The sequence below is a fragment of the Muntiacus reevesi genome, chromosome 3 (assembly GCF_963930625.1).
Source record: "Muntiacus reevesi chromosome 3, mMunRee1.1, whole genome shotgun sequence".
NCBI classification, from domain to species: Eukaryota; Metazoa; Chordata; class Mammalia; order Artiodactyla; family Cervidae; genus Muntiacus; species Muntiacus reevesi.
Genome location: NC_089251.1, coordinates 141,336,083 through 141,480,261, shown reverse-complemented (window position 1 = coordinate 141,480,261; position 144,179 = coordinate 141,336,083). Strand labels below are relative to the sequence as shown.

Sequence of the window (144,179 nt, the reverse complement as noted above, 5' to 3'; positions counted from 1 at the left end):
CAACCCAGTACTTTGCTTTACAGTTTACAGGTGCCTCCAGATGGAATTAAGTTTCCAAATATCTAAAGGCTAGCTTTATTAGTTTCCTAGGGCTGCTGTAACAAACTGCTCTATGTTGAGTAGCTTAAAATTACAAATTTTTTATTTCAAAGTCTGGAGAAAACTGTTATCTAGGTGTGGGCAGAGTCATTTCCTTCCGAGGGCTATCAGTGACAATCTGTTCCATGTTTCTTGCTTGGATTCTGGTGATCTGTTGGCAAACTTTGGAAATCCTTGGCTTATATATACAATAAGATGTTTAGACCTCTTGATTCAATGCCGGTGTCAGGCCTTCCCCTACCCTCTTTCTCTTCTTATTGGCTGAGTGAGGATGCAGTGATGAGCCATTATGTACCAGGTGGATGAGGGAAACATGATGGTTCACAAGATAGAGGCCTGGGTGCCTGGATGATCTCATGGAGCAGTTTTTGCCATTGACTATGACGGGCTGGTGAAACTTGTTTTATAAAGAAATGAGGAGCAGATCTAGAGTTGTAATAGACCTGTGTGACTTGGGCAGAGCTAAATGACCTCTGCCCTTTAACTCATAATTTAAATGTCACAAGGGCAGGTAACTTTAATGGGTACAATAGTCCAAATTGGGGAGATAATGGGATTTGGGTGAGTCAAAAAACAGTGGACTTCCTTTCAGAGGAAAGCAGCTACTCAATTCCAGCCGACTGTTTCCACGTGGGAAATGAGGGCTTAGTGTTGCCAGAGTTTTGGATGAATGGATGAAAATTTATACATATATACATACACACACACATATATATTTTAAGGTATTTCTTTTATTTATTTTTTTGGCCATGCCTTGCAGCATGCTGGATCTTAGTTCCCCCCCCAGGGATTGAACCTGTGCTTCCTGCAGTGGAAGTAGAGTCTTAACCACTGGACCTCCAGGGAAGTCCCTGAATATCTGTATTTTTAATGTGAAAAGTTCCCAACTCCTAAACTACTGTTTCAAAACAAAATAGTTGTGGGCCATATTCAGCCCAGCTATAAATCTGTGACCTCTGCGGGAGGCAAACTCTTTGAAGACTCTGAGCTTTTCAACAGTGAAGGAGAGGAGGCTATATGTTAAATGGAGATAGAAACTCTGAGTTGGCCTGAGAATGACTTGCCCCTTGGGACCCGAGAGGCAACCATAAGGTTTAATGCTACTCAGGGTCTCTCCACAGACCCTCATTTTAACCTTCTCCAAACTGATATAAGAGTTGAGATAACTCTTATTTTCTCTAGGAAAAAAGATGCTATGGACAAGTTCCTGACTTTACTGGGTTTCTGTTAGAGTTACTAAGGAGGACCCTGATAAGAAAGGCAAAACAATGGCTCATTACCTAGAACCAGAGCCCTTCCTTGGAGCTGTAACAAAGCTCCTGGTTCTCAAAAGGGAATGATGAGTAAATTCCCTGATAAATGACCCTCATCCTGCTTTCTGCCATCTCTGGGCAGACCACTATTTCCCTGCCTCATCACTGTTCTCATTCTCATAGCTTAGGCCTTTCAACTTCCACCTGTAAGCTCTGCTCTGCCCCAGACTTGGACTCAGCTATATTTCTTGTTTGAAGTGTAACTTGGCAGCCATCCTGATCCATGGTTCTATTTCTACTTCATTCTCTGGTTTGAATAACTGGGTTATTGCCTTGTTCCTAGTCCTTACTCCAGGTTCCAGCTTTGGACTGCTATACCTTTGGTCCTCCAGAGAACACTGTTACCACATTTCCATCAGGCTATTCCTCTCCTCTCTAGGAAGATCCACGCTTCTCTCCCAACCTTGGTTAGACTATCCACTTACCATCCCAGGTGTCAGTGCTCTGATACCAATTCCCATTCTCCATCACTTCCGCAATCTATACCTGTGGATCCCAAACTGGGGATAACTTTGCCTCCCAGGGGATATTTGACAATATCTAGAGACACTGTTGATTGTCACAACAAAGGATGGAGGATGAAGGGGAAAATGCAGCTGCTATCTAGTGGGTAGGGACCAGGGATACTGTTAAGCATCCCAGAACATACAGCCCCCCACAACAATCATGCTGCCCCAAAAGTCAAGGACGCCAAAGTTAAGAAACCCTCATCTACACACACTGGGCTCAGTCTGAACTCCTTTCTTCTATCTCCTGCTGCTGAATCTGCCCTTTATCCATGGGCACTCTCACCTTGGAGTCCTGGCTTGGCCTGGTCCACTCTACCCCACTAAACCAACTGCGCTTTGTAGAGACTGCAAATGTATTTCATTTGGTTGAAAAAGTGTTAAAAAAATGTATGCTTGATGTCAATGCTAATATTAAACATTAATAGACTTCACAAAAATAATTGCAATTTCTAGCTTCTTTGGAAAATGTAGATCATCTGGTAATAACGGACCTGTACTTCCTATAGCAGCAGTTGCATTCCTCTTCAGACAAGGGATGCATTCTCTCATTTGCCATGGTCACCACTTCTAAATTGCTCATTTATGACACTTTCCAAGACGCTGTCAACACTTGAATATGCAATCTTTGCTAACACTATGCTTTGTATATAGTAAGAAATAAAATTATTGAAAAAATAAAATCTATACACATGTGAGAATGCAAATGAACTGTATGATAATGAAATCTCAAGAAAACACCTGCAATCTCAAAGTAAAAATGTACTCTACAGAGAAAGGATATTACCTTGGGCATTTCTGCCAATTTAAATTTAAGGCCCTATATTTAAGAACAAGTATTTTTAAACTTTTAAAAAACTGATATTCAAGCAACTACACTCCAATAAAAATTCTAAAAAAAAGCCCCTCAAAAAAAAAAAAAAAAAGCCCCTGACATTCTGCTGTATCATCAAACATACTGTGTTATACTTACCTATTTATTCTTGATAAGAGAGAAAGAGCAAAAAGAGATACAGAAAGAAAATATGGGGAAATTTTTCTTCAGTTTCATCATGTATATACACACATATAGGGCTTCCCAGGTGAGGCAGTGATAAAGAAACTGCTTGCCAATGCAGGATATACAAGAGATGTGGGTTTGATCCCTGTGTTGGGTAGATCTCCTGGAGGAGGAAATGGCAACCCACTTCAGTATTCTTGCTTGGAAAATTCCACAGAGGAGCCTGGTGGGCTACAGTCTATGGGGTTGCAAAGAGCTGGACATGACTGAGCACATATACATGCTACATACCATACACACACATATGTGCATATTTAGGCACATAAAACTTTTTCTGTTTTTGAGAAGAGGCGATGTGAATGAAGACTCAGATGAAACTGGAGGGATGTCTGAACAATAGAAGAAAACGCTGGCTAGGTAGTAACCAGAAATGAAGATGCATAGCAGGCCAACTTAGGTCTTTAAATCCAGATTTATGCAGGCAGATTCTTTATGCCTGAGCCACCAGGGAAGTCCTGTATATATGTACATGCGTTTAATTAATATTATTAACATGATGATATTATACTTATTAAACTTTTTTAGATCATAAAAAATAAATAAATAAACAAGATTTAAAGCAAACATTCACATTCATTAAACAGGAAAAATGAAACTCTCTTGGCTGGCCGTGGCTTTCCATTGAGACGTCAAATATTTTTCTCCATTTGGAAGTGTACAAAACATCGCTAAGATGAGTCCTTTTGACTTGACTGAAAAAGAGGAAATAGCTACTGTATTTGTCTTAAACCATATGTGCTGCTGAAAGGCGAATAAATAATTCTGACTGAAATAAAGACTTATACAGATCTCCATGATCTTAAATCTTTTGAGTAACCACTGAAGTGAGTGCCAAGTTGTATTGTGGACATGAATATAGAAAACGTCCACCTGAGTCCATTAGAAATGTGTGAAAAATGCTTGGTGTGGAGCAAAGTTCAGAGAAACACCCCCTGAAGTCTGTGGTTTGGTTTCCAAAGAACGTGGAGTGGCATGTTTACTGCAAGAACTCAGCTGCTGTGGGGAACCAAGTTGTCACATTCCTGGGTGACAGTTACATTGACACTCAAGTGACAAATATCTACTTCTGGAGCACAGAGCAGTTTATTGAATTAAGCAAATTGGTTTCTGATCTATGCAGACTTAATAGATGGTAAAGCTGAAACTCTGTCCTGAATAAACAGATTTCACTGCAAGAGTTCTAGCAGAAAAAATAGTGATAAACATTCTATAAAATTCAGATGATTTGGGGAAAGAACATCTGGTAGAAATGTGTATCTTTAAACATTTAAGTGTGGTTTTAAATGAGATTTGACTGTAGAGGGAAACATTTAGTTTATTTACCTTGACAAAACACAAAGATTCCTTCTGGCAGAACATTTGGTGAATGCAAAGGGGTTTAATTTAGTTTCATATTGTTGAGTTAGATGGGTTGTCATGGATCACTGCAAAAATGTATACCTAACAGAATTTTAAGAAAATTTGGAGTCTAATCTGCTTCAACCATATAGAAGGTTTTGACGTTGCTGACCATTGTCTGCCTGTGTAGAATTTCCCATGTTGTTCTTATTGTTTAGTCACTAACTCGTATCTGACTCTTTTGCAAACCCATAGACTGTGGCCCACCAGGCTCCTCATGTCCATGGGATTTACCAGGCAAAAATACTAGAGTGCATTGCCATTTCTTTCTCCAGGGAATCTTCCCCATCCAGGGATTGAACCCATTGGCAGGTGGGTTCTTTACCACTGAGACACCAGTGAAGCCCCAGAATTATCCATTTACCCTGATAAAGAGCTCAAGAATGCATCTCCTGTGAAATGTATCTCCCATTAAAACTATAGGGAACCTTGAGGGTATCTATACCCTGCTTCTGATTGAATGACAACAATAAGCAGAAAGAACCAATGGACATGAGAGAGAAACTCTTTGGTGTAAACCAAAAATCCATCAATCAGCAAACATATGTGATCAGCAAACTTTATCTCTCAAGAGCTGTCTACTTAGGGAAGAGACTTTGTTCAAAAGTGTGTGTGTGCATGTGTGTGAGAGAGAGAAAGAGTGAGAGAGTGGGGGAGAGTTATTTGAGGTCATTGCTCAATATTTTTCACTCACTATCAAATATAAACAGTATACCACACCCCAGTTTGTGCTCAAGATGTTTGGCACCAGCAGAATATTTTGTTGCCCTTTGGAAAAATGATCTCCACTTGGAAGGTGCTGGGACAGAGCAGTATTTTATAAAGATTCCCTGTTTATTAACCCAAGAGAAGCAAGGGAGTTTTAAATGGAAATTGAAGGTGGACTGTTATATTGATGGTTAAATGGTTATTGTTGGATTTCTCCTTCCCACCCCAAGTCCTGGCAGAGCCTATCCTTGAATAAGAGGCATTTAGCCTATTTGTTGGAGAAGGCGATGGCAACCCACTCCAGAACTCTTGCCTGGAGAATCCCATGGATGGAGGAGCCTGGTAGGCTGCAGTCCATGGGGTCGCTACGAGTTGGACACGACTGAGCGACTTCACTTTCACTTTTCACATTCATGCATTGGAGAAGGAAATGGCACCCCACTCCAATGTTCTTGCTGGATAATCCCAGGGACGGGGGAGCCTGGCGGCCTGGCGTCTATAGGGTCACACAGAGTCGGACACGACTGAAGCAACTTAGCAGCAGCAGCAGCCTATCTGTAGCTCCCATGTCATTTATTCCTTCGTGCCACACATTAAGACAAATGCTAATATTCCTTATTAGGAAAATGGGCATATTAGGATAAATGGAAGTGTTTTGGTTTGACTGGAAAAGACACAACAAATCAAGGGAATGTTTTGGTAATGAAGGCCTTTGAAAGTCATGCCTAAGTAGTTAAGATTTTGTTCCATTGTGAGTTGGGAGCAAATAAAACTTTTTGTAGTAGTGAGTGTCATCACTGAATTTTTGTAAAGATCATCTGGAGGCAGCTTGGGACATATTGACACACTTGAGGTCAAAGATGGAAGGGCCCCTTGGCAGTGAGAGTTAGAATGGAGATGAGGGAGATATATTTGAAAGACATTCATTTAGGGAAAAAATAGAATCTTTTAGGAAGCTTAGCTAAGCTAGGGTAACACTCACAATAACTTTTTATTGACTTGGCATTGAAACTCAATCCTGGATTTAAACACTAGCCGATTTCAAGGATTTCCCTGGTGATCCAGTGGTTAAGACTGTGCTTTCACTGCAGGGGGCATAGTTTGATCCCTGATAGGGGAATTAAAAGGCTTCCTAGGTGGCGCTAGTGGTAAAGAACCTGCCTGCCAATGCGGGAGATGGAAGGGATGTGAGTTCGATCCCTGGGTCAGGAAGATCCCCTGGAGAAGTGCATGGCAACCCACTCTAGTATTCTTGCCTGAAGAATCCCATGGACAGAGGAGCCTGTGATCCCATGGGGTCATAAAGAGCCAGATATAACTAAAGTGACTTAGTATATAGGGGAACTAAAAACCCACAGATCATAAAGAAATGAGGGTAGGAACCCTCTTATGCTGTTGGTGGGAATGCAAATTAACACAGCCACTATGGAGAACAGTATAGAGATTCCTTAAGAAACTAGGAATAAAACTGCTATACAACCCAGCAATTCCATTACCGGGCATATACTCTGAGGAGACCACAACTGAAAAAGACACATGTACCCCAATATTCGCTGCAGCGCTATTTACAATACTGGGACATGGAAGCAACCTGGATGTCCACTGACAGATGAATGGATAAGGAAGTTTTGGTGCATGTACATGATGGAATATTACTCAGCTATAAAAAGGAACACATTTGAGTCAGTTTAATGAGGTAGATGAATCTAGGGCCTATTATACAGAGTGAAGTCAGTCAGAAAGAGAAAGACAAATATTGTATATTAACACATGTAAATGAAATCTAGAAAGATGGTACCAAAGATAGTGTAGGGCAACAAAGGAGACAGACATAAAGCGTAGACTTTTGGAGTCAGTGGGAGAAGGAAAGGGTGGGATGATTTTAGAGAGACTAGGACTGAAGCATATGTATTACCATATGTAAAATAGCCAGCCACTGGGAGTTTGCAGTATGATGCAGGGAACAAAAACCAGTGCTCTGTGACAGCCTGGAGGGATGGGATGGAGAGGAGGTGTGAACGGGGTTCAAGAAGGAGGGGACATAAGTATACCTCTTACTGATTCATGTTGATATATGGCAAAAGACAGCATGACATTGTAAAGTAGTTATCCTCTAATTAAAAATAAAATTAATAATAATAAGAAATGGAGTGAGGGAAGAGAAAATTTTTTCTTTAGTTAAAAAAAAAACGAACCAAATGGACATGAAGTGATACCTATTTTCACTCTGTTGGGATCAAGGTCTTTTCATAAAAGGCACCTGCTGACTGATTTACCTGTCTAACCCTCATGCTTCATTAGGACAGTTCAAGAGAACATAGCACATACTTGATAGGTCAGTGCCTACTCACATAACAGTTGACTTGATGTTCCACCCAGAGGTTTATGTTCTGATTTGCACAATCTGTTAAGCTCTGTGGATTTGGGGGAGGAAAACAGAGTGACTGATTAACCTTAGGTTAGGGAGTAATTTTCAGGCTTAATTCTTTTTGCAAGACTTCAAGATAATTAACACGTGGGTGTAATTTAAATATCAGACCACAAAGGGGTCTATTGCCTCTGGAATCAGAATGTCTGACTTCAAATCCCAGTCCTATCTCTTCTGGCTGTGGATTTTTGGACAAATCACCTACTACCTTGAAACATCAGTTTCCTCATTTGTAAAATGAGAGCAGTAATAGTTCCAAGTCATAGTGTTGCTATGATTGCATAAGGAAGTCCTCAAAAAATGGTTAGCTCAGTGCCTGGCACACAGAGCATGCTCAGTAATTATAGCTATTGATCACTACCATTTTTAAAATGTTTCCCTGTGATAAAGAAAGCAGAGTGCTGAAAAATTGATGCTTTTGAGCTGTTGTGCTGGAGAAAACTCTTGAGAGTCCCTCGGACAGCAAGGAGATTCAACCAGTCAATCCTAAAGAAATCAGTCCTGAATATTCACTGGAAGGACTGATGCTGAAGCTGAAGCTCCAGTACTTTGGCCACCTGATGCAAAGAACTGGAAAAGACCCTGATGCTGGGAAAGATTGAAGGCAGGAGAAGGAGACGACAGAAGATGAGATGGTTGGATGGCATCACTAATTTGCTGGACATGAGTTTGAGCAAACTCCAGGAGTTGGTGATAGACAGGGAAGCCTGGTGTGCTGCGGTTCATGGTGTCACAAAGGGTCAGACACAACTGAGCAACTGAACTGAACTGGGATGAGAATTCTTAGGGTTTATTTATTTTTAATACTTATTTATTTAGCTGTGCCCAGTCTTAATTGCAGCACTTGAGATCTTCCAACTTTGTTGCAGCATGCGGGATCTTTAATTGAAGGATGTGGGATATAGTTCTCTGGCCAGGACTGAACCCGGACCCCCTGCTTTGGGAGTCTTACCCGTTAGATTACCAGGGAAATTCCAATTACTACCAGTTTAAGACTAAAAGCAGTACACAACAGAGGGTTAGCAGGAGAGTAGAACGATAATGGGATTTCTTTATGTCACTTTAGGAGGAGAATGAGAAGACTTAAGGAGAGATTTTAAAACTTGTTTTGTGTGCTTTATATTATGAAAAATACTGAATCTGGGCTAAGACCACACATTGCCAGATGTCTGTCCTCCAAAGGCAGTTGGGGAACCCTTGTGTCTAGCCCCAAATGCCCGTACTATCCCTATATCTGACCAAGAGTGATGAGAAAACAGAACACTATAAAGCATTATATTTCTCTTATTCTTTAAAAAAGCTATTTTTCACCTTTTATTAAAGCCCTAGGTCTCTATCTTGCTTTGCTCCAATTTTTTTTCTTTTCTTTTCTTCTTTTGCTGTGCCACATAGCACACTGGATCTTAGTTCCTCAACCAGGGATTGAACTTGCACCCCCTGCAGTATAAGAGCAGAGTCTTAACCACTGGACCACCAGGGAAGTCCCACTTTTCTCCAAATTTTGTCTGGAATCTGGGAAAGAATCACCACAATTAACAATGTAATGTTTCAAAGCCTTGGTCAGAGCAAATTTTAAAAATTTTCTTCAAAAAGGATTTCTGTATATGCAAATAATTTTTGAGCAGGAAGAAGTGGGCACTTAATTTGGAAACCTTGATGCTAGAGGACTTCTGTAACTTTATTTTTGTAAGGCATATGGTTAGCTAGCTATTGGAGATCTGAATTGTTCAATTTATGTCATGGATAAATCCATCCAAATAAGCAATCAAAACTAGAGCTTTAACCCTTTTTAGTGTCTTCTGGGCAATGTTGTGATTACTGAAGAACTGATTTTGGAAGCAAAAATCACAACAAGGTACCTACCAGATTACAAACCTTCTCATAGATACCATCCATGGTTTAGACAGTAAAAAAAAAAAAAAAGTCAAACACAACTATGTTGGTGTGCATCAGAAATCTTTAACCTTGACCTGACATCTCTGCAGACAAACATATGCTTCAGAAAAGTCGGGGACACACAGTAGAAGTGTGTGCTGCTACTATAAGACACTTCTGTTTTCTGAAGCCTTGGCACTAAAGATGTTTTTATCTTAATCACATGTTGTTGTAACATTGACAGAAATCTAGGAGAAACATCCAGTTTAGGATGGAAACTGAATTGGCCAGCTACTACATGCTTATTTCAATTTTTATCAAGATATTTCATTTCTTTAAAAAAGAAAGGTGGTGGTGCAGTGGCTGAGACTCCAAGTTCCCAATGCAGAGGGTCCAAGTTCAATTCCTGGTTGGGGAACTAGATCCCACATACCCAACTGAGTATGCCACAATTAAGATCCCACATGCCACAACTGAGATCTGGAGCAGCCAAATAAGTAAGTAAATAGTTTTTAAAACAAATAAATATCTAATAAAATTAAAAAAAAGAGAGAAGGTTAGTCTCCAAAAGGAGAAAAAAACAGTACTCAAGTAATTCACAAAATATATTGAAATTTCAGCCACTTCACAAAACAATACTATTCATCATACAGAGAGGTGGTTAGTGAACTTGGTAAAGTAGAGGGAAGGGAAACTTGTGTTGGTAGCAAAAGTAATGTTTTTTCAAGATAGCAGCAAAACGTAGGAGGAGGAGAGAGGGACAGCAGTTCTAGAATTTCCTCCCATTCATACAAGATTATGCCTGAAAATATTTCTGCTGTTTTTTTCACTTAGAGGAGATAGAAATGAGTATAGGATCAAATGCAGTAATGGAAGGTAAAATAAAGCACCAGTTGAAAGATTTGCCCATTGGTAAAAACCAAACAGTTGGATACCAAAGTTATCATTGCAATGGTTAAGAAACATTCTTCATGAACACTTTTAATTATTTGACGGTAGTGAAAGTAAGCTAGTAGGCTCAGCACTCCACTTTATCACTGTCAGTCCACATGAGGTGTAGTTGGTGAAAGTCTGCAAAAACAGATTTTGAGAAGACCATTTGAAAAAGAAGCAATGCAAAAGCAAGGACTCGAGACTAAATTACATTTGTTGGAATGGTTGAAGGAATCAGTGAGAAAGGAAGGCTGTTTACAATAGTCAAATCATGGAACCAATGTAAGAGTCTATCAACAGTTGAATGGATAAAGAAGAGGTGGTATATACGTACAATCAATATTATTTAGTCATTTAAAAGAATAAAAAATAGATAAATAAATAAATAAAGAAAAAAAAATAATGTTGTTTGTAACAAAATGGATGCAACTGGAGTCTATCAGACTAAGTGAAGTCAGACAGAGAAAGACAAATACCACATGATATTGCTTACATGTGGAATTAAAAAAAAAATGATACAAATTAACTTATTTACCAAACACAGACTCACAGATTTAGAGAATGGATTTATGATTGCCAGCTAGGACAGGTTGGGAGGAGACATAGATTGGGAGTTTGGGACTGACAAGGGCACACTGCTATGTTTGAAATAGATAACCAACAAGGACCTACTGTATAGCACAGGAAATACTACTCAATATTCTATAATAATGTAAAAGGGGAAAGAATTTTTAAAAAAATATACTTGTGTATATATATAACTGAATCACTTTTCTGTACACTGGAAACTAACACAACACTGTTAATCAACTCTACTCCAATATAAAAAAGTTAAAAATAAAGGAGATCTGAGAGCTGTTTTCACATACCTGAAGATGAGGAAAAAAACATTTATTCTGTCTGGTTCCAGTGTTGAAGCTAGGGCAAAAAAGTTACTTGGCACAATAGCTAGGAAAAGTTTGGCTTAGTAGAACCCAAAACTTACAGCTGTTCAAAATCTGTCAGCCAACAAACCAAACAAAGAGATCCATGGCACAGGGTGGGCACTAAGGGGGCTGAATGGCTGCTGATGGGGACATTTTAGAAGGCATTGACATCTGTATTTAGAGGGTCTTTAGCATCATCCATCAAGGACAGTAATCTATCATAACAGATATTACTTTTGAGCTTTTATTCTCTACTTACTGATTAGGAAACTGAAGGTGAGGAAACTTAAGGAAATTGCAAAAATCATTCAGTTGGCAAGTTGGCATGGTTAGATTCTTACTAAAATGTGTAAGTGTCCAATTTCTTACCCTCTAGGCACCCAAGGTATCAGAGTCCTTTCTCCAGAGTGTTTAAAGCAATAGTTTCTAAGAACAACACTGAGATTAGAGAATAATTCTACTTTCCTTTTCTAGAGCCATGATTGGCTGAATAAAAAGCAAAATAATTAAACCCCTCTTCCTTGCAAGTGAGGAGGATTAGACAGGAGGAAGCTCAGAATGATGTAAGAAAAGAAAGGTGCTTTGGGGGCTTCCCTAGCCATCCAGTGGTTAAGACTCTGATCTTCTATTGCAGGGGGCACAGGTTCAATCTCTGGTCATCCCTGGTCAAGGACCTAAAATCTTGCTTGCCATAAAGCAAAAAAAAAAAGTAGCTACACTGTTTTTTAGTTAGACCCTTTCTCACCATTCCTCACCCCACAGCCCCACCTCCAGGCTGGGTGGACCCAGCTTATAAGAAGTTTTTGTCTTTGAGCTTCTGTTGTGGATACACATTTGAGCTGTGCCAGAGATCCCATATTTATCCAGAATCTGTTTTATTCCTTGGTGTGGTTCTAACTCTGCTGTTAAAGTTACTGCAAATGTAGAAACGTGAAGAACAAAATTACCAGACCAGGAACCTAAACCAATGCTCATCCAGCCATGGCAGCTGTGTTCTGAGGCCATCCAGGCAAATGCACGTTCTTTACTGCTCCACAGCAGGTGAAGTCTCAAGTCCCCTGTGGCCTGGACCACATAGGTACTGCATTTGCCCCAGAGCCTCTTCTTCCCCCCAGGACTCCACTGTGATTTCTTCTTGTGCTACAAAGGGCAAGAGTATTTTCAAATGGTGTATATCCAGGCCCTGGACTATCACCTCAAGCACAGGACATTGGTGAGAGAGAGAAGAAAATCAGAAAGAGGAAGAAAAATTTAACCCAGTTTCTAGTTCTGATCAAAGCCCTCCAACCAAACCCCATTGTGAGACTCTCAGGACTCTACTTTGTCGTCACCTTGCAGAGCCCTTGAGGAAAACGGGGTTCTTGTCCCCTAGAAGTTAGCATGACCCACCATCGCATCTCGAGTTTTCCCTCTTGTCTTTGATATGTGAATTATTAAAACAAACGAGAGCTATTTCATCTCAACACACTACTACGTGGATCATGTGTGATCCATCTCTGAACATCTGGACATGTTACTCTATTTACTCCAGGATTCCTTTAGTGTTATCCCAGTCCCAGAATATTTTCATATTGGCTTTCCCCATTGGCCCACCCACAAATTCAGATTACATGACATAGGGCCAAGACTTGGGTGAGGCAAGTGAAGTTGGGTCATGCAAGAACAGGGGGAGATCCTGACTCCACTTAAAATTTTGATATTTTGTTTAGCATGGACTTCTTGTATTCATTTTGTTTACTGAGATTTTTGGTGCCATGACACTTGACCCCACTGATATTTATTGGTATTAGGTAGCCTGGTGTGTTGAAAGAACACTGGAACTCAGGAGAGATGGTTCTAAGTTTTTGTCATACGTGTCATTAGTTTCAAGACTTTGTATGAGTTACCTTCCTACTTAGGATCCCAGGTGCCAAATCTGAAAAATACAGGTGACATTAAGTTTAAGTTTTTATGAGAAGATCAAATGTGGCAGTGAAAAGTATTCTAGCCCTGTAATTTTCTGTGCCTCCAAGTAGCATCAAATCCAGTGCTTTGCCTAGAGTGAAGATTCAAAAAATGTCTACTACTAAGTGGTTTTTTGAACACTAGAACACAAATATGGACCAAAGCCCAAAACAAAAAGCCTACACAAATTAAAAACACTTTCCAAATGAAAACAAAACCTCCCCAGACAATGAAGAGGCTGTCCCTCCCTCATTCTCTTCAGAGAAAAAAATGGATTTGAATTCATTTAAGTGTGGCAAAATCTTGTTGCCTTCCCCCTCCCCGCCCAGGAAATATTCTATTTGAATATCTCGGGTTCTGAGTGAACCAGACTTGTGTAATCTTTCATCCCTCAGAGATTTCTTTCCATCTAAAGACACCAGTACCACCCTTGGTGAGTCACAGTTCATAAAATGTAACATCTGCAAGAAAAGTTTATAAACACACAGCCGTGCCTGAAATTGTCATAGAACCGCAGAAGACATGAGACTTCCCCTTCCCAACTAGATCTTCATACGGTATTTAAGTTTACATAATTAGAAAGTAGGGAGAGACAGTATTCGTTCACATAGCCCATATTCCTTTTTATTTCCTCCTCTTTTTTCCTTGACAAATGAAGGAAGGGAGGGACGGAGGGAGAAAGGCAAGAGGGGAAAGACAAGGGAGGTAGGAAGATACTGATAAAACATATGATTTTATTTTGAGAGCTGTTTTCCTTATTCTTAGCTCATGTTAAGTTATGGCCATTTTTTACATTTACTTACTCTCTGACCAGTGGTAGAAAATCGAGGCAAGAACCACTTTAAATATATATACATACATACATATGTATATATATATATATATATATATATATTTTTTTTTTTTTTGCCTGCACTGAGTCTTATTTGCAGCATGTGGGATCTTTAGTCTGGCATTTGAACTCTTCATTGCAGCATGTGGGATCTAGTTGCCTGACCAGGGGTCAAACCTGGGCTCGCTGCATTGGAAGCATGAAGTCTTAGCCACGGGACCACCAGGGAAGTCCCAAGAACCACTTCTGAGACCTCAGCTATGTTATTTTGCAAACTGGTTCTGAACACAGTAAAAATATTCAGTAGATAATTTTAATATATCTAATTCATTTCTTTTATATTTAGTATTACTCATCTTGCCTCAGAAACACCTTGCCTCTGGTACTTCAGGAAAATAAAAGTGACCTTCTCAAGGTCATTAGTATGGTGGTTCATGAGAAAGACATAGGCATATATCTGGTATATGCAGGCATATATGATCTCAGTATAGATCTTCCTTGATCAGGTTTATATCCTGATGGTGACAAAGTGAAAGTGTTAGTCGTTCAGTCGTGTCCAACTCTTTGCAACCCCATGGGCTGTAGCCCACCAGGCTCCTCTGTCCATGGAATTCTCCAGGCAAGAATACTGGAGTGGGTAGCCATTCCCTTCTCCAGGGGATCTTTCCCATCCAGGGATTGAACCCGGGTCTCCGACATTGCAGGCAGATTCCTAACTGTCTGAGCCACCAGGGAAACCCATCGTAACTTGAAAAAACTATAAGTAAAAAATGCATATGATACACGTATCCTTAGGAACATCACCGCTCAGCCAGCTGACCTTAAAAACATGCTCAGAACACTTAGCCTCCAGCTGGGCAAAATCATCTGACGCAAGCCCATTTTATAATAAAGTGTTGAATGGCTCATGTAATGTCCTAAATATTACGCTGAGAGTGAAAAACAGATGGTTGTCTGGGCACAGAGTGGCCGTATCAGCTATTTACCCTGGAGATCACTTGGCTGCCTGGGAGCTGAGGCTGCTGCCGCTGCCCAGCATCACAACAGAGTATAGCAGTATATCATACACTGTACACCGCTAGCTGGGAAAAGATCAAAATTCAAAATTCAAAGTACAGGGACGTCGCTAGTGGTCCAGTGGCTAAGACATAGTCCAGCACGGGGCGCCTGGTCGGGGAACTGGGTCCCATATGCTGCAACTAGGAACTTCTATGCTCCAACTAAAGGACCCCACAGGCCACAGCAAAGATCGAAGATCCTGGATGCTGCAACAGAGACCTGGCAGAGCCCAATTAAAAAATAAAAATAAACATTAAAAGAAATCTTTAAAAAAAATTGGAAGTAGAATTTCTACTGAATGTGTATCACTTTCACGCAATTGTAAAGTCAAAAAATCATAAGTTGAATCATTGTAAGTTGGGGATGGTCTGTACTTTGGATAATTCAAAAGCAAAGTACTTCTCCAAGTACTCAAGCACAAGGAAGCAGTCAGAAAATATCTGGGCACCTATACAAATACAAACACAATATATGTATTAAATGAACAAAATGTAGGCATTATATTTCTAGACAAGGAACTTGGATGAAACTCAGTAGCAAACCACTTGATACCCTTGATGCAATAAAATCTCTTTTTAAAAACTCTAGTTTTAGAACAAGTTCCTCTCTCTTCTCTGCAAATCACAGATTTTCTCTAACAAGATAAAGTCAGACAAGCTACTTCAAGTCTAAAGTCTGATTCCCTGAAACTATGTTTAATAACTCATGTGACTATTTATTAAAAGAAAAAACCTTGGCATTTCTAAGTTCCACTTCAGTGACACTTAAGAACAATCATATTAATAGTAACCATAGATACCTTGAGTCTAAAACACTTTAGTGTTGCTTGTATTCAACATAAAGTTTTTAAGGTTCTAGAGAGATAGAATGGTTATTCTACTGCTTCTAAAAAAGTCTAATTCCACCATACTGACCTGGAAAATGGGGCTGAAAGGCAGTGTCCAGAAAGTCCTTGTTAAGCAGAACTCGCTTGTTAAGCAATACCTGCACTGAACTTTATGCCAGTTACAGCACAAAGCAAATCATCTTCTCAGACAGGTTTTCCCAGCTGTGATGAGCTTAGACAGCAGTCACAGGACCTGAATTACTTCCCTAAAATGGATTTGGTAAGCCTACATTAAAGAGATACATACCTATGAACTAATGGCTTATTCCGTGCCTTTTCGCCATCCATGAGCACGGGGTAGATGTGATGCACCCAGAAGGTTTCCTTCCCCTCAACCCCCTTCACCTGCATTTCCATGGGATAGGCACCATTCACCAAATATACTGAGATCAGTGCCCTTGGGTGACCTCTTCTGACCTCTGGACATGCTAAATTTCTACCTAACACAAACTTTCTCCTTGACCATGAGCTTAATGAAAGTCAAGGAAGGGATGCTTTGCAGTTTAGAAAAACAGAAGGGGGAGTGAATTTGCCCTAGGCTATTTTGATTGAATTGAGGGAGTATTTGTCCAACTCTGCTTGAGTTGTCAGCATGCACCTGGAGGTACTGTGTTCTTTCCTGGAAATTAAATTTATGAAGAAGGATACACTGGAACATATCCAGAAGAGAGGGAACAGGATGAAGGGAAAGCTTAAAATGACATCATGGGAGGAGTGTTGGATGACCTGGTTCTAGCTATTTATTCTGGAAAAGAAAGAGCAGAGTAACATTTTTTTCATGCAGAGGCGGGAAATATTTTATCTGGTCAGAGGGTAAAGCTAAGACTATGAGAGAAAGAGATATTTTAACTCAGTATAAGGCAAAACTTTCTTAAGATTATAAATAGCTGTTAAAAGTGGCATTTGTTCATTTACTAGGTATTTTCTGAGTACCTCCCATGTGTTCAAGGCCCCGGTGAAACTGTGGTAAATAGTAATGAAATGAAGCCAGTGAGCTTTCAGTCTAGTACAAATTTTTGTCAGATGATGTTGCAGATCTCATTCTTAAGAGATGTTTAATGAGACAACAATAACCTGAAGGTTTTTCTGACATCAAACGTGACTGGACTTAACGTCTAAAGTTCTGCCAATCCTGAAACTTTTTTGGTTACTCTAATGTTATACTTGGTACAGTTTGATGGCTCTCCTGGCTATGGGTCAGGATGTACAGCTGATTCTGTGGCTTAGCCATGGTCTTCTATCCATCAATGTATATATGTGGTGCTGTCTCTAAGTGTTTTATGTGTTTTTTTATTTACTTTTTCCTGCTAAGATGGATAGGGTAGCATGGAGAGTAAAAAGAAAAGACTATACAGTTCTTTCATATGTGATGTACAACGAAGGGAAACAATTTTCTTATATCCCATATTCACCCCCAAATATCTGGTTGTTATTTCTGTTACTTTTCTTTTTCCATTATTGTTTGTGGAATGAGAGTTCTCTTCCCTAACAGATCAGTTTCAATTCTTTGATTTCTTTGAAAGTGGTTGGAGTCATGGTGACTAAAAACCATAGAATCATAGTCCTTGAAGTGAGATAAGATAATAGAGGTAATCTACTCTAGTCCTTCCATCTCATACACAAGAAAACAGAAATTTACAAGAACACTTTAAAACACCGAATACAAAGGACAGAAGCACCCATCACCACTCGAATTTTATGCAGAATATTGACTTTTGGGAAAAAAAGTTTTACAGAGAATCAAATAGATGGACTTCCCTGGTGGTCCTGTGGTTAAGACTCGGAGCTCCCAATGCAGAGGCATGGGTTCCAACCTTGGTTGGGGAGCTAAGAACCCACACGGCATGGCCAAAAAATAAATAAATCAAGTAGAACTTTTAGAAATTACAGAGTTAACCTTGAAATTTAATTTAATGGATGCACAAAATTGTAGTTTATACCCAGTTGAAGGGAGAATGTAAACTAGAAGACACATCTGAAGAAGTTATTCAAAATGTAGCATAGAAAGATGATGATATGCAAGATATGAAAGGCTAAAAATGAGGACTGAAGAAGATCTAATATATATCAACTCAGAGTTTCAGGACCTGGAAATTTCCTTAAATGCCTAGAATCAACAAGCATCCCAGCTTTTGGTGAGAGGTTCTATGTGCGTGTTGGGAGCGGGGTGCATTTTTCAGCTCTGCCTTAGCCTTCACCTCCCTTACACAGAATCTTAAGTTCATCAAGAGGTGAGAGCTTAGAGCCTTTTCAAGTCTTTCTTGGCAGTGGACAGAGTCTTGGGCATGAGCACAATCCATACATGCATGTGGCCTTCTTGATTCAGAAGCTTCAAAAAGACCCTCTGTATATCTCATTCCCAGTTTTTATTTTCGGTTAGTCTAATGTTTTCACCCAACTGGTATCCATCACCTCAGGCAGCTGCAAAGTTAAGTAACTGCCTGTAATTTTTTTTGAAAAATGTCTATGGGGAAAAAAATTTTCACGCTGAATGAACTCTGAGTTAAGTCAAATAAATCACCAAGCAAGTGGAATTTTCCAGGGAAAATTCCTATCCAACAGACAGACCATACAATAATTCTCTGGGGATGAAGTTTTGAAAGAGCTCTACCCCTTTCTGTTCCTTCCCTTGGCTCTCAGGCTGCTGTTCTTCACCCTGAATGCAGGCTGCTGGTTTTCAAGAATATCATAAAGCAGGAGAGTATGAGATGGGACTAGGGAAAGTTAAAAATGCCATAGAGGGACTTCCCTGTTGGTCCAGTGGTTAAGAAACCATGCTTCAAATGCTGGGAGAATGGGTTTGATTCCTGATTACGGAACTAGGATCTTACCTGCTGAGTGGTGTGGCCAAAAAATTAAAAAAAAATTTTTTTGTAAAGACACAAAACTCATTTCTTTTACTGAGATTGAGCTGTTTTTCCTCCTCTCCTTTTTCCTCCTCCTTCTCTTTGACAAACACTCCCCAGATTGTTGCAAGTCTTTGGGTAACTTCCAGAGTTCTGAAAAATTTGATTCTGACCATTTTGCCAGTTTATTACTGCTTCTGTGAAAGACAGAATTTCCTGAGATCCTTGCTCCACGATTCTGTTCATGTCACCTGGATAGGGAGTTTGAATTGGCATATTTTGTGAGTCTGGAAACCATTTGACTGAAACAGCATGGTGTTCTTTTAAAAATTCAGCTTATGAAATCGAAGAAGAGGAATAACCACTTAGTAAATCTCTATGAAAAAACATATATATTTCCCACCATCTCCTTCTCTTTCCTAAACTTGCTTTAGTGCTAGAGACTATAAAAATGGAATGAATAAATAAATGAATAAATAAAATTTGTGACTCACACAGTGCAGGGACTGTACAGTCCAGTCCAGGAACCTAAACATAATAGGACTCAAAGAATGGTGCTGAACCAAAATAGATTAGCTCAAAATAGGCAAAATTGACCTGTTGTCTATTATATCTTATCCTTATTCATAACATTAAATATTTAGTTTTATATTTAGGTTTCCCACTTCTTTTAGTTTTTATGGGATATATCTTAATTTGGGTAAAAATATAGGTTTAACAGTAAATTCTTTCTGTTAAAAATAGAAGGAGAAAAGAAGGAGGAGACAGGAAAGTATTCTTGTTAGCTGCCAAGATGGTGGCACTGACAAATTTTGCAAGTATTCTGACAAACACCTAGCAGAAATAGACTTATTTTCCATCAGAAAATTCATAACTAGCTCAATTGAATGACATTAGGTAAAAAATCTGTTTGGAAATAATCTGAAAACATTCTTCTGTCTCATATCTTTCTTAATATGTTATAATGAATGAATCATAATATTTTAAGAGGATAAGAGCTGTTTATAATGACTCCTAAGATGAAAGGACTAAAAAGCTTTAGTAATATGATTATGAAACAATATAATATGATAGGGTGAGATAATGAGTCATTTCCTATTTTAAAAAATTACAGAAATACTAAGTGGTTTTTTATTTTGCTTTACTATTTTTAGAGAAGATGTGAAAGTTAAATAGACTCTAGTTATGCTTTCACACGCAAACACACCTGTGCACAAATATTGACTAAATTTTGTAAAAATGTAATAAAAATGGTATAAAAACCATTTTATCTCTTTACTTCTCTTTGACTCTCCTTAATTAATAATGGATATAAAAGTAGGCCTTCAATTATTATTCTAAAAAAGATTATTGTTGTTCAGTCACTCAGTCGTGTCTGACTGTTTGTGACCCCATGGACTGAAAGGAGTACGTCGTCAACGCTGTATATTGTCACCCTGGTTATTTAGCTTATATGCGGAGTACATCATGTGAAATGCCAGGCTGGATGAAGCACAAGCTGGAATCAAGATTGTTGGGAGAAATATCAATAACCTCAGATATACAGATGATACCGCCCTTATGGCAGAAAGCAAAGAAGAAATAAAGAGCCTCTTGATGAAAGTGAAAGAGAGTGAAAAAGCTGGCTTAAAACTCGCTCAACATTAAAAAAACTAAGATCATGGCATCTGGTCCCATCACTTCATGGCAAACAGATGGGGAAACAATGGAAACAGTGAGAGACTATTTTTTGGGGGCTCCAAAATCACTGCCGATGGTGATTACAGCCATGAAATTAAAAGATGCTTGCTCCTTGGAAGAAAAGCTATGACCAACCTAGACAGCATATTAAAAAACAGAGACATTACTTTGCCAACAAAGGTCCATCTAGTCAAAGCTATGGTTTTTCCAGTAGTCATGTATGGATGTGAGAGTTGAACTATAACAAAAGCTGAGTGCCGAAGAATTGATGCTTTTGAACTGGAGTGTTGGAGAAGACTCTTGAGAGTCCCTTGGACAACAAGGAGATCCAACCAGTCAACTAAAGGAAATCAGTTCTGAATATTCATTGGAAGGACTGATGCTGAAGCTGAAGGTCCAACACTTTGGTCACCTGATGGGAAGAACTGACTCATTGGAAAAGACCCTGATGCTGGGAAAGATTGAAGGCGGGAGGAGAAGGGGATGACAGAAGATGAGATGGTTGGATGGCATCACTGATTTGATGGATATGAGCTTGAGCAAGTTCCGGGAGTTGGTGATGGACAGGGAAGCCTGGAGTACTACAGTCCATGGGGTCGCAAAGAGTTGGACATGACTGAGCAACTTAACTGAACTGGACTGCAGCATGCTAGGCTTACCTGTCCTTCACCAACAAAGATAGTCCACATCTTTAAAAATTATTTCATCTGTATTAATACTTAAAATCATCTAAGAAAAAGCAACATCCTCAGTTCTTGCAACATTAAGTCTTATGACTTCCAAATTTGAAAAAAAAACCAAAATACACTCAAAAATAGGAAGTTTCTTCAAGACATCAGACCCAGTCTCCTTAGAATGGCTTTGTCACAGAAAAAGAAAGATTATTCTAGTTAAAAAGAGAAAAGGGGGAAAGGGAGTTTAGTATGATTAGAGATTTAATATGATTGATTAGATACTGATTTTAAAAAGCTATAAAAGATATTTTGAGAATAATGGGGGGAATTTTAATATGAATTGAATATCATTAAGATATTTTATTCATTTTCTTAGGTGTGTTAATGATAATGCTTTGTAGGACAATCTTCTTTATTCTAGGTAAATGCTGACGTTTTTAGGGCTGAAGTCTACAATCTAACTTCCAAAAGATTCAGAAAAATATATATATAGCACTAGGATAAACCATAATGGAAAAGAATGTTAAAAAGTGTATGTATAACTGGGTCATTTTGCTGTATAGCAGAAATTATTGTAACTCAACCTTGTAAATCAACTAAGTGCATGCATGCGTGCTAAGTCACTTCATTTATGTCTGATTCTTTGTGACACTATGGATCATAGTCCATTCCAATAAAAAAGAAAATGTACGTATATATGTATACACATACATAGCAGTCATCCAGATAGGAGTGAAAAAATCCTATTTTAATCATGAAATTTGGTGAATGGAAATGCATTCTCCAGATCCCTCTATAAGGACAAATTTGTTGCCCTCACTCCTGGAAGAGCTGCCAAAAGAGTGCCCCCATCTATAAAAAAAACAGCCCTTCAGAGACTGCTGCTACTATGTACAGGCCCTTGGCCCAAGGCCCTACCCTCCTAGAGTAGCCAGTTGCCAACAATGATTAAGGTGGAAGTAGGAAGGCCTGGTCACCTTGGACCAGTGAAGGGTGAATCTGATGAGTCCATTCTAGCTTCAGAGGTCCAGCGAGAGTCCAGTCGGTTGTCAGTTCTACCTTACAGCTTGATCTCTCCCTCTGCCTGGTTGTGTTGTTCCCCATGCCCCCCCCACCTCCCATTCCACACACAGATGTTGATCCTAAGGGGACAGCCTAGTAAACGTCTGAGCGCTAAACTCCATCTTAAACTAGAAGACCATTCAGATTTTCTTCCAGGAGAACTGAATCTGCAGCGCAACATGGGTATCAGACAAACTCCAAATGAAGAACTTTTTTTTTTTTCAAGTTCTGTTTTCGTTAAAAATGCCCATGTCATCAAAGTCAAAAAAGGCTGTGTAAATGTTCTGGATTAAAACAGATTTTCATTAAAACATGACAATTTTAATGAGATATGTGATGCTGGCAAGCATCTTATACTGCAGGAAAATAAAAAGCCAGAAATAACACTGCTAGATCAATTGACAAAGCTAGAATATGGATTATAGATTAGAGTTTAAAAAGGACTGCCTCAAAACTATTACACATAGAATGGATAAACAACAAGGTCCTACTGTATAGCACAGAGAACTATATTCAATACCCTGTGATAAACCATAATGGAAAATATATAAAAAAGAATGCATATATATGTATAACTGAATCACTTTGCTGTATACCAGGAACTAACACATAAATCAACTATGTGTGTGTGTACACTCAGTCACCCAGTCGAGTCCGACTCTTTGCTACCCCCTGAACTATAGACCACCAGACTCCTCTGTCCATGGAATTTTCCAGGCAAGAATACTGGAGCAGGTTGCCATTTCTTTCTCCAGGGAATCTTCCCAACCCAGGGATCAAACCTGTATCTCTTGCACCTCCTGCATTGGCAGGTGTATTCTTTACCATTGTACCAAAAATACAGCATCAATTTTAAATTTACTGTAATTGGTAAATGTACAGTGGGTATGTAGCAGAATGTCCTTGTTCTTAAGAAATAGGCACTGAAAAGTATAGGGGAAAGGGGACGTAATGTATGCAACTTCCTTTCAAGTGATTCAGAAAAACAACATATACACATACATAGAGTATAGTAAAAGCAAATGGGGCAGGGAGGGGTCAGTAGTTAGGACTCTGTGTTCTCACTGCCCAGGGCTGTGGTTGATCCTTGGTTGGGGAACTAAAACCTCAGAGCCCAAGCAGAGTGACCGAAAAAAAAAAAGGCAAATGGACCAAAAGTTTAAAAGTTAGTAAATCTAGGTAAAGGGAATATGAGAAGATTCTTTTTATTTTTCTTGCAACTTTGTATGCTTGAAATTAATTTCAAATAAGAAATCATACATAATGACAGATCAACCAGCTACAGCAAAACGTTATGCAACTAACATAGGTTACAAGCATATGGTTTGTTTTCTGTCCTGTTCTTTCAACTCTGAATGTTAAAATTTTTCATAATGAAAATTGAGAAAGGAAATACAGGTCAAGATGTTTGCTATGGCTTACCTCTTTAAGGCTTGCAAGATTATGCTTTTATTTCAGGTTGCTGTCGTGAGTTTTCTGGTCACTCTATCTGTGATTAATTTAGAGAACACGGATTAGCATACCAATGAGACACAAATTTTCTCCCCTCTGTAAAGCAGAACTCTGTAAATCATTAATTATTTACATCCTCACTCTAAGAAACCCTATTAGTAACCTCTGAGTACCAAAACTTTGTCTTTTTAAATTTTCTACTATACCCTTACTTGCTAGATAAATTCCTAGAACATGGACTATGCTCAGTGAATATTGGTTAAGGTAACAACTGAGGAAGATCTAAAATAAATATAATTTTGGTGCGTGTTTGCTAAGTCGCATCAGTCATGTCCGACTCTGCGACTGTGTGGACTATAGCCCACCAGGCTCCTCTGTCCATGGGATTCTCCAGGCAAGAATACTGGACTAGGTTGCCATTCCCTTCTCCAGGGGATTTTCCCAACCCAGGGATTGAACCCCCAACTCTTATGTCTCCTTCATTGGCAGGAGGGTTCTTCACCACTAGCGTCACCTGGGAATTTTGGTATAGATGAATAATTCTACTTACTACACATCCGCTCCTATCATTATGGCCAAAAAAATAACCTCGCTTTACTGTTTTTGCTTCCTTTTTCTTTCTTACTGTAAATTGAGAGAATCTGAATTCTGTGATTGTTTCAACAGCCAAGTAGTTAATCCGGGTGAAGCTAAAGTGGGAAGTAGTTTGAGGTAGTGCTTCTGGATTCCTGCAGGGGGCAGCAAAGAGCCTTTTGAATGCAAACCTGTTGGGGAACTCAGGTACAGGGTGACCTTGAGGGAAAAAGGACAATGCAACTAAGGGCTTAGGAGGGGAGGACCCACCACCACACAATTTCGAGCTGACTTGAAGCTAGGAAAACCAACGCTCCACTACATGAGGAGGAGCGAAGTCAGGCGGCTATAGAAGCCAACACTTCGAAGCATGTAGCTTGTTTATTAACAAATGGTCAACACTCCACAAGACCAGAAATGAATAAAGATGCAGGAGGAATCAGAATGCAGAAATCAGGACTGGAGCCAGGAATCAGAATGCAGAAATCAGGACTGGAGCCAGGAATCAGGACTGGAGCCAGAAATCAGGACTGGAGCCAGGAATCAGAATGCAGAAATCAGGACTGGAGCAAGATCCAAGAGGAAGCTAAACAGATGTGGGAGAGGGCACAGCAGCCGGGGGGATCCGTTTTGTCCCATTTGGATGTTTCCCCACCTGGGCCTGGGGGGAAGCGTTAAACATGAGACAAACGCTTTCTCATGATCGCCACTTCCTTGCAGACCACGGGGGCTGATGGTGCTGGTGGCTAACAGGGGCTAAAGTGTCCCCCAGAGGCATACACTGCTGGTGTCTCAGGGCACGCTTTATATTCTGCTCTGCTAGCCTTACTGTTCCTACTTCCAGTTTAGAAACAGAGAATGTCAAGCGAAGTATCACTAAGAGACTTCAATTTTTCATCTTTAACTTCCTGTCCAACACCCTCCTTCTCATTTTCAAATCTAAAAAGCTGCTTGCTCCCTAGGCAACTTTTATCCAAAATAATTTGTTTAAATTTGTAATTAGTTATTTTACATGGAGTAACCTAAAAATGGCAACCCACTCCAGTATTCTTGCCTGGAGAATCCCATGCACAGAGGAGCCTGGCGGGCTACAGTCCATGGGGTCGCAAGAGTTGGACACAACTTTGCGACTAAAACCACCAACCTAAAATTATCCTTTTAAATGAGATCAGCAAACTATCTAAAGTGTTTTCAAAGTGATATTTTATCATACTGCTCAAAAAGGACCATACTCCTCAACTTCTTGACATACGGAGGTGGAACACTGGAGATAAAATCAGTAAGTACAAGTGGTCTTAATACAGAGGTACACTGTCAGACACGATTTATGATATTTAGACATCTTGAAAAATATGATTTATGGTGGGGTTTTATTTCAGGTTTTCTCCACTTGTCATTATCTTTTGTGTATTTTACAATCATGAAAGTTTTTATGAAAGTTATAGACAACTTTTCATAATGCAAATAATCTCCTCCAGAGAAATACAAATAAATTGTGTCTAGTGAAATGCAATTGATTATTTTCCTATAAATATTGACCAGTTTTGCAACTGTTTATAAATCCATTTCAACAGTCCTAATGGTCTATACTATACATGTGTGAGACTTTGAATTCACCTTTTAACCCATTATAACGTACGTGGAACAACAGACTTGTTCCAAATAGGAAAAGGAGTACGTCAAGGTGGTATATTGTCACCCTGCTTATTTAACTTATATGCAGAGTAGATCATGAGAAATGCTGGGCTGGAAGAAGCACTAGCTGGAATCAAGATTGCCGGGAGAAATATGCAGATGACACCACTCATATGGGAGAAAGTGAAGATGAACTAAAAAGCCTCTTGATGAAAGTGAAAGCGGAGAGTGAAAAAGTTGGCTTAAAGCTTAACATTCAGAAATCTAAGATCATGGAATCATGGGAAATAGATGGGGAGACAGTGGAAAGAGTGTCAGACTTTATTTTTGGGGGCTCCAAAATCACTGCAGATGGTGATTGCAGCCATGAAATTAAGAGACACTTACTCCTTGGAAGGAAAGTTATGACCAACCTAGATAGCATATTTAAAAGCAGAGACATTACTTTGCCAACAAAGGTCCGTCTAGTCAAGGCTATGGTTTTTCCAGTGGTCATATATGGATATGAGAGTTGGACTGTGAAGAAAGCTGAGCACCGAAAAACTGATGCTATTGAACTGTGGTGTTAGAGAAGACTCTTGAGAGTCCCTTGGACTGAAAGGAGATCCACCCAGTCCATCCTAAAGGAGATCAGTCCTGGGTGTTCATTGGAAGGACTGATGCTGAAGCTGAAACTCCAGTACTTTGGCCACCTGATGCAAAGAGTTGACTCGTTGGAAAAGACCCTAATGCTGGGAAGGATTGGGGGCAGGAGGAGAAGGGGATGACAGAGGATGAGATGGTTGGATGGTATCACCGACTCGATGGACATGGGTTTGAGTAAACTCCAGGAGTTGGTGATGGACAGGGAGGCCTGGCGTGCTTTGATTCATGGGGTCACAAAGAGTTGGACACGACTGAGTGACTGAACTGATCTGAACTGAATGTCTTAACTGATTGTATCATTAATTAATGAGTTAAGTAAAAGTTTTTGAAACATGTTAACTTTATATCTGTATGTGAGTCATGATTTACCTGTTTTTTTAAAAAAAAGTCAGGTCTTTTAATAGGTCTTTATTCAAACAATATCAGTCTAACCTTGGGAGGACAAATGAAAGTAGGAAGAGGGAGGTAGGGATGTGGTAAGGTGTTTTATTTTATTTTATTTTTTTTGGTAAGGTGTTTTAAAAAGTGTCTATAAAGTTTCTTTCTGGCCATGAATTTCCAAAATCTAAATTTACCTTCCACTCCTAGGGTAATGATACCACTAAACATTAGGACAGGGGGACATATTTAGAGGAAGGAAACATTAGGACTCATTTAGAGGAAGGGGTGAGGTGGGGTCAAGGGCTTGGTTGAAGTCTAATACCAGGCAAGCAGGGAAGGGCTGAAGGAGAGAAAATCCTGATACCACCACTTTTGTACTGCTGAAGCAAATTCTTCCTAAATTTAGGGATCTCAGACTCTTTTCCCTTCACCCTTCATTCCTATCTGCTCTCTTTAAGAACGGTATGTTAAAGCCAGGCCCTTGATATGACTGTTGGAAGCTTAGTACAATTGTTTTACACAGCCAGGACATTAACACAGCATTCAAGTATGTACAGCTTTCGTTTTATCTCTCTTGCTTTCTCTTTTTTTGCCGTCAGACTGAGGCCTCTTAATCCCTTCAGCCCCTACTCAGAGAAAGGGAACCAAACCAATGTTCTAGCCACCCCCAAACTTCAAAATAATTGGCTAGACATGGCACTTTGCCTGGTCAGCGCTGCAGCTGGAGATCACAGGATGCCTTCCTCATCCTGAGGATACACCATTTGCCTCACCAAAGCAGGATGAAGAGAAGTCCCAGCGGCCACCCAAGAAATTTCAGTTCTATGAGATCAGCCCAGAGACCTGCCCTGTCCTGCCCTATTCCCTGAGATAACTAAACCCATTCGGGTGTTTATGTAGAGTTGACTTTTCCTTCTACATCCCCTTGTCCAGTCTTCCCTGCCTGTCTTCTTTCTGTCTTGTTACCCTGGGTAAACTACCTTCTTCCCTACCAGTCCCTCCTCACCATGTGCTTTGATGTAATCCAGAAACAATCAGAATCCTGTCTGGGCCACATTTTATGGTGGGTAGGAAGGAAAGCCCTGGGGTCAGGCAGACCTTGGCTTCTTTTTATTTTATTTTATTTTATTTTATTAGTTGGAGGCTAATCACTTCACAACATTTCAGTGGGTTTTGTCATATATTGACATGAATCAGCCATAGAGTTACACATATTCCCCATCCCGATCCCCCCTCCCACCTCCCTCTCCACCCGACTTCTCTGGGTCCTCCCAGTGCACCAGGCCCGAGCACTTGTCTCATGCATCCCACCTGGGCTGGTGATCTGTTTCACTATAGATAATATATATGCTGTTCTTTCGAAACATCCCACCCTCACCTTCTCCCACAGATGGAAGCAACCTAGATGCCCATTAGCAGATGAATGGATAAGGAAGCTGTGGTACATATACACCATGGAATATTACTCAGCTGTTAAAAAGAATTCATTTGAATCAGTTCTAATGAGATGGATGAAACTGGACCCCATTATACAGAGTGAAATAAGCCAGAAAGATAAAGAACATTACAGCATACTAACACATATATATATGGAATTCAGACCTTGGCTTCTAACTGCAGCGTCACTTTGGAGGCAGGAGATGGATGGGGTCCAGGCTGGGCATTTACAACTAGCCTACATTTTACATGAGCAAGGAGGCAGGTGGGCTCTGGGCTAGATATTTACTTCCATCTTGGAATGCAAATAACAGCTGGACTTTGCCTCCTATGGACACTTTAAGATAATGGTTATGGCAGGGACAGAGAGAGGCTAAACCCTGTTAGGATAAAAGATCAAGACATCACGTATTTCCCATTCTTGGGCCAAGGGAGACAGACACTGCACATGTGTAGAAAGTCTCCTTAGGGGTCAAAAAGGAGGTGGCACCACCCCAGCGTAGGTGATGCCAAGGTCCCTCCATAGGCCCCTGGGCTGGAATCCATCTTGGAAAAAAGTTGCACATGCATGTTGGGGAGGGTCCTAGGACAGATACAGGGTGGGAGAAGACAGATAATTGGCCAAAGGTAAACAAAGACCCAGAACTGCCTATGTAAATGATTTAACCACCTGTTTACTACACTCCTCCTCATCGGCCAGGATGCTCACACCCTTTCTCTCCGGGTGTGTCTCTCTGTCTTGCTTCTGTCTTAATGAAACAAACGATTTCTCTGTGTCCTCTCCCACCTGCTGTGCTGTATTTCTAAAAATAAACGTTGTACCTGTTTCTACAGTTTTTGCCTCCTTGAGAAATGCACTTTTCAATGGGGGCAAGGGCCAGGGGTATTTTGCTTCTAGCCTCTAGCCCCTGGTGAACTAGCGGCTGGGATTCCTGATTTTCATCCCAGGTCCAGTTCCTGGGCAGAGAACTAAGATCTGGATTCTTGCTACCACCCACTGCTATCTCTCTGTCTCTCACCTGTGTGGCCTTGGGAAGTCAGTCAAAAGCTCTAAGCGGCAATTTCTCCATCTGTAAAAGTAGGGATAACATAATAATAATATTTATTGATTCAAGGAGCTGTGAGAAGGAAACTTTGTAATGGAGTGAAGCTCTGTGTCAGACACACAGCCATCTATTACTTCTGTCTCCAGTCTTCTCTCTGTTAATAGTGCACGTCTATTTCCTATTTTGTATTTGTAGGTACTACTTCACGTTTCCCCCTTCAATCCAACATAGATACTGATGAGGTTCTACTGCTAACCCCAAATAATGGCACCGTGGTATATGCAAGAGTTTAAGCTGAAGAAGTATGAGGAACAACAGGTGCAAGAAGGATTTCTGACCCTCCCCTGAGTCAGGACATGAGATCCTCAAGTGAAATGTGCCCTCCTTATGCCCTAAGGAAAGGAACATCTTTATCTCCAAAGAAGGAAGGATGCTGAGTAGAATCTGAATGAAGAGCCTTGCTAAGTTTCCCCCAAATTGCCACTCTTAGTTCACATTCATTTTGTCCTATCACATTCCTCGATGACTCTTCATTTTTCATCAAACCTAGTATGCTTAAAAACACTCAAACTTAACTATTTGCTCAGGTCTTCATTTCCTTATGAAGGCTCTTATGTCATGTGAAACTTATATTTAAAAATCTGAATGCTTTCCTCCTATTAACCTGTGTTTTTTTATAGCTGCTCCAGCCGAGAATCTAGAAGAAGAGGAAGAAAGATGTTTTCCTTTTTTCCTCCTCTACATCAGCAAATCAATAACAGTGGTCACATGTACCATTTTTTTTTATTATAAACATCTACTTCTGCTTCATTGACTAGCTAAAGCCTTTGATTGTGAGGATCACAACAAACTGTGTAAAATTATTAAAGAGATGGGAATACCAGACCACCTGACCTGCCCCCATGAGAAATCTGTATGCAGGCCAAGAAGCAACAGTTAGAGCCAGATGTGGAACAACAGACTGGTTCCAAATCAGGAAAGGAGTACGTCAAGGCTGTATACTGTCACCCTGCTTATCTAACTTATATGCAGAGTACATCATGTGAAATGCCAGGCTGGATGAAGCACAAGCTGGAATCAAGATTGCTGGAAGAAATATCAATAACCTCAGATACACAGATGATACCACCCTTATGGCAGAAAGTGAAGAGGAACTAAAGAGCCTCTTGTTGAAAGTGAAAGAGAGTGAAAAAGCTGGCTTACAGCTCAACATTCGAAAAACGAAGATCATGGCATATGTTCCCATCACTTCATGGCAAATAGATGGGGAAACAATGGAAATAGCAACAGACTTTATTTTTTTTTGGGGGGGGGGGCTTCAAAATCACTGCTGATGGTGACTGCAGTCATGAACTTAAAAGATACTTGCTCCTTGGAAGAAAAGCTATGACCACACTAGACAGCATATTAAAAAGCAGAGACATTACTTTGCCAACAAAGGTCCATCTAGTCAAAGCTATGGTTTTTCCAGTAGTCATGTATGGATGTGAGAGTTGGGCCATAAAGAAAGATGAGTGCCGAAGAACTGATGCTTTCAAACTGTGGTGTTGGAGAAGGCTCTTGAGTCCCTTGGACTACAGGGAGATCAAACCAGTCCATCCTAAAGGAAATCAGTTCTGAATATTCATTGGAAGTACTGATGCTGAAACTGAAGCTCCAATACTTTGGCCACCTTATGAAGACTGACTCATTGGAAAAGACCCTGATGCTGGGAAAGTTTGAAGGCAGGAGAAGGGGATGACAGAGGATGAGATGGTTAGATGGCATCACTGACTCAATGGACATGAGTTTGAGCAAGTTCTGGGTATTGGAAATGGACAGGGAAGGCTGGTGTGCTGCAATCCATGGGGTTGCAAAGAGCCAGACATGACTGAACCACTGAACTGAACTAAATTTTAGTTTTCTTCATCTGTGATCTCCCATCTGTGATGGGAGAAATACCATCAGCAAATCACTCTGGGTTGTTGTAAGAATTACACAAGATAATGTATAAAAGTGCCTAGCACAGAGCCTAGATCATAGTAAAAGCTCAGGAAATATGCAATATCATTTTTATATCTTACTTCATTAATACTTTTTTTATTAGGGTGTACTATGAAATAATTCACATAACTAACATATGGTTTTGTGGAAAGGTAGCAAATTCTTGGTCTTCCAGCTAGTTTAATGATCACTGGTTCTAATCAGAGAGCTCATTTGATGATATTATTTGTAATTAGTTTAGATAACATTCTGGATTTGTGCTTCATCCTGAAAGAAAACATTAGTTGAAAGATAACCATGGGAGCAACAAAATAATGGTTTCCTGCTGGGACAGTAAAGCTACATTACACTCATTTTCTCCTTTCCAAAGGGGAACATTTTGATCCTGTGATAATATTCTATTTAAAGGAGTTTATTTATTTTATGTCAAATGATTTATGTAGATTGAGTTCATTTCTTGTGATAAAGATGGGAATGAAGTAAACTGAGCTTCTTGCTGAAATCTCTGACTTGCTGTGATCCAACTGGTTAGAAAATACATCAATTGTCTGGCTAAGCAAAAATAAAAAAAGCCCCATAAAAAAGAAAAAAATGAGCTTTTCCAAAGAAATCCTGTTTGGGTGCTCTCTTAAGTTTGATGAATGACTGCTTGAGAAAAGTGTAAAAAGGAAGAAGTTGTCTTTTTTAGAAAATTATTGAAGTGTACTCAGTACAAATTCCATTTGACAATGTTTGAAAATAGACCTAGTTTTTAACAAATCAAGCTTTTGCTTAATTAAGACTGAAATAAATGAGTGTGCATATTCTTATAAATAATCTAATAGAAAGTTAAAATGAAGAGATACTCTTCACAATCATCTCCTCTACCCCCTCCTGTGTTTTGGGGGATAGAATACATTTGTAAGGAGATATGAAAATACACTTTTAAATAGTGTTTGGTATATTATGATCCCTCCTAAGAGATAAATAGTGTTAGGCATGTACTGAAGTTCCTCCTTCCCTATTCAATCTCTTAGAAATGAAAAAGCAAACCAAAGAGAAATCCTTATACCATCCCAGAGCAAGGCACCTCTCCCAAACAAGGAAGAATTTAGTCATTTTACTATCTTCAAAGTTTTCCATATTCTTGTTTGTTCAATGTAAAAAACTGAATTAAATATACCTTTTGTGTCTGAGTGTGTTGATAATGATAGAATTACCCTAGAGGAGAATGGTCTTATTTTGAATAGTTAATGAAATGAAAGCCCGTATGGGACAGAATGACAATCAAATAGCAGAGTCACATTTAGTATTATCTATACATTTGAGTAATACAATAAACAATTTCTATAGCCTTAGTATTTCCCATAAAGTAACCAAACAATTTATTTGACTAAACTCATTTCCTGAACTTGCTGGTGGTTTGGAATTGGGAGAAAATCATCAGTTCTTCTAAAGGGTAAGCTATGTTTTTAGATATTACTTTCCCAAGTGAATTTTTTCCTGATCTCCACAAGTCTATCCCCCAACCTAAATCAGGGTCCCTGCTCTACACTCTTCCTTTAGAATTTTTATATATTTGAATGTTTATTTGATGAATCTCTCCTCCCCCAGACTGTTGTTTCACGTCCCTTCATATTCCCAGATACTTTCTTCATACTCCCTTTGCTCCCCAGGTGGCGCCAGTGGGAAAGAATCCACCTGCCGATCCAGGACACACAATAGACGCGGGTTTGATCCCTGGGTCGGGAAGATCCCCTGGAGTTGGAAAATGGCAACTCACCCCTGTATCCTTGCCTGAAAAATTCCATGGGCAGAGGAACCTGGAGGGCTACAAAGAGTCGAACATAATTGAGCGCCCATGCACAAATATTTATTGGCTGGCAGTAAAACTATTCAGTGGGGTTTAAAATATATATATATTTATTTACTTGGCTGCCTTGGGTCTTTTTGCAGCACTTGGGATCTTTTGTTGCAGCATGCGGGCTCAGTAGTTGTGCCACACTGGTTTAGTTGCCCTGCGGCATGTGGAGTCTGAGTTTCCCAATCAGGGATGGAACCCACCCCCCATGCGTTGCGAGGTGGATTCTTAACCACTGGGCCACCAAGGTAGTCCCATATTTGGTGGGTTTTGAGAAAAGGCATTCACAGTCATGGGCATTTTGGCAACAACTAATACTTATATTTGCCTGAAAGGCAAAGGTGAGTTTGAGAAGGAAATTTCAGCTCTTAATTACCATCAAATCCATTAGTTCTTGTTCTCGGGTCCTCTTTCTTTTTAAAGGTGTTAAAAGAATGATGAATCTCACTCCTTAGAGATGTTTTAAATCTGTCCAGCCACTTCATTAGATCAGGGTTTTTGAATGAAAACAAGTCCCACTTACAGGGAAAGGTGATGAGATTTTTCTCTAAACTATTTTCAGGAGCAAATTACATACAGTAACGTATGGCTTATAATTAAGAACAGTTTACCTAACTACATTCAAAAGGAAGCAAATGAAGCATACCAAATGAAATGACACCACTTAACACATCACAGTAATATGGTAACCTCTCCTGACCACTTGTTACATGTACTACAGCACTTAGCAACTGCATTTTCATTCATTCTCACAACAACCCTGTGAGGTACTGCTGTTATCTCTATGAGGCTAAGGGAGGTTGGGCAATTAGCAAAAGTGTGAAGTGCCGGGAGCCAGCACACGAGATCCCACCCATGACAAGGTCGCACCCTGACAAGCAAGGCAGATCAGGGCTTCAGGGATTTCGAAAAGCTGCCCCGGCACTCACCTTAAAAATGATCTCTGTCTTTCTGATGCTTGCTATATTAGACTACTCCCTAATTTCTGTGACACGGGTAGAAGGCCTTCCCCAATCTCTTTCCAAACAGAATCAACTTAGAACTTTAATTAATATGTCCGTTGGACGGTGGTATCCTATAAGATTATCCAGGATGAAAGGAGCGTTTCAGTTTAGACCCCTTTGCTGGCATTCTAGCCTGCTTGGCAAATGCGTACTAATGCACATGACAACACCTTAATCATAAACAGCATAAAGAACCTGATCACACAAAAGGCCCTAATAGGCACAGAGCCCTTCAGGAGTGAGGAAGCCCTATTAGAGAACATAAAATATTATTCTAAACGTGGTTATAGTTAAAGATTTAGAAAAGTAAGAGTTTAGAATTGTTCATTTTAACCAGGAATGCTAAACAGGGGCTGCCTCACTGGAGCTGCAGAGTCTTTGTGTGGTAAACCTTTTAGATAAATTTAACTGATAAGTTCTGCAAAAGGACTGAGCTTTGTGTTCATTAAAGAATAGATTAGGGAAAACAGCTTTGCATTCACCTAGGTCATAAAATGTCAATAGGCCCCAAGGCCAGAAGATAATGTACGAGACCCTCATAAACAAAGAAGCATGCAGAAAATACCCTGGTTTCGTGAAGAACAAGCTGATGTAATGTTAAACTATCTTCTCCTTAGAAATGTACTAATTTAGGGTATAAAAGCCACGGTAAAAAATAAAGCATTGCCAGACTCTGCCAGACCCTGCTGCACCCCCGTCTGGTGTCTCTCTCTCTCTCTCTTTCTCTCTCTCTCCCCCGCAGACTCGGCCCTATCAAGGCGGGTCTCACGTCTTTCTCTCACAGACGCCGTTCATCCTGAGGGTATCCCCTGGATCCTGCCAAGGCTGGACCCCAGCAGTGAAGTCCAGACAAGACTTCTAGGTCTGACTTCGGGGACTTCCTTCTTAATCCTTGTACACATGCTCTCTGTAGTAACCATCTGTGTGTTTATCTCCCTTGCTAAATGTTGAAAGTCTCAAGAGTAAGGTGATAAAGATAAAGCTTTACTCCTTTGTGTTTCTCAAATACAGAACAGAGAGTGCAGGAAACATAGTAGGTACTCAATAAAAGTTTAGTGAATGAAGGAGGAAGTGCTTTTTCCATCCTCAAAACTATGGTATGTGGAGTATAGTTTTAGTGTTAGACATAGTTAACTATATCGTGTGTATGAATAAAATATACAAATTAAACAAATATTTATGCAATAAAATAAATAATATAGATATATCTTTCTATTTTATTAAATTCATAATCCATATTTTATGTTGAAGCATATGACACTGCCATTTTATTAGGTCAAAAATCGTCCAGGACAAATAACAGCCCTTTCAAATAGTACAACCTCATTAAAAAAAATCCGTGTCAACTCTTTAGTTACACAATAAGCAGAATGCTCCATGACCATATGTTTTCCACTGAAATAGAGGTTTATCATTAACTGCCGAAGAGAAAGATTTATGAAAATTAAGGATGTTATATTATAAGTGCTTTCTACTAGGTCTAGTAATCTAATTTCACATACAAATTATATTTCATGCCCTTAGGTCCGAATGAAAATTCAGCCCAGCACATATTATTAGACTTGACTTGGATTCTCTCTTTTCTGGGCTGCCAGGTTGCATAGTCCATGCAAAAGTCCTTCTTCATAAAGCCCTCTCCTTTTAGTATTAACTCTGCCTTTATCCCAAGCCCTCATGCACCCCCTAGTGTTCCTCAAACACTTCAGTAATTATTCTGTTTATAATGATGACTTTTTGTTGAATGTTGGAGTCTGTTATATGCAACTGTATAAAGCATTTAAAAATGGAGGAACTGTACTGAAGGGGGGCAGAATATGCCACCCTCAAATATGCCACTTTGGCATATAGGTTATTCTGAGTTAAAGTTATGTGAGAAACAGCTGGTACAAGGATACTCTGACCGTTCTTTGTCCCCAAAGCAGGAAATAACCCTCCTATGTGAAAGGTAGCCCCCCCCGCCCCCTTATCAGGAGGGTAGAAAGCATCTTTATTCCCAGAAATAGGGAATTTGGGGCCAAGAAGACTGTAGAAACAAAACTTGTTACTTCACTAATTCACTACTCCAAATCCAAACTTCTTTGTCCTATCAATTCTTCACAAATTTATTCTTCGTCTAAAAGGTATACAAGCTGCCTGCCTTGGTTACTGCTTTGAATTTCATATTATATGGACTCCCGTACACATGAAATTAGTTTTTCTCTTGTTAATCAGTTTTATTTAATTATTACACCAGGGGGGAGGTGGGAGGGGGGATCGGGATGGGGAATACATGTAACTCCATGGCTGATTCATGTCAATGTATGACAAAACCCACTGCAATGTTGCGAGGTAATTAGCCTCCAACTAATACAAATAATTGAAAAAAAAAAAATTATTACACCAGCCAAACAACTCTGGAAATAAGAAGGGAAGTTTTCTACCTCTCTAACACCCAGATGATATGGTTATTATACTGAATGATGGCCTGGGTGACCATGGACACTTCTTAAATTTTCCTTTTGTTTCTTACATAAGAAGAAATGCCAAAGTAAAGCTTCAGAGAGTAACCCTTGAGGCCTTTTAAAGAACACAGGATAAGCTTTGCTTCTTCATGATTCCTGAGAGAAGATTATGACCTCTTTATTTAACTCTTTATATGCTAAACTTCATTAAATAGATTACTTTCTCGAATGTTGTCATCTATGGTTGCATTCTTGCCAGCAATACCAGTAAGGTCTCTCATTTTTGGTGTTCTAAAAGTCCTCTGAAACCACTGAGGGGTCTGAATTCTTTTTCTACTCTACTTCCGTCTTCAATTTAAACACCATACCTCAGTGAGTGAAGGTCGCTCAGTTGTGTCTGACTCTTTGCGACCCCATGGACTATACAGTCCATGGAATTCTCCAGGCCAGAATACTGGAGTGGGTAGCCTTTTCTTTCTCCAGGGGATCTTCCCAACCCAGGGATTGAACCCAGGTCTCCCGCATTGCAGGTGGATTCTTTACCAGCTGAGCCACCAGGGAAGCCCCAGGAATACTGGAGTGGGTAGCCTATCCCTTCTCCATTGTTATCTTCCTGACCCAGGAATCGAACCAGGGTCTCCTGCATTGCAGGCAGATTCTTTACCAGCTGAGCTACCAGGGAAGCCCAGGCTGAAGGAAGGACTGCACAATTCTTAGCAAAAAGTGTGTGCCTGACTCATGTTTACTTTTTTTCTACTGACACTATTTTCTTCAACAATGAAGAGCATTTTTCATCTTATTTGAGTATCATGGAATAATCAGAACATACTATGATAATTGAAGAATATGAAAACATAGAATCTGAATTAAAAATTTGTTTCACTGAATATTTATTAGGTATCCACTGTTTGTATAAGGACCCTATTATATATATCACATTGAACAATGACTTAATAAGCAGAGGTTGGAAAAAGGGTAAGAGGTGAGACTGGAGGGCTCGAAGGAACCTAGACCATCAGGTTTATTTAAGACCAAAGGAAACTGAGTTCCAGGAAGTTTGCTCAGCCTCAAGTCACAAAATAAGCCAGAAACAGAGCTGGGATTAAAGTCTGGGGTGACAGACAATTTCAAAAGTGCAAGTTTAACAATGCTATGCAGCCAAAGATTTGGGGAATGTTTAGAAATTGTCCAATTTAAGAGGATGCTGTGTTATTTATTTGCATTTAGCTAGTTTTGCTTTTTTTCTATCTTAAAAATTTTATATGTATAATATACATATTATATAGTATATATTATATAGTATAAAACTATATTTTATACTATAAAAATTTTTATACTATTGTGGCCTTGGCTTTTACTACTTTCATTAGAAGATTTGTGAGGCAGTAGGAGAGGGGGAAGGAAGGAGTGGGGGAAGGAAGGGTTGGGAATTTGGGATTAGTAGATGCAAACTACTACACATAGGACAAATAAACACAAGGTCTTACTTGTTCTATGGCACAGGGAACTGTATTCAATATGCTGTGATAAAACATGGTGGAAAAGAGTATGGAAAAAAAAAAATATATATGTATAACTGAGTCACTGTGCTATAGAGCAGAAATTAAACACAATGTTGGTAGTCATCTATGCTTCAGTACATTTTTAAAAAGGTGGCTCAAAATAAATAAATAAATAAATAAAGAGACGTCTCATGGGCAGAAACCTTTGCTCAAGTTAACGTCTCCAAAGAAACTGGATGAATTAGAATGGAAGAGCCTCCACCAGACTGAAGGGTTTCACTTTCAGATCTTCAGGTTAAAGACCTGAAGAAAAAAAAAAATAGATGGGAATTTTCAATATTATAAAGTTTTAAAATTATACAAATAATGGACTATTAGAGAGAAAGTTTGGGGAAAAAGAAAGGATATATCACCTGAAGAGGTCCAGCATGTGCCACTGTGGCATAAAAATTATCTTGAGCAGAAGGCATGTGAGGTCCCAAAAGAACTCAGTTGTCATAAACCCCCTCCCCAGGAGCAGCCAGGAAAGGTTGACTCTTAACCTCCATGGAGAAGTCTCCACAACAGATCCAAACAGATAATATCACGCAAACTACCCTGTTGCCCATCTATTCTCCTAAAGGTTCATTTATGTTTCTCAAAATCATTTGTTTTCCCGCAAGTGCCCTTTCTCCACCTCCTTCCTTATTTAGATATTTAAGAAGCCACTTGTATTCCTTTAAGTGTCCTTCTTTCTCTTCCCTTCCCTTTAAGACGGTGTACCAGCCCCCAATTCCAGCCATCCCTTTGAATGACATTTTTCTGTGAAGTCCATCATCTGTCATTTATTAGTTTAATTCATAAGCCTTCAGAAACTGAATTTAAGAGGGTAGAGGAAAAGTTTTTCTTCCCTGATAAATCATCAGTTCACCATTAGCTTAACAGCTGTTTTCAATTTTCTGTATTTTCTTCAATTTTTTCATCTCCATTTACTTTTTACATAATTACAGTCATTGTCAGTATTAAAATATGAGCACTCGTCCATAATGCAACATATTCCTCCAAATTATTATTATTGCCTAATAACTTAAACATTTCACTGAAATAATATATAAGCTTAAGTAGCTTTATTTTCTTAATGATTGGAGTATAATTGCTTTACAATATTGTGTTAGTTTCTGCTGAATAGCAATGTGAATCAGATATATATATATACATACACACACATACATATAATCCCCTCCCTCCCACCCACCTCTTAAGCAGCTATCTACTGCTGGATATTTAGATTGCTTTTAATTTTTTTAAATTGTAAACAATTCAGAAAAAAAGTCTTTGAGCACAAGACTTTTCTTATTTCAGAATTACTTCTGTGAGTTAGCTTCAACTGCTGTAGCCTTTGAGAGGGGAATGTTGGGTTAAATAACTGTCTCTCAGGGAGATGACAGTTAGTGGTAAAGTAACACAGAAAAGGTATGGCATTCTTTATAAACTAAAGAACTTAAATTTTAGATAAAATCATGAATAATATTTGTGAAAAAAGTTAAAAATCGTTCAGTGTCTGGAAAAAGTGCCAACATGATGAGTATTATACAAAAAGAATAATTACTCGAACTAGGTAATTTGAGATGTCTGTTGACTTTTTCACAAAACAAAACACACTAGTGGCTTAATTTAGCAACAAGTTGGTGGAAGGTTGGGCAAATGAGTTCGTTTGAAGGAAGGATGGCCAACTTAAGAGAGTAACTGATGGTCAAAGTTCTATCATCAAATTTTCATTAGTTTTCATTTGGAGGAAAAGAATAAACTATTGACAAAGAGCAATGGGTGCACAGTTATCTGACTCCCCAGGGTTAGCCCAACCTTTTCTCCTACATACATCCCTTCAGTGAACCATCGTCCTGCATTAGATGAGCCCAGATACCAATTCCTACAACAGGCAATTGATAATGAGATTTCAAAAACGCAGAAGCAACAAAGAAACGTTTGTATTGAAGAACCACAAGCTATTCATTTTAAAAAGGAGAAAACCAAGCCACATTACAACTCAATTTAGAACTTTTCTCCTACCATGTAATCCAAAGCGGGCAAAATCAGTTTTCACTTCAGAGCACCGTTTCCTCCTACTCGATTTCACTACAGTGAGCTTTCCACTAATGATGTTAGACATTTCTGAGTCATAACTGCATTTATGAGCTGTAATTTTCTAGGTAAAAGCTGATGAAATGACTGAAAGTTCTTCTTTGTGCCTTCCCAACTCCCCCATCCCACCCCAGCAACCTTGTCCTGTTCTCTGAGTTTCAGATTTAATCACAGCTGTTCCACTCTTCCTAAACACTTTTGACAGGGCCAAAAATTTTCACGGAGAGCGCTTCATAAGCTATCAGGAGTCGTTTTCCTTTTTCTTTTTTGCCAGCTGGTAGTTAGTCCAAATACTGCTTTGTAAATAAATCATCTGCAGTCATCCTCATCAGGTCAGCTGCAAACGTGTCAGTGTGAGGAAAACAAGAGAGCACTTACCAGTTAATTTTCTGTGAGGAGAGAAGCTTTTGTGATGTCTGGGTGTAACTTCCCTGCTCCAGAATGAAATGGAGGGTGGTTTTCAGAACAGCTACGTTGGACAATTTCCCCAGCCGCCTCATTCGGCTTTTATCTGGCTTTTGAAATGACACTGTAGAGGAGAATGATGTAGGGTTTCACTTGAATGTGGTTTTCCCTTCCTCCTCTACCCTCCATAAAAATTCATCATGTATTCCAGGAGAAAAGTAAGCAGCGAACACACTGCACAGATTAATTCTTCTGCCCAGCAAATACACGTGTGTATCAGAGGTTTGTTCCCTGAAAGGAGATCATTGCTGTTGGCTGCAGCGCCTCAGGCTGGAAACCAGTGATGGGGGAGGCACCAATCCCTCCTTTGTTTGGATGGGCTTTTGCTTACTAAAAGTCAATTTAAAGTTCATGCCAACGTTGGCAGGAAAAGAACCATAGAACCTCTAAGCAGAGCTCTTCAAATGTACCCAGGACTCATTAGGAAAGAGATTTTTATTTCCTGGGTTTCAGTGGGAGGAATCAGAATCACACAATAGTTAAGTATGAATTAATATTTTAATTTTTTTATTTCTTTATTGAGGTGGGTTGAGAGAGAATTTTCCAGGCCTCGGGGAGTTAAAGATCTGATTCTTATCTCTCATTTCATCTGTGTACCTGAAGCAGGACTCAGAGAATAAATGTGGAGGCTGATACTTCACACTAGGAAGCCAGCCTTGATGCAATTAGCGTCTCCATCTGTAGCGCTAACTCGATTTTCTTAAGGTCAAACATCAGCTTGTCCATGTGAACATTACTAGGTTTTAAAACGTTAGCCAATCTAATTGAACACTGTGAGATGTGAGAGGCCAGAAAACACAATTTCTATCTGATTGCTGTGAGTTTTGAGGGCTTAGCAGAATGGGTCACCCTGAAAGGTGCCTTGTTGAAGACTAAGAATTATTTTGAGATTTTTATTTTAAGAAACTTCAAGCTCAGGAAAAGCTCCAAAAACTGAGTAGAAGTTACCCATTTGTAAGGGAAATCTTACATTTGTAAAGGAAATTTACATTAGAAAGGGGGCCGGTATCAGGAAGACAGTGATTCCTCTTTTTCATTTGAGACTTAACTTCTGGACCCAGCCACCTCAGTTTACCAAACAATTCCTGTTTTCACCAGTCCATGAACTGCCTTCCCACACCTTTAAGCCGCAGACCCCATCCTTTTCCTTAGTTCAGGATGTAATATTATTTTCAATCTTCTCTTAAGTGGGGTTTCTGTATGTACATAATTAAAAAATTTCCCCCTGTTAATCTCTCTTTTATTTGCAGTGGCAGATTTAGCCAAGTATATTGAAAGGTTGAAGGAAAATTATTTCCCCCCCTCTACAAGATGAAGTCCAAAAAATAAAAAAATACAATCCTCTGTTGGGGGGAGGTTGGTGAGAGTGGGGTGGGTGCAGACTGGGATAACACTGGGGGATGGAGTGGGTATGATTTCTCAAACTACAAATGTCCCTCAGCCCCCTAGGTATGTACACTCTCCCATGTTTGCCCCCAGTCCTTGATTCTAGAGAAATATTAATAGTCTTGGCATATTACTTGTCAATGTTATCTGAGTCATTGAAGGAGGTGATACCTGATGGAGGTGATATCCACTCACTAATTCCTACCCCTTGGCATCAGCTATATTCGTATTTACTGAGTTATTTGTTGTCTTCTATAATCACACAAAAGCACAATTTCATCCATAAAAGACACTTTTATAGAAGAAGCTTTTTCAGGAAGTTTTGGTTCCTTTATATGGCTTTAGATTTATTTTCTAGTAGTGGAATGTGAAGCATCAGGTAGCAAAAAAGACAAAAGAAATGACATTTCACAAGCATTTACTGTGCTCCAAGCACAGTAATCACACTGAAACCCAGGAAAGGATCAGCCTTTTTAGTTTTCTGTTTTAGTTACCACCTAAAACAACAAAGTTGTGACAGATGCTTACTTAGCTTTGAAATTGGTCCTCCCAAATCAAGGATAGTAAATAAAATCTCTCTCTTAATCAGCCCTAATCTGTATGCGCTGTGTCTGAGGAGCTCCGCTTCAAAGTCCTAAGGCTTGCCTTATACTTGATCTTTTATTCAAAAGTAGTTAAAACTGAAGTGCTCAGGTATACTAGACATTAACTCACCTGCATTGGTTAAGCTGCTGAGTCAGGTCATTGGGGATCTGTTAAGAGAGCCTCTCCTGTGAGTTGCAGAGTTGGAGTTCAGTCCTAGGCATTCTGATTCCAAATGCCAAGCTCTTAATGTAACTAGGAAGGGTTAATTTTTGGCTCCCTGCGGGAACTGTTTCTCTGACTTTAACCCTGTTTTTGCCGTTACTGTTATTATAATCAATCATAGCGGGCCTGCCTCAGAGAACCCTGCCCCCTCTGCCTGACCCTTAAATTAAAGTGCCTTTGTTTAGCTCACTGGGAGATAATCTGACCCGACCCACCAATGAATGACTGTAAGTAAAAGAAACTAATGTATCTCCCTGCCTGAGGCTTGCCATTCTAGGAGATAATTGCAAGAATCAAATGGTCTTTTTGCTTTGTTTCCTGACCTCCCCCCATCTCTGATCCATAATGGAACCTGGCATCCAGGCCCCAACAAGATAGTTATTTTGAGACATCAGTCAGCCATTTTCTCAGTCAGCCTCAACACTTCGTCCCTCAGATTTATTGGCCTCTGTTCAGTGAGGAGAGCGAGCTTGGACTCGGTAACATTAAGACACGTAGCTCTATAAGGAGAGATGCTTCCAGAATCAAATGACTAGGAGGAAGGGGCAGGAATAACTTCTGCCAAATAGAAGACTTTCAGGACAGTTCCAGCATTTCCTAAATCAGTGCAAGTTCTCTGAAGCCTGCTGTGGTCAGGGTTTCAAGGGGTCTTTCTAGAGGGGTGGGTGTGTATAAGCAAGTCTAAATAGGGCCAGCTGGGCTCAGAGGGCAGATACACGGTGCCTCTATCATTCTGTTTTTGGGGAATGGGATCATTCTTTAAAAATAGTTTTTCTCCACTGATACTTGAAATTTCACTCTTAGAAAATCAGTCTTTTGAAGAGAGTACCTTTTAAAAGAGGCACTTTGTATTAAGTGAGGTTCTAGTGGTTAGAATGGACTGGGTGCTTTTAAGATGACTGTCCCTCCTCCTTACTCCAACCCCTCCAGAAAAAATTGGGATTAGTAACTTGGTCTCCACAGAGGATGAGATGGTTGGATGGCATCACCAACTCAATGGACATAAATTTGAGTAGACTTTGGGAGTTGGTGATGGACAGGGAGGCCTGGCATGCTGCAGTCCATGGGGTCGCAAAGAGTCAGATACGACTGAGTGACTGAACTGAACTGAACTTGGTCTCCCATATCTTGAGATGATCAACAATATCTTTATTCTTTTCCTTTCTTGTGTGATGATAAAATAGCAAATTTACCTCAAAGACCTAAATACTCTGATAATAGAAATTTCATAAATAGACATTTGAGAGAACACAACAGGTCACATTAGTTTTTGTTACTGACCATTTCTAATATTTTTGTTGTTGTTTGTAAACAGAAAAAAAAAAAAATTGGTCCAGAACATAACCACTGGAAAAGAGACAATATGATGCAGATGGACATTTTCTTTTAAAAGAAACTATTTGTGAAAAAGGCAAAAATCTCACTTCTTTTGAGTTTTTTCCTCTTGTCATACAGGGAGATGACTATCTCCTTGTGTAAATGCCCTTCTTAGGCCTGTTTCTTTGGGGTAGGCAGAGTCAGAGATTATACCTGGAGGCCTTTATTGGGTTAACAGTGAGATTTTCCTTGGGACTTAAGTGGCAGACTCAGTTCTTCGGGAGGTCACAGTGAGGAGCCATGCCCACATGGCCATACAGGGCCGCTTCCATGCACTTAAACCAGACAGTTCTTAAAAGTCACAGCAGACAAAACCAGCTTCAAATTCTTGCTTTAAATTTTATATGGCCCCTGCAGGAACCTAGCCTGAGGATACTTAATAAATCTGTCAAAGGAATTAAAATAAAGCTTTTTAATTAAGATACACAAAGCTCTAATTACCTGTGGAAATGAGGGGAACAACTTCTACTGTTGTCTTTTACTTGAAAAAAACCTCTTTTAATATGCCAAATACCAGCTCAAATGAAATCTACATACTGAGACTTAGAATGCTGTTCTTAACTACCTATCTCAGAGGTCAGGGCCTGAAACCTTTGAAGGGCCAAGCCAACACTCACCCCTCAGAAGATGGCCATGCCGTGTGGCGGCAAGGAGTCGGGTGGGCCACGGCTTCCAGGCTCCGTGCTCTGAATCTTTGAGGTAAATAATTTCTCTGAGAGAACTGGCCGCAGCTACCCAGTCTTGGAAGAAATATTTCTTCTTTTTGTAACCAAGGGAGGTAAATAATCTTTTAACTCATTGCCCTATGAAGAAAAAAGAAAGTGGTTGGCAGTAGTTAAATAAATCTGGTGTATATCACTTAGTTCGCAGGCATCTGGGTGACACCATCTTTGGCCCTGACTCAAGAGAAAGGAGGGCTCTGGGAGTTCAGGCCACTCCCAACTATTTACTGTAATTATGCTTCTTTTCTCGTTAAACTGCAGATTATGGATGTGATGTAAGTGTAGCTGGATTTTTCTAAAATGTCACATTTGGGGAAAGGAAAAGATCAGAAAATAAATTGTATTTTCTCAACCTCGGTAACTGATTCGGTCACTACTTGCATTTTTATTAGGAATTTCATAGCCTGTGGGCGAACTGCAGCTGCGGACCTATTTTGTTTGCGTCGCAATGTTTTTCTAGAGTTTGAATTAATTTCCATCATTTAAAAATCAGGGGATATTACAGACATCAGATTGTCAGCTCCTCATGAAAAAAAATTGCCAGAGCTGGGTAACTATGGGCCTGTGTCCCACAAGGATACAGTTGGGGAAGGCTGAATAGGAGCTGCTCCTAGCGTCACCTGCCACTTCCAGCCAGGCATTTCTCTTCATTTTGATACCTTTCTCCCCTGCCTTCTCACTCACTGACCATGTTCATGTGGACCTTCTAGGAGTTTGGGCTTGCAACCCTCATGTTCCTTTCCAATTCTTTTCCTGTTGAGTTTCTTCAATTTAGGACAATTGCGTACACAGAAAGATAAGTCATTGGGCAATCGTTATTATTGCACAAGGAATTTTAGGTTTGGTCATTTAAAAAATATGAATCCCCAAAGCGTCCCTCATAAAACTAGACTGCATTATAAAATATGATTAAATCAATGAAACCAGCTTTAACTAGCTTAACTAGTGGCAGGTACAAAGGAAGAGCAGTGGGAGCCGCCTGCCCTATGTAGGCAATAATGGAGTGCTGTCTTTAGGGAATTTCAACCCAATAATAAAACCAACTGAAGCCCTTCGGCTTTGTGTGATCACTGTGTGCTGGAAATTCTAAACAGGTGATGAAACACTCCTCCCCCTCAAAAAATCTTTAAGTTCTAGAAAATTGCTGAGATTACATTAGTGGAACCACTGACAGAAATTGTCTGCCCTGGCCAGGAACAATAGTAATGACTTGCATGAGTTATCTTACAACAAGAATTCCTGGTAAGGAACACAGAACTAACAAGCAACCACGGATCAGAAGAATTTGGCAAAGGTCAGAAGGAGAGAGGGGAGGCCAGTCCATATGTCCTACCAACCCCAGAATCCTTCTCGTTGGAATCCATCTTGGCTGAGCAATGCACAAGCCACGAAGCACCCTGAGTCAGAATGATTGGCCAGAGACAACCCGGAAATTAACCCCCACCACCATGAAACCCAAGACTGCAAGTCAGGTGGCAGAGCAGTTCTCCCGGGTGTCTTTACCCTGCTGCTCTCTGCCCAGGCACCCCTTCCCGTTAAAGTCGCTTCGTCAGCACGTGTACCTCCTCGGACAATTCATTCGAGTGCTAGACGTGAGCCCACTCTTGGGCTCTGGAAGCTGTCCTCTTTTCAATGACAATTACTCTGAGTTTTAATTACATATACATATATGCTTTATATGAAAACTACTTCTTATTTTAAGTTCTGTTACTTATTCTTTAATAGACAATGTGTTTATATATATGTGCTTATATGTCATCAAAGGGGGATACACAAAGGGCAGTCTATTTCACATTCTTTTTATTCCATGAAACCACTTGGAATTTTTAGTTGTATTTAAAATGTACATTGGTAAAACCAAGGGGGAACAGCAAGCTGTGCTATTTTTTGTTTTCAGCAAATGTAAATTTTAGTCCAGAGATAATTTTTTTTTGTGCTGAATTTGAATAATTTTTTAAAAATTGAAAATCATTCAAGAAAATCGTTTGTTTCAAAATGACTGATTTGGGCTTCCCTGGTGGCTCAGTGGTAAAGACGCCACCTGCCCGTGCAGGAGACGTGAGTATGATCCCTGGTCTGGGAAGAACCCACACGCTGAGGGTCAGCTAAGCCCGTGGGCCGCAACTACCAAGCCCATGTGCTGCAAGTACTGAAGCCATTGTACCCTAGGGGCCCATGCCCCGCAATAAGAGAACCCACTGCAATGAGAAGCCTAAGAACCGCAACCAGGGAAGAGACCCACTCTCCGCAGCTACGGAAAGCCTGCACACAGCAATGAACAACCAGCATGGCCAAGACAAACTAACTAATAAATCTTAAAAAAAAAAAAAAGACTGATTCAAGAAATAAAAGCATGGATAGCAGTGATGTGACTGAATAGTTGCCTAGGACTTCCCTGCTGGTTGAGTGGTTAAGAGTCTGCCTCGCAATGCAGGCGACCCCTGTTGGGTCCCTGGTCCAGGAGGAGTCCTGGAGGGACAGCTAAGCTGTGTGCCACAACTACTGAGCCCACATGCCCTGGAGCCCGGGCTTTGAGACAAGCCACCGCAGTGAGAAGCCGGAACACTGCAACCAAGGGTAGCTCCCACGGGCCATCACTAAAGAAAGTACTTGTGCAGCAACACAGACCCAGCACAGCCAAAAATGAAGTAAATAAATAAACTCATTAAGAAAAAAGTTGCCTAAATTGTATCTTCAGCAGACATATCAGTTTTACTAAAATTAAGCGATTAATTGTTGATGTAGGGTGGGAAAAGAATCTCTCACCCCATCCATCAAAAGAGGTCCCTCTAACAAAAGACAGACTAACAACAAAAAACATACAAATTTACATAATTCTAGCTTTACATGACTTGAGAGACTTCATAAGAAAATGAAGGCCTGAGGAAGCAGTTGAACCTGAGTGTTTTTATGCTTGGTTTGATGAACAGCGCAGTCTTGAGAAAATTAGATGGGACAGAAAAAGTATGAACTAAGTACAGTAAATTTGGGGAAACAGCAAGTCCCATCTGTTCAGACTCCCCTGGTGTCTTAGAGATGAGGATGCCCCTTTCATCAGTATAGGAAGAGGACCACGCACATGATGGTTTCATGCCTCAGGAGCAGCTCAGAAGAACAACCTGTTCCTTAACTTCCTTCAGCTCAAAATATTCAATATGGCAAGGTGCCACACTTTGGGGTGATGTATCCTGAGCCCTGTCTCTGGACAATTATTTGCAGAAAATACTACATTGGGAGTTCCCTGATAGCTCAGTTGGTAAAGAATCTGCCTGCAATGCAAGAGACCCCAGTTTATGCCCGGAAGATCCCCTGGAGAAGGGATAGGCTACCCACTCCAATATTCTCGGGTTTCCCTTGTGGCTCAGCTGGTAAAGAATCCGCCTGCAGTGTGGGAGACCTGGGTTCTATCCCTGGGTTGGGAAGATCCCCTGGGGAAGGGAAAGACTCCAGTATCCACTCCAGTATCTACTCCAGTATTCTGCCCTGGAGAATTCCATGACTGTATAGTCTGTGGGGTCACAAAGAGTCAGATAGGACTGAGCAACTTTCACTTTCATTATTACATCAGATTGTAAACAAACGATCTACAGTCAAATTGTTAGATATAAAAACTGTTGAAGAAACAGTTCAATTTTTCTCCTTTTGTGTTATAACTATGTATTTATTTCTCACTTTGTTTCCTGGCATAATTATATAGCCAAAGTTGAGTAAATAAAAATTCTCACTACCTAGATTTCTTTTTGTTTCATTTCATGACATTGCTGGAAATAATTTGGTCATATTGAAGGGTGTGTGTGTGTGTTAGTTGCTCAGTTATGTATGACTCTATGTGACCCTATGGACTGTAGCTGCCAGGTTACTCTGTCTATGGAATTCACCAGGCAAGAATATTGGAGTGGGTTGACATTCCCTGCTCCAGGGGATCTTTCCAACCTGGAGATCGAACCCACGTCGCATGTCTCCTGCATTGTCAAGTAGGTTCTTTACCACTAGTGGTACCTGGGAAAGTGAAGTGAAAGCGAAAGTTACTCAGTCATGTCCAACTCTTTTCAACCCCATGGACTATACAGTCATGGAATTCTCCAGGCCAGAATACTGGAGTGGGGTAGCCTTTCCCTTCCCCAGGTGATCTTCCCAACCCAGGGATAGAACCCAGGTCTCCCACACTGCAGGCAGATTCTTTACGAGCTGAGCCACAAGGGAAGCCCAAGAATGCTGGAGTGGGTAGCTTATCCTTTCTCCAGGGGATCTTCCCGACTCAGGAATTGAACAGGGGTCTCTTGCATTGCAGGCAGATTCTTTACCAATTGAGCTTTCAGGGAAGCTCCATTTTAAAACTTGTTAAAGACTAAGTTAAATAAAAATCTTCTTAGCTGTGTAAGGATAAACAAGAGACAGAGACAGGGAGAGACTCTCCACTTGTCCCAAGAGATATTGAGGAGGAGATTACTAAAAATCAGTCTGTTCCAGGTGTCAATGTACGAATACACCATTGCCATCCACACAGGGACCACCAAGATACTGTTGGAGAGGAAAAACTTTTCTCTACCCTCTTAGGTTTCTTAGTTAGGCCTGTGAATTAAACTGACAAAAGATATAGGAAGAAAGATTATTTCTCATGCACACAAGGACTTCACAGAAAAGAAATGAAAGCCTAAAGTAGTTAGGCCTGGAAGTTATATATCATTTTAACAAAGGGCAATAAGTTAAGGAGAAGTGACTAGGCCAAAAAAGGTAAGTGACTGTGCTTTTTAAAAAAATATTTATTTATTTATTTGACTGTGCTGAGTCTTGGCTGCAGCGTGTGGGATCTAGTTCTCTGACCAGGGATTGAACCCAGGGTCCCTGCATTGGGAGCACGGAGTCTTAGGCACGGACCCCAGGGAAGTCCCAGTGATTGTGCTTTTGGAGATAATATATTGAGGAAATTTAAGTAGAAAATGTGTGGTAGATAAGAATTGTCTAGTAAGTGCTATGGTCTGAACGTGTCCCCCCCACATTCATACACTAAGATAGTATTAGGAGAGGGGGCCTTTAGGGGGTGGTTAGGTAAGGAAGCAGAGCCCTCACGGGTAGGATTAGTGCTCTTATAAGAGAGGTAGAGAGAAATGCCTTCCTTGCCCTTTCTGCCTTTGAGGACACAGCAAGGTGCTAGGTATGAACCAGGAAAAGGGCCCTCAGAATACCACCATGCTGCCAGCTTAATCTTGGGTTTCCCAGTCTCCAGAAATGTGAGAAACACTTGTCTGCCGTTTGTCAGCTGCACAGTCCGTGGTTTGTTACAGCAGCATGAATGGACCAAGAAGAGAGTCAGGTTTATTACGCAGACTCAAGTCAGTCCATCTCCAGCACTAAGAGTCATTCTCTTCCTGGTGCAGGAACGGGAGGCCTGTACAAGTGGAAAGATTCACGCCTTGCTTTTAGGCATAAAGAGGGAGGGCAGAGAGTTTCTCCTGTGTCTGCTGCTTCTGAACTGCTCTCAGGTAAAATAATCCTTATGCCAAAGCGCATATTCTGGGTTGGTTTGCGCTGATCCCCTTCAGTTACCTCATGGGCTCATGTGTCTATGTCCCTGGATCTATTCTGTGTTGGAGTTCTCTGTGGTTTAGTCGCTAAGTCATGTCTGACTCTTGTGAGCCCATGGATGGTAACTTGCCAGGCTCCTCTGTCCATGAAATTTTTCCAGCAAGAATACTGGAGTGGGTTGTCATTTCCTTCTCCGGAGGATCATCCTGACCCAGGGATCAAACCTGAGTCTTGAACCCAAGTCTCCTGTACTGCAGGCAGATTCTCTACGGTGGAGCCACCAGCAAAGCCCCTGGAGTTCTCTGTACTCCATTTAATTTTTTTTCTTTTTAAATCTTCCAGATGTATAACTCTATACCTATTAAACAAGAACTCCCATTTTTGTTGTGTGTTTTTTTTCCCCACCGCACCACATAGCTTGCGGGATCTTAGTTTCTCAGCCAGGGATTGAACCCAGGCTACAGCAGTGAAAGGTCTGGGTCTTAACCACTGAACTGCAAGGGAACTCCCATGTGTGGGAATTTTTAAAAGAAATGTCAACTGACAGGTTAGGTAAACAGAGGACCCCTGGCTAAGTCACCAGCATGGGGAAGGGCAACGCGAGGGGTGAGGGAACCTACGTCGCACAGTGCCCATGTGGACAGAAAGGACAGTATGAGCAGATCCTGACAGGGGAAGCCTGATTTGCCAGGTATGGCAGTCTTCCAGGTGGAGTTGTTGGCAGGGCTAAAAAGAGGCCAAGACCACAGTTTCTATCAGCCTTTGAAGATGCTTGGTGTCCTCATCTTGAAACATCCATGGAATAAGACATCAGCTGCTAGTTTAAGATTTATGACTGTGCTGTCAATGTCGTGACTGACTCCTGACTCCCACCCAAAGTCATTTTCTAAAAAATAACATTTTTTTCAATTGAGTAGTATGCTTATCATAAAAAATTCAGAAAATACAAAAGAGCATAAATGAGAATTCATCTTTAACCTCACCATTTCAAGAAATCAAAGCCTTGGAACTTGGGCATAATTCTTTACTTTAAAAATGTTTCATGTGAGATTAGATTGTACTTACAGTTTTATAACCTGCCCACTTCGCTTACTCCATGAGCATTTTCCATGTCATTATAGGTTACTCAAAAATATGCTTTTTAAATGACTGCACAATATCACAATCTATAGATGTTCTTGAAGACATTTTTAAAGATGGCAATTTTACTGCCATCCTAGAACACAAAAATTGCAGTACTGTCAAACCTATCTTCAAAGTAATTTCCAGTATACCTTATACTGACACAAAGTTCTATCAAGTTTGATACCAAAATGAGCACATTTTCAGAAATATTAAAATGAAATATAAAACCTTAGCACAGGCTGCATTTTAGACAAATAGAATCTGGTATTATCTGTCAACAAACAACTTAGAAAACTTTTTCTTAGAATTAAATAATAATGTGATGTTATCCACTATGTTTGTATCAGTATAATTAAAATAGTGAGATGTATTTAATATAATGAGACTTTATAGTTTGAAAAGGTTAAGTCATGCCAAACATGTTATTTGGTGGGGCCTAGCTATTAAGCCATTTAGCCATTTAATATTTTCCATTTAAATGTTATGAGCAAAGGAAGCAAAGTGGGGAGAAATGTTGAATTACAAGCATATTGAAGTGGAAAAATGAAAAAAAAAAAAAAAAACTATCATCTTCCAGAATTAATTAGCAACAGAGCTGCAACTTTTTAGCTTCAGTTAGATTCATGACCTCTCTCCAATGAAGGCAAATTTATGGAATTTTAAAGCATAATTTTGGGTGTTCATTGGAAGGACTGATGTTGAAGCTGAAACTCCAATACTTTGGCCACCTGATGTGAAAAGCTGACTCATTGGACAAGACCCTGATGCTGGGAAAGATTGAGGGCAGGAGGAGAAGGGGACAACAGAGGATGAGATGGTTGGATGGCATCATCGACTCAATGGACATGGGTTTGGGTGGACTCCGGGAGTTGGTGATGGACAGGGAGGCCTGGCGTGCTGTGGTTCACGAGGTCACAGAGTTGGATGTGACTGAGTGACTGAACTGAACTGAATTCAAAAAGCATACTTAATATTTTATTTTCTTTCCTATCAAACCAGCTGTCAAAATACTGCAATGAAATCACACTAGGAATTTACCTGAAAAAAAAAAACACCCCAAATTATTATGGTAGGAAACTACATAAGGGTGATCAATGTAAAGACCAGACACCTGTGGCCAAAACAGAACGTGGAAGCGGAACTGAAGAAATTACTCATTAGGAGAAAAAGTAGTCAGATTGATTAACATTGCACTTTGAGATAAAGAGCCCAGTCCTTAGAAAGGCATGAACCACACATGTTCTAGAATTCTTTCCTCTGTAGGATAGAAACTCTCAATTAATTTTGTGTTTAGTCACGTGTTTTAGAAGCGTAGAACACACCACATACTGACTGCAAAACACTGGGTATTAGGAAAACCTGGTTTTCTGATTCAATCTTCTCACCCAGTGACCAGCTGAATGACTTTAAGTAAGTTTCTGAAATTCTTTAAGCCCTGATTTTCTTATGTGGAGAATGGGGATAATGATACTATCTATATAATGGTGTTATGAGTTTTCTATGACATATATAAAGCCACATAAAGAGTAAGGTCTCAAAAAATGTTTATATTATTACTTGCTCTGAATTGCCCAAGGTGCTTTTCACTTACACGATCTGTTAATGAAGTGCTTTTATTGTCCATACACTGTGACAGGGACCACAGTTACCTCCGCAAAATCCATTCCTTTTTTCTTTCTTATTATCAGAACCACAGTTTTATTTAGCAAATAAGTATTGTTGTTGTATTCAGATAAAGCTCTACTATTCAAATAAAGGTCTCAGTTTCCACAGATGCTGAGAATGACCACTAAGATTTATTTAGGAAACATGGGCTGGGGCTTCAAGGAAAGCTAGTTCTGCTGCGGAGGTATACTTTGAAAGGTCAACAAGATGACTGAAGATTCAGCAGCTCTTTAGGAGCTATAAGGGAAGAAAAAGTGCAGGAGAGCTGTTACAAAAAGCCTATACTTCTAGAGACCTCAGTCTTGAAGTTCTTAAGGCACGAAGTGCCAACAATCTTCTACCTCCAAACTCATTGTTTATTAGAAATATAAGCCTTTATGTGTCTGGGTCACTACTACTTTGAGTTTGTTGCTATCATATTTTACCAAATCAAACAGTAACTCACATACGCCAACACCATGCTAACATCCCTGAAAAATGCTGATGACTTCATTACTCAAGGTATCATTATAATTATAATAAAGTCTCATTGTATGAGGTAAACTGAGTAAGTCTGTCTTGAAACAAACAAAAAAACTCCAAGAAGTTACCTGACAGCGTTGTAAAGATGAAATGGAAAGCAAGCAAGCACATAAAGTGACTTGCCTAACCGAGTCCCTGGTATGTGTGACTATTAGATTTATAGCGGCTGACATTACAGGGCTATCACAAAGGGAATCAAGCTAGAGACAACTCTGCCTTGTCCTTGGAGCAGAAAGCAGGGACAATTATTTTTACAGCTCATCAGTTGACATTTTATATTATTGTTTTTCATCTGATGTATTCAATAGGATTTCAGCTCAAGAGTGGTTGAGAAGACAACCAATAGTCCAGTGGCAAAACTCTATACTCCCATTGCAGAGGGCCTGGGTTCAATCCCTGGTCGAGGAAATAGAATCCCACATGCCTCTACTAAGAGTCTGCACACTGCAACTAAAGACCCCACATGCTGCAACCAAGACTGGAGATCCCGTGTGCCGCAAATAAGACCTGGCACAGCCAAATCAATAAATAAAAATAGCAAACTTTTTTTTTTTTTTTTAAAGAGTGATTGAGAAGGCCAGGCATAAAGGAGGGTCAATAGACTTCCTGAGACTGGAAGCTCAGACGGAGTAACTTTCTACTCAGAGGATATCAGGCAACAATTTTTCATCTCCTGATGTGTTTCTGGGCTATGAGAGAAATCACATCATTATACCCTGAACTGACTGGGTCATGGTTCAATGTCTAGGTAGGATGTGTATTCAGAAAAGCTCAGCTGTTCCCGGTCCTGAGATGTTGGATCATCATTGCCTGTTTCTTTACTGACAACCAGCACATCACAGAGAACAGGAATGAACTCACTGGCTCTTAAACAGTGGAAACATCTACAAGAATTGTCTCCCCAGTCTACAGTGTCCAATGTGATTAACAAGATAACTCTGAAACTTCCAGATGAACTGTCATTGCCAAAACCCTAAATGAAGTCACAATTTACACACTGAGGAGAATTTTTTTTTTTTATTGGCTCAGTCTGTTTTAGCATATTTTTTTTTTTTAGTTAAACTGTAAAAAAGCAATAAAATGCTAGAGACAGCTCCCAGGTAATGTATATTTACATTGTCTTAAGCTTATTTTCATTGGATTTAGGAGACAGGCCTCTCTGAAAATTACTGGCCATGGCATGAGACATTTATTGTGAAGCCATAGTGTCCAAAATGGTGTGCAAAACACATAAAAGATAAGATTACTGTTTTTCCCAGCATTTTGTTCTGCTTATCCAAACAGTGGCCTAATTTATGAGGAAGGAAACATTTTCTATAGCAGTCATTCATAGTTAGGGTCATACAGACATAGTGTAAAAATCGGCAACCGCATTCTGATGTTATAAATTGTTTTATGATGTTAAAAAACAAGCTAACTCAATTCTGTGGTATATATAGGAATCACACGTAAATCAAAGAGATTATGTTACCTCCATACAATGGAGTCTTCTGCAGGCGAGAAAGGAATAAAGTATTTCTCTATAACACTTCCTAACACCATAGACAAAGATAAACTCAACATGGGTAAAAGACCTAAATGTAAGACCAGAAACTATAAAGGAAAATTACAGGAAAATATGGTCAGAATACTCAATGGCATAGATCAAAGCAAGATCCTCTATGACCCACATCCTAGAGTGATGGAAATAAAAACAAAAGTAAACAAGTGGGACCTGATTAAACTTAAAAGCTTTTGCACAGCAAAGGAAGCAAGGTGAAAAGACAACCCTCAGAATGGGAGAAAATAGTAGCAAATTAAACAGTTGACAAAGGATTAATTTCCAAAATATACAAGCAGCTCATACAACTCAATACCAGAAAAACAAACAACCCAATCAAAAAGTGGGAAAAAGACTTAAACAGACATTTCTCCAAAGAAGATATACAGATGGCTAACAAACACATGAAAAGATGCTCAACATCGCTCATTATTAGAGAAATGCAAACCAAAACTACAATGAGATATCACCTCACACCGGTCAGAATGGCCACCATCAAAAAGTCTACAAACAATAAATGCTGAAGAGGGTGTGGAGAAATGGAACGTTCTTGCACTGTCGGTGGGAATGTAAATTGATAAAGCCACTATGGAAAATGGTATGAAGATTCCTTAAAAAACTAGGAATAAAACCACCACATGACCCAGCAATTCCACTCCTAGGCATGTACCCTGAGGAAACCAAAATTGAAAAAGACACATGTATCCCATTGTTCATTGCAGCACTGTTTACAATAGCTAGAACATGGAAGCAGCCTAGATGTCCATCAACAGATGAATGGATAAAGAAGTTGTGGTACATATACATAATGGAATATTCAGTTCAGTTCAGTTTAGTTGCTCAGTCATGTCTGACTCTTTGCGACACCATGGACTGCAGCATGACAGGCCTCCCTGTCCATCACCATCTCCCGGAGTTCACTCAAATTCACGTCCATTGTGTCGGTGATGCCAACCAACCATCTCATCCTCTGTCATCCCCTTCTCCTCTTGCCTTCAATCCTTCCCAGAATCAGGGTGTTTTCACATGAGTCAGTTCTTTGCATCAGGTGGCCCAAGTATTGAAGTTTCAGCTTCAACATCAGTCCTTCCAATGAACACCCAGGACTGACTTACTTTAGGATGGACTTGCTAGATCTCCTTGCAGTCCAAGGGACTCTCAAGAGTCTTCTCCAACACCACAGTTTAAAAGCATCAATTCTTCAGTGCTCAACTTTCTTTATAGTCCAACGCTCACATCCATACATGACTACTGGAAAAAACATAGTCTCTATTAGATGGACCTTTGTTGGTAAAGTAATGTCTTTGCTTTTTAATATGCTGTCTAGGTTGGTCATAACTTTCCTTCCAAGGAGTAAGCATCTTGTAATTTCATGGCTGCAGTCACCATCTGCAGTGACTTTGGAGCCCCCCCAAAATACAGTCTGCTACTATTTCCACTGTCTGCACATCTATTTGCCATGATGGGACCATGAAGTGATGGGACCAGATACCATGATCTTAGTTTTCTGAATGTTGAGCTTTAAGCCAACTTTTTCACTCTCCTTTCATTTTCATCATGAGGCTCTTTAGTTCTTCACTTTCTGCCATAAGGGTGGTGTCATCTGCATATCTGAGGTGATTGATATTTCTTCCGGCAATCTTGATTCCAGCTTGTGCTTCATCCAGCTCAGCGTTTCTCATAATGTTCTGTGCATATAAGTTCAATAAGCAGGGTCACACCATCCAGCCTTGACATACTCCTTTCCCAATTTGGAACCAGTCTGTGAACTGGTTCACATCCAGTTCTAACTGTTGCTTCCTGACCTGCATACAGATTTCTCAAGAGGCAGGTCAGGTGGTATGGTATTCCTATCTCTTTCAGAATTTTCCATAGTTTATTGTGATCCATACAGTCAAAAGTTTTGGCATAGTCAATAAAGCAGAAATAAAGGAAATTCTCTTGCTTTTTTGATGACCCAGAGGATGTTGGCAATTTGATCTCTGGTTCCCCTCCCTTTTCTAAAACCAGCTTGAACATGTGGAAGTTCACAGTTCACGTATCACTTAAGCCTGACTTGGAGAATTTTGAACATTACTCTACTAGTGTGAATTGGAGAAGGAAATGACAACCTACTCCAGTGTTATTGCCTGGAGAATCCCAGGGACGGCAGAGCCTGGTGGGCTGCTGTCTGTGGGGTCGCACAGAGTCGGGCACGACTGAAGCGACTTAGCAGCAGCAGCAGCAGCAGCAGCTACTAGTGTGTGAGATAAGTGCATTGTGCGGTAGTTTGAGCATTCTTTGACATTGCCTTTCTTTGGGATTGGAATGACAACTCAACTTTTTCAGTCCTGCGGCCACTGCTGAGTTTTCCAAATTTGCTGGCATATTGAGTGCAGCACTTTCACAGCATCATCTTTTAGGATTTGAAATAGCTCAGCTGGAATTCCATCACCTCCACTAGCTATGTTTGTAGTGATGCTTCTTAAGGCCCACTTGACTTTGCATTCCAGGATGTCTGGCTCTAGATGATTATCTGGGTCTTGAAGGTTTTTTTCATTCAGTTCTTCTGTGTAATCTCGCTACCCCTTCTCAATATTTTCTGCTTCTGTTAGGTCCATACCATTCCTGTCCTTTATTGAGCCCATTTTTGCATGAAGTGTTCCCTTGGTATCTCTAATTTTCTTGAAGAGATCTCTAGTCTTTCCCATTCTATACTCACCCATAAAAAGGAACACCTTTGAGTCAGTTCTAATAAGGTGGATGAACCTAGAATCTATTATACAGACTGAAGTAAGCCAGAAAGAGAAAGATAAGTAACATATTCTAACACATATATACGGAATCTAGAAAAATGGTACTGAATTTTTTATTTACAGAGCAGCAATGGAGAAACAGATATAGAGAATAGACTTATGGACATGGGGGGAGGGGAGGAGAGGGTGAGATGTATGGAAAGAGTAACATGGAAACTCACATGACCATATGTAAAATAGATAGCAACAGGAATTTGTAGTGTGGCTCAGGAAACTCAGACAGGGGCTCTGTATCAACCTAGAGGGGTGGGATGGGGAGGGAGGTGGGAGGGAGGGTCAAAAGGGAGGGGATATGTGTGTACCTGTGGCTGATTCATGTTGAGGTTGGACAGAAAACAGCAAAATTCTGTAAAGCAATTATCCTTCGATTAAAAAAATAAAGAAATTTGGAAAGAAAAGAGAGAAAATAAAGAAAAGAATTTCTCTATATACTGATGTGGAGTATTCAGCAAGATAATTTCAGTAAATTAAAATAAAATAAAATAATTGATGGGTCTGTGTTACGGTATACTGCCTTCTGAGTAAGTGTTGGGCTATATCCTTCTGGCTTACAAGGCCTGCACTTCCTCAGCTTCAAGACCAAAGAGCGAGCTCAGAGTCAGTAACAGAGGCATCAGTGGTCTAATGGATGGGGGAACTTACATATCTGAGGCAGGGTCTTGGAGCAACATCCCACGGTGTGCTGCAGATGGTGGACAGGATATGGTGGCAGGCTTCATTCCCAGGGGAAGGGAAGATTGCCAGTTTTGAGGGGAATTGATGTCTATCAGCTCATTCAGTTCAGTTGCTCAGTCATGTCTGACTCTTTGCAACACCACAGACAGCAGTACGCCAGGCTTCCCTGTCCATCACCAACTCCCAGAGCTTGCTCAAATCCATTGAGTCAGTAATGCCATCCAACCATCTCATCCTCTATTGTCCCCTTCTCCTCCTGCCTTCAATCTATGCCAGCATCAGGTTCTTTTCCAAGGAGTCAGTTCTTTGCATCAGGTGGCCAAAGTATTGGAGTTTCAGCTTCAGCATCAGTCCTTCCAATGAATAGTCAGGACTGACTTCCTTTAGTTACCAGGGAAACCAGCAGAGGTGTGTGCTCATCACTTTGATAAGAACAATCTCTAACTGTGGCCTGGGGCAAGAATGTAGGAAGATCAGTCATGTGAGTAGGGTGTAGATGAAGCAGGCACTGGTGAGGCAGAGGATGTACAGAGAGCAAAGGACAGCCATCTTGAACGGTCTGACCATACAGTAAAGTAGGGCATATGTGTATGTATATATCTGTATGTGTGTATCTATATATTGACAAAGATGCCTCACTTGACCACACTTTATTCCATTTCACCTGAATACTTTCTTCAAGGATTTGTTTTGCAAAATCTTGTTTTAGCAAGAATCCTGCCAAGTCAATTTAAGAGAACTCCTCACAGTGCTCTTCCTGATACTTATGCTAACTTAGTAGCCTCTTGGGCTTCCTTGGTGACTTAGAGGGTAAAACATCCGCCTGCAGTGCAGGAGACCCAAGTTCAATCCCTGAGTTGGGAAGATCCCCTGGAGAAGGAAATGGCAACCTACTCCAGTACTCTTGCCTGGAAAATCCCATGGACAGAGGAGCCTGGGAGGCTGCACTCCATGGGGTCGTGAAGAGTCGGACACGACTGAGCGACTTCGCTTTTCTCAACCATTCCCCAAATTTAAATAGTTTCCAAGCTTTTGGAATATACCCCTAGGTCCCATTTCAAGGCCCTAGATTCATGGCGGGAATTTTCACCCTCCCTTGAGAAAGAAAATGTCTTTCACATCCTTTTTTTTTTTTTTTTTAATTGAGATTTAGCTGACTGTGCTAATCTCTGCCATTCAGCAAAGTGCCCAACCCCCACCCCTACAGTCGCTCAGTCGTGTTTGACTCTACGACCCCATGAACTGCAGCACGCCAGGCCTCCCTGTCCATCAACAACTCCCGGAGTCCACCCAAACCCATGTCCATTGGGTCAGTGATGCCATCCAACCATCTCATCCTCTGTCATCCCCTTCTCCTCCTGCCCTCAATCCTTCCCAGCATCAGGGTCTTTTCCAATGAGTCAGCTCTTCGCATCAGGTGGCCAAAGTATTGGAGTTTCAGCTTCAGGATCAGTCTTCCCAATGAACACCCAGGACTGATCTCCCTTAGGATGGACTGGTTGGATCGCCTTGCAGTCCAAGGGACTCTCAGGAGTCTTCTCCAACACCACAGCTCAAAAGCATCAATTCTTTGTTGCTCAGCTTTCTTTATAGTCCAGACACTTCAAATTTTAGGTAAGTGTATAGAGCAGCAATCCCCAAGTTTTTTGGCACCTGAGACCAGTTTCATGGAAGACAGTTTTTCCGCAGACCAGGGTGGGGGTGGAGAGAAGGTTTCAGAATTGTTTAAGAGCATTACACTTATTATCCACTTTATTTCTATTATTATTACATTGTTATATATAATGAAACAATCAAACAACTCACCGTCACTTGCCACTCACTACGGTGTTGACAACCCAGAAACTAATCCCATCACCATAAACTCAAGACTTTGAACCACATAGCAGAGCAGTCCTGCTGGGTGTCCTTACCTCACTGGTCTCCACCTGGGAGTCCCCTCCTAATAAAGTCTTTTGGTTTGTCAGCATGTGTCTCCTTGTGCAATTCATTTCTGAGTATTAGACATGAGCCCACTCTCAGGCCCTGGAAGGGGTCACCTTTCCTGCAACACTCAGTTCGTTGATTGAAAAGTATCAAAGAATTGGGGGCATGGAAGCCAAGCAGAATGCTGTGGGGCCTTCTAAGGTACAAAAACCCTTCCGTGTCTCCCATTTCTTATTTGTAAAAAAAAGAAAAGGTTTTAGTCTCTTAGGCCTTTCCCTGGTTCCCAAAAGCTCTCAAGCAGTTACTAATTTGAGGAATGAGGGAAAGCATAAACAAAGGAAAAGCAGTTAAATAGGAAAAGTAGTAATAGATTAAACAATGTTCATTGATAAGGCAGAGTGCTGGTTCCTCCTAAAGAAATTTACATAACAATCAGATGCATATATTTCAATTGTTCAATTGGAGAGGATGACTATCCTGACTTAAGTGTGTACAGCCCAGAATGATTTGAACCTGAAGGTAGATGATTAAAATTCCCTAAACGTCATGCTGTGGCCTCACCACCAACTGATCAGAAGAAATTCCTGGGCTGCAACCCTTGCCCCAGATGTTGCCCCCAGAGCTATACAGGAACTTGGGTCTTCTGAGAAAGAGCTACTCTTCTCCCTGTTTGACTTTGCAACCAACGCTATATTTTCCTTCGCCATAGTCTGGTGCCGGAAAGTTGACTTTGCTGTGCGGCATGAGAGACTTCAAGATTAGTTCCACAAAAATTGTGCTGATTATTGAGGGAGAGCAAACCTGAGTGAGTATCTTACCCTTGGCACATGGACTCTTTCCTAGTTATGTCACTTGGATCCTCTCCAGCCAAGCCTGGAGGCGTTTGCTTCACACTGTCTCGAGCACTTGCCGCGAACCCGCATCTGCCTGTGTGCGGTCCATTCCCACCTTCCCTGATGAAGGAAACAAAAAATCCTGCTGTGTAAGACACTTCTGGTAAGAGGTGGGGCGACATCAATGTATTTTTTGCTACTGGGGTTCCTTGATTGGAATTTTCCTCTTTGGGGGGTTGGTTGTGAGAAGAAAGACATTTAAAAAAATATATATTTTATTCATTTATTTTGTGGCTGTGCTGGGTCTTCACTGCTGCATGGGCTTCTTTTCTCTAATTGCAGCAAGTGGGGGATGCTCTCTGTTGGGGTGGGCGGGTGTCTCATTGCAGTGGATTCTCTTGTTGTGAAGCCCAGGTTTTAAGTGTCTGGGCTTAGTTGTGAAGTTCAGACTCATTAATTGTGGGTCATGGGCCTAGTTGCTCTGAATCATTCTGAATCAGGGATTGAACCCACATCCCCTGCATTGGCAGGCGGTTCCTATCCAGTTTACCGCCAGGGAAGTCCAGTCATCTGATTTTGAGCAGAGGGCTACTATTACAGGAAGGGGGCATGGGTGCATGCGCATTAGTGTTCAACTCTTTGTTACTCCATGAACTGTAGGCTGCCAGGCTTCTCTGTCCACGGGGTTTTTCAGGCAAGAATACTGGAGTGAGTTGCCATTTCCTCCTCCAGGGGATCTTCCAGACCCAGGGATCCAACCCGGGTCTCCCGCACTGTATCAACTAAAAAGATGCACAGCGTGAGAGTCGTAACTTAAGTTTTGTTTGGGGCAAAGATGAGGACTGCAGCCCAAGAGATAGTACCTCAGATAGCTCTGAGAGACTGCTCCAAAGAGGCAGTGAGGATCAGTATATAAGATTTTGGTGAAGAGGGAGTTCAATGCAATTAAGTACCCTTTACAAAAGGGTTTCTACTAGTCATGAGGAGCTAATGTCACCCTGAAAGGATTTAGTGCTTTTCTAGATATGAGGAGATGCAAGGACTGAGATCATGAAATCAGTCCCTGAAAATATCTAACTACCTAAAGACCTGTTCCACCAGTTTCCCTGGAGCAGAGTGCCTTACTCTCCACCCTGAGTTCCCCTTAGGGGGTGTGGCAACTGCAGCAGCCCAGGGTTCAACCTCCGCAGATTTTGCAGCTGGTAAATGTCCTTTTTGTCATTTTCCAGTTGCTGGCAAATGCTCTTGGTAAGTGCTAATTTGTAGTTGACAATAGGCAGGTAGATTCTTTACTATTGAGCCACCTGGGAAGCCCTACAGGAAGTGGCGACCCTTTCTGAAACAGGTAGGAAGGGGTCAGGGCACAAACTTTATTTATTTTTTTATTTTGGCTGCACTGGGTCTATGTTGCAGTGCATGGGCTTTCTCTAGCTGTTGCAATTGGGCTCAGTAGTTGCAGCAGAGGACAACCATCACAGATCAAAAAGTGGGCGCTGACCCAATTTCTGTAAATTCCTGCCCCTTTCTTAAAATAGTTTTAATAATCCTCCCACTAATTAGTGTATGAAATTACCAACCAGTAAAAACTAACCATGCCATATTTCAGGACCACTCTTACCTTCTGAGATGGCTCACACACTGTGGAGTGTATTTCTCTCTAAGTAATTCTACTTCTTACCTATCACGCTGCCTCTCACTGAATTCTTTCTGCAAGGAGACATCAAGAACCTGAGCTTCATCAAGTCCTGATGTTATAGCCACGCTTTCCGGGAAACAGACTCACTCAGAAGGACAATGCAGATAGTGGAGTGCAGTTTATTACACCGGCGGGCCCAAGGCAGAGTCACCTCTTAGCCAAGGACCCCGTCCAGCATTTGTGAAAATCTTTTATACCCCATGTGTACGTGTCCAAACCCACCACCTACCCCATGTGTACGTGTCCAAACCCACCACCTCAATTCCCTTGATACTTACATAAACAAAGGCAGGGTAAATACAACTACAATAACCCCATCGTTCAGGTGTTATGTGTTCAAACAGTCAATAATTAGTAAGCCCACAGTTACATTCCAAATAGTTAATAACCGATAAGCCTGTGCTTACATTCTGATAGATAGTGTCCGGAGGCAGGGGTGATTAGTGTCTGTTTTCTCTTAGGTGATGAGTAACCTAGATATGATCTTCAAGGTTCCCCTGTCCGGAGGGGGTCTTATCCTTCCATTGTCGTTCCCACAGGCACTAAGCAGAGAGTTCAGAGTCCACTGGAGAGGCAGCCGAGCACGATCAGCACGGACAGGCCTGAGATGGAGTCCAGGCCCTATGAATTCCTTCTTCATTCCCCCCTCTTGATGCTCTTAGTTTCCATAACGAGCATCATTCATTGAGATATATTGTACCTTAGCCCTCCTGCCACCCATATGAGAGAATGCTATCAACCTCTGGGTTACAAAATTCACAAGGCATTGTAGGAAGCAGGGCCCACAAAGCAGTATGATCAAGATTACTATAACAACAGTTACAATGGTTTTCCACCAGTCTCCCTTTACCCAGGAGAGAACTGAAGTCCAAAAGGGAATATTTTCATTAGACATGGCTTTCACTTGATTTTGCATATCCTTCAAGGCAGTAGATACATTTCCAGACAGGTCAGGGATATACACACAACATTCAACTTTAATTACGGTGCAAGTCCCTCCTTGGGCTGCTGTGAGTATGTCTAATGCCATCCTATTTTGAATTACTGCCTTCCTCATCTGAATTTGTTCCTCGTTCAAAGCTTGAATGGCTTTTGTATTGTCTAAGAGGGCCTGTTTAGTGAAATTAGTTAAGGCCTCTACCTTAACCATGATATCCGTTGTCCCTACAGAGGGTACAAACAAGGCAGCAAGATAGTCATACCATTGGAACACAGATCGTGTCCATCTTGCATGCAGATAAGGCAGGTTTACTGGAGGCTGGTGCAGGCTAGGCTTAATTCTGCCATGGGCGAAAGCAAATCCTAATGTGCAACGCCGCACCCAGCCAACTGGTAACCATGGCCATAAGTTAAGCCCACAGAGCCACTGGGTCCCATTGGGGGCTACCCAGCACATTCCAGGATTATATTTCCAGTCGGAAACAGGCCACTGAACAGATTGATTGGGGTGATAGGTAACTGCCAAGATTTGTTTACATTGTTCAGGGGGCAAATAACCCATATATTTTAATTCTTTTGGGTCTAGGGGGTGGTCTCCAAATCCAACTTTCTGTTCTTTTTGTTCCCAGCAAATAGTAGCAGGGGTAATCAACTGTCCTTTCTCAGGAGTCATCCAGAAATGTTCATCCCAGACCTAGTAGTATTGCTCAAGGTACCGGGAGGCCTGTCCCCCTTTTGTAAAGAACCCTTCTCCTTTTTATTTTTCACATATGAGGTATAAGCCTTTGTTACTTATGTAAGGCTGGTGTTCATGCTAAATGTAACCCTATGTCCCTGGCCCATTGATGGCTTCTTTTTACACCAGGAGAGCAAAGAAAGGTTATGGTTAGAGAGAGGAACAGAGTGGCGATACCCACCAGGGGAGTCTGTCCATTATTGACAGGGGCATAGCCCCACATACCCAACAGTTGGCAGAGTTGTGGCCCACGAGATGAAGACGTTGTCCTGTGCAGGAGCAGTGGTCAGGTTCAGAATTGCATTGATGAGGCCGAGCAGCAGGAGTCGTTTACCCAGCTCCATCCTGTAGAGGGCTCATCCGGGACCTCGTTTTCTTCTTCCTCCTCAGAATGATCTTGGTTTCCCGTGGGTCGGTGGGGTCCTTCTGGGTGGTCCACTTGGCGTCCTCCGGGTCAGCGTGGTATGCCTTCTTTGCTCTGGTGTGATGGATCAAGGGACAATACCTGCAACTTTAACTGCAGTAGGGGTAGTTAGAATAACATAAGGGCCCTTTCACCAAAGGGTTAGCAAATCATGTTCCCAATCTTTGACCCATGCTTGGTCACCAAGTGTAAACTCATGAATCTGTTCCCCAAGGGGGAACGGCACCCTTTCTTGTACAAACTTAGTTACCCAATTTATTACCTTACCCAGTTCCATCTGCTGTGAAATCTTATCCCCCCTTACCTGAGGCAAATTTGTTGACACCTGTTTTATTATGGGAGGAGGCCTCCCATACACAATTTCGTATGGAGAATAGCCTTGGGACTGTGGGGTCATCCTGAGTCTGAGCAGAGCCGTCAGAAGCAAGTCCACTCAGGAGCAGTCAGTTTCTTTAAGTGTCTGGTTTGTTCATTCCACTATCTCAGAACTCTGGGCCTATATGCAGTGTGCAGTTTCCATTTGATGTTTAAAGTTTGCTTACTTGTTGTACTAAATCAGCTGCAAAAGCCGGGCCATTGCCTGATCCAATGCTGGTAGGAAATCCAAATCTGGGAACCATTTCCCTAAGCAGCCACCAGGCTACTTCTGATGCTCTTTCAGTCCAGGTAGGAAAAGTTTTTACCTATCTCAAGAATGCACATACCATGACCAGCAGATAATGGTAGTGTCGGTGAGGGTTCATTTCAGTGAAGTCCACTCCCAGGTGTTCAAGGGGCAGCATGCCTTTCAGCTGAATACCCAGAGGATTTTGTCTGAATACCCGAGAGGCAGCATTAACCTGTGAGCAGACAGCATGGCCTAGGTGGGTCGCTTGGTGTGTTTGGCTTACCAGAGTGTGTGCCAGCTCCTCTGGTACCAATAATTTGTCACCTGACAATTCCCACCATCTCTTTTCAGTCTTGATGGCCCCTTCTGCTCTGGCTAACCCAACAGCTGTTGTCTTTGTTTTATCAGGCTAGTGCCATCAGTATATAAGACCCAATTAGGGTCTGGAACCTTGAGCCCTTCTTTAAAACAAACCCCAGATACCGTACCTCCTCTTTGTAGATTGTGCCTTCTTTTTCAACACCTGGTAACCTGCTTCCATCAACAGCTGGAGCAGTGCATTTGTCCCTTTTCAGCATTTTTCTTTGGTCTCAGACAGCCAGCAGCAGGTCATCTCCGTATTGTAGGAGCTGACATCCATACTCTTCCAGATGGAATGAGTCCAGATCAGAAGCCAAGGCTTCCCCGAAGATGGCTGTGGAGTTAGCCTTTGTTATCTGGTGCTCCCGACTGGATCTTCCCATTCAAAGGCAATGATGGGCTGTGATGCTGGGGCGAGGTGTACGCAGAAGAAGGCATCCTTGAGGTCTAGGCAAGTGTAAACTTTAGTCCTCGGCGGGAGGAGGCTAAGCAAGGTATAGGGGTTTGAAACAGTGGGGTGTAAAGTCACAGTAGCCTGGTTGACTAGCCTGAGATCTTGTACAGGCCTATAGTCCTGTCCTCCTTCCCTTTTGACTGGCAGGATTGGCGTATTCCAAGCCGACTGGCACTCTACTAGAATGCCTGCTTGTTTCAATCTATTGATGTAGGGCAATATGCCGGTTCAGGCTCCATCCATAGCGGGTACCGGTGCCCTCTAACCGGGATGGTACCTGGATTGAGTTCCATTATCACTGGGGCGTGATGTTCAGCCAGCCTGGGGGGAGGGGGGGTTGTCTTCCACCCAGACCTCAGGGAACAATTGAGTTAGCTCTCTCATGCTCTTCCAGCCCACCCGGCTCTGCCTTCAGGGGCTCATGCAACCTCTACTCATCTTGGGTTGGCACTGAGAGAGAGGGCAAATAAGTCATAGAGTCCGTCCAGAAGGTGGGCCTCTTCTCAGGGGAGAAAGTCACCTGTGCTCCTAGTTTGGAGAGCTCTCATCCCAACAGGGGTACTGGGCACTCAGGAATGTCACTTGGTGTCCCCCCTCCACTTGACATTTTCTGGGCTGGCAAAACGATTTAATCATCTCTTCTCCCGACACCCCAGTTACAGCGGTAGTCTTTTTGGACAGTGGTGCCACAGGTTTTGTTATTACCAACAGTTCTGCTCCTGTATCCACCATGAAGTCAATGTTTTGGTCCCCCACTTTTACGGTTACCATGGGCTCTCAGGGACCTGATATCTCTGAGCCCTAGCAGCCCTAGTTAATATCCAAGTCAGCAAGCCCCAAAACTGCAGGAGCTTCCTCTTCTTTCCTTGCCTTAGGGCATTCATCCTTCCAGTGGCCAAAAGCATGCACCGGGCACAATGGTTAGGCTGTAACGGGGACCGGGGCCTCCCTTGGGACCGTTGAAGGACTGTCCTGTTCCTGGGGCAGATGAGGTTTTCCGGAGGGCCCAAGATAGACTTTTCCAGAGCAGCAGCTAGCACTGTAAGTCTCTTGTCTGTTCTCTTTTATTCCCTCCGGCTCTCTGGCAGAGCGCAGTCTCTGCTTAATTCCAACGTCTCCCTCCCCCTCTTGTCAGTACTCACAGGGAGAGGCAGGTATAGCTTGGGCGGTTCGGTTGGAGCCGGATCCTGGAAGTGTTGGCCAGAGGCTTCTGTCACCGGGATCGGAGCCTGCCCAAAAGGCGGCTCTACGAACTCCGGGAAAGCTGGCGGAGGAGCAGTGGCTGTTGCAGAAACTTCACCTGGCCCTGGATCGGGCATTAAGGCAGCCTCTGGTCCTGGTGAGGCACTGGGAGGCAGGCGTGTCATTATCCAGCATGGGGGAGGGGTCAGGTCATCCCCGTCCAAATCCTGTAGAATTTCCTTTTTTATCATCAGTCAATTTTTGTGCCATTAATATTTTTCCCTTTCCCTTCTGGATACAGAACCTTGTCCAAGTAGGAGGGTCTCAAGCTAACCCTAGCCATGAGTCAGTAGATGGATATGATCCAGGTGCCCTCGCTCTCCTGTGACTACTGTATAGACCGCTTCCACTATTTTTAAGTTCACGGTGTTCTCTGGTGGCCATCCTGCTCCCATTGGGGTCCATTCGACCTCACAGAGTATGTGGAGGCAGTTAGGCTTCATCTTCACCCCATAGTCTCCTCCTAATCCCTTCTTTAAATTTTTAATCACGCACTCCAATACAGTTGCCTTAGATTCACTTTCCCCCATCTTGCTTACCTTCTCGGACCTTCTTCTACTTTTCCTTTTCATTCTGTCTACGAAGTTCTCAGTACCCTATGTACTTCTCATATTTCCACTCAGTGACACTTAAATTACCATTCTGCCTCCTTCCTAATTGGGGTGAGAAGAGCCTTACCTGCCAGACCCCACAGGGTGAAGGGGGATCGGCGTGTCTTCACCTGTCGGTCAGCACAGCTGAACCAGAACATCACATGGTCCGAGACTGTTTCTCCCTTAAAGTCCATTCTGCCTTGGTGGGCTTGATCAGGTGCGGATGAAAACACAGATGGGTTAAATATCTCATGTCCCAGGCCATCTCCGGAAAAGCCAATTCATACTCACTTCTGTATCCCCCTCCTTCTAGCCTAACAATTCCGAGGGGGTCAAGAATTTCACAGCAGACGGGACACCTCCTGGGGGAGGGCAGAATACGAGCATACACGGACCAGTTTCTTATCCTAAGAATCCCCTGGCGATCGCTTGGTAATAATTTTCCCCGAGACGGCGTGGACACACCTCCTAAATGTCCTTCACAAATTTCCTTCTTAAACCCTAGCACGCTCATCGACCTGTGTACCAAGCAATCGCCACCTGCCTATTCCAGGCTCCTGTGGGTCCCCGCTCCTTCTAGTCCCTCCCAGGGGGGTGATCAGGCCCCCTCTTCCACCCTGCTGGGTGGGCTCCTCCTCACCTGAGCGCTCAGTTCCCCTGCTGCCGTCCACTACCTGCTGACGTGAAAGGTCCGGGCGTTGAAAAGCAGAATCCTTCCAGAGAGGCGAGGCGCCTTCCCCTCTCTAGGAGATTCAAGCTACAAAGCCTCGGGGTGGCCTCAAATGAGACCTGTCTCCTCAAAGCGAGGAGTTTCCCGGCCCATGCACCAAATGTTATAGCCACGCTTTCCGGGAAACAGACTCACTCAGAAGGACAATGCAGATAGTGGAGTGCAGTTTATTACACCAGCGGGCCCAAGGCAGAGTCACCTCTTAGCCAAGGACCCCGTCCAGCATTTGTGAAAATCTTTTATACCCCATGTGTACGTGTCCAAACCCACCACCTACCCCATGTGTACGTGTCCAAACCCACCACCTCAATTCCCTTGAGACTTACATAAACAAAGGCAGGGTAAATACAACTACAATAACCCCATCATTCAGGTGTTATGTGTTCAAACAGTCAATAATTAGTAAGCCCACAGTTACATTCCAAATAGTTAATAACCGATAAGCCTGTGCTTACATTCTGATAGATAGTGTCCGGAGGCAGGGGTGATTAGTGTCTGTTTTCTCTTAGGTGATGAGTAACCTAGATATGATCTTCAAGGTTCCCCTGTCCGGAGGGGATCTTATCCTTCCATTGTCATTCCCAGAGGCACTAAGCAGAGAGTTTAGAGCCCACTGGAGAGGCAGCCGAGCACGATCAGCACGGACAGGCCTGAGATGGAGTCCAGGCCCTATGAATTCCTTCTTCACTGACTCCAGGTGTGTGATCTCAGTTAAAAGACTGTGGGTTCAAGTCCCAATCTGAGTAGCATGGTTTCACCATTTAAACTGGATTTTTACTTCTGGGTTGAGGAGTTCCTTGGCCATCTGGCACCACTTAAGTGGTAATTGGAAAACTCCCTGCTAGATTGAGGCTTGTTTGCACTTTTGCCTGGAATGGCTGGTAGGAAAGTTCCCATCCTAGCGCTAGGGAACTTGCTACCCTTAGAAGTGACCAGATATGGATCTGCCAGTCTGTCTGTAGTAATACTGGCCATGAAGAGAAACAATTCCATCTTGTAGTCCCCTAGCGTGCATCTTGCAAAGCTGGGAGATCTTCAGCTATATTCCCATGAAATTAAAAAAAAAAATTGTATTGATCATAATACTGCTTAGCTTCAGCATTCCTTGGGATCTGGAGAACAACAGCCATTTATACTTTAATGACTTTTTATAATACCATCTTTCAACTAGACATGTCTTGTAAAAGGGAAAGAAAATGGGATGAAATTCCTTATGCATAGGCTTCTTAGGCTATTATATCAAAGTGAAAGTGCAGTCTCTCAGTCGTGTCTGGCTCTTTGTGACCCTATGGATGGTGGCCCACCAGGCTCCTCTGTCCATGGGATTCTCCAGGCCAGAATGCTGGAGTGGGTCGCCATGCCCTCCTCCAGGGGATCTTCCCAATCCAAGGGTTGAACCCAGGCCTCCCGCCTTGCAGGCAGATTCTTTACCATCTGAGCCACCAGAGAAGCCCTATATCAAAGTGAACCTTTTGGAATTGGTTTGACTTTCATCTTGGATGTTTGAGTATTTCTGTACATGAGTTAGAATCTTATTTGTTCCTGGTTTTTACCCTCATTAAGGGGTGCTGGTTTGGAGGAAGATTCCACTGGTGAGAAAAAAAGGAATTGAGAAAATTAGGCATTCTCAGAGACACTCCTGGTCCTGCGGAGTGCACCAGGACACTCATTAGAGGATCCTGATAACTTGTCAGGCTGCTGAATGTTCTCCTAGGCTCATCTGCAAACTTTTTTCTATAGTCCAATTTGGTAATTTCACCGAAACCTCCCACTTTCCAGATTTGATCACAGAGTCCTAACCACTGGACCAGCAAGCAACCCTCAAGTAGAATTCTTTTGCTTGATTTTTTCTTGAATATGAAGAGGAATTTTATGTCACGAAGCATCATGGAATAGTCTTCTTCATGGCTGCACCATAAGGGACACCGCGACACCTTGCGGTGGAACTGCACGCCGCACTGGAGTCCAGAACATCGAAAGTTTCGGAATTCGGAGTCTGGTGAAGCGGTGGGCTGTGGTTCCCTAACTGATACAGTTAAGTCCCCTTCAAGTTGTGAACTTTGGACATGAATGTGCGTCGGTATGTTCAATCATGTACACTGTTAAGGTGTGTACCCTCTACAACTGGCTTGCTTTTGTGCCCTTGTACAGTACAGTAATGTATGAGATATGACAGTGCAGTATCTTTACAAGCCCAGAATATCCAGGAGCAAGATGGTAGAGAGAACTGAATCCAGCAATGACACCTGTGGTGTCAACGTCGGGCATGAGTGAAATTAGAGCATGGCTCAGACGGGGAAAAAATTCTGCCTGCCGTGCGGGAGACCCGGGTTTGATCGCTGGGTTGGGAAGATCCCCTGGAGAAGGAAATGTCAATCCACTCCAGAATCCACTGGAGAATTCTACGGACAGAGGAGCCTGGCAGACTACAGTCCATGGGGTCGCGAAGAGTCGGACACAACTAACACTTTGACTAGTGATGCTTCAGCTCTACCATCCCCCAGGATAGGGGTTCGGAGCATTTCTCTTTTGAATATTGATGTATTGATTTATTTTTGGCAGCATCGGGTCTTAGCCGTGGCGCTGGGAAACTTTCGTTGCCGCATTATTATTATCATTATTTTTTAATATGTATTTCTTGGCTACCTTGGGTCCTAGTTGCTGTACTTGGTGTCTTTGTTGTTGGTGATGTTGTTGTTTTTTTTACTTGGTGTCTTTTAGCTGCGGCTCACGGGCTTCTCGTTTGGGGCACTGACTCTAGAATGTGCAGGTTCAGTAGTTGTGGCTCAGGCTTAGTTGCCCCTCAGCACGTGGAATCTTAATTTCCCAACTGAACCTGTGTCTTCTGTATTGGAAGGTGGCTTCTCAACTATTGCGCCAGCAAGGAATCACCTTCGGGTCCTTCCGTATGCAGTTCCGCTTGTGGCTCAGAACTGGTTTGCACAGTCTGACGCTTTGACACATTCCACACCAAAGACCACCAACCTTTTTGGCACTATGGACCGGTTTCATGGAAGACAATTTTTTCAGGAACGACAGAGTGGGGATGACGATTCAGAGAGTAATGTGAGGGAGGGAGCAGCTGTTGAAATTTCCCTTCTTTGCCGGCAGCTCATCTCCTGCTGTGAGGCCCGGTTCCTAACTGGCTGTGGACCAGCAAAAGGCCACTTTGAACCGTTCCCTACATGGCCGCAGGCCATCCTCTTAGGAAGGGAGATTTCTTATTGGACTCTCCTTTGGCGGCATCAGTCCGTGCTCTGTCTTTGGATCCTTGGGTTCATCAGCCACCAGCTCTGCATTTCTTGCAGAAACCTACAGTGGCAGTACTTTTTGATGGGGTGTGTATGTGTGCGTGCCCGTTCGTGCTAAGTTACTTAGTCATGTCTGACTCTTTGCAACCTCATGGACTGCAGCCCACCAGTCTCCTCTGTCCGGGGGATTACCATGGTAAAATAAGCGCCAAACTTTCTTTGACTGAAGCCCGGAGTTCACAGAGGGGCTGGGCAGGCCGCCCCCCCCACCCAGTGCCAAACATGCCTCCACAGCAGCCAAAACCCCGCAGACGGCCCTGTCAGTGCTGCATGCTACTTTCAACAGCCAGGGGGCCAAATAGGGGCTCTGCAGACTCCCCTCCACGTGCCAGGGAGGTAGGTTCCTCCACAGCGGCCAGAAGCCTGCAGTGGGGCTCGGGGGGGTCCCTCCCCAAGTGCCCAGCACTGCCCGGTCCTCCGTGGCAGTGATCAGTCTGCAGACAGCTCCGCAGGCCCCGAGGAAACCTGACCAGTTACACACTGTCCTCCACGGGCACCAGGGGCCCACACAGGGACTCGGCAGGACCCCCTGCCACGTGCCTCGTCCTCCACGGCCTCCTTCGCGGGCCGGTATACGGAGAATGGCTCAGCCAGGCCCCACTCCCACGTGGCCCGTGCCCCGGGGTTATCCACAGCCACGGGAACACACAAGGGGTTCAGAGGGGTTCAGAGGGCTCCGCCACGACCGCCCAGTGTCCCGCCGCTTTACACAGTGGCCAGGGGAGCACAGAGGGCTTCAAGGGTTCTGCCCACCCCTGCCCGATGTCGCAGGGCTTTTCAGAGTGGCCAGGGGCAGGCGGAGGGGCTCAATGGGCTCCCTCTACACCTGGCCAGCGCTGGAGGTTTTCCCAAAAGCAGCCAGGAGCATACCTGCTGAATGCTATGGAGTTTTCCACAGAGGTTAGCGGCTAACAAGTGGTTCAGAGGGCTCCCACTACACCGGCCCAGTGCAGAAGCACTTTCCACAGTGTGCAGGGGCATGCAGGGAAGTTCAAGAGCTCCCCCAAAACCTGCCCAGTGCACCAGCATCTTCCACAGCAATCACGGGTACAGACAGGGGTTCAAGAACTGCCACCAACCTGACCACTGACACAGGTTTTCTACAGTGGCCAGGAGCGCCCAGAGGGCTTCAAGGGGCACCCCCGACCCCCCACAGCTGCCCAGTGCTGCAGAATCTCCCCCAAGGCCAAAGAGCAGAAGGCTTCAGCAGGTTCCTCCCACCCCGGCCCAGTGCCATAGGGGTCCCCACGCGGCCAGGGGCGCACACAGGCGATCGGCGGGCTCCCTCTACACCTTCCCAGTGACACAGTGCTTTCCACAGCGATCAGGTGTGTGCGGAGGGGTTCAGCGGGCTCCCCTACGTCTGCCCAGCTCCCCTGGCTTTTCCACAACGGCCAGGAGCCAGCATGGGGGTTCGGAGGGCTCTACCACACCTGTTGATTGCCGCAGGACAGTCCTCACGGCCGCTACAGCGAAGCGCGGCTGCCGCTCCTCACTGCCGCGCGGCCGCCGCTTCAGCACCGTGCCGCCGCGGCACTGGTCATGGCAAAAACCCTTTTCCAACAACACAGGAGAAGGCTACACATGGACATCACCAGATCGTCAACACCGAAATCAGACTGATTATATTCTTTGCAACCAAAGATGGAAAAGCTCTGTACAGTCAGCAAAAACAAGACCAGGAGCTGACTGTGTCTCAGATCAGGAACTCCTTATTGTCAAATTCAGACTTAAATTGAAGAAAGTAGGGGAAACCACTAGACCATTCAGGTATGACCTAAATCAAATCCCCTATGATTATACAGTAGAAGTGAGAAATAAAGTCAAGGGACTAGATCTCAAATAGAGTGCCTGATGAACTAACTACGGACGGAGGTTCGTGACATCGTACAGGAGACAGGGTCCAAGACCAACCACGACAAAAAATAAAATGCAATAAAGCAAAATGGCTGCCTGAGGAGGTCTTACAAAAGGCTTTGAAAAGAAGAGAAGCGCAAAGCAAAGGAGAAAAGGCAAGATAAACCCATTTGAATACAGGGTTCTAAAAAATAGCAAGGAGCGATAAGAAAGCCTTCCTCAAATATCAGGGCAAAGAAATAGAGGAAAACAAGAGAAAGGGAAAGACTAGAGATCTCTTCAAGAAAATTAGAGATACCAAGGGGATACTTCATGCAAAAATGGGCATAATAAAGGACAGAAATTGTATGGACCTAACAGAAGCAGAAGATATTAAGAAGAGGTGGCAAGAATACACAGAAGAACTATACAAAAAAGATTTTCACTACCCAGATAAGCACTATGGTATGATTAGAGCCAGACATCCTGGAATTCGAAGTCAAGTGGGCCTTAGGAAGCATCACTACCAACAAAGCTAGTGGAGGTGATGGAATTCCAGCTGAACTATTTCAAATCCTAAAAGATGATGCTATGAAAGTGCTGCACTCAATATGCCAGCAAATCTGGAAAACTCAGGAGTGGCCACAGGACTGGAAAACATCAGCTTTCATTCCAATCCCAAAGAAAGGCAATGCCAAAGAGCGCTCAAACTATCACACAATTGTACTCATCTCACACACTAGCAAAGTAATGCTCAAAATTCTCCAAGTCAGGCTTGAACTGTGAACTTCCAGATGTTCAAGCTGGTTTTAGAAAAGGGAGGGGAACCAGAGATCAAATTACCAACATCTGTTGGATTATCCAAAAAGCAAGAGAGTTCCAGAAAAACATTTATTTCTGCTTTATTGACTATGCCAAAGCTTTTGACTGTATGGATCACAATAAACTATGGAAAATTCTGAAAGAGATAGGAATACCAGACCACCTGACCTGCCTCTTGTGAAATCTGTATGCAGGTCAGGAAGCAACAGTTAGAACTGGACATGAACCAGTTCACAGACTGGTTCCAAATTGGGAAAGGAGTATGTCAAGGCTGGATGGTGTGACCCTGCTTATTGAACTTATATGCACAGAACATCATGAGAAATGCCAGGCTGGATGAAGCACAAGCTAGAATCAAGATTGCCGGGAGAAATATCAATAACCTCATATATGCAGATGACACCACCCTTCTGGCAGAAAGAAGAGAAGAACTAAAGAGCCTCATGATGAAAGTGAAAGAGGAGAGTGAAAAAGTTGGCTTAAAGCTCAACATTCAGAAAACTAAGATCATGGCATCTGGTCCCATCACTTCATGGCAAATAGATGGGGAAACAGTACAGACTTTATTTTGGGGGGGCTCCAAAGTCACTGCAGATGGTGACTGCAGCCATGAAATTGAAGATGCTTGCTTCTTGGAAGAAAAGTTATGACCAACCTAAACAGCATATTAAAAAGCAGAGACATTACTTTGCCAACAAAGGTACATATAGTCAAGGCTATGGTTTTTCCAGTAGTCATCTATGGATGCAAGAGTCTGACTATAAAGAAAGTTGAGCACCAAAGAATTGGTGTTTTTGAACTGTGGTGTTGGGGAAGACTCTTGAGAGTCCCTTGGACTGCAAGTAGATCCAACCTGTCCTTCCTAAAGATCAGTCCTGGGTGTTCATTGGAAGGATTGATGCTGAAGCTGAAACTCCAATACTTTGGCCACCTCATGAGAAGAGTTGACTCATTGGAAAAGACCCTGATGCTGGGAAAGATGGTTGGATGGCATCACCGACTCGATGGACATGAGTTTGAGTAAATTTCAGGAGTTGGTGATGGACAGGGAGGCCTGGCGTGCTGCCGTCCATGGTGTGGCAAAGAGTCGGACACGACTGAGCAACTGAACTGAACTGATGCCACAGCTGCCAAGGCGAGCAGAGAAGTTCAAACCCTCTCCCCTTCCCAGTGTTGCTGGGTTTTCCACAGCCTTAGGCCTGGTTTTCTGCAGTGGCCAAAAGCCTGAAGAGGACCCTGGCAAGCTTCCCCCTCACCTGCCCACTTCCCCATGGTACTTCATGACAGCCAGGAGCCCAAAGTGAGGTTGGGCCCCGGAAAACGGGCCCAGGGGACCACACCACCTGCCCAGCTCCATCGGATCTCTCACGGCAGAGGTCCCACAGTGGTTCAGCGGTCTTAACCCCTTATCACAACTTACCCAGGTCACCGCGGTCTTCCACATTGGCCAGAAACCCGCAGAGGGGCTCAGAGGTCTTCCCCTCTTCACTTGCCCAGTGTCACCCGATCCTCCATGGTGGCCTGGAACCAAAACAGGGGTCAGTTTGTTTTCTTCAAGTGTCCCGTGCCAGTGTGTCCTCCACATTAGCCAATACAATACCATGCTTGTTTCAGATGTTTCTAATAGTGATTCAGTATTTTTACAGATTATACTCCTTTCTTCCGTGTAATCTTTTATAAATTGGTCCACCTCTTGGGGAATCTTGTGGCTAACTTGAACCAGTTACTCCTTCCCCTTCCTTTCGTTAGCCTAAGTCTCCAAAGATGCAATCCCTAAATCTCACTGAGCTGGGGGACAATCACGATAGCAACAAGGCAGACAAGTTTCATAGCATTTGTTCAGATCGCTGATGCTTAAAGTGGTGTGCGACGACTCTGTCTCTGGGACCAAAAGTGATAGAGATTGAGTAGGATGATCAAAGAGTTGGCTTAGAAACCCCATTAGGGAAGCTCCCACTAGAGATAGAGAGAGGGCTTTGGGGGACCACAATAAGGCTAATGATCACTCAAAGGAGTAATGCGAAAATTCTGAAACAATGTGGGCTTGCTTGACTCCTAAAGCAGAACAAATTGCTGAGCATCAAAGCCAGATTGGCTTGCTTAATTCATCAAGCTAACTTGCTTAGAAACTGTCGACTAAAAAATACAGTCACAACCTGAAAGTAGAGAGTTATTTTGTTTGGTGGTAATGTTTAGGACTCAAGTGCAGGAGACAGTATCTCAGTAGCTCTGAGAAAACTGCTCCAGGCAAATAGGAGGGGAAGTCAGGCTATATGCAACAAAGGGAGCAGGCAGTCAAAACATCAAAGGTCAGGTATTAAGTTAAGGAATTTAGCATCCAGGTATGGGAAGATTCAAGCCTCAGGGCTCACTGAATTCATTCCTTTCATATGCACCTCAGCTACCTGGTGGGGGGTGCGAATCCTATTTCCTTATTCACCTTGTTTCTTGCATTCTCTCAGCTCCTCAGCAGTCGCTGTGGGGAGTGGAAGCATCCGATGAATTGCAATTTTGGGAGCCCTCATTCACTTTTGGAGGCTGGAAATCACTGATGGCTGTGACACTTCTTGTTTATCAATATGGCAGGTGCATGCTAAGTCGCTTCAGTCATGTCTGACTCTTTTTGACCCCATAGACTCTAACTCTCCTGGCTCCTCTGTCCAGGGAATTCTCTAGGCAAGAATACTGGAGTGGGTTTCCATGCCCTCCTCCAGGGGATCTTCCTGACCCAGGGACTGAATCTGTATCCCTTATGTCTCCTGCATTCGCTGGCAGGTTCTTTACCACTAATATTTTCATTCCACACAACCAAACTATGCAACAGAGTATGAAAAATGCCCCCAAACAATAAAAAGATGGTGGCATAAGACCTACATCCCGTCCAGTGGTGTCACCAAGTTAATGAACCCCAAAACATGCTCTGTGCACACTAAAGAACAATCATTTATGGAAAGGTGACTTTTCAAAATGAAAGACCCTCATTGTACAGAGACCTGAAAATATTTTTCCAAAGTGCTATCTATGACAGTCGTGACCTGACCATATAGGGACAAGTAAACTTTCCTGCCTTACTTGGGGGAGGAGCTGATGAGGAAACGTGATGTCTACTCAAGAAATACAAAAAAGATCTTCTCTTCCTCCCCTCTCTTCCTTTGATTATAAAAACGTAACCCACTGAGAACTCCAGAAGCGCAAAGCTTGCTTGCATCCTTGTGAACCCTACAGAGGTGCTTTGCTAATAAATCACTTTTTAATCTATCACTTTGCCTTTTGCTGAATTCCTTTCTGCGTTGAGATATAAACGACTGTGGTGCCATGGAAACGACACCAAATGGTTTCAGGTGGTGACCGCAGCAGGACCGTGGTAAGATACGAAGTTTGGAGTCAGGTCCTAGAAGGGTCATGGGTCGCCAGAGGCCAGGAATATCAAGGAAGATGCTCTGCCACAGCCGACTGCAGTTTTCAGCCTCAAATGCTTTGGGTCTCTGATTGGGTGCAGGCCGGGGGAATGATGATACGGATATGGATATTTAAGACAGGAAACTGGAAGAAGGGTGGCGGTCAGCATGGGTTGCCACAGAATGGGGGTGTGGAGATGGGGAAGGGATCTTACCACTGATTCAGGAGACTCGAAGAAGGTACATGAAAAGGAAGGAATTTCACTCCCTGGGTTGCTTTGGCCAGGTTCAAGTCCTAGCAGCAGAGAAACATAAAAAGACTTTGCAAAAGGATGCTGTGCATATCCAACTGCCAAGTCTGGAATAAAGTCAGATGCTACATGATGTTACAGGATTTAGCAATCTATACTCCTTTACTCTGAGGTTTTCCTTCTATGCTTTATAGCTGTTTCTGTTCCATTTCTTTTAACTCCAAAAGACCTGTATGATCACCGAGATATAATAATTCATCCTTCTCTGTCAGTTTACGTGGCAGGGAACTAGCTTACAAGATTTACTTAGAGTACTTTTCCTTAGTTACTAGGAACGCCCAATCGAGGACCTACCACGTCCTGATGTCAGTCTTTTCCTCCCTCTGGCTCTTGAAAATGTTAACCCTTTTATTTCTGACTTGCACTAGACTGGTTCCAGGTTGTCATCTGAGGACCACTTGGGGCCTCTTCTGTACTACGCCTTTGTGGCAATTTCTTGGCCACTAATATCTGGTTAGGAGACTACTTTGGAAGCGATACCATCCTACCACTTACATACTTGTTAAGTGCAAATCTTGATCATATTGCTTGAGAACAAAGCTTGTGGAGACTCAGAATCAGAGACATTTCCTCAGGTGATGGGTCAAACTCAATCACTCTCAGTTGATACCCCTCTGGGATGCATACTCCAGGACTGGAAAAAACCTGAACAACAAGATTTGAAGGAAAAAAAAAGCATAATAGGCTACATAACCAGGTTTGGCTGCAACATAAGTTAGAGAGCCAAGAAAAGTGGCCACTCCACTGAATGGGTCTCTAAGTCATAATACTGTTATTGCAATTGGATTTATATCATAGAAGGAAATAAAAATGGGGTGAAATATCCTATGTTCAAGTTTTTATGACCTTGCTTCTGTAAAATATAACTGGAAGGGAGTCTAGTATATGTGTAACCCAGGTGGCTAATTTAAGGAAGGAATCTGAGGACATTTTAGCTGACCCAATGAATGGGCTGTGCGAAGACCAGATTCCCGACAGGAAGAGGCTGCTGCTTCTGCCAAAGCTGCCTGCCCAGTGGGAGCTGCTCTCCACCCTCCTGGAGGAGATATCGTGCCAACAGAGGCTCCTTGCTTCTGCAAGAACTGCTGCTCCAGTTGAAGCCAAAATCCCAAGTGTACCCAAGGCTGAGGAGAGGTCACCACCATATTCTGGAACTCCTGAGTTACACAAGAGACCCCAATCTCAGCCCAGCTAGCACCCATAGTGGCATAAGTCATCAGCCAACTACTTGTACACTCCAGCTTCTGAGGGGAGATTTGATGAGAATCAAGAACAGTAAGAGTTCATGCACCCTTTCCACTTTCTAAGTCTGGCAGGGGAGACCCTGGGAAGTTTTTCTGAGGATCCTAAACATTTTACTAAGGAATTTACCAGGTTAAATAAGACTTTTTGATTTTACCTGGGGAGACTTGCAGATTTTTACTATCCCATTACTACCCCCTAGAGGAAAACAATTATAATACTAGCCGCCAGAGCCTACCGGCCAAACGCCGACTGGAGCCTGACAAGGACTGCAGACCATCCCCGAGGCCGGTCCACAGCGGAATTACCAGAATTACCGACAGGGGCAGATGGGACCATATGATTAACTGACAGAGGGCTTCCCAAGTAGCCCTGGTGGTAAAGAATCTGCCTGCCAATGAAGGAGAGGCAAGATACCTGGTTTGATCGACCCCTGGATCGGGAAGATCCCTTGGAAGAGGAAATGGCAACCCGCTTCAGTATTCTTACCTGGAAAATTCCATGGAGAGAGGAGCCTACACTCAGAAGGCAGGAAGAAGCATATAGTCAAACTTGTTAATTACAAGAAAGTAAAAGAAGTCCAACAGGGACAAGGTGAAAATCCTGAAGTTTTCTGAAGGAGATTAGTGGAAACTTTTTCGAAAATATACAAATGTGGATCCCTCCTCCCCTGAGGGACAGGCCCTTTAGGCTATGCATTTCATAGCCTAGTCTGCCCTGGATATCAGGCACAAATTTCAAAAGGCAACTGCTTGTTGTCAGATCCCTACAGATGATTTAGTCTGATAGGCTTAGTTAGTTTTCAATAATTTGGATATACTTGAAAAAGCTGAATACATGTGGACAGATAAACAAAAGGCTCAAATGAGTGCAATGGCTCAGTCCTCTCAGAGGCCACCTTAGGAGAGGCCAGGCTTTCTGATAATGGTAGACCACAAGGCCCACGGGTACCCAGACTAAATCAGTGTGCCTAGTGTGGACAAATGGGACACTGGAAGAAAGATGGTGATTGATGCCCCCTTTGCAAACAGCCAGGGCATTGGCAGAGCAGATGCCGCAGGCACCAGAGAGCTACAGGGGCCCCTTAGTCATCTTGTCGTTGATGGTTCACAATCAGAAGACTGATAGGGCCAAGGCCAGAAGAGGCTCCGCCTAGAGATGTCATCTACATAACTAGTGCCAAGTCTCGAGTGATCATTGAAGTCGCAGGTCACTTAATAGAGTTTCTTACAGACACTGGTGCCACCTTCTCTGTCTTAACCCAAAGAAATGGAAATCTTAGCAGTCGTAAAGACTATGTAATGAGCATTATCAGGAAAAAGACAGGGGCACACTTTCCTGGAACTGCTTATATGCAACATTAATGGCCAACTACTTTTACATTCCTTTTTGCTTATGCCTGACTGCCCTATCCCTTTATTTATTAACCAGGTTAGGGGCACTCTGCTTCTCAAGGGACAAAAGGAACAGACTGAATCTGTAGTTGAGATAGAAGCCCTAGCAAACCCTGAAGTTTGTACACTGAGGTTCGGACTTAGCCAAAGACATACAGCCAGTAGTTATCAGGCTAAGTGCTTGATGACAATATCCATGTGAAAAACAATAGCTCCTAAAGCTAGAAGCCCAGAGAGGAATCTCTCCTGTAGTGAAGAAGTATTTTTCATATGGATTATTGCTACCTGTCAGTTACCATGTAATACTTCAATATTGTTGTTTAGTCACTTAGGTCGTGTCTGATGCTTTGTGACCCCATGAACTGCAGCACGGCAGGCTTCCCTATCCTTCACTATCTCCTGGAGTTTGTTCAAACTCATGTCCATTGAGTCAGTGATGCCATGCAACCATCTCATCCTCTGCCGCCATCTTATCCTTTTTTATTCAGTCTTCCCCAGCATCAGGGTCTTTTCCAGTGAGTCAGCTCTTTGCATCAGTGGACAAAGTATTAGAGCTTCACCTTCAGCATCAGTACTTCCGATGCATATTCATTGACTGGTTTGGTCTCCTTACTGTCCAAGGACTCTCAAGAGTCTTCTCCAGGACCAGTTTGAAAGTATCAATTCTTTGGCGCTCAGTCTTCTTTCTGGTCCAATTCTCACATCCATACATAACTACTGGTAAAACCACAGCTTTGAGTATATACAAAGTATGTGGCAAAGTAATGTCTTTGCTTTTTAATATGCTCTCTAGGTTTGTCATAATTTTCCTTCCAAGGAGTAAAGTCTTGTAATTTTAGTCACCATCTGCAGTGATTTTGGAGCCCAAGAAAATAAAATCTGTCACTGCATCCAGTTTTGCCCCATCTATTTGCCATGAAGTGATGGGACCATATGCCATGATCTTAGTTTTTTGAATGTTGAGTTTTAAGCCAGCTTTTTCAATCTCCTCTATCACCGTCATTAACAGGTTCTTTGGTTCCTCTTCGATTTCTGCCATTAGAATGATATTATATGCATATCTGAGGTCGTTGATATTTCTCCCAACAATGTTGATTCCAGCTTATGCTTCATCCAGTCCAGCATTTGGCATAATGTACTCTGCATGGAAGTTAAAATAAACAGGGTGACAATATACACCCTTTCAGTACTCCTTTCCTAATTTTAAACCAGTCAGTTGTCCCAAGTACAGTTCTAATGGTTGCTTCTTGACCTGCATATAGGTTTCTCAGGGGACAGGTAAGGTGGTCTGGTATTCTCATCTCTTTAAGAATTTTCCAGTTTGTTGTGATGCATAGTCAAAGGCTTTAGTGTAGTCAATGAAGCTGAAGTAGATGTTTTTCTGAAATTCCCTTGTTTTTTCTATGATCTAATAAATGTTGGCAATTTGACTGGTTTCTCTGCCTTTTCTAAACAAGCTTGTACATCAGGAAGTTCTCAGTTCATATACTGTTGAAGTCTAGCTTGAAGAATTTTGAGCATAACCTTACTGGCATGTGATATAAGAGCAATTACACAGTAGCCTGAACATTTTTTGGCATTGCCTTTCTTTGGGATTGGAATGAAAACTGACCTTTTCCAGTCCTGTGGCGACTGCTGAGTTTTCCAAATTTGCTGGCATATTGAGTGCAGCACTTTAACAACATCATCTGTTAGGACTTGAAATAGCTCAACTGAAATTCCATCACCTCCACTAGCTTTTGTGTGTAGAACCTCCTCACACACAAATGCCAGGAGTCTCACACCCAGTCCTGCAGTGATTAGGGCAGGGGATAGAGTCCTAGATGTAGAGGTTTGATGAAAGAATCCACCGGGGTAGGGAGTATGCATGGACTCAGAATTGGCTTGCTTGCATATCAAAGTTTTGCTGGCAGTTAGCAATACTGATTCAAATGACTGGATTCAAATGACTTGAGTTTGAGCAAACAGTAGACACGACTTAGCGACTGAACAACAACTAGGTTTTTTATCTCCGATTTAGTTAACCCTGGAGAGTGGGTTCCCACAGTCCACAAATGGATCAGGAGTACATTAAATAAGATAGCACAGTTAATACAATTGACTCTGTTGCACTCAAGCATTTCTTAGAGTTTTGGCGGTAAGGATACAAAAAATGAACAGGTTTTAGAGACCTGCTGGGCAACACTGTGACTACAAATAAAAATGTGGTACTGTATACTGGTTAAGGGGCTTCCCTGCTAGTTCAAACTACTGCACAATTGCACTCATCTCACACGCTAGTAAAGTAATGCTCAAAATTCTCCAAGCCAGGCTTCAGCAGCACGTGAATCGTGAACTTCCAGATGTTCAAACTGGATTTAGAAAAGGCAGAGGAACCAGAGATCAAATTGCCAACCTCCTATGGATCATCGAAAAAGCAAGAGAGTTCCAGAAAAACGTCTACTTCTGATTATTGACTATGCCAAAGCCTTGAACTGTGTGGATCACCACAAACTGTGGAAATTTCTGAAAGAGATGGGAATACCAGATCACCTGATCTGCCCCCTGAGAAATCTGTATGCAGGTCAAGAGGCAACAGTTAGAACTGGGCATGGAGCAACAGACTGGTTCCAAATTGGGAAAGGAGTATGTCAAGGCTGTATATTGTCACCCTGCTTATTTAACTTCTATACAGAGAGTATCACGCGAAATGCCAGGCTGGATGAAGCACAAGCTGGAATCAAGACTGCTGGGAGAAATATCAGTAACCTCAGATATGCAGATGATACCACACTTCTGGCAGAAAGCAAAGAAAGTACTAAAGAGCCTCTTAATGAAAGCAAAAGAGGAGAGTGAAAAAGCTGGCTTACAACTCAACATTCATAAAAAGGAAGATCACGGCATCTGGTCCCATCACTTCATGGCAAATACATGGGGAAACAATGCAGTGAGAGACTTTATTTTCTTGGGCTCCAAAATCACTGCAGATGGTGACTGCAGCCATGAAATTAAAAGACGCTTGCTCCTTGGAAGAAAAGTTATGACCAACATGGACAGCATATTAAAAAGCAAAGGCATTACTTTGCCTACAAAGGTCATCTAGTCAAAACTACGGTTTTTCCAGTAGTCATGTATGGATGTGAGAGTTGGACTATAAAGAAAGCTGAGCACCGAAGAACTGATGCTTTTGAACTGTGGTGTTAGAGAAGATTCTTGAGAGTCCCTCGGACAGCAAAGAGATCCAACCAGTCAATCCTAAAGGAAATCAATCCTGAATATTTATTGAAAGGACTGATGCCGAAGCTCAAACTTTAATACTTTGGCCACCTGATGTGAAGAACTGACTCCTTTGAAAAGAACCTGGTTCTGGGAAAGATTGAAGGCAGGAGAAGAAGGGGATGACAGGATGAGATGGTTGGATGGCATCATCGACTCGATTGACATGAGTTTGAATAAGCTCTGGGAGTTGGTGATGGACAGGGAAGCCTGGTGCTGCAGTCCATGGGGTCACAAAGATTCGGACACAAATGAGCAACTGTACTGAACTGAATGGAACTGATGCTGGGAAAAACTGAAGGCAGGAGGAGAAGGTGACGACAGAGGATGGTATGGTTGGATGGCATCCCGGACTCGATGGACATGAGTTTGAGCAAGCTCTGGGAGGGGGTGATGGACAGGGAAGCCTGGTGCTGCCGTCCATGTGGTCTCTAATAGTTGGACGTGACTGAGCGACTGAACTGACTGACTCGTACGTAGTTCAGCTGGTAAAAAATCAGCTTGAAACAGAAATAGTTATTTAAAAAAACCCCTTTATTTCTTCATCGTCCATTTTTATTTTTGCCGCGCTTCGCGGCAACATTTAAATTTAGCTGATATTTCATTTTTATATTTATTTAAAAATTTTCTTTCTTTACTTTTGGCTGCATCGAATCTAAGTTTCAGCGTTTGGAATCTTCCTGAGGCACTGGGAGTGGTGTTCGGGCTCTGTAGCTTGTGGTAAGAAGGCTTAGCTGCCCAGTGGCCTGTGTGTGAGTGCTCTGACACTAAAGTGTCTTAACTCTGTGACTCCTTGGTCTGTAACCTGTCAAACTTCCCTGTCCTTGGGATTCTCCAGGCAAGAATACTGAAGCAGGTTGCCATCTCCTCTTCTGAGGGATCTTCCCCACCAAGGGATTAAACTCCACGTCCTGCATCTCCCACACTGGCGGGCAGATTCTTTACTACTGTGCCACCGCGGACGCCCCTAGCTAATATTTTAAACAGAAAAAAATTCAGATGACTCATAAACCTGAACACAGCAAGCACCAGCGAAACATTTCACTCTCCAAACATTCATTTTTCCTGTTTACAACAACTTCAACTCTGTCATGGAAGATTCTATTCATATCCTGAGTTTCATTTGAGTGTCATTGTGAAAATACAGTTACCGTATAACTTTATATTCCTAGTTCTTCATTTCTAATTTAGACTTACTATACATTGCTTACAATATTCTGGAGCTCTTTTTCAAATAATAGTCAAATGTCACTAAGAAAGTTTTTAAAAATCGGGCTTATGGAATTCACACTAGACTTTAAATTCTTCCTTATAGCAACTGTATTCCAATGAAATACTTCTATATTGCTGCAAGTCAATCAGTGAAATCATCTGGGAGTTTAAATAGAGGAAAAACCTCAAGAAGATAGTTCTCATATTGATAACTTCATCATATAAAAAGGCAGTAGTAATCATTGTTTTTTTTTAATTAAAACACCAGAGAACATGAGCTTTGCAATGGCATTTGAATTAAAGGAAGGGACATGTGTTAAGTAATGACATTTTCAGTCATTATCAGTGCCTGAAGTTTCAAGCACTGTTTTTGAGGAATACAACTTGTTTCTGTGCAAGAAAAAAGGAAGGAAAAGAAAAATGGGCAGACAGAAGCAAAAGAGGGGAAGAAGAGAAAGGAAAAAAGAGAAAAGAGTAGAATATGGTAAAAATTAGTCAAGAATTATTGCGAACTATGCCAAATACGTCCCAACCTTGTCTTGGTGTGAAGGCATATTACAGGTGTTTCCAAAGGATGTAAAAGTGCAATAGAATTGATCTGATTAGACTGAAGGAAGATAATAGGATGGAAAGGCTATAACAGAGAAGTTAAACCTCACTGTACATAATTTTAAATTGCTTTGGGGGAAAATGCTGTGATGTTAAAAGTGTAGTCATTTGCCCTGCTGCTATGCCTTTGCCTACATCCGTTCCTGACGAGCAGAAGCAACCAGTAAAAAATGTTTTTGGTCCTCAGTTCTGAGGGATAATCTGTAAGTCTACTTAGAAATAGGTTTGTATTGCTATTTGGTGATATGCCAACTTTAGACATTATGCAGGGCTTAGAGATACTGACTCCTCACCTCCAGCAGTTCAAATCTGTGTTGTTCGAGGGTCAATTGTATATTAAATTCTTACATGATGATTAAAAGCTTCATAATGATCTGAACTAACTGTAAATAGGTAGGTAGGCACAACAACAGAACTTGAGGGAAACGTAATTCAAACTCTAGACGGATGGAATCTAAATTCTTTTATGACTTAGGAATGAGGTCTAGGTTTTCCCTGTAGCCATCTCCCTTAAGACACTAGCCTAATGTTAGCTTACACAGCTTACAAAGTACAGGTATTTGTGGACAGAGAAGAACAGTTTTTTTGCTTCCTTTGAAGAAAGAAGATTATGAAATTATATATATATATATAATGTATATATATATCATTATTATATTATATATTATAATTACATACAGTTGCAACCTTGATTCTTAGCATCTTTTAAACAAACAAGTATTTGCTGAATGTATGGGTTTATATATATAGTGGGTTAATAAAGGATTAGGAGGAAATTATTACTTTTGAGCTTAATCTTAAAAATAATTAAGTTCTATTGAAAATGCACCCGCTGCCACTAGACCGAATCTGGTCTGGAAGGACTGCTAGTAAGTAACATTGGTTATAGTGTTCCTCAATTTTCTTTACTTTCCAACTTTTCTAAATCACTTTTTGAATCAGTTGTTGATGGCTGCAATTTTCCACACAGTACTGTTTTTGTGTGTGTGTGTGCAAAAGCGTTGGTGTATGTTTCTATGTATGGAGGGAACGACAACTTGGTTAATATAACCAGCTGGCCAATACTATTGAGACGTTTGTAAAATGCACCCCAATTTCAGAGATGTTAAACAGTGGAAAATGTGTGTCTTAGCATCTGCAAAATACATCATGTTATGGTGGCTGGGTTAATGTGTAAAGGTTTTTTTTTCATCATTTCAAAGTTTGGAAAGGTTTGCCTCAAAGGAGCACTTTTTGGTGTGTCAAAAAAATCTAAACGGGTTTTAAATGAATAGTTGCAATAATCCCAAGTTTAAAGCGGGTGAAAGATATAGTGGGGGAGGCAAGAGCTGAGAAATACAAAAAGAAAGGAAACTATGGACGCCACTTCAATGAATACTTGAAAAAAAAGGGTGTGTGTGTGTGTGCAATGTCACAAGTTTACCAAAAAAGTGTAATAGTTATAGCAGCAACTAAAGAGAAGAGTAGCTCATGCTAAGGTTATTTTTATATAAGGCACGCTCTCCAATTGAAGGCCCTCTCAGTTTTTGGTATGACTGTTTTCCTTCTCACAAATTATGATGATATATTCAATACTGTGGCTGATTTAGGTTTGTATCTCTCATACACAAAATTATGTTTTTTTCACTCCTCTCTATTCATAGTGAGTAGCAGTACGTATGACTAAGTGGATTCTGGTTAATTTTCATAACCTTTTCATGCGCAGTGCAGGTCTCCAAATACCTAACTTCTTTAGTTCTCACTTTTTTTATTTGTCAACAGAAAGTTGCTCAGTCCTGTCGGACTCTTTGTGATTCCATGGGCCGCAGCCCACGCTCCTCTGTCCATGGGCTTCTCCAGGCAAGAACACTGGAGTGGGGTGCCATTTCCTTCTCCAACGCGTGAAAGTGAAGTCGCTCAGTCGTGTCCGACTCCTAGCGACCCCATGGACCGCAGCCTACCAGGCTCCTCCATCCATGGGATTTTCCAGGCAAGAGTACTGGAGTGGGGTGCCATTGCCTTCTCCCCTATAAAGGGGTGCCTTGAGTATACATTGCAAGAATATACAAATAAACCTTGAACAGCTGCATTTTCTTTTCTCCAGTTTCTCTGCTTTGAATAGGCAAACGAGTTCTATGCGGGTCCTCGAGCTAAAACCTTGAGGTCCATCCTGCGCTGGGAATCTAGTCGCTCGGTTCAGAACAGGTTTGATCTCCCAAGCTCCAGACTGGGGCCCTGCCCCGGGAGGAAGTGTTCCTTCGGGAGATGTGGGGAGGGGACGCCGGGGCGGGGGGAAGGGGCTCTCCGGCGCCCGGGGCGGGGGGTGGGCAGGGGGCGGTCCCGCGGCGCCTGCGTCAGTGGGGCCCCCGTTCTGGCACCTTCCTTGACGTCAAACCTTAAAGAGAGCCGCAAGGGTACATTCCCCGGGGCTGTCTACGTGGGCTGAGTCGTGACGCGGGACGGGGCACCTGCGATTGACGCTCCCGCTCGCTTGTCCTCCCGCGCAGGCGGGAGAGACGGCTGCTCCGATTTCTGGCTCCGCTGGCGGCGGGCAGCGGCTGCTGTCTGGCCAACGCCGGGGTCCGGACGCCGCGGTGGAACCGAAGTAGAAGCGAGCGCAGTCCCCAGGCCCTCGGCCTTCCCCCCAGGCCGGGAAGGAATCGGGGAATCTTTCAACGAGGTGAGAACGGCGGCGGGGCGGAGTGGGGCAGAGCGGGCGCGGGCCGGGCGGGGCCGGGCGACGCGGGCGGGCTCGGAGCGGGAGATGGGGGATGCTCGCCTCGCCCGCCGGGCGCCTTTTTCTTCCCGACGGACGCGCAGACGGCTCGCCAGCCTCCGGCGCCTACCTCGCAGGTCCTCGGCTTCCCCTCGCGCCGACTCCCCTTCTGCTCCTCCAGCGGGAGGCGGGCCGGCGCGTCCGGGCGGGGATCCAGGGGGCCTGGGGCGTGGGTGGAGGTGGCGAACTGGCTGCCGTGCGCTTCTGTCGGGGGCCCTGATCAGAGGGGCTCCCGGCCGAGGCCTGAGGGTGGGGCTGGGGAGGGGACTCTGCCCGTGGAGGTCGGATTTAGGGCTTTGTACCCGCGGGGATGCGCAGAGGCACCTGTGGAGCCGAGACCCGGAGCCACCTGTCCACAGATCCCCGTGTCCACTCTCCCCCAGTGTCCTGCGTTGTGTCCAACTGTCGCCAGATCTAGGCCTTCACCGGCCTTTGGCGATCAGAATTTGTTTTGAAAACGTTAGATTTTTGTGTTAATGATCGTTTTACTACTGTCGCGCAGCAGTTGTGTCAATCTGGTCCGATCACGCGGTCATTTTCACGTGCTCCTAAGGCCCTTGGCAGTTCCTAACATGATTCTGGCAGCGCGTGGAAGAGATACCGGGTTCCCCGGAACTAAAACAGTTTTATTTGCCCCCTCAAATGGAAACTTTGTCTACTTTTTTTTTTTTTTGCAGGAATTATGTACTATCAGGGAGGGAAAGACATTGAAAAAAGCTATAGCACCCTTATCCTCAAGAGAGAGTCACTATTAACTGTTTGAGACACAAAACATATTCATGTTACATAAATGGGTTGCTAATATGATGTTTTTTAATACAAGAAAGACTTTTTCTATATTAATGTGTAAACATCTTTCTACTACCTTCCCAGTTTGCACTGATTTGGACCCAAAACTGCTTCAGTCTTGACCAGTGACTAACCTTAGCAGAGAAACTCTTAAAAAACTTAATAAATGTCACAGTAGTGGCCAAGATGTTGGATGGAAGTAAACTGAGTTCAGAGTACCAGTCATTTTCTATAAAATATTGTTTGCTTTGTTTAATCACTTGAGACAATGTTTTTTAAAGTGTCAGCTTTCAAACCATTAGTGAATTGTGAAATTATTTTAGTAGATCATAACAACTAAATTAATTTCATAAGCCAAAATAAGATAACATAGACATACCAGAACTCATTACATGTAATGAAGGTATTGTTTTGTGAAGCTGTTCTGACATGTGTGTGGTGTGTACTTGTGTGTTTACATATACTGGGTTGTGATATAAAATGTATTGCTTCCCGTTTGCCCTGCTAATTAAATTTGGAAATCACTAATCCAAGATACTGTTAGCACTCATCTCTGAATGGGAGGGGAAAAAAATGAAAAAAGAAAAAAGAATGGGGACAATGATGCAATTAAGGTTAACAATAGTTTTGCTCTCTTTTTTTGGTCTATGTGACCTTGTTTTTTGTAGCACATTAGATTCTTAATTACGTGTTTTCATGTAATATTAAAATAATCAATTAGCATTCCTGAAAATACAGAGAGAAAGCCTTTGAAAGAAGTTCACAGATTAAGAGCATAAACTGCTCAGATTGACCAAGAGCCCATTCGGAGCTACACTGGTTATTGGTGTGTGATTGGAATAAGACAGTGCTTCTCTCTGAACTTCCTGATTTGTAATGTGGGAGTTATTGGAACACCAACCTTTTAAGGGTGTTTGATATTCAGATGCAGTAATGCATGTGAAACTGCTGATTTAGTGCCTGGAACATATTTGATTAAATATTCACTAAAAGTTATCTATTAAGACTGAGCAAAGGTATCAGGGTAATCCTTGTCATCAGAGGTAGACCCCTATAAGGTAGATAATCCAAAAAAGTGGGAAATTGAAAATTAGTTAATAATGTTACAAAAAATGGTATACAGAATTAAGATGGTCTTTTAATATCATTTGGTCATTGTTTTGTGATTGCTCCCCTATTGTTAGAAAAATATTTTAGATTTTCTTATTCGGTAGACCAAATGCCCTTGATAGTTCAGTTGGTAAAGAATCCACACACAATGCAGGAGACCCTGGTTCAATTCCTGGATCAGGAAGATCCCCTGGAGAAGGGATAGGCTACCCCTTCAAGTATTCTTGGACTTCCCTTGTGGCTCAGCTGGTAAAGAATCCGAATGCCTTGTGTGAGACCTGGGTTTAATCCCTGGGTTGGGAAGATCTCCTGGAGAAGGGAAAGGCTACCCACTCCGGTATTCTGTCCTGGAGAATCCCATGGACTCTATGGTCCACGGGTCAAAAAGAGTTGATCGAGACTTTCACTTATTAATTTATTTACTTTGGCCCCTCTGTAGGTCATGTAGGATCTTACTTTCGTTACCAGGGATCAAACCTGTGCCTCCTGCATTGAGAGCTCAGAGTCTTAACCACTGGACCGTCAGAAAAAGTCCTAGTCTTTCCTTATTTGCTATCGAGCTAATGTCTCTGTTGCCAGGCAATTGAAAAATATTTCTCACAGGGATTCTGGGTTTAGTTCTTATTCAGTGTCACAGCTTGAGAAACTCACATGCTTCTAACTCAAGGCATTTCAGCAATGTGTTTATCTCTGCAGTAGGTACAGATCCCAGATATGCAAGAAATAGTTCTGGGGGGAAAAAAAAGCACAACTTTATTTCTGTTTTGAGTCAGTTCTGCTGAAGTTATCTCACGCACTTCAGAGATCTCTTATTCGCTGCCCCAGATTGGTTTTTGCAGTTTTAAATGTTACATAAACCAATGAAAAAAGAGTGTAAGCACTGTCATTTTTTATAGCATTGTTATTTTTATGAAAAATAAATGCTTTGGCCTCAAAAAAAAAAAAAAGGCTGTTGTAAAAGTGCTTAATTGGGTATCACAACTGTAAAAGGGCATTAATCGTAATACTGCTTTCGATTTTGAAAATGTCTTTAAGTTCTTATTCTGTTTTAGAGGAACCAAAATGGAAATGTTACCGAACCGAACTGGGGTCTGCTCGCCTGCTGCCCAGCAAAGCCAGTCTCCTGACACCAGGTTGTAAAGGAAAGTACAGCGTTTATTTGCAGGCTGCCAAGCAAGGGAAAAGGCAGTTCGTGTTCGAAAGAACCGAACTCCCTGATGGTTTTCAGGAAGTGTCTTTTAAGAACAACATTTGGGATGAGGGTTGATGGACTTTTTTCTGATTGGTTCATGGTGAGATAATTGGGTGATGGCTCAGAACTCTTAATCATTAACCTTCTGGTTCCAGCCGGTCTACCTACTTTGAGTCTTCCTACTTGCAGCATATAGTCAGCTACATCCATCCCTGGCCTGGGTGTGGGAGGGATCTTAGTTATATATATATACCTTACGATTGTTTTATCACTGAAATATTGTTTAAGCTATAGTTACTTTTCTTGACTAACTGCTTTTTCTTTGTTTCTGCATTCTCACTTCCCTCTTTGCTTTTTGGAACTCGGGGAAGGTCTAGGAGACTAAAGCCTTTTTCTACAAACAAGAAATTGGAGACATGGAGGGGCTTTTGCACCTGGGAGGGCCCCTCAGGGTCCTGCTGGGTCTCAGTACCCCCTTTTCTTTGATACTCCTCAGTCCTAAAGGGAGCAGGGGTGGGATAAGAAAGGGAATAAAGTTTTGGATAGAGAGGTTAATTTTAAAAGTCATCTGAGGAACTCAGTTTTAAGGGGACTTGGTTTTGGAAACTCCTTGAGGGTAAATCAGATGTGTTTATGAAAATATGAAAAAAATAAGACTTGGAACTCAAGCTGACTTGTCCACAAAGAGATCTCAATGAAGCAAAAAAGCCCATTTGACCTTAAATCAAATGTGTATTAATTTGTATGTTTTAAGTTGGATAAAATATTAATGTTATATGTGTATGTATTTTACAAATCATCTTATTGACTTTAAAAAGTTAACTCACCAACTGCTGGGTGTTTTCTTGTTAGGCAAGAGGACTTTTATCTTACACTGATAAGATGAAATAGTATATAGTCTTTAAATATTCTGTTTTGGAATTATATATATTATCATATAGTGGTATTCATCATATATGGTTAAGAGAGAGGAGACTATAAAATAGAATGGGTAGTATCATTCCATTTTTGTAAAAACATGTTTAGAACAAGAATATATGGCAAATGTGAATGGTGGGTAGTGGGATTATGACTGGTTCCTATGCTCTTTGTTTCTCAATTTTTATAACTGTGCTATAATTTTGTTTTACTTTCATAATAAAATGAGTCAATAAATTTCATAATAAAATTAATAAAAGTCATTTCTTAAAAAAGTTAATGTGTGTTTTCCTAATTTATTAGCATAAATGGGACTAAGTCTTTGCTCCAAGGGATACTGACTCTTTGAACTTAAATGTTTTGGGTATTAACTAATTCTTCAGTATTCTAGGAAATGGTGCTCAATAGTTTAAAGCTATATTCCTAATCCTGTGAAAAACATCTTTGAGTAGGAAAGAACTGTTGTTCTAGAATTTTCTTAAAGCATCTCTGAATACACTGCTTTTCAAAAACTTTATATGCTGCCTAAAGATATGGTCTAAATCAGGGGTCCCCAAACTTTTTGGCACCTGGGACAGGTTTCGTGGAAGACAGTTTTTCCACGGACAAAGGGGGCGAGGGAGATGGGTTTTGGGATGATTCAAGCACACTGCGTTTATTGTACACTGATTTCTTTCTTTTATTAGTGCATCAACTCCACCTCAAATCAGGCATTAGATCCCAGAGTTTGGGGATCCCTGGTCTAAAACTTTGGTCTGCTTTTAAATCCTATTATGTCAAACTTCAGTCTACTTTTCTTGCTCTAATGCCACTTAAATTCTTAAGTGAAAACTTACCTCCAGCTGAACTTGTCAACGTACCATCTCCCAAGGTACCTCATACTTTCTTGCTTTTGTACTTTTACCTCTGTGATACTTGGAATATCTCTTCCTGACAATTGTGTCAGCAAATTCTGTGTGGTTCCCAATGTCCAGTTATAAAACCATATGTGCTGTGACATCCTGGTTCCTGCAACTAAAACTGAATTTTGCAACTAAACCCGTTTGCACGTATTTATTTGTGCCTAGACATTTCTCAGATACCACCTCATATTTTTATGTTTATTTCTTAGTTCCACTTAAACTTACTGAGAGCAAGAAAGCTTGTCTTATATTTCTTTCTATCCCTTCATGCTCCTAGCATGGATGGACCTTTGCCTGGGGTAGGAGCTAAATGTTTATTTCTTGATCAGACAGTGGTGTCAGGTGTTGAGTCCAAGTGTTGGAATTTTTTTGTTAACCAGTGATCTTGAATAACAGGGGGTCAACACTTAGCTCATAACAATATGGAGGAATAAAAAATGGATAATTTGGCTGAATTGTCAATTGATATAGATAGCCGATAGGGAATTGACAGTATTTTTTTAAAAACTAAAACTAACACAAGAGCCAGGTGTTGGCGTGGTTAATACAAGACCCAAACTTAAATTTTACATAAATATTTCTTCAAGAAATTTCTCCTGAAGTTCATTTTGGGTTTGATGGCCTCTTTGTTCTTAACCCTACCAGAGGCACAGGTGTGCCTTGCGTTCTTACAGCTACTGTTCCCAGAACCCAGAGATCTGAAGTGTTTGACGGTGGGTTCAGTGAACCATCAGAGTTGCTCTGTTCCAGAACATCTTAAGAGGTCATGTGGGATTCAGTGAGTCATAGTATGTAAAGTGCTTTGTGTTCAAAAGTTAATTATTTTTCTTTTGTTATTTGAAACATAATTGTATCACTTTTCAAACTTAAATTGTGACTTGAGGGTGTTTATTTGGTTAACGGTAGACACTTAGAGGGCTTATCTTTTTTTTTTTGTTAAACAGTTTTATTTTGATTTATAGATGTTTGCCAGGACTAAATATAGCTGATGAAATATCTGATCTTTTCTGCTCAAGGTAAATGATACGTTACTTTATAAAAATACCGGGTACCATAGAATTCAGAGTTTGTATAAAAAGAGCCATTTGGTCATTTAATGTGTCATCCCAGGCTCCAAAGAAATGGTACCTTTAAGGATTTTGTTACTACATGAAAAATGACATGTTATTGGTTCAACCTATATCAGAATTGTCTTGGAATGTTTTAAATTTGTGTAATATGCATGTGCCTGCTTTCTACCAGGGGATTTTGGTTCCATGTTTTTGGGGTCCTAGCATGTGAATTTTTCAAAATGCCAATGGGTGCTTTTGGTTTATTGTAGGTCTGTTTCATTGTGGCATATATATGGCACTAGAGATGATGGAAATGGCAGGTAATAATGCCTTGGGAGTTACCATAAGGGTTAAAGATAAAAAAAATTTAAATTTTGCGCGCATGTGTGTGAGATGGTAGACATACTTTCATTTTGCCTTTTATTCAATGAATGTTTTGATTATATTTTAAATAAAGCACTAAAAAGTTTATTTAACTATTTTCAGAGTTTAGGTTTAAACTCTAGAGTTATCTCAGCCTGAAAATTGCCATATCTGTGAATGCAACTTAAAATTTCTTCCATTTTGTTGCTTCAGGTTAGTAAGTAAATTAAAAGAAGAAAGATAAAATTTTAAGTAAATAATTTCTTTAATATTCTTTATTTCAGAGGCTGATTTAATTGATTTATTTTCCTTATAAGTGAGAAGTCAGACACTGTCAAAGTTTCTCATAATAAAAAGTAATGGGTAAGTGAATGTTATAATAGAATTTTGATTTAATGAAGTTTTGTTATTCTCATTGGGTTTAAGGTTGTGATTTCAATGTTTGAACACTGATTTTAGTGAATAAACTTTTTCTGTTGCAGACAGTCTTATCAGAAATACTCAATATTACAGGATCATTCTCTTTATATTTTTTGACAGTTAAGAGTGTTTAAAAGAATTAAAATCTTAATGAAATTCTTAAAAATCCTATTTTCACTTTCACAAAACAGCAAAAAGCTACATTGTATTGGATTTATTACTTAAATTTGTTACATTTTGTATAAATGAGTATGTAAAGAAATTTAAAAAATTCTAAATTCTAAGCTTTATTCCCAGATTTACTAAATCAGAATTTCGGAAGATGATTTTTATATTCAGCCTGGCTTGGAAATCACTATATTATGAAGTGTTGAAGGATTACAGTTTTGGGCTTGAGGGTTGAAACTTGGAAGCTATTCTTTATTTGTTTAATAAATAAACTGTTCATATTTAACAAATAAACTATTCCTTTGTCTCTTATTGTTTCTCATTAAGAGAAATTTTTGTTGGATTTCCACTAGTTGGAAAAAAATCTTCATGATTCATTTTGTAATTGTCAGAAGAGAAATATCTTTTGCTTCAGAGGCTATATTGGTTGCTATTTTGTTTTTTAGCAACTTCGTTGGATAAATTGTTTTAAAATCTGCCTCTTTGTGGATTAAGCAGAAAATAAACGTGGTATCTTTACTCTCATGATAGAGAATAAGATGTTATATATGACACATGATCTGGGATTTTGTGTAGAAACATGATGGAAAAATTAATGTTTCATTACAGTATAGTAAGTATACTATAGTTAACAATTTAGGAATAGTAATTTGTCTTTATAAATTGAGTACTGTATTCAATAGTGAACCACTTCCTGATAATTCTTAACAACTTATCAGGAAATCAGTAAAAATGTAATCATCTAGGCTTCAAATATTGGCAAGACACTGTTCTGTTAGAAGATTGCATAGGTCTCAGTGAAAGGCAAATACTGTATGATATCATATATATCCACATATATGAGGAATCTAAAAAATAAACTAGTGAGTATAGCAGAAAAGAAACAGATGAGCAGATACAGAGAAGAAACTAGTGGTTACCAGGGTGGAAAGGGAAGAAAAGAGGGGCAAGATAAATGCAGAGAATTAAGAGATACAAAGAATTATGTATAAAATAGATAAGCTACATGGATCTGTAGTACAACACACAGAATATAGCCAATATTTTATAATAACTATGAATGGAATATAGCCTTTAAAAATTGTGAATTGTGCTATGTTGTACACCTGAAACTTACATTGTGCATCAAGTAAATATTCCTCAATTTAAAGAAAGAAAGAAATGTCTCAGTTAATTGCAGGCTCACTGATTGGTTCAGTAGCTCATGGTAGCCTTTCCTATCCTCATAATTATTAGAAATACTAGTGAGTAGGATTCATGAATGAATTTCTGTTTCTATGATGTTATCATAGCTATCTTTCTCATGGTAGTAAGGAATTATTGTGTTTTTGTCATTTTTCTTTTCTTCCAGTTTGAGTATTCAAGGACAATAGCCATCTGACTTTGGTTTTTCAACATGCAGAACAGATCAGGATATTGCAGTTTTTGTTGTGTATTCTATAATAACCTGGAGCAGGTGAGAAGATCCTATTACTATGGTTATACCACAAAGGACCTACTTGTAACTTTCCCTTCTTTTACACAAATTCATTTAACAGACCATATTGAGACTCTGTTAATGAGGAGATGTGGCTTGTAGGGATATGGCTATGAACAAAATCAGTTTCTTTTATTCATGGAGCTTACAGTTTGATGCACTAAGACAGAAAATAAGTAATCACATAAATTTAGCACATACTGTGTCAGATTGTGATAAATGATATGAGGAAAATAAAATAGGGAAGAAGGTGCGATTTTAGGTAGAGTGGCCAGGTGAGGTTACAGAAGTGACATCTGAGCTGAGATTTGAATGGAATATGGGGATAGGGTTTGCTTATATCTTGGGGGGCAGAATTTCTAGGTTAGAGGGACAGGATAGCAAGGATAGAGACCCCGAGGCAGAAGGGTGGGATTACATCCTGATCATAATTTTTAAGTCTCTTAAGTTGATAATGCGTTTAACACACCTAACCTACTGAACATCACAACTTAACTAGCCTACCCTAAAAGTACTTGGAATACTTACATCAGCCAACAGTTGGGCAAAATCATTTAATGTAAAACCTATTTTATAATGATTGGGTAACATGTAATCTATTGAATACTGTACTAAAAGTGAAAAACAGAATGGTTGTATGGGTCATTTACCCTTCTGATAGAGAGACTGGTCTCCCTTTGCCTTTGAATCCCCTCCCCTGAGCACAGGTACAGACCACTTGCGTGTTTGTCTTCCCTTCATGCCCTTCCTGTTTATCTTTCTTACAGCCATGGTTGTGCAGGAGTCCTTTAACTCATTTCCGGTTAGTTTTCAGTGAGAATTGTTTCACATGTAGATGTATTTTTGATATGTTCATGGGGAGAAGTGAGCTCCATGTCCTCTATTATTCTGCATTGATTTGCGCTCCCCTTAAATGGTTTTCAGATGCGTATTTTAGAATTGCTTTATATAAAGGGTATATCAATTTATACTTTTACCAGGAGTATGATGAATCTATATTGTGATGCTCTCACTACTAATGAGTATTACCCATTAGTATGTTTACCCATTAGAATATTTAGAAATATTCATTTTCTTTTTACTTCCTAGCATATATCCAGTGACCATCACAGATCCTTGATCACACAGAAAAGACAACGGATGGGTGCTGCTAGTTTGATGGAACGTTTCTTGCAGGATGTACTGCAGCACCACCCATGTGATTATCAAGAAAGCAGGTAGAGTAACTGAGTGAAATGATATTAGTATATTCATGTGTGCTAAGTTGCTTCAGTCATGTCCGACTCTGTCCAACCCTATGGACTGTAGCCCCACCAGCCTCCTCTGTCCGTGGGATTCTCTAGGCAAGAATACTGGAGTGGGTTGCCATGCCCTTCTTTTTTCTTTTTTTTGCCATGCCCTTCTCTAGGGAATATTAGTACCTAGTTATATATTACAGTAGATGTTTGTGTTAACATCCTAATATTTCCTAAAGTGAATCTTTGAATCAGGGAATATAAAGTGAACCTTTATCTAGTAACTTATCTTTGCAATTGTTTAAAAAGTTTTCCTAAGTTAAGTAAAAAAAAAATCTCACTCTAAAAGATAGGGACTATGTATGCTTTTTCTAAAGAAAAGTCAGGCCAGTAAATAATTGTGTATCATCAAGAATGTCGCAGGGTTAAGCAGGGTAAAAAGGTGGGAACAAACATAACTTTAACATGATTAGTAACCAAAAGTTGGTGATAGTAGCCAAGTGAGGATAGTCAAGGTAAAAATTAATCCCACATTAATGGAACTATTTGCTAACTCTATGTTACTCTGTAAAATAGAATCGATTATTTTTATAATTTGTCAGTATCTTGACAGTTTACTCTTTTATTAGTATATACTGATTGTTTTAGTAAAAAGAAATATTTTGATAACATTTTAAAAAGTTAATGTCCTGTGTTGAAGAACTTTGGTAGAAAATCAGATTATGTATTCTGATTGCTGCTACACTGTATAAGATAAAGCAACGTAGATCATTAGCACACCTGTACAGTATTAGTTGACTTTAATCCTAGCATCAGAATAAAGGATAAACTTTTTGAACACGTTGCAAGTCACCAACCTAAAACTTAGCAAATAAGGAAAAAGTTATGATGGGGATAAGTTAGGAAAAAAATATTTGTTTTCTTAGCTGGTGGAAAGATGGAATTAACCTATCTTGAGGTCAGTATAAATTACCAGTTTATAGTGTATATAAACAATGCTTCAACAAATATATTTGTCATGCAGCTCTTTCTGTGGAGTAGATTTCTAGACTGTGAACTCTTGGGCTAAAGTTTATAGACATTAAAATATTTTTTAACTTTGCATTTTAGAATAATTTCAGACTTACAAAAATTTAGTTGCAAAACTGGTACAAGGAATTCTTCTTGTGTAACATTCACCTAGCTTCCCCAAATGTTAAATCTAAAATAACTGCAGTGGACTTCCCTAGTGATAGTCAATAAGAATCTGCCTGCCAGTGCAAGGGTCACGGGTTTGATCCTTGGTCTTGGAAGATTCTGCATGCCATGGAGCAGCTGATCCTGTGTGCCACAACTAGAGCCCAGGAGCCTCAACTGCTGAAGCCCGCGGGTCTAGAGTCTGTGCTCAACCACAAGAGAAGCCAGCGCAGTGAGAAGCCTGTGCCCCTCAAGGAGGAGTAGCCCTGTTCCCCGAAACTAGAGAAAGGCTGCATGCTAGCAAGGAAGACCCAGTGCAGCCAAAAATAAATAAGAAAAATAAAATAATCACAGTACAGTGATCAAATCCATGAAATCACCATGATACCATACTATTTATAGAACTGATTCAGATTTTGCCAGTTGTGTTTACTAATGTCCTTTTTTGGGACCAGCATTCCATCCAGGACCACTCAGTGCATTGAATTGTACATTGAAAGTACATTTCAAATGTACATTGAAAGTACATTTCTGTACTTTCCCATAATCTTGAGTAGATCCTTAGTCTGTCTCTGCTTTTAAGACCTTGACTCTTTTTAGAAGAGTACTGACCAGTTATTTTGTAGGAAGTTTTCTAAATTTGGGTATGCTTGATGTCTTTGTATTTTGTTGATGATATCCTTTGTTGTGCAAAAGCCTTAAAGTTTAATTAAGTCCTGTTTGTTAATTTTGCTTTTGTTTCCATTGCTCTATGAGATGGATCCAAAAACATATTGCTGTGATTTATGTCAGTGTTTTGCCTATGTTTTCCTCTAAGAGTTTTATAGTATCTGGTCTTACATTTAGGGTTTTAATCCATTTTGAGTATATTTTTGTGTATGGTGTTAAGAGAAAGTTTTAATTTCATTCTTTTTCATGTAGCTAGCTATTCAGTTTTCCAAGCATCACTTATTAAAGAGACTGTCTTTTCTCCATTATATAATCTTGCCTCCTTTGTCATAGATTTGGGCTTCCCTGGTGGCTCAGATGGTAAAGAATCTGCCTGCAATGCAGAAGACCCAGGTTCAATCCCTTGGTTGGAAAGATCCCCTGGAGAAGGGAATGGCAACCCACTCCAGTGTTCTTGGCTGGAGAATTCCATGGACAGAGGAACCTGGCAGGCTACATTTGGGACCCCATGGGGTCCCAAATGAGGCAGACACAACTGAGTGACTTCCACTTTTCATAGATTGAGCATAAGTGTGTAGGTTTATTTCTGAATACTGTTCTGTTTCATTGATCTATGTATCTATTTTTGTGCCAGTACCATACTGTTTAGATTACTGTAGCCTGAAGTTAGAAAGCATGATTCCTTTAACTCTGTTCTTCTTTCTCGAGATTGTTTTGGCTGTTGAGGGTCTTTTGTGTTTCCATACAACTTTTAAAATTATTTGTTCTAGTTCTGTGAAGAAAACCTTTGGTGTTTAGACAGGGATTGCAGTGACTCTGTACATTGCCTTGGGTAGTATGTTCATTTTAACAGCATTGATTCTTCCAGGAACACAGTGTATCTTTCCATCTGTTTGTATCTCTGTCAGTTTCTTTCATCAGTGTCTTACAGTTTTCTGAGTACAGATCTTTTGCTTTCTTAGGTAGGTGTATTCCTAGGTATGTCATTCTTTTTTGATGTGGTGGTAGATGGGATTGTTACTGTAATTTCTCTGATAGTTTATTGTTAGTGTATGCAGTAGACTTCTGTATATTAACTTTGTATCCTGCAACCTTATCAATTCATTGATGAGTGTTAATTTTTTTTTTAGTGGTATCTTTAAGGTTTTCTCTGTATAGTATCATGTCATCTGCAAGCAATGACAGTTTTACTTCTTCCTTTCCATTTTGGATTCCTTTTGTTTCTTTTTCTTCTCTAGTTTCTGTGACTAAGACTTCTAAAACTGTTCAATAAAAATGGTGAGAGTGGGCATCCTTGTCTTGTTCATCCTTGTCTTGTCTTAGAGGAAATGCTTTAGATTTTTCACTGTTGAGTATGATGTTAGCTGTGGATTTGTCACATACAGCCTATTTTGTTGAGATATGTTCCCTTTATGCCTACTTGCTGGAGAGTTTTTTTGAAATCATAAATTCTGAATTTTGTCAAGAGCTTTTTCTGCATCTATTGAGATGATCATATGGTTTTTATTTTTCAGTTTGTTAATGTGGTATACCACAGTGATTGATTCTGCAGATATTGAAAAATCCTTACATCCTTGGGGTAAATCCCACTTGTTTGTGGTGTATGATCCACTTAATGAATTGTTGGATTTGATTTGCTAATATTTTGTTGAGCATTTTTGTGTCTATGTATCAATGCAGAAGTGATACTGACCTGTAATTTTTTTTGTGTGTGTGATATCTTTGTTTGGTATAGCAACAGGGTGATGCTGGTTTCATAGAATCCTTTGGGATTTCCAACTTGTTTGATTTTATGATTCTACCTTCCTTTCTGTCCTTAGCCAAATGTTACAAAATTAATTTATTTTGAAACTCTTTGTTCTAGGAATCTGGCCCAGGATAGAAAGAACATAGCATTTATTATGCATTGAAAAATCTTAAACGGATATTAAAATATTTTTATGGAATTTTTCCCCCTTATTTTTTAGATCAATGCAAAATGAGAGATTTCATATGACTACTGTGTCACCTTCAGAAGTGGTTCCTAATGATAATTTTAGTCCTGAAATAAAGACCGAGGATGCTGCTGGAGTCAGAGAAGAGATATCTACCAAGGCATCTGAACCCGTTGAAAAGTTTTATTCTAGGCCTCAGGGATATATACATAGTGTTTCAGATCGACCATCAGTTATTCAAAAACTGGAGAAAGGACAACAGCATCCCTTGGAGTTCATTCATAAAGTTGGGAGCAGTATGAAAGAGTTTAATCCAGTAGGTCTTGGTCACAGTACAAATAACAGACAAAGTGTAATCTGTTCATCAGCGATTTCTAATGCTCTTGTTAGTTGTTTACCTGAAAGTTCTCATGAAAGACCAGTTACAGCTAACACTACTACTGGTTTATCACTTGGAGTCCATTTGGATTCAGTTAACAAATGTGACCCAAACAAAGTTGACAAATACCTTAAACAGCTAGACAAGGGCTCTAGAAACCCTATGCTACCATCCCATCCAGAAACTTCTTCAGTTCCATATCAGAAACCTGAGGAGTTAAACAGAAAATCATTATGTATAAATTCAGATAAGTTGACCTTACAGGAAGATGTAAATTCTCAGACTAAAGCTTTGTCAACTGGCTTTAAAGTCCATGAATTTGTGGGTACTGAAAACTCTTTAAAATTGGAATCTCTTTCTAAATTTGCAGTAAGTCCAGTAGTCAACCTGAATAAAACTGACATGCCTTCTAATAAAGGAATCTTTGAAGATGACATTCTAAAGCACTATGAGAAATTCTTTCCTAATATGGATCATAACCAGGACGGAAAGCATTTGGTTTTTAACAAGTCAGCCTTTTTGGAACAGAAGATCTCAGTGAGTTCTGAAATGAAGTCTGCTGGTGGCTCTCTTCAGTCAGCATCTGATCACTGTGAAGAGGCTGAACCGGACCTTTGGAAGGGGGAGCAAACTGACCAAGAAGATAAGAACTGTGAATCAAGAGTTTCTGAAGTAAGTTTTGATGGCAGTTCCTCTTTTTATTCACTGATGGACCAATCCAAAGGGACTGCTGAGGAAATTAACCTTTCAAAGGAAGTACATACTGATTTGCAATATAAGAATAATACATCTTATATTTCTGAAATAAACTCTGATTGTGATGACTCCCTTCAGTTGACTACCAGCAGAACTCGAGTGAAAGATGGAAGTGTTCAGAAAGCAAGGCTGGTTGATGAAAGCTATGAATCCAGTGATTCTGAGATGAATTTTGATTGTGATGCCTCACTTCAGTCAACTGATGACTCCCCGCAACAGCCTGAGAAAGAAGTAAACCTTCCTAAGGGGACGCTCGTTGGCTTGGTTGACATGAGCTATGGATCTAGAAGCTCTGAGATAAGTGGTGATTCTGTTTTCTCGCTTCAGTCAATGCCTGGCCAATTCCCAGTGACCGTCACAGAAACAGAACTTCGGAAGGAGGTTCTCATGAGCTTGGTTGATAAGAACTATGGATCGAGTTGTTCTGAAACAAGTTTTGATGGTGACGTTTCTCTTCAGTCAGTCTTTGACCATGCTCACGTGGCTGTCAGTGAAAGAAACCTGGAGGATAGGCTTGTCTCTCTGAAAGACAGGAATTATAAACCCAGTAGTGCTGAAGCACATCTTGATTGTGATGTCTCTCTTGAGGCCAGATCTGATGGACCTCAGAAGGATGTTGAAAATATCAATCTTCAGAAAGAAAAGAATGGCCTTGTGGATGTGAACTGTGAATTTCATGGTCCTGAGATAAAGTTCCATCTGATGAAAACAGATTCTCAGTTAGTGCCTGCCCAATCTCAAGTAGCAGTTAAAGAGGTGAATGCTCAGGAAGTAGCTATTGGCCTGGAGAAAAAGTGTGTTAAGTCTGGCATTTCTGATCTCAGTTTTGAATCTCACCCTATAGGTGCTTGTAGTGAAATAAATATGAAAGCATTAAATGTTGACATGGAAGTTAAGAGCTATGGATGTTCCAGTTTTGAGTCCACTTTTGACTCTGATTCTTCTTTTATGTCAGTTTCTGAGTATCCTGAGCTGGATGTTGAAGAAATAAGTAAGAAGCATGTTAACCTGGAAGATGAGAGCTTTGAATCAATTAGTTCTGAACTAACTTTTTTTTCTGATAGTCCTCTTCACTCAGTAGTTGACCAATCTCAAGTAACTGTTTATGAGGAGGATCCTATTGATCTGGAAAATAAGAGTTGTGAATCTTATGTTTCTGAAATAACTTTTGATTCTGATGTGCCTCTTTATTCAGGGACTTATCAACCTGAAGTAGTGGTTAAAGAAACATTCATTCAGAAAGAAGCGTGTACACACTTAGGAGAGAAGGATGGTGTGCCCACTGGTTCTGAAATAAGTTTGGCTTCTTATATCCCTTTTCACTCAGTGATTAACCAGCCAGAAGGAGCTGTTAAAAACCTAAATCCTGAAAAAGAAGAGTGGGTACACTTAGAAAATAAGGAAAATGAATCTAGTGATTCTGAAATTTTTGATTATGATACTTTTCGTTCAATGACTGGACACTCTGAAGAGCCTATTAAAGAAGGAAACCTTCAGAAAAGGGAGAATATACACTTAGAAAATAAGGATAATGTACCTATTGCTTCTGAAAGCAGTTTGAAATCTGGTATTACTTTTCATTTAGTGACTGGTCATCTTTCCATAGCTATTAAAGAAATAAACCAAAAAGAAGAACATGTAAATTTAACAGATAAGAAGAATGAGTTAAAAGTTTCTGAAACAAGCTTGGATATTGATGTCCCTCTTCAATCAGTAACTCATAAACCGGAAGTGATTGTGAAAGAACTAGGGCTTCAAGAAGAAAAGCATGCTAAGTTAAAAGGTCAAAGTGCTGAATATAGTGATTCTGAAATAAGTTTAGATTCTGATTATTCAATGACTGGACCTCAAATAACTGTTAAAGAAATAAGTGTTCAGAAAGAAGAACGTGTTGTTCTAGAGGACAAGAGTGATAAATGTAGTAGTTCTGAAATAATTTTGGACTCTGGTGTCCCTCTTCAGTCAATGAATGAAAAACCTCAAACGACTGTTTTGAAGGAGGACCATGTTGACCCAGAAGATGAAAGTACTGGACCCAGAGGCTTTGAGAAAAAACTGAATACTAGTAACTCTCTTCATTCAGTCATTGACCAACCTCAGCTAGCCCTTTTGAAGGAAAAACATGTTCATTTGGAAGATACAAACAATGAATCTAGTGATGGTAAAGTAGATTTTGATTCTGCTGACCCTCTTCAGCCATTGACCGAACAATTTCAGGAAGTGGTTGAAGAAACAAACGTGCAGAAAGAAGAGGATATGAGTTTGAAGAATGAGGTTGATGAACCTGATGATTATAAATTAATACATAATTCTGATGTTTCTCTTCCATCTGTGTCCAGTCAACCTAAAGTGGCTGTTAAACGAATAAACCTCAAGAATGAAAATCATGTGTACTTGAAAGATAAGAACAGGCAAGATGGTGGTTGTTTTGCAGTGAGTTTGAATTCTGATCTCATGGATCAGTCAGCAGTTGATCATCCTCAGATAAGTATTTTGGAGCAGAAGCATACTGAACTAGAAGATAAGCACAATCAATCTTGTAGTTCTGAAGTAAGTTTTAATTCTGTTGACCCCCATCAATCAGTGGCCAACCGGCTTAGACAAACTGTTAAAGAAGTAAGCTCTTGGAGGGATGAAGTTGACGTGGAAGATAAGAGAGATGAACGTAAGCATTTTGAAATTGTATCTGACTCTGATGCCCGTTTTCAGTCAGTGGCTGGGCAAACTGAAGTTGTTAAGAAGGTAAACCTTCTGAAGGAGCGTGTTGACTTGGAAGATAAGGTTGTCAAACCTAGTGATTCAAAAATAAATTTTGTTTCTGATGAACCTCTTCAATCTGTGGCTAATGAAGTTCAAGAGGCTGTTACAGAAATGAATCTTCTGAGGGACGGACCTGTTTGTCTGAGTGCTAAGAGCTATGAACCTAATAATTCTGAAATCATTTTTGTTTCAAATACCCCTCTCCAATCAGTGGTTGAGCCACACCATGATTTGGAAGAGGAACAGGTCAATTTGGAAGATAAAAGCAATGACCCTTGTGGTCTTAAGATAAATTTTGTTTCTGAATGTCCTCTTCAGTCAGTGACTGGCCAGCATAAAAAAAAAGCTGTTAAAGAAATAGGTCTTTGGGAGGAAGACCATATTTACCTGGAAGATAAGAGATACAAACTAGGTGATTTTGAAGTAAGTTATGATTCTAATGTTGACTTTGTAGCTGGTCATTCTACTGTGGCTGTCAAAGAAATAAACTTGCAAGAGGAGGATCAGAATGACCTAGAAAGTAAGAACTGTGAACTTAGTGTTTCTGAAATAAAATGTGATTCTGGTGTTCATCTTCAGTTAGGAGTTGACCAACCTCAAGTGGTTTGCAAAGAAATAAATCTTCAGATGCAAAAGCATCTTGGCATGGAAGAAGAGGTTAGTGAATCTAGGGATTCTGAAATAATGTGTGATTCTGATGTTCCTCTTCAAATAGTAATAAACGAACTTGAAGAGTCAGACAGAGAAACAGATAAGATGCTGTTTGTGAACCTGACAGCAAGTGATAATGACTGTGAAATGATTTCAGATTCTGAAACCCCCTTTCAGCCAGCGATTGATTCACCTCAAAGGACTGTCAAAGAAATCAGCTGTATAAATGCAGAAAGTTTTGACCTAGATGAGAACTGTGACTCTTGTGATTCTGAACTAAAATATGTTTGTGAAGCCTCTCCTCAATCAGTGACAAACCATTCCAAAAAGGTCTTCAAAGTAGTAAAGCAAAAGCAAGACTATATTATTCTGGAAGAGACAAGCTGTGAGCCTTATGTTTCTGAACTGAGTTTTCAAATTGATTCCTCTCATCAGTCCATGACTTACCAGTCGCAAGAATCTGAAAAGAAAAAGGCAAAATATAGTGACTCCAAAGATAAGAGCTGTCAATCTAGTGGTCCGAAAAGAAACTTTGAATGGGAGGAGACTTCTCAGCCAGTAACTCAGCAACAGCAGAAGGTTGACAAAGGAGTCAGCCTTTGGAAAGATGTAGAAAATACTGGCCTAAAAGATAAGAGCTGTGAATCTGGTGTTTCTGCAATGGATTTCAGTGCATCTCCTGGATTGGTGATCCATCAAGTGCCTGATCAAGAAAACCTTCTGAAGTTAAAACATACTGATCTAGAAAGTATGATCTGTGAACCTTGTGGTTCTGGGGTGAATTTTCAGTGTGATCCTTCTCTCCAGTCTGGCAATGACCGGCCTCAAGAAGCTGTTAATAAGATCAACCTATTTAAGAAGATGTCTTTTGACCAGAGAGAAACAAACCATAATAATTCCCATTCAGACTCTGTTCCCATGGTTGATTCTATAAGGAACTTGGAAAAAGCAAAGGAGGTCATAGAAGATGATCTTCATGAACTACTTCCTGAAGACTTGTTTCCCGTCCCTCCTTCATTTGCGGGGAAAACGTGGTCTCAGATAATGAAAGAAGATGAAGTGCAAATGAGTGCTCTTGTGAAGGAATTTAAGAAAGGTCATTTGTACTGTTACTTTGTTAGCGACTGTGAGATGAGAAAAATAAAAAAAAATTTGTTGAATGAAGAAAAAAAGATGACCTGGACTGACCTCAATCAGGACACCACATCAATTCAAGTTCTCTCAGATTGTGATGATAATGTGGGTGGTATTTCAGATATTAATGACTTTTCAGTGGTTTTAGATAAACCTAATCATTATCCTTCAACAGAGAGGAATCATGAACAAACATGGCGAGAAGCCTCTCAAGGCCAGGCTATAAAAGTGAGCCATGGAACTCAAACCAATCTCACAAGTCACCCAGGGGCAAAAAGAAGAATTAGTGGACAAGAGAAAGACTCTCCAGTAAGGAAGCATTTACTTTTACAAAACGACGGGAAATCAAGAGAGAAAGCTAAAAAAAATGAAAATCCCGAATCAGGTATTAGTGTTTTGAAGCCTTTGCAAGCAAATACCTTAATTTATATTCTTTCTTCAAATGTTAAGTTGAAGAAAGGTGAATCCAACAGCTTCTCTAAAAGGAAGCATGGTAGTAGAAATAATTGGAATATTAACATACAGTACAGATTTAACCAGAGTTCCTTTAATTGTTATGACCCATTGAATAAGCAGATTGTAATCGATCCTTCTCTGAACATAGAAGTACCAGGGTCTGACAGGAATAATTGTGTTGAAATGCATGTTAGCCACTTAAATTCTAATGCAGAAGATAATGATCCTTATGTACCAAGCTCTGCTTCAGTACCTTTCGTGACAGTGTCAGTAGGACATGAACTAAAGACACAGGAGGCCAGTGAATCTTCTGTGTTTCCAGAAAAATCCAAGGTTTTTAGTTCTAGTGAAATTTCGAAAGAATGTAATTTCCAGTCAACTTTTTCAAGTCGTGATGTTGCCAAAACTTCATCGAAATCATTTAGAAAAAGGTTTTTGAAAAGTAAAAGCAAAAATCAGAGAAGGAAGGCTAATAATAAGCCAGATTTTCCCAAAAAGGGTTGTAGATCAGTTATTCCCCAGCAAAATACCAGAACTGCTTCAGAAAAACGGTCGATTTGGATTCAGAGCAAACTAAGTGATATAATTAAAAAGTATATTCCAAAATACTCTGTTTTTTTGCGTCACAAATATCAGTGCAGGAGCACTTTCGTTAGGATGCATGTTAAGAAGAAAAAACCTGATGTTAGTAGGTTAAAGAAGGTGAAGAAACCAGCTAATATGCTCTCAAACTCCTCAGTTCTGTCGGCAGGAGCTGAAAAGCAGTCACGAGCTATAGCAAGCTCTTCTCCTAAGCAACCTGTGCAGACATCTTCCAGCGTTGCACGAAGTAAGAAGAATGGTAATAAAAAACACCCTAGAAGACAACAGAGAAAGCGTTATAGACCTATTAGAACATACGATTTGAGAAGTTTGTTTTCTGGTGTACCATATTCAGATAGAATGAAGACGCGATTCTCTAACAAGTTATGAGGTAATGAAGTAAACTAGAGGTGTTTCTGTTAAGGGCTGGTTGAAGATTCAGTGATTCAATGCTTCAGTTGAAAATATATTTGGGACCAGTGTGCTACCTAGTGTATATAGCTTCCCTAACTTTGGTGAAAAAAATGAACCTTCAACTATTTTGCTATAGCCTTATTTTTCAGGACTTTTAATATTCATTTAAAAATTTTTATTTTAATTGAAGGCTAATTACTCTACAATATTGTGGTGGTTTTGCCATACATTGACATGAATCAGCCATGGGTGTACATGTGTTCCCCATCCTGACCCACCCTCCCACCTCCCTCCCCATCCCATCCCTCTGGGTCATCCCACTGCACCAGCCCTGAGCACCCTGCCTCATGCATCGAACCTGGACTGGCGATCTATTTCACACATGTTAATATGCATGTTTCAGTGCTATTCTCGTGAGTCATCCCACTCTCGCCTTCCCCCACAGAGTCCAACAGTCTTTTCTTTATATCTGTATCTCTTTTGCTGTCTCGCATATAGGTTCATCGTTACCATCTTTCTAAATTTCATATATATGTGTTAATATACTATATTGGTGTTTTTCTTTCTGACTTACTTTGCTCTGTATAATATGCTCCAGTTTCATCCACCTCATTAGAACTGATTCAAATGCATTCTTTTAAATAGCTGAGTAATATTCCATTGGGTATATGTACCACAGCTTTCTTCTCCATTCAGCTGCCAATGGACATCTAGGTTGCTTCCATGTCCTGGCTATTGTAAACAGTGCTGCGATGAACATTGGGGTACACGTGTCTCTTTCAATTCTGGTTTCCTCGGTGTGTATGCACAGCAGTGGGATTGCTGGGTCGTATGGCAATTCTATTTCCAGCTTTTTTTTTAGAGAATCTCTACACTATTCTCCATAGTGGTTGTACTAGTTTTCAATCCCACCAACATTTAATATTCATTTAAAGTTAGCGTTAGGGTCTTTTTTTTTCAAAATTTAAAAATGCCCTATGTCCCTTTGCTGTGGAAGATCTTCATCTTAATTTATATTACATAATTTAGCACAATATATATACCATTTTATACCTTCAATCATGTCCCATTTATTTTTTATGATTATGTCTCATGTCAGCAACTTACAATGTTGCAAGAATGAATATGGCAAACACAAAATGCTATCTTATTTTTTACTTTAAAAAAATTGGAACAGATGAATATGTAGTTATTTTCTGTGTGTTTCAAAGTAGTATTGTCAATATCATATTCTAACTGGGTAATTAAAAAGAAGAAGTTCTAATAGATTATCTCAGCTTTTGATTAGGATTAACCTAAATAATTACACATAAAATACAATTTATGTTTCTTTCAAAAACGTTACAGAGAATGAGATTTCATTAACTTTGATCCAGTTTTTAAAAAACTGCCTGGTGATTTAAATACATAACAGACTCCTTCTGTTTCGTTTAAACTGTATCTGCAGGCCTTCAACTTTCTTCATTTAGACACATCCATATTGTATATATACAACCTCTGTAGGTTTTTCTTTAGCATTACTAGATCTTAAGGGGAAAATGATCTTGCTACTGTGATTATGCTTTTCTACCAGCTTCCCTGGTGACTCAGATGGTAAAAAAATCTGCCTGCAATGCAGGAGACCCAGGCTTGATCCCTGGGTGGGAAAGATTCCCCAGAGAAGGAAAACAATCCAGTACTCTTTCCTGGAGTATTCCATGGAGAGAGAAGCCTGGCAGGCTGTAGTCAATGGGGTTGCAAGAGTTGAACACAACTTAGCAACTAAACCACTACCACCAATAAAACTGATAACCTAAGTGGAGTCCCGTTTTGCAAGTGAAAAGCTGTATTTGTACATTGGTTTGGCCTGCCTTCAACTTGCTAACTGATTTTAGTAGTTCAGATGAAAGATGTCAAGATATGCAGTTTAGATCTGACATACTCAAAAAATCTTCAGGTCTTTTATTCAGGGACACTGGTTGTGCTGGTACAGATTCATTCATTATCCTACTAAGTCAAGGAAACTGGATCCTTTTCTGTCATTGATGCTAAAAGGGAAACATGAATTTCAGCTTCTATATTGTATAAACCATATTTAACTGAAACTTGATCAGTGTACCATGATTTCAGAAGTAAAAATGTGTTACTTCAGAATTAAGTACAGTGTAACAGTTGGTTTCTAAATGTAGCTTTATTTCAGGGGCCATTATTTAGCCTGTGGATATGTTATGGTGTTACATTGTATTGTATTAATAATTTCTTTCAGTTCTGTTCAGTTGCTCAGTCCTGTCTGACTCTTGGCGACCCCATGGACTGTAGCACGCCAGGCTGTCCTGCCCATCACCAACCCCTGGAGCTTACTCAAACTCATGTCCTTCGAGTCGGTGATGCCATTCAGCAATCTCATCCTCTGTCGTCTCCTCCTCGCCTTCAGTCTTTCCCGGCATCAGAGTCTTTTCCAATGAGTCAGTTCTTCCCATCTGGTGGCCAGAGTATTGGAGCTTCAGCTTTAACATCAGCCCTTCCAGTGGATACTCAGGACTGATTTCCTTTAGGATGAACTGGTTGGATCTCCTTGCTGTCCAAGAGACTCATGAGAGTCTTCTCCAGGACCACAGTTCAAAAGCATCAACTCTTCGGTGCTCAGCTTTCTTTGTAGTCCAACTGTCACATCCATACATGCCCACTGGAAAAACCATAGCTTTGACTAGACAGACCTTTGTTGGCAAAGTAATATCTCCGCTTTTTAATATGCTATCTAGGTTGGTCATAACTTTTTTCCAAGGAGCAAGCATCTTTTAATTTCATGGCTGCAGTCACCATCTGCAGTGATTTTGCAGCCCCCCCCAAAATAAAGTCAGCCACTATTTCCACTGTTTCCCCAACTATTTGCCAAGAAGTGATGGGACCAGATGCCATGATCTTAGTTTTCTGAATATTGAGCTTTAAGCCAACTTTTTCACTCTCCTCTTTCACTTTCATCAACAGGCTCTTTAGTTCTTCTTCACTTTCTGCCATAAGGGTGGTGTCATCTGGATATCTGAGGCTATTGGTATTTCTTCCAGCAGTCTTAATTCCAGCTCGTGCTTCATCCAGCCTGGCATTTTGCATGATGTACTCTGCATACTAGTTAAATAAGCAGGGTGACAATATACAGCCTTGATATATTCTTTTCCCAATTTGGAATCAGTCTGTTGTTCTATGTCCAGTTCTAACTGTTGCTTCTAGACCAGCATACTGATTTCTCAGGGGGCAGGTCAGGTGGTCTGGTATTCCCATCTCTTTCAGAAATTTCCACAGTTTGCAGTGATCCACACAGTCCAAGGCTTTGGCATAGTCAATAAATCAGAAGTAGATGTTTTTCTGGAACTCTCTTGCTTTTTCTATGATCCAACAGATGTTGCCAATTTGATCTCTGGTTCCTCTGCCTTTTCTAAATTCAGCTTGAACATGTGGAAGTTCACGATTCACATGCTGTTGAAACCTGGCTTGGAGAATTTTGAGCATTACTTTGCTAGCATGTGAGATGAGTGCAGTTGTGTGGTAGTTTGAACATTCTAGCATTGGCTTTCTTTGGGATTGGAATGAAAACTGACATTTTCGAGTCCTGTGGCCACTGCTGAGTTTTCCAAATAATTTCTTTACCTATAAATTTAAAACAGTAATTAAGTTTAAAAATGGACAAATGTTTATATTTTTAGTTGCAGAGCAACTTCAACTTACCCTATATTCAAATACTTTAATTTCTTTCCTTAAAATATCACTCTCAGCTGCTAATTTGGAATAATCCTGCAATTTTAATTTAGAAAGAAAACTGTCCTACTGATTAGGAAGTAAATAAGCAATTAAATTCATACAAATATTCTACTTGTGGTTATTGGTGTCTTTTTTCCCTATGAAGTAGACATGTAATTCCCTTGAGTACTGTTCATAGGCATTTTGCAAGCTTTTAGTGTCAGTTTAAAAGCAAGAGATCATATGGAAAAAAATGTACCATGTAATTGTGATACATCATATCTACTGTGTTTACATCATGCAGAGAGGAAAGTTCTTATAATTCAGCTGATGAAAAACTTAAAGAAAATTTACTACTATTTTCACATTGGAAACTCTTCTAAGTATTTTTTTTTTAGAAGAAAAGGTTTATATCTAAAATTTAAAGTATAAAATAGTCCTGATGATTTTAAAAAGCATTTTAAAATGTTTACTAAGTTCCTGTAGTCAGTTATTTTAGACAGGCTTGAAAACTTGAAATTGTAAATGTTATAATTTAAATTAAATAAGTAGTGAATAACTTTCAAAGTTTGGTAGGATACAAGAGTGCCTCTTTGTCAAAATTTGCCAAAATTTATTTGGGCTTACTTTACATATTAGATAAAAATTGGATTTTTTTTGTGTGTGTGTATTCAAGTATGCATTAAATTCTTTTAATAGTAAAAAATCAAATGATAGCCATAGTGAATATTTTATTATTCTTGTCCTTGCCCAGTATCTTGCATAAATATTTATTATAATTATTCCAAATTGTGTAGTATGTAGACAATGTGTAAAGTGTGTTTTGGATTTGTGTGTTTAAATTTTTGTGTAACTCAGGCTCAGTGACAGTGATTTTGCTAAAGAGAAACTATATTTAAATATTCAAATGATTATATATTTCCTTGTAAAACTAATGTGAAGAGTAATGTATTTTTTATAATGCAATTTAAAGAGTAAATTTGTTTTCAAAGTTATGATAAAATTTATCAAATATTGAAATTTGCCTCTATTTTCTCTTCATGTTAGGAACTTTATGTGGGAATACTTAAGGAATGATAGAATAAGGAAAACAAGTTCATTTTATAAATTGTCATACAGATATTATAGGGAAATATAAATGTTGATGCTGGTGAGAAAATAGTTCAACCAAAGATATGTAGGTTATATTCGATGAAGTAGTTATTTCAAAGGATTAAAATTAAACAACTTTTTCTTTGTCTGGTGGAGTGGTGGGTTGGCAGTTTTTCACTCTGTATACCTGTATGGAAAGAGTCAGCGAACAGGCTGAGCTCAGGAGGCGCTGCCTATGTTGTTATTTGACCCCAACTGGAGGAGGAGTTGGTGCCCCTGATACCATAGCGCATGTTTTAGAGAATGAGCAAAGGTGGAGGAGTGTGCGTGTCTATGTCAGTGCCTCTGGCCTCACCAGTACTGGCTTCTAGAGTTTTGGTCCAGGATTATATTTCTCTCCTATATAAGAGAGACTCTTATGTAAGTCTTATATATGTCTCATATAAGAGACTTCTTATATAAAAACATTGGTAAAGTAAAAATGTCATTGGAAGCCAGTTTTCAATAAAGGACTTTTATGTGTTGAAAAAATGTGGAAAATGTGAAAAATCATGTAATTAAAAAATTCAGGAGATTACCCATCAAAATGTAGATGAAAGGAAGATGAAAGGTTGAGGAAGAGTCTCAACATTTCCTTATACTTCATTGAGACCGCAAATATTAGGGAAATAACAGTATATTTATGAAAGGTTGAGGAAGAGTCTCAACATTTCCTTATACTTCATTGAGACCGCAAATATTAGGGAAATAACAGTATATTTAATGAGTTTCATGTGTTCTTATAGTTGATTGTACATATTTAAAAAGTTCTCCCAAAGTCTTTTAAATTATTTACCTTGATTGAGGAGTTGATATTTGTCATCAGGAGACCAGTGTTTTATTTTTATTTATTTATTTTTTTAAGACCAGTGTTTTAAATTATTTACCTTGATTTGGATGAGCTACAGTTTGATGCTGAATCTTTAAAGTATGAACTTGTACTTTTCTCTATGTTTACCATTTATTACATGCATATTGTTTTTTTCTACTTGCATTTTACTTTCTGAATTTTTAAGCTGGACATGTGTATGTACGTGTTGAGCCCTCGCTAAGTACCAGACATTGTTCTAGACTTTTGACCTGTGTTGTCTCATTTTATCTTCAAAAGACCCTTTTGAGTTAGGAACTGTAATTGTGACTAAATAGCCGATGAGAAAATTAAGGCATTGAGCTTCAGTTTGAAGATTAAAGATGAGTTGTTTCCTATAATCAAATGAGGATTACACGTAATCCCCATTCCCTTCCTCATCCCCAATTTCAGGCCACCCCTAATCTATTGTCTGTCTTTATATAGTTTAGCTTTTTCTGGACTTTTTATATAAATGGCATCATATAATATGTTGTGTTTTGTGTCTGACTTTTTTTCATTTCCTGTAATGTTTTTTTAAGGCTTATTCATATAGCATGTAACAGTATTCTTTTTTAAGTTGCTGAGTAGTATTAATAATTAATTTTTGATAAATCTGGTAACAGAACACTGGTCTTCTGATGACAAATATGGTGAAAGCTATCAGGTATGAGGTTAGATGTTCCTTTATGCCTTGTATACATTTTATCCTCAATTACTACCCCAAATCCACAACCAACTGGATATCTGCCTCTGTGAGTGCTGTTATTCCATACTTTAATGCTTTATGTTTCCTCTGTTTTTGGCTCACTTTCTTTACTGCCCTTCTTGGCATTCTTATCATTGTGCTTCGTGAATTCTCAATTTCAGTATCAACACATTACTTTCATTATGAATTGCTTGCAAATAACTAAACTGAGAATCATATCCAAGTTGCCCATTTTTCTAATCTTGCATGTACAATAAAGCCAGGAAGTGCTGACGATGGTACCGGTCATAGTGAAAGTTCTTGTTTAAAATGACTGTCCTTCAGGGACTTCCCTACCGGTCCGATGGTTAAGACTTCATGCTTCCACTAGAGGGGGTCTGGGTTTGATTCCCTAGTCAGGGAACTAAGTTTCTGCTTGTCGGTTGGTGCAGCCAAAAAAAATTTACTCTCCTACATAACCACAGTGTACCTCATCAAAATCAGGAAACCAGCGTTGATATGATTATTACCCGCTACTCCACCGGCCTCGCTTGGAGTTTACAGATTGCTCCAACGCATCCTCTATAGGTCCAGGATTTAGTTCAGGATCACACATTGTCATGATTCTAGTTTCCCTCAATATGGAACAGGTCCTCAGCCTTTCTGTGTATTTTATAACTTGACATTTTGAAGTGTACAAACGAGTTTCTTTGTGGAACGTCCCTTAGTTTGAGTTTGTGTGGGGTTTCTTGATGATGCTTTTTCTGTGGGGGGTGGGGCGGGGCAGAAATTCTGTGGACTTCTCAGTGTATCATAACAAAAGTCGTGTGATGTCAACTTGAATAAATGTGATGATTGAAGATATCTAATTTTTGTTCTTATTTTAGAGTAAAAGAGTTTAATAATCTGAAATGGGGGCTCTTACGTAGAGTAAATTATCAACAAATAGTTACATTTTTTTCACAGCTCAGCCTGGAGGCAACTGTGACTGTGAATATTTTATCTGTTACATTTATCATCTAACTGATCATAGATAAGGCAGTTACTTATTCATATATTTAACAAATATTACTTAGGCCCCTACTATGTGCCTAGACCTGTGGTGGGTGCCCAGGATCCAAACATCAATTAAACAGGTCTCTAGTTGATCACTTTCATTACTGATATGAATGAAAGACAATTTCTGTAGTGGTAAGTCTGTGGAATTGCAACATAATTCTTAAGCTTTCAAAAGATCATTAAAAAACCTTGTGTTAGATCTAGATAGTGCTCTTTGGCATTAAAGAATTCCCCGACTTTCTACATTGAGGCCCATTGCAAAGCATTTCTCATGATTATCTTGGGAAGATTGTTTTTCTATGTTTGCATTGTTATGAATAGTCTCTCTTGTGTTGGTTTGATGCCCTAGGATGAAGTGTTACTTATATAGATTTACTTAGTTACCCATCTTATCACAGCACAAAAATGACTTCCTAAGGAAAAGTTTGTATCTTCATCAGATGTTTATTTGAAGAGATTCTAATTGAAGTATAAGATGATTTACAATATTATGTTAATGTATAGCATATTGATTATCTTTGCAGATTATATTTCATTATAGGTTATTAAAGGTAATGAGTATAATTCCCTGTGCTACATGGTATGTTCCTGGAACCTATCTATTTTATTATATATAAGTTTGTATTTGTTAATCCCATACACCTAATTTATCCCTCCCCATTTTCCTCTCCCCTTTGGTAACAATAAGCTTTAAAAAAAAAATCTATGAGTCTGCTTCTCTTTTGATACATATATTTGTATTATTTTTTAGATTCCACATATATGATATCACATAGTATTTGTTGTTTCAGGCTCTGTTTATTTCCCCTCTGATATTTATGATTTCTTTCCTTCTGCTAACTTTGGGTTTTATTTGTTCTTTTTTTTCCTAGTTCTTTTTGGTTTAAGGTTAAGTTGTTTGTTTGGTGGGGGGGTCTTCTCAACCCAGATGGATGGCGTGTTTCTCCCTCACCTGGCCATCTCTTGCCTCCTCTGCAGGACTCAGCCCATATACTTTGAAATCTAGATCTTGTTTATTTCTCCCAGTTACTTTTTAATTTTCAAAACTTTGATGTGGTGCATGAATCTTTTTTTTTTCCCCAATTTTGAAAGTTAAGTAGAAGGTCCTGAGGATGAAGAGGGGTGAATTCACTGAGGGGTATACACTTGAAGTGGCAGCATCCTTTTTTTTCTTTACAATTTGTTTGAAAAAAATATACATTTTTAACAATATATAAATTATATATTAAAATTCAAACACATAGCATTGGAATTCAGGAAGAGTTAGTCTTGTCACTTTCTGAGCAATTTTTGACTTGTTGTTATGAATAAGAGGTTCTTTTCCTTCCCTCTTTGAATTTTGTTACAAAGTCCTCTCTAATAACTTGCCATTGAAGGATCCTATGAGTGGGTGTGTGCGTGTGCATGTGTGTGTGTTCATATGTGTGTTTTTTCTTAACTAGGAGAGGTAGGAGAGAGGGAAAACCTCTTATATGGGAGAAAATTGTGACATAGAGAGGTTAGATCTATTATTATCAATAATCAATAAATGTTGAAGGAGCATTGTATTTCTCAGCAGCTAAGTGCCTGTTCTGCATCCTGACCAGAGGCTTCTGGGGACACTGGTGTTTGGGTAGTAGTTTTTCTTCAGGCTGGTTATTTGGCGCCACAGGACACCTTCACCCCTTACAACTACAATGCTATGAGGGAAAGAGCTGTGGTTATCAAAATACTTATGGCTGATTCATGTCAATGTATGACAAAAACCACTACAATACTGTAAAGTAATTAGTCTCCCACTAATAAAAATAAATGAAAAAAAATACTTATCTCTAGAATATCAACTATCTAGAAGCCATTTATCAGATTTACTTATTGATGTTCAAGACAGAGATGTTGAGTAATTTTCTTTACAAAAAGCAAAATGAAAGCAAAACTTTTAGAAATTAAAGATAAGAGAAAAAATAAATTTCCTTGTTTGTTGTAGAAAAACTTGAAGCTAAGGACAAACAAAATCATCCAGAAATAACAGTTTTGGTATTTTGGTGTATATTTTTCCAGATATATTTTAATAAGATGATCCTATAAATAGTGTACAGAGGATTGTTTTGTGACTAGTTTTCTTGTCACTCAGTTCAGTTCAGTTGCTCAGTTGTGTCCAACTCTTTGTGAACCCATGGACCGCAGCAAGCCAGGCCTCCCTGTCCATCACCAACTCCTGGAGTTTACTCAAACTCATGTCCATTGAGTCGGCTGGATGCCATCCAACCATCTCGCCCTCTATCGTCCCCTTCTCCTCCTGCCTTCAATCTTTCCCAGCATCAGGGTCTTTTCAAATGAGTCAGCTCTTCGCAAGTGGCCAAAGTATTGGAGTTTCAGCTTCAACATCAGTCGTTGGGTCTCCTTGCAGTCCAAGGGATTCTCAAGAGTCTTCTCCAACACCAGAGTTCAAAAGCACCAATTCTTCGGTGCTCAGCTTTCTCTATAGTCCAACTCTCACATCCATACATGACGACTGGAAAATAGTCACTCGCCTCTAAATACATTGTGATCATCTTTTCTTGCCACATTTGTGAACAAGGTACTTTTTTTTTTTTAGGCCTCGCTGCGCAGCATGCAGGATCTTAGTCCCCTGACAGGGACTGAACCCGTGCCCTTGCATTAGGAGCATGGAGTCTTAACCACTAGACCATCAGGGAAGTCCCTGAACAACATTTCTTTTTAATGGTCTTGCTGTACTCCATTGCATGAATGGTCACACGTTTATTTAAATAATTCTAGCTATATTAGATGGTTTTCAGTTTATTTTTTGCAAATATGTAAAAACTCTGCAACTACGATTCCTGTGGATAAAGATTTTGAATATTCATGATAATTTTCTTGAGATAAATTCCTAGAAATAAAACTGTTGGAACACAGCCTACGTGCATTTTTAATAAGTGCTTTTCCTAATGTAGACAAACTGGTTTTATAATTAGTTGCTCTACCAAAAAGTGCAGCAGAGATTTAACATATGGCTTTTTCTTAAATTGTTCCATAATAAAAAGCTGAGGCTAACTTTTGTGCTATCATATTGTGAAAGGCAATTCTACTGAGGATAGAAGAACAATATAATACAGATTATTCCTGGCAGTCTGTCTGTTACACCGTCTCTCTAACCCCATAGAATGTAAGTTCCATGAAGAGAAGGATTTTTTTTCTGGTGTCTTTAATACTGTATTTCCAATGCCTGTATCTAGCACAGAGTAGGCATTCAATAAATAATTGTTGAAAAAATAAATTAATGACTCTGGACTTTTTGGGTTTCCCTGATAGCTCAGTTGGTAAAGAATCTGCCTGCAGTGCAGGAGACCCTGGTTTGATTCCTGGATCGGGAAGATCCACTGGAGAAGGGATAGGCTACCCACGCCAGTATTCTTGGGCTTCCCTTGTGGCTCAGCTGGTAAAGAATCTGCCTGCAATGTGGGAGACCTGGATTCGATCCCTGGGTTAGGAAGATCCCCTGGAGAAAGGAAAGACTACCCTCTCCAGTATTCTGGCCTGGAGGAGAAGGAAATGGCAACCTACTCCAGTATTCTTGCCTGGAAAAGTCCATGGACAGAGGAGCCTGGCGGGCTCCAGTCCATGGGGTTACATGAATGAGCATGTATGCACGAAGGTGGAGAGAGATGGGTTGGTAGCAGTAAAGTGGTAGAACTAAAAAAAAAAAAAAAAGAGGATTCCACAGTTCATGGGGTCACAAAAAGTCGGACACGACCAAATGACTTTCACTCGCTGGACTTTTATAGGTACATATTGAAGCCATTAACAAGTGCTTAAACTGCATGGTGTTAAGTAGAGGCCCATTGGCAGGGTAATGGTGAGGTAGGAAATGTAAATTATCTTTATTTAATTGGTAAGAAAAATTTAATTATTGCATATATTCCAAGAAAAAACATAATAGAGTTAGAAATGAAACTAGAGACTTATTGTGAAACATTCCTGTCAAATAAAAATACCTGTGAAATAGGGAGGGAGCGAGAGTAGGCAGAAAAATTCTTCAGATGTAGTACATGTCTGATAGCGATGAAAGGAGAAGGAAGAAAGAAAGAGGGTTGGGTGGGGAGAGTCACAGACCGGTACAGTCTGATAAAGTCTTGGCCAGCCAGAAGGGAGCTCCAGTGACCCATGGAAGAATTCCACATGGTAGCAATGGCTCGGTGGTTGGCTGAGGGTTGTCCAAGAGACTCATGGGCTAAGCTCAAATACTTAGCGGATCCTGAAGATTCTGCCGCTAGAGATGATAAGTTAACTGCACTCCTGATTGCTGACCGGTGAGTTCCTCTTAGAGTCAGGAGGTGTATCTCCTTGGTTATCATAATCCTTACCTTGAGCTGTGCAAATCCTCCTTTTCATGCACATTTTTGAGAACACCTTCATCAAGGTTTATTGTGGACTCTTTGCCTTTAAGCTTATACCTTATTAAACCGTGTCACTGCTCTTTCAGACTCATTTCTGTTTGGATGGTACTGTGTGTATTATGACCAGTGAATGCCATGGTCATGAGCTCATTACTGTACTTCCTTTGCTGTGAGGTAGGTTGGATGCTATGTTATGTGTGGTTTTATGGTTGCAGATTCATCCCTCTAAGCCCTCAGATCAGGGATCTTGGCAGGAAAAGTGGAGGCAGAAAAGACATTCCCTTTACTTGAAAGAAGTATCTATTCTTGAGAGAACCAATACTGGCTTTTCAAGGACATAGGGGGTCCAGAGTAGTCAACTGGCCACCAAGTGGTTGTTAATAGTTAGTTTCTTTAAGAAATAGTGCCCAATCATGGGTTCAACATTGGTCTCTATTGTTGGCAGTTTAGACACTCAGAGATAGCAGTACCTCAATTGGCCTTGGTAAGTAAAAGTTCTTGCTCTTGGACCCACGTGCAGCGTCTATCCCTGACGTGGTGGTTACTCTATTTGTATGCCCATCTTTCCAGTTCTCAACAGATTAATGATGCAAGCTATCTAATCTCACCATTTAATCTACACTGTTGCTATTGCCTGCATGCTTTCTGGTGGACGTTAACATTTGACATAAAAGTTTTTACACTCTGTACCCATCACCATCTGTCCATCCACTTGCCTCTACTCCAGAACTCTTTTCTCCAGTCACTCAGAATTTTCCTCTTAACCCCTTGACCAGCCTATCAGGCCATTCTTTTTTTTTAAAAAGTTATTTATTTGGCTGTGCCAGTCTTTCACTGTGACATGCAAACCCTGAGTCTTGGCATGTGAGATCTATTTCCCTGACTAGGGATGGAACCTTAACCCCCTGCACTGGGAGCTTGGAGTCTTAGCCATTGGACTGCCAGGGACGTCCCTATCAGGCCATTCTTTACTGCTTATGATTTTGTGTATATTCTCACCTTGGACCATTTCTTCTTCCACACAAGTGAGTGAGCAGGTGTGCCAGGTGAGGCTCCTGTCATGGTAAAGATTTTTTTTCCTCACCACTGTCTTTCAGAGTCACCCCTGGATGGGACGTCATGCAGCTTCCATTTCTGTTCAGCTCTCACCAATATTCAGAGCCAATCCATCTGTGAAGCTAGCTCAGGTTTCCTCCTCTTGATTCAGCTGTTCATGTGGGACCCTCCATATCACCATGAGGGGCAAGCTATGGAGGAACTGGTGCAACCAAGGAAGGCAAGTAGGAGTCTGGACTACTTTCCCGTGCAGCTCACACATGCCCTCTTGTCTTGCATAAGCTTGGTCTCAGGCCTATCTTTTCAATCTCCTGCTCTTGCTGGGCAGTTATGTGCCTGGTCTTTACCATTTCAGGGATCCTTTATCACCACTGCTATCTCTGAGCCTCTCTGGCTCTCCTATGGTCAGCCCTAATCTGCAGAGATGGACCACACTGAGCTTCTTAGTGAAACTGGTGCATTTCCTCTCCCTACTGCATTTCCTTTTTTTTGTATTTCTTTTTCTTAGGTCTTATGGCTTAATTTCTACATTATTATGCAAGTCCAAACCAAATCAATTTTTTTACCTACATTAAAAACTCTACCTTAATGCACCCCACCAAGAGATATCAAACAGTGAGTCACAGACATGGGGCTCAGATTCAAGACTGAAGAAGCTAAGCTGGTAATATTGAAGAGAAACAGAGGGTTAGAGGAATCTAGGAAAGGTCAGAATCCAAAGGCAAGCAAGCTCTTGACTATAAGTCAGGGAGCATTGTTACCTCTGTAAGCGCCCCAGCACTCAGAGAGCAGAAATAGGTCAGGGGGCTCCTGTGTAGGGTCAGAAGGTTTGCTTAAAATCCTGGCTCAGAAAGGAATACCTCCATAGCTAGGGGCAAGTAATTAAATCTTTCTCAGGCTCATATTTCTCATATTAAGTAGGGATAATAACACACCTTTGTAGGTCATTGTGAAGATTAAGTGAGTAAATGAGTTCTAAGTGCTCCCTACTGCATTTCTGATGGCCTTTGTGAATGGCGTGTCCTCCCGGTTCTCCTGTGGAATATTATTCTCTGGTTGTCTTCTGGCCCCACATATATATGCTTTCCAGCATGTTCAATTCCCTGAGGCTTTAAATGACTTTTTCCATGGCTTTCCAGGGCAACTCATGCATTTAAATTTACTTAGCATGGCTCATTGCTTTTTCCAGGTGTTTAAAGTCACCCTACCAGTGAGTTTCTGTCATCTCTTTGGGTCCTTGCCAGGGTGCTAAATCTTGTGTTCAGAAACAGTGTCTCTTAAGTCAGTAAACTCTTGATTGTACGGGAATTGATCAAGCACACTCAAAAATCCAGTCCTTTGATTTCTGTATATCCTAGCTAATCCTTGCTAGTCCTTTAGGGTATAATCTCTTCTTCCGTTATTATTTCCAACATGTTTCCAGGGATTTTACCCTAGTTATTGATCAGATGGATGAGGAGGTGGAAACAGCTTCTGAGATGAGGTGTTGGTTGACACGCAGAGGGAGACATCTCCGTAGTGTCTTTCTCAAAGGAGAGGCGCTCACTCAGAAGGGAGCCTCATGGAGGAAATGCTAAGTGTTCATAGGGAGGGACGGTAGTCTGTGACGGCTTACAGAGCCGAAGTCTTATGGGAGAATTCATTCTTATTCCATATTTTAAAGTCCTGTATTTTCTAGCCAGAGCCTTGATCTTAGTAAGACAGACTTGCCTTGGCTGAGTATTCAATAGTCTTTGAAGATTGGCTATCCTAAATTTGCTCCACAGCTCTGTCTGTTCTCTAATTGTGGGAGATACATCTCTTTGGAAGCTGTCTTTTGTCTCACATGCTTAGTTTTAAAATAAGTGGCTTCAGTTTCTCATTGCCGCTGAACATCCTACAGTAATAACCAGACAGTTCCATTGTCCTGGTTCCATGCGGGTGTATGGTTCACCCGCTAATGCCTGAATTAATGCACTGGCCAGAGAAGTCTCCTGCATCAGAACACTCTCCTGGGTCACCACTGGTAAAAGTTTAGTGAATAGGCACCACCTTTTGCTGGGAACTATCCATGACACTGGGGCGTAGGGTCCTCATTTGCAGCTGGGCAGTGAGTAACCTAATCCTGAAAGTCCCTTTTGCTATCCATTGTTTTGGACCATTCTCAGGATCAACTGAGTTTGAATCCTCTGGGAAGAAGATGTCAAGTCCAAGCTGGTAGTGAAAGTGATGGGAGTGATTCTGAGATAGAAATAGCAACGGGCAGGTAAGAAGAGGGAGAAGGGAGATGAATTACGCAGGAAAGGGCTAACCCTCACTTAGCTCAGCGGAGGGCTCTGGCGTAAGGACTGTGGATAGAGGGGTCCCGTGTTGGCAGATGACCAATCTCTTGCACACCTGCCATGCGCGGTCATTGGCATGGGGTTGCCAGGCAGAGTGTGGCAAATCCTGAAGGTGGTGTAGTTGGAGGCTGTCAGCTAACTTGAGCTGAGCTTGAGCTGACTGGCAAATCCACATGGCACACATCTATGGCTGCCATGTTACATCAGTTATTTATATATAAACCCAGGTGTGGTATATTGATAATAACTCACAAGTGCCTTATTAGGAAAGAGGAAGATCACACACACACACACACAGAGTAAAGTGATATGAAGACAGAGGCAGAGTTTGGAGCAGTATGACCAAGGAACAGCAGCAGCCGTCAAGGCTAGAAGAGACAAGGATGAATTCTCCCCAGAAATCCCAGAGGGACCACAGCCCTACTGATACCTTGATTTCAGACTCTGGGCCCCTAGAATTGTGAGAATGAATTTCTGATACTTGAAGTGACAATTCTGTGGTGGTTACAGAAGCCCTAGGAAACTAATGCACCAGGTTTATAATTTCTTTTTTAATGTAATTTTTAGTCAAGATTTAATTCACATACCCTAAAAGCTCCCTTTTAGAAATAAATAATTGAGCGATTTTCTAGTATAATCACAAAGTTGTACAACCTTTACCACTGTCTAATTCCAGAACATTTTCACCATCCCCAAAAGAAACCCATAGTTGTTAGCAGCAACTCCCCAATGCCCTTTACCCCATTCCTTAGCAGTCACTCATCTGTTTTATGAATCTAATAGATTTGCTTGTTCTGAACCTTTCATATGAATGGAATCTTGCAATGTGTGGCCTCTGATCTGGCTTCTTTTGTTTGGCATAATGTTTTCAAGGTTCATCCTTATTGTAGCAATCATCAGTACTTCATTCCTTTTTATGGCCAAATAACATATCTCTTTCTGCACTCAATCTGTGGCTTTGGTTGAACTATGAAAAAAAATGACCTTAAATAGATGTCAAGTGGAATAAACGAAATATTTTAAAAGTCTTGTCAGGTAATTGTGCACATTTGTCTTTGAAATTACATGGAAACTTGACAAGTGGTCTTTCTTAAAGGATAGTTGCAATGTGAAATCTAAAATCATGCCAGTGATCATTTTATACTTTTTTACTTTAAGGTCTACTGGTGTATTTTGCATTTTGAGTGAATCTTTAACCCTTGCATGAATTTGTAACTTACTATGCATTGATCATTCGGGAAAATGCCATTTCACTGAGATATGCAGATCTTCCAAATGTTCACACATATTATACAATATCAAAAAATTATTTATATTACTGCTAATTGTATCAGAAAGTTCTTAAAGTATTGGCAAACTGTTAAGTTCACTGTGTTGGATACAGTTTTCTAAAATTCTAATTTTCAAGCGAAAAAGCTTACATTTTATCATTGGTAACAATACTGTCAGTTGTTTTCCTTGAAGTTAAAGGGTTCATTTTGTTTATTTTCAATAAAGTGTCTGCCAAATATACAAATCTGAATAAGCATACCTTGCTCTTTTTTGTTTTTTTCAAGAAAAATGAGGTTATAGGAAAAAGTCTAGTTCACACATCAACTATGCAAATTCTCTTCCTGGAGACTGTTCTAGTTTAGTGCACAATAGTTCTTTTTAATTTTATTTAATATATTTTTTCTTGAATTGGTTTACAATATTACATAAGTTTCAGGTGTAATACTCAGGAGATTTTTGTGTACTTACCATTTCATTTTATAGAATATTTAAAAGACATGTACCTAACCACCCAGACAGACTATAACTAATAATTTTTACTGATTCATCAAGGGCATTCTTAAATGAACCTGTTTTTCCCCTCAATAAGGACATTTTGGTAAAGACTATAATAACCATTGGCACAGCACACCTATTTTATTATGTACTTATTTTCCAGCACTTTCAATCACTATCATTTTGTGCTATCAATAGAAATGTTAACTTGGTGAGGCAAGCCCCTCAAATGATGTCTTAGTAATATTATAATATTAATTTTTTTTTATCTTATGACCCCCTGAAAGGGTGGGCTTCCCTGGTGGCTCAAATGGTAAAGAATCTGCCTGCAATGTGGGAGACCTGGGTTCAGTCCGTGAATTGGAAAGATCCCCTGGAGAAGGGAACAGCTACCTACCCCAGTATTCTGGTTTGGAGAATTCTGTGGACAGAGGAGGCTGGCAGGCTACAGTCCATGGGGTCAAAGAGTCGGACATGACTGAGTGACTTTCACTTTCCTGGAAGAGTATCCCTGATCCCCAGTGGTCCATGGGTCATGCTGTGAGAACAGCGGCCTTAGATCATCTTGTGTTCCGAGTGCAGTGCTGCCAGGAGCTTTAAGGACCCCATCATCTCAGCTAAGAAGTGTTGATAGTGGAGGTAGGGGGCTGCAAACCTCATAATTTAGCAGTGAAGATAGGCGTGAAACAAAGAAGCTTTGACTTGTTTAATCTACCAACTGTTTATCGTCTGGCTTGTTTGCTTATTTATATCACTTAGTTCATACGGTTTTTATTATAAGCTACAGTAGTGAGCTCATCAATGCAATTTTATAAATATTTATATGGTATTAAATAGGTTGATGAGATAAAATAATCTTTCAGCTTGACAAATGAAGCTGTTCAGTTTCTACAGAGCTCTAAGTCGTCCAAAGATAAAAGTCACTTATAAGAGCAAAGAACAGGGACAGAAATCGATTCTGGTATCTCATGTGGGCAAAATCCATTTTCATGTTCCAAAATTATCGTTACACCAGAATCTAAAAGATGTCATTATCAATATGAATTCTGCTTTTGTGAGTTGTTCAAAATGGATACCATTTACTGGTTAGTAATTTCACAGAACACAGAAGTTTCTCTATTTTTTTAGCATATGTTTCAGTTCAGGTCAGTTTCAGGGTAAAGCATCAAAAAGATCAAATAGCAGTTATGTGGGCAGGAGTTATACTATAAACATTTTTGTTATGGTCGTGAAGATATACAAAAGGAGAATTTTGGGGTGTCTTCAAGTGCTATGAAAGGACTTTCTTTATTTTAGTAGTAGCCAGTTAGAAAAAACTAGAAATCTAGAGATAATGATACTTTAAGGGTACTAAGATGTGATATGCAATTGCCTTGAGAGAGAAATCAGAAGGTTTGACCAAACATCTGCTAGGATTTCTTCTGGATAAAGTGCTCCTTGTCAGGGAACTTGTTTAAAATAGTCACCCTAAAAATAGTGATACAGCTCATTCATTCAGACAACACTTATTTTTTTATTATTTTTTAAATGGAGGGCTGACTATATTCCAGGCACAATGTATTTGATCTGATAGAAAATTATGAACGTGTGTCAAATCTGAATGTTGGAGTAAGCTGTAAGTTTGACAGTAGTTCAGTAATATAGTGATGTGATACAGGAAAGTGTTGACAAGGTCGAATGCCCACTTAGTCTTCCGCTCCCTATTTATCTACTTTCACTCTGAGTAACTTGCTCTTATACTCTTTTAGTCTTCCACCCTCTGAGCAGATCCCAGGTGTTACACATTTCCTTCCGTCCCGCTTCACTCATTTATCCAACAAATATTTATTGGTCGCTGCTTGCGTGCCAGGCGCTCTGCTAAGCACTAAGGATGCAGCCATGAACAAGACCCTTGGGCCCATGTGGCACTTGCAGTCTATTTGAGGAGACAAAATTAGACCCACAGTTGGATAACTAACAAGCACAGTTGTGATAAGCAAGAGAACTGACCTAGACATGTGATTTGGGACTTACTTACCCTCTGTCTCGTGTACAGTCAGGCAGCCAGAGTCACCAGGATGATCATCAATTGTGCAAATCCAAGGGCCGAGGGGTATATGGAGCCTTGTTATGGTGACCAGATTTGCCTGGGACTTGACATTTCTGGCACATGAGTCTGTCAGTGTAAACCCAGGTAAACCATGATCATCCCAAGCTACCCCTATCCTAGGACATTTTCTATCAAGTGGAAGGCCAGAGACTCCTTTGGAATTGATGGACCTTAAAGACAGTGCCTAGTAGTGACACAGAATTTCCCCTTCTTGCCATTTAAAGGAGGGTGGGTGGGGTGCAGAGGATTAGACTGGAAACTGTATAATAAGCTTGGTCACAGCAGGTGAGTCCTGAGGGCCAGGTCTGCTCTGCCAGGGCAGAACATTGTTTAGTGTGACACTGGAGATTTCCAGTGGTTCCAGGCTCAGTAAGTATTCTTCAATTACAGAGGGAAGTGTGGTTAAGTGATTTTACTATGGTTACAGAGCTAGTTGAGAGAATAGGTGATGCAAGTCTGGTTTCTATGGAAACACACTCTGAGATGATGATTCTGTTGCCATTGATTTATTAGAGCTTGCTCTTGGGAGCAAGGAAAGCAGGATTGGGGAGACATAGGTTGAATTGTGATGTGTTTAGCCAGGAAACTCTACAGTGGGGATGGGCATTCAGAGATGTGTGGATTGAGGCAAGAGGTCTGGGTCCATGAGTCATTTTATGTAGATTGACCCTGGGAAGAAGCCTAACCTTTTGACTGAGAGTACTTTCTTTCGTTCAGCTGGGGCAGTGAGTACTTAGTTCTAAACACTAGACCTGAGTGGCACATATTCTAGATACCAGGTCTTTGAGTTTCTGTTCAATGTTTCCATGATACAATGTGTCAGCACTTAATCAAGAATTGCCCGTTTCTTTTGACTGTTGACTTAGTATGTAATAAATAAAAATTTCCTGCCTTCAGAAAGATGCTCATTGATATGTAAAATCATAAAGTTGTTAATAATGAATGAATCTGTAGATGCAGACGGGATACAATTACTATGTTGTGATTTCACTGAAAAGACTGATTATTTTAGGTGGAAGCTGACTTTTAAAATATAAACTGTGATATACCCATAAGCAAATAATTAGATTTTTTTTTTTACAATTCCAGCATCTACCAAAATAACATGTGAGGTGACATTTTCCTACCAGCTTAGAAAGTATTCCGTGGACATCTAAGAAAATTCAACAGAAAGTTAACAGAAGAAATTGGGGAAATGTGTCTAAAAACTTAGTTTTTTTAAAAGGATTTTTTTGATGTGAACAGTTTTTAAAGTCTTTAATGAATTTTTCACAATATTGCTTCTGTTTTATGTTTTGGACTTATTTTTGGGTTGCAAGGCATATGCGATCTTAGCTGCCTGGCCAAGGATGGAATCCATGCCCTTACACTGGAAGGCAAAGTCTTAACCACTGGACTGCCAGGGAAGTCCCTAAAAACTTAATTTTAAAAGATTCCATCAATTCTTTTTTTAAGTAATAAGTCTCTAAGTCAAGTTTTCAGACTATTCAATTTCTTGCTAAATGTCAATATAGCATGATGTAAAAAAAAGATCACCATGTTTCATTATGTAAAATCAGTCCATTTAGAGTTGAGTCAATTATTAACAAAAGACAGATAACTGTTTTCTTGCCTCTAAATCTGCTATGGTGAAATTGTAGAATGGCAGTCTTTAAACACAGCTACATATTAGAACCACCAGGGGAATATTAAAAAACGCTCAGACTCCACCCCAGACATAATGCATTAGAATCTTGATGTGGCCCTACATATAGCTTGTATTTTGGCCAAGCTCTGAAAGTAATTGGGAATTTACAGTTAACTGGGCACTAGGCCAGTGCCTTGCTTTACTTTGGGGGAAGTTCTGAGTGAGAGGACAGCTTCAGTTGTGGGTGGTGTTTTGTTGTAGCTGACTTTTTTTTTTATTGTGGTAAAACACATATAACATAAAATTTATCACTTGAGCCAATTTTGAGTGTACAGTTCAGGAGCATTAAATAAATTCACATGGTTGTGCAGGCACCACCACAATCCATCTGCAGAAAATATTCAGCTTCCCCAACTGAAACATGATACCCATTAAACAATAAATTCCAGTTCTCTTCTATCCCCAGCCCCCTAGCAACCACAGTTCTATTTTCTGTCTCTCTGGATTTGACTGTTCTAGGAACCTCATACCACTGGAATCATAAAGTATCCTTTTGTGACTGGCTTATTTCACTTAGCATAGTGTCTTGAAGTTTCATCCATCTTATAGCATGTGTCAGAATTTCTCTTCTTTTAAAGGCTAAATAATATTCTATTGAATGTATATACAGCATCGTAGATGGATACTTGGGTTGCTTCCACCTTTTGCTATTGTTAATCATGCTGCTTGAAAATGGATGTACAAATATCTGTTTGAGTCCTCACTTTCAGTTCTTTTGGGTATATACACAGAGGTGGAATTGCTGGATCATATGATAGCTCTATTTTTAAATTTTAGGGGATTCCCATAATATTTCCCTCAGCAATCTTATCATTTTAGCCAGAAAAGGGCCAATTTTTCCTTATCATCACTAACACTTGTTATTTTCTTTTTTCTTTTTAAAAATAACCATCCTAATGGGTGTATAGTGGTATTTAGATTTGATTTACTTTTCCCTACATGATTTCTATATGATTTGTGATGTAGAGAATTTTTAAAGTGCTTATGAGTCATTTCTCTTTGGAGAAATGTCTATTCCAATCAGTTTATATTTCAATAAATCCCCTAGATTTATTGAAATATAATTGACATATAGAAATGTACCTATAGCACAATGTTTTAAAACATGTATATATTGTGAAATGAATCAAGCTAATTGACATATCCATCATTTCTCATAGTTCTCATTGTTCGTGTGTATGTTGGTGAGAACACTGGAAGTTTATTCTCAGCAAATTTCAAGTAGAGATCCTCCTTGACTTACAATGAGGTTAAGTCTTGATGGTAAGTTGAATATTAGTATACGCAGTATTTATGGTATATGTCAGTATCTCTTAAAGAGTCATATATATATAACAATACATATATTCTCTTGGTTTAGTCATCTGCCAGAATCTACAGGCCTAGTCACAGAATTAGCCCAGGCAATTTTGGAAAACTCTAGTCATGATCGATAAAAGTTATCTAGGCAGGAAGGTAACAGGATGGCTTGGCAGTAGGTACCAGACACGGGCTTCCTGTAAAGAATGACTCGGCAGGAAAGAATCTGCCTCCCATGCAGGAGACACAGGAGATGTTGGTTCAATCCCTGGGTCAGGAAGATTCCTTGGAGAGGGAAATGGCAACCCACTCCAGGATTCTTGCCTGAAAACTCCCATGGACATAGGAGCCTGGCCTGGTGGGCTACAGCCCAAAGGGTCACGAAAAGTCAGAGATGAGCGACTAAGCATTCACCAGACATTAAGTACAAATACTTGCATTTTCCCAGGGACCTTCCAGAGAATGATCTCATTTAATGGAAGGTTATAATAGTGAGGATTTCAGGTCCTATGTCAAGCCAGAAGTGCAACAATTTAGGGGCAAATCACACTATCTAGGTAGCTGATTGCTAGTTTTGATTTTATGATTAGTCCCAAATCTGAACAACCCATGTCTTCCAGGAGTTTAGACTACTTATTTCTTTAGGAGGTACTTTGAATTGCAGAGTTCATGGGGCTTAAGTAAAGCCAGTGAATTGGCAGGTGAGTAGAATTCTGCTTTACATTCAAGCCCCATTTTCTCTGATTAATCTCCCCACCCTCCCCATTCTCTCCACCCCGTTTCTCACTTGTTCTCACATCTGCTGGAACTGTTTTCAGAATTTATTGTTTGGGCAACTCATTTTGACATAACTGGCAGGTTGACTCATGTGAATAGTTAAATTAATCATGGGTTAAACGTTTGTGATTATGGTAGCACATTAGAGCTATCATAACTCCGGTGTTGTCTTTGCATGAATTTTCCTTCCTCGTCCTCAGCTGAACATCTCATTTTCAATTTAAATGAGAGGTTCCTGAATCTGTCTTTTCTGTCTTGTTCACTGTTCCGGTTTAATTCACTATCTTCATTGCTAAGCTAATTGGACTTAGAATGTTATTTCCTCTGTTTTAGAAGAGATAAAAAGTGACTTGACTATGATTCAGAGTTAAATAAGATAGTTCCTGTATCTATTTTACAGTAAACACAATTGTAATCTTTTGGGTATATTAAGTGTTCTGTTTCTGGGGGCGATAGGTTCAGAGCTTAAAGGAGCTCAGTTGTGATTTGTTGAGACCAACCTGTAATAATCTGTCACATTGAAGAGCTTCTTAGTAGTGATTTGAAAGCTATCCTCTTATTTGGGAATAAAACAAATTGAGAGGACTTCCCTGGTGGTCCACTGGTTAAGAATCTGCTTTTCAATACAAGGCATGCAGGTTCGACCCTCGGTTGGGGAACTAAGATCCCACATGCTGCAGGGCAACTAAAGGCCTTCAACTAGACAGCTAGTGCACCACAGTGAAGATCCAGCACAGCCAAAAAACCCAAACAACACTCCCCCCGCCCAAGACAAACAAAAAAAAAGCAAATTGAAAATCTGATGGATATATGAGGTGAAATATATAAAATGGACATAAAAGTGGGACTTACGTATATTCATCTTTGAATGCCTAGTATGTAAGTGCTCATGAAATATTTGGCTGATTTGAAGGTGTTTCCCTTGTTTGCCTCCCTTTATCTATCAGTCACCTACATAAATGGCGTGATTTACGAGATACTGAAAGGTCCACTTGCTTTCCAGTTTTTGCCATGCTAGTTTGACATGGCATCTGAAATCTTTATTGTAATAACCATTCCCTGGAAGGTTTCTGAGAATATGCAAATATTAGCATTTTCTCTTAGTACTTTCTGCCATTTACCTCCCTAATAAAATTGCTCACTATTATTGATGCTACTCTCACTTTGCCTATTCAAACCATTCATATCTCCTTCCAAAGAACTTTCTATAGCACCATATTTAACGAGATGGTGATTGTCTCTACCTCTGGTATGGTCCCATTCAACCTTGAAGTAGGATTTAGTTATTTTTCACATTTCTCCAAAGACAAAGATAATCAGGGGCTTATTTTAAGGAGTCTTCCAAGATTGTTTCTTTCCAGGTTCTTTTCTAACAGACCCACTTCGGCTTGTACCTCATTGGAACTTAGCTATAGGCTGTACCTATCTACAAGGAGGTCTGGGAGACACGGTCTGTATTTCAGGCAGTATTGTACTTGAGTATAGATTGGGATCTCTACCAAAGAAGAAGGTATGAATAACTATTTGCAGGCAGCCAATTGTTCTTGCCCTGTGACTCCATACTGTCTTTCGGGTGTTCCTTCTCACATGGCCTGTCTGGGAAGTGTACTGCTTGGGATGGCCTGACGAGCAGAAAAAGCACATGACACGTGCAACTCTTCAGATACCACATGGAAACCAAGAGTCAGCTGATGTCTCAGCCTTTCAATATGCTCTGCTTCTGTTGTGGGGAATTTTCCTGTCCTGTTCCTTCCTGCTTGCCATGCATGTTGAGGGCCCTGCCATCGCTTCAAATGCCCTTGATACTTGTTTTCTTCCTGTTTCCCAGCTTTACATCCTGCTTCTTCCTCTTCAAGGGTATGTTTTGTTTTGTCACCATTGGCTTGTCCTCAGCTCTCTCTTTTATACTTCCTGTGGTTACTTTGAAATTAGCACCTCCAAAATAATTTTAGTCTTAGTGGTGGAGGTTGATGATGGGAGAGAATGGCCAGGCGTGTATGTGGGGATGTTATTAGGTCTTCTTCCAGACTTACCTCCTCCGCCATACCTGTCATTATTGTCATTCTTCTGTAAGGGACTCTCTTTAGTCACAGAACTTGGCTTGAATTCTGCCTAACAGCAATGCCAAGCAGTACCTTAATTATTGTTAGTTACAGTTGAATGAATGAATGATTTTCCCATTTACTTTCTAGCATAAATTCTTTGTTTCAGATGGTTGGGGTTTTTTACTTTCCCTTCCCTTTAATTTCCCAAGCTCAAAATCAGTGGTTTGTGGAATCTTTCCCACTTTGTCATTTTTTTTCTCTTCCTATTTCCCCACTCATCTGTGTCAATTCTTTCAATCAATATTTTACCTGATTCTCAAATAGTGGATCAGTAACAACCAAGCACTTTATGCTGTCTTCCCTGACTCTTCAGTTCAGACACTCAGTTTTGTCCAACTCTTTATGACCCCATGGACTGCAGCATGCCAGGTTTCCCTGTCCTTGACCATCTCATGAAGCTTGCTCAAACTCATGTCCATCGAGTCAGTGATGCCATCCAACCATCCAAGCCTCTGTCGTCCCCTCCTCCTTCCTGCCTTCAATCTTTCCCAGCATCAGGGTCTTTTCCAGTGAGTCAGTTCTTCGCATCAAGTGGCCAAAGCCTTGGCATTTCAGCCTCAGCATCAGTCCTTCCAATGAATATTCAGGACTGATTTCCTTTAGGATTGACGGTTGGATCTATCTGCAGTCCAAGGGACTCTTAAGCGTCTTCTCTAACACCACAGTTCAAAAGCATCAATTCTTCAGCACTCAGCTTTCTTTATAGTCCAACTCTCACATCCATACATTACCACTGGAAAAACCATAGCCTTGACTAGACTTTGTTGGCAAAGTAATGTCTCTGCTTTTTAACATGCTGTCTAGTTTATCATAGCTTCTCTTCCAAGGAGCAAGCGTCTTTTAATTTCATGGCTGCAGTCACCATCTGCAGTGATTTTGGAGCCCCCTAAAATGATCTCTTTCATATTAGAATACTTTGAACATTGGTAGTTTGTATTACACACTCAAACATTTGACTGTGTTGTATCATTTATCTAGTTATTTCATGAGAATAATAGCTCCTCAATAGCACTGTAATATTTTAGAGAGTAGGAACTATGTGATTTATCAATCTCCTACCTACCAGCTACCTTTCTTTCTTTTATCTATCATCTGTCTATCTGTCTATCTATCTTCTATCCATCTGTCTATATTCTACTCAATATTTAGGGTAGCATTGGAAAGATAGTTGTCATTATATAAACATCAGTCACTTTGACAAATAAAACAGAGTGAAAATAACCTATAAAAGAAGAGACATACTACACTTTAATGAATCATCATGTTCATGCTCAGTAGCTCAGTCATGTCCGACCCTTTGTGACCCCATGAACTTCCAGTCTCCTTGTCCATGGGATTTTCCAAGCAAGATTACTGAAGTGGGTTGCCATTTCCTACTTCAGGGGACCTTCCTAACCCTAGGGGATCAAACCCCCATCTCCTGCATCTCCTGCATTGGCAAGTGGATCCTGTAGCAGTGAGCCGCCTGGGAAGCCCGATGAGCATATAGAAGGACTGTAATCCTGGTGAGGAGATCACCTTTAGGCATCGTGATGACACAGCCGTGGGTGGGCAGGCAGCTGCTGTGGAAGCTGCACCTGCTAGCCGTCCCTTCACTGTGCTCAGGGGGGAGGCCATGGTCCCGGTGCTACAGAAGCAGCAAGAGAACCATCATGGCCTCTCAGGGAAAACACGTCACCAGAGGCTCTGCCTGGCCAATGGAGGAGATTAGAGGCACTTCAGGACCCTGTACACTTATCTGTGGTGAGACACTCTGGAGTCCTCTTCACTGGCTCAGAATTTCCAGAATGTTCCAGAGTAACTGAGAAGGAATAAGACTGATTCACCATTGCCTAATAACGATAATAATCCTGAAGATGAGAATAGCGAGCACACCTGCTAATGATGTGCCAGGTGCTGTTCTAAGGGCTTCACAGACACATTAACCCAGGCCTACCACCACCCACTGCCCATTAACCCCCCAAGCACCTGTTGGCCATTGTTGGCCTCTCGAGCCTGGGAGGGTGCTGAGGAGTGTGTGGGGAGCAGAGAGGAGCTGAGGACTGTCTTGGAGAATAAGCCTGTAGATTGGATCTTTCTTCTTCTGAATCTACTCTTTCTGCTAAATATTGAAAATTGCTAAGAAAACCAGTTTTTTTTGTTGTTGTTCAATAGTTTTCTCACTCTTTATTATAAATTAGGAAGTAATTTTCATTTGGAAATGCATTTTGAGGTTGCCCTGGAGAGCAAGAAGGATAACAGAGTAGTGGTGGACAGTTATGACTCATAGAATGCATGATTTGTGCTTCAGTAATTTCCAGAAGAGCAACAGGATTAGTGGAACATAACAGGGAGCAGACCGATCACACTTCTAGGACTATAGGTAGACTCTTCAATAGTAGCTGACCATTTCTGCTTCTATTCCTATCTTAGAAAAAACTGTTTATTAATTGAGGGTTTCTCCACAGGCTACTGGGCGATTACCCATTACTATCTCGTAAAATGTGACACTTAGTGTACTTTGGGGAGCAAAGCAGTTTTTGTATTTCACTATTTTGGCACAATATAAAGCATTATCTTCTTGGTATTTGACAGTCAAAAGAATAGGCAAAAACCTTTTTCTTCATCTAAGTAATTAAAACCAGAGTTGATATTAGAGGAAAGCCAATTATATTCTGCAGAAAATTAGTTGAAGAAATTGAATGTATTCTTATTTCTACTATTTTAAGTATTTATTGATCTTCCCTGGTGGCTCAGTGGTAAAAACCTGCCTGCCAATGTAGGAGACACAGGGACCCGGGTTCAATTGCTGGGTTGGAAGATCTCTGGGAGAAGGAAATAGCACCCTACTCCAATATTCTTTCCTGGAAATCCCATAGACAAAGAAACCTGGCAGGCTATATATAGTCCATAGGGCTGCAAAAGAGTCAAACACAACTTAGCAACTAAACAGTAACAACAAAGTGTTTATTACTATAATTACTTTTTTATTTTTTATTGCAAGATAATTGCTTTACAACATTTCATGCAAAGATGTGCACAATAAAGGACAGAAATGGTAGGGACCTAACAGAAGCAGAAGATATTAAGGAGAGGTGGCAAGAATACACAGAAGAACTGTACAAAAAAGATCTTCATGACCCAGATAATCACGATGATGTGATCACCCAGTTAGAGCCAAACATCCTGGAATTTGAAGTCAAGTGAGCCTTAAGGAAGCATCACTACGAACAAAGCTAGTGGAGGTGATGGAATTCCAGCTCAGTTATTTCAAATCCTCAAAGATGATGCTGTGAAAGTGCTGCAGTCAATATGCCAGCAAATTTGGAAAACTCAGCAGTGGCCACAGGACTGTAAAAGGTCAGTTTTCATTCCAACCCCAAAGAAAGGCAATGCCAAAGAATGCTCAAACTATTGCGCAATTGCACTCATCTCACACACTAGCAAAGTAATGCTCAAAATTCTCCAAGCCAGGCTTCAACAATACTCGAAACGTGAACTTCCAGACATGCAAGCTGGTTTTAGAAAAGGCAGAGGAACCAGAGATCAAATTGCCAACCTCTTCTGGATCATCAAAAAAGCAAGGGAGTTCCAAAAAAAAACACGTCTATTTCTGTTTTATTGACTATGCCAAAGCCTTTGACTGTGTGGATCACCACAAACTGTGGAAAATTCTGAAAGAGATGGGAATAGCAGACCACCTGACCTGCCCCCTGAGAAATCTGTATGCAGGTCAAGAAGCAACAGTTAGAACTGGATATGGAAAAACAGACTGGTTCCAAATTGGGAAAGGAGTACATCAAGGCTTTATATTGTCACCCTGCTTATTTAACTAATATGTAGAGTACATCATGCAAAATGCTGGACTGGATGAAGCACAAGCTGGAATCAAGATTGCCAGGAGAAACATCAATAACCTCCGATATGCAGATGACACAACCTTTATGGCAGAAAGTGAAGAACTCAAGAGCCTCTTGATGAAAGTGAAAGAGGAAAGTGAAAAAGTTGGCTTGAAACTCAAAATTCAGAAAACTCAGATCATGGCATTTGATCCCATCCCTTCCTGGCAAATTGATGGGGAAACAGTGGAAACAGTGACAGACTTTATTTTTTTGGGCTCCAAAATCACTGCAGATGGTGGCTGCAGTCATGAAATTAAAAGATGGTTGCTCCTTGGAAGAAAAGCTATGAACAACCTAAATAGCATATTAAAAAGCAGAGACATTACTTTGCCAACAAAGGTCCGTCTAGTCAAGGCTATGGTTTTTCTGTGGTCATGTATGGATGTGAGAGTTGAACTATAAAGAAAGCTGAGCACTGAAGAACTGATGCTTTTGAACTGCGGTGTTGGAGAAGACTCTTGAGAGTCCCTTAGACTGCAAGGAGATCCAAGCAGTCCATCCTAAATGAAATCAGTCCTGAATATTCATTGGAAGGGCTGATGCTGAAGCTGAAGCTCCAATACTTGACCTACCTGATGCGAAGAGCTGACTCACTGGAAAAGACCCTGATGCTAGGAAAGATTGAAGGCAGAAAGAGAAGGGGACGACAGAGGATGAGATGGTTGGATGGCATCACGGACTCAATGGACATGAGTTTGAGCAAGCTCCGGGAGTTGGTGATGGACAGGGAAGCCTGGTGTGCTGCAGTCCATGGGGTCGCAAAGTTGGACACGACTGAGCAACTGAACTGAACTGAACTGAACTGAACTGCTTTACAGTGTTGTGTTGGTTTCTGCTATACAATGTTGCTAGTCAGTCATGACTATATATATATATATATATAATATATCTCCTCCCTCTTGAATTTCTCTCCCACCTGATTATATTCTTGAAAGTGCTCAACACTCCATGACTTTTGGTGTATTCTTAAATCAAACTGAAAATTTTAAGTGTATGGACCAGAATTTTTTATAAAAGTAATCATTTGCATTTTTTATGAAAAGCATCTCTTACACAAGAACCAGTTTAGACAGATACATAATAAATGGATAGATGGAGTAACATCTAAGATTTATCCTGAAAAAAATGTTGTGTCATGTTGTCCCCGTAGACAGTTTTGAAATTTTAATTTTTAGGAAAATTTTCAAAGATACAAAGGAAAGTAAAATTAGGCTACATGAAATAAGCATCTTCTCCTTTTCATGTTTATTATAATTTTGATGATTTTTTAGTGATAATGATAATCATTTTTGGTTAAAATTGTTGCTGTAGTGGTTAGAGTTAATATGTCTGAGACCTGAGCTTCAGATCAATATACTTTGTGTAATGGAATTTAAAATGCAATTTTTACTGTCTTAAAAAAGAGATTTAAGTTCTGGTTAGTTGTAAGTGGGCAATTTAAAATGATTTATAAAAATTATCTTTCTTAGTGACGTAAAAGGGAACTCTAGTGCTATAGCTACTATTTTTAGGTTCTAAAGTACTCCTTGAGAAACATTTATTTTGAAGACATTAAATCTCTCTAGAACATGGAAAAATCAGCCTGAAAATTAGAAGTATGAGAGTGAGCATGGCATATTTTAGGGATAAGAAATAAAGGAAAATATTTCAGTTGTTTTTTAAAAAACAAAACCTTGATTTAAAAATAAAAGCTTGATTGTGTGCTTCTTGCTGCTCTGATATCCATGTAGATGGCATTTGTGCACAAAGTAACTTTATGTGGATAGAAAACATCCTCAAGGGTCCTCAGTTGTGTGCGTGCTGCTAAGCTGCTCGGTCGTGTCAGACTCTTTGTGACCCCATGGACCGCAGCCCTCCAGGTTCCTCTGTCCATGGAATTCTCCAGGCAAGAATACTGAAATGGGTTGCTGGGCACTCCTCCTGATCTTCCTGATCCAGGGATCAAATCTCTTACATCTCCTGAGCTGGCAGGCTTGTTCTTTACCACTAGCACCACCTGGGAAGCCCAGGGGTCCTCAGATGCTGCAGTAATTTCCAACCAAATCTAGCAGACACAGCATCATGTCACAATTGTGGTATAGAGGAAGAATCCACTTCAGGCTCTCTTCAGTTTTGTGTTATATTCATGGTGGTTCTAAGGCCAGTAGGGACCTTACTTTTATCCTGGTTGTCTGGTGGCTAAGTCTATTTAATGAAGCCTTCCCTCTAGCTTTTACTAGGCTCCTACCATCTACACGTGGACCACCAAAACCTCACCTTACCAGGCCTAGACATGAAGTCAGACGTTTCTAAAATGCAGATCTCATCATGCCATTTATTGTTTAAAAATCATTCCCATCCAATTTTCTGGCAGAGATGCAAGCTTGTACACATCTTTTGGATAAGTGTTGCCAATATTTATCAAGAATTTAACAAATATATCTGTCTTATGATTCAGCAGTTTTATTTCTCAGCATCCATCCTCAGCAGATAGTCCTAAGCAAGGTGTTTTGAATACAGAGATGTTTAATGCAGCATTATTTCAGTTCAGTCACTCAGTCGTGTCCGACTCTTTGCGACCCCATGAATCGCAGCACGCCAGGCCTTCCTGTCCATCACCAACTCCTGGAGTTTACCCAAACCCATGTCCATCAAGTTGATGATGCCAACCAACCATCTCATCCTCTGTTTTCCCCTTCTCCTCCTGCCCTCAGTCTTTTCCAGCATCAGGGTCTTTTCCAATGAGTCAGCTCTTCGCATGAGGTGGCCAAAGTATTGGAGTTTCAACTTCAACATCAGTCATCAGCCCTTCCAATTAATACCCAGGACTGATCTCCTTTAGGATGGACTGGTTGGATCTCCTTGCAGAGTCCAAGGGACTCTCAAGAGTCTTCTCCAACACTACAGTTCAAAAGCATCAATTCTTCGGTGCTCAGCTTTCTTTATAGTCCAACTCTCACATCCATACATGACCACTAGAAAAATCATAGCCTTGACTAGATGGACCTTTGTTGGCAAAGTAATGTCTCTGCTTTTTAATATGCTGTCTAGGTTGTTCATAGCTTTTCTTCCAAGGAGCAAGCATCTTTTAATTTCATGGCTGTAGTCACCATCTGCAGTGATTTTGGAGCCCAGAAAAATAAAGTCAGCTACTGTTTCCACTGTTTCCCCATCTATCTGCCATGAAGTGATGGGACTGGATGCTATGATCTTAGTTTTCTGAATGTTGAGCTTTAAGCCAACTTTTTCACTCTTCTCTTTCACTTTCATCATGAGGCTCTTTAGTTCTTCTTCACTTTCTGCCATAAGGGTGGTGTCATCTGCATATCTGAGGTGATTGATATTTCTCCCGGCAATCTTGATTGCAGCTTGTGCTTAAGATAATAAAAATTGGAAACAAACTTAATATACATTTACATAGTTAAGTAGGCTATGGTCAATAAGATTTTTTTCAGCAACTAAAAGTACTTAACTACACTATTTCATAGCATGCAAAGATCTCCTGTAGAAGGGGTAGCAACCCACGCCAGTATTATTGTCTGGAGAATTCCAGGGACAGAGGAACCTGGCAGGCTACCATCTATAGGATTGCAAAAAGTTGGACACGGCTGATTAACACTTTCACTTTCATAGCTTGGGACAATGCTTATGCAATAATGTTTAGTAAACATCTTAAAATGCAAAAATGTATCAAAATCCAAAACCATAAAATAGAGAAAAAGAGTTGAAACCTTCTTTCCTCTTCTCATTTCTGCATACTCTGCCCCTACCCCAACTACCCAGGGTGAAGTAGGGAAGGATAATAAACCTCAACTTGCCTTTTACTACTGACAAACCTAGTCTTGGAGATAGATGCCCTACCTAAGAAAATGATTTGATACAATAGAAAAGCAAGTGATTTCAATGCCTTGCTATTTCTTTGTGGAGCCAGATGTGGCTATCTCAGACGCTTGAAAAAGATGCAGAAATTACAAACCTGGGAAGGATTAGTGAGCAGGAAGACAGGAAATAGTTGTGGGGTGGTGAGGTTGGGATTGTTTTGTATAATAAGGTAAAACATTATCTTAGGTATATGTGAGGGCCATGCTAACTCACATTTAGGAAGCTGTTTCTCTAACTCCTTGGTATGAACTGAGACTGAACTCTGAGAATTTTCTTTGTCTGTGTGTGTGTATGCATTTGATTCAATGATTACCTGCTGAGTCTATCAGGCAGAAAGCTGCCTGTTTTTACCTTACAATGGTAGAGACACCTTTTCTGGGATATTATTCTGACTTTGGGAGATGTTCTCCTGCGAGTGTCCCACGGACTGCTTATGAGAGAAAGGAGCTGAAGGCAGGGGTCTGGATCTGCCCACAGGCTGTTTCGGTAGTGATGGCTCTTTTTTCTTGAATTGTGGAGCCTCGTCTCTGGTGTCTGGTTTGCATTTTTCTTTGCTCTGTGTTTCCCTTCCATTACCTCCAACCTTCCAGAAAGCGTGTTCTCTCTGTTAGGCTTGTGCAGTACTGTTGAAGGGAGATTAAGGAGCCGCTCAGTAAAAGGGCCTTTCCTGGTAGCTCAGCTGGTAAAGAATCCACCTGCAATGCAGGAGATCCTGGTTCAATTCCTGGGTCAGGAAGATAACAATGGAGAAGGGATAGGCTACCCCCTCCAGTGTTCTTGGGCTCCCCTGGTGGCCCAGCTGGTAAAGAATCCGCCTGCAACATGGGAGACCTAGATTCGATCCTGCGTTGGGAAGATCTCCTGGAGAAGGGAAAGGCTGCCCACTCCAGTATTCTGGCCTGGAGAATTCCATGGACTGTATAGTCCCTGGGATCGCCAAGAGTGGGCACGACTGAACGACTTTCACTTTCACAGTAAAAGCATCGTGTAGCTCTCTACTGTAGAAGCTCACCGGCTTCCTGTGCATGAACTCGGCAGCACGAATAGCAGCACCGTCCCAGAAAGGACACGAGGGGGAGTCCAGGCTCTGGTGGGCAGAGGGCTGGGCCACGGCCAGAGCAGGGCTGGGCGCAGGGGAGAACTACTCCTTAGGGACAGGGGGCTGCCAGATGGGCGGCTCCATGGTGTACTGAGACCATTTGCTTCTTCACCAGGTTCTGCTCCAGGTTACTCTGGAACAACCTAGGAGTTTTCAAACCTACTGATACCTGGGGCCCGATTTGTAACAACTGAATCTGAACCTCTGGAGATGGGGTTTGGGCATCAGGATTTTGTGAGAGGTCCCCAGGTGATTCTGATGTGCAGCCAGGTTGAAACCACTGCCACAGAGATGGTGATGAAG

The 144,179-nt window shown here is 40.8% G+C and overlaps 2 protein-coding genes across 7 annotated transcripts in view; one reads left to right on the top strand and one right to left on the bottom strand.

Annotated features, from left to right (window-relative positions):
- CMKLR2 (chemerin chemokine-like receptor 2) overlaps positions 1-40,970 on the bottom strand; it is a 47,135-nt gene extending 6,165 nt beyond the window's left edge. Inside the window, exons 1-4 of one of the 6 annotated variants that reach the window (XM_065930745.1) lie at positions 40,218-40,386; positions 29,372-29,422; positions 23,652-23,718; positions 7,436-7,498 (exon numbers count right to left, since the gene is read on the bottom strand). The gene's annotated coding sequence lies outside the window, so the exon portion shown is untranslated. Of the gene's footprint in view, positions 1-7,435; positions 7,499-15,995; positions 16,019-23,651; positions 23,719-29,371; positions 29,423-40,217; positions 40,387-40,667 lie in introns of those variants that run through there. The other 5 variants (XM_065930744.1, XM_065930742.1, XM_065930741.1 and 2 more) reach the window with 5 other exon arrangements.
- A 56,919-nt stretch (positions 40,971-97,889) lies between these two features.
- Positions 97,890-143,970, top strand: ZDBF2 (zinc finger DBF-type containing 2). Its single transcript, XM_065928928.1, has 6 exons — positions 97,890-97,949; positions 99,060-99,187; positions 103,018-105,652; positions 105,785-106,089; positions 106,207-109,961; positions 143,816-143,970. The coding sequence occupies exons 1-6, from the start codon at positions 97,890-97,892 to the stop codon at positions 143,968-143,970; spliced, it is 7,038 nt and encodes a 2,345-aa protein (XP_065785000.1).
- The last annotated feature ends 209 nt before the right edge of the window (positions 143,971-144,179 follow it).

Coding starts and splice junctions, on each gene's coding strand:
- ZDBF2 (XM_065928928.1), top strand. CDS start 97,890: ATGCAGAACAGATCAGGATATTGCAGTTTTTGTTGTGTATTCTATAAT. Junction 97,950..99,059: donor TCTATAATAACCTGGAGCAG/GTGAGAAGATCC, acceptor TTTACTTCCTAG/CATATATCCAGTGACCATCA. Junction 106,090..106,206: donor GTCCCTCTTCAGTCAATGAA/TGAAAAACCTCA, acceptor TCATTCAGTCAT/TGACCAACCTCAGCTAGCCC.